This window comes from Aedes albopictus, chromosome 1, assembly GCF_035046485.1.
Source record: "Aedes albopictus strain Foshan chromosome 1, AalbF5, whole genome shotgun sequence".
Classification (NCBI taxonomy): Eukaryota; Metazoa; Arthropoda; class Insecta; order Diptera; family Culicidae; genus Aedes; species Aedes albopictus.
In genome coordinates, this window is record NC_085136.1 from 80,493,617 (window position 1) to 80,637,795 (window position 144,179).

The 144,179-nt window shown below is 39.9% G+C and overlaps 1 long non-coding RNA gene across 1 annotated transcript; it reads right to left on the minus strand.

The window, feature by feature from the left end:
• Positions 1–2,501: 2,501 nt before the first annotated feature.
• LOC134285027 (uncharacterized) lies at positions 2,502–80,134 on the minus strand. The gene is made up of 2 exons (XR_009996089.1): positions 78,880–80,134; positions 2,502–30,961 (listed from the first exon to the last, which is right to left on the minus strand). It is a non-coding gene; the product is annotated as an uncharacterized LOC134285027 (long non-coding RNA).
• Between the last annotated feature and the right edge of the window lie 64,045 nt (positions 80,135–144,179).

Sequence of the window (144,179 nt, forward strand, 5' to 3'; positions counted from 1 at the left end):
TGGCAATCCATAGCCTTAAGCACTAGGCTAACTGGAGACCCCGCGATGTATTGTGTTTTTTTTATCAATTCCCATATTTTCATAATTATCTCTGCAAATTATTTTACTACACCTATGAAATTTCTTTCGGAAATTTCTTTGAGGATTTGTCCCAACTTTTCACGAAAGAATTTTCAAAGAACCTGACAAATGAGTTTTGAAAAGAATAACAAAAACTACAATAAAAGAATGTAAAAAAAAAATCTGGAAAAAAATCCCGTAGCAATTGAGTAATAAATTAAGACTATTCACAAATGACTTAAAAAAAAGTCCAGAAAGTAATTCAAGCCTAACTTTACCAAACACCGTATGTTGCATATGTCAACAAAACAAGGATTTTCATATGAGGCGCTGAATATCGTTAAGGACTACTTGTATCACCTTTGAGGATGATTTGTGAGAAAATACCCGGATTTTTTACGTTTCTGAAATGCTCAATGTATGAGTTGCTATGGAAACAGCAAACTTCCCCTTCTATTTTCCTCGTTCGTGGACTTAGTTACATACGGTGTTTGGTAAAGCTAGGCTTGAATTGCTTAAATCAATTATCAAAGTGATTGCCAGAGCAGTTTCCAGAAGAGCTAACTACCTAAGTCTTAGGAATTTTTGGTAGAACTTTTCCTCTTGAATCACTGGATAAAATTTTAAAAACTTTTGCAAAAAAAAACTAAAAAATTAAAACATTTGTAAAAGAAAAAAAAAATAAAAAAAAATAGAAGTATAGTCGGCAGTCTGCACTGGAGAAGTCTGTAAATCACAGACGAAACAGCCCTATTCTTCCGAGGATAAATAAAGTAGTGAATTTGAAAGGAATTTGCTCGTTCTTTTCTACTTTTTATTTTTATTTTTTAGTTTTTCTTTTGCAAAAGTGAAGTAATTGTGAAGGAGTTTTTGTTGTTGTTTTTCGTGGTAATGTCATTCGCGTGTGCCGGAGGGAAGATGAATTCAGTTCCTTTTGCGTGGTTCGTTCGTGTGGAAGCCGGAGGCCGGTGCTGCTGAATGCGATTCAGTTTTTGTTGTTGTTTTTCGTGGCAATGTCATTCGCGTGTGCCGGCGGGAAGATGAATTCAGTTCCTTTTGCGTGGTTCGTTCGTGTGGAAGCCGGAGGCCGGTGCTGTTGAATGCGATTCAGTTTTTGTTGTTGTTTTTCGTGGCAATGTCATTCGCGTGTGCCGGCGGGAAGATGAATTCAGTTCCTTTTGCGTGGTTCGTTCGTGTGGAAGCCGGAGGCCGGTGCTGCTGAATGCGATTCAGTTTTTGTTGTTGTTTTTCGTGGTAATGTCATTCGCGTGTGCCGGAGGGAAGATGAATTCAGTTCCTTTTGCGTGGTTCGTTCGTGTGGAAGCCGGAGGCCGGTGCTGCTGAATGCGATTCAGTTTTTGTTGTTGTTTTTCGTGGTAATGTCATTCGCGTGTGCCGGCGGGAAGATGAATTCAGTTCCTTTTGCGTGGTTCGTTGTTGTGGAATCCGGAGGCCGGTGCTGCTGAATGCGATTCAGTTTTTGTTATTGTTTTTCGTCGTAATGTCATTCGCGTGTGCCGGAGGGAAGATGAATTCAGTTCCTTTTGCGTGGTTCGTTCGTATGGAAGCCGGAGGCCGGTGCTGCTGATTGCGATTCAGTTTTTGTTATTGTTTTTCGTCGTAATGTCATTCGCGTGTGCCGTAGGGAAGATGAATTCAGTTCCTTTTGCGTGGTTCGTTCGTGTGGAAGCCGGAGGCCGGTGCTGCTGAATGCGATTCAGTTTTTGTTTTTGTTTTTGTCTTAATGCCATTCGCGTATGCCGGAGAGGTTTTGTGACGTCTTTTGTAGTAAACATTGAGCGACCACCCGTACGGGTGGTCGATTGTTTGCTTCCCGCGCGAAGCGAACAATAGCGAATCAGTTTGTATGTTTTGCCGCGTGGTTTATAGTATATATTGAACAATCACCCAACGTGGGTGATTGATGGTTTGCTTATGGCGTGAAGCAAACAATAGCGCGTCAGATTGCATATTTTATCCCGTCATTTGTAGTATAAATTTATTATGAGACCACCTGACGTGGGTAGTCGATTGTTTGCTTTCCGCGTAAAGCGAATAATAGCGCGACAGCGTGCATGGCATGATTCAAATACAAAAGGTCATATTACTTATCAAAGTGAATCCAGACCCAACGATACCTTCCTTACTAACAACCAACCCTTCCTTCAACCTTTGGTGGAGACGTGCGGTAAACGCCAACTTTCACATAACAAAGGTTGATACTAATATCCCTGCCCTCTTCCAACCTGACTGCAAGGACGTGGCCGGCGCCGTTATTGTACCGTTAAATAGAGTCTCTGAAGCGTGCACAGTGAGAATTTTGACCACTCCCAGTCAATTATTCAGTTGATTCATTGTGCAACTTTCATTGGTTCGGGTCAATCACGGAGTAGCAACCATAGATATGTGCAGTCAGTCTAAGCTAAGCTAAGCTAAGCTAAGCAAAAGTGAAGTAATTGTGAAGTGTTTTTTTTTATTTTGACTTGTGATCCCAGCCAAAAGAGTTGCCAAACTTGTTCCCAAAGATGTCTCCACAGGAATTGTCACAGAAAGTCATAAAAAATTCCACAAGGAATTCCCACATAGCATGCTGAATAATTTCTTAAAGAAATTACCAAAGAAATTCTAAAATAAATTTCAGAAAAAAATTCCAAGGCCATTGCTTTGGCACAACAGGAATCGACTTTAAGTGGTAGATTCCTCAAAACTTCCAGAAACATAATTGCCGAAGCAATCTGATGGAACACTCGATGTTTTCAGAGGAATTGAGAAATCAAATTTCAAAACATTTGTCGAGACAGTTTCTAGAGGAATTGCCTAAGAAGTTTCCGAAAAATAATGCTGAAAAGCTCTAGTTCCTAAAAATTTATCAAGCATAGCATATCATAAATACTTGCACAAATCTTGGCTGGAGTTGCAAAGTTGAATAAGCCGTCGTTGGGGGTGAGAATCGGTCAAAAAAGGATACTCAAGGATTGTTTGTTAAATAACAAATGCAATTGAAGTCGGGATAACTTTTTATTTGGTATGTATACTCTCCTATGTGGTAATGATAGTTTAGCAAGAAAGTATTACATTATATGAATTGCTTACTAAACTGTAAATGATTGAAAATTGACCCAATCTCACCCCTTAGAGGGGGTGAGAATGGGTCAAAGTATTCGAAATCGCCTATCCAAGAATATAAGTGAATTTTATTGATCATATCTAGTAAACCTACCTAAAATACAATGTAACCATGATGAAAAAAAACTTATGTAAATTAAAAAGATGATTAATCCACCTAAAATGGCTAATACAACCGAAAAAATGGTTGAAATTTAATAAAATAACGTAATTTTGTATGAGTCCTAGTTTAACGGTAGACTTATTCTTCTTTCTTTAGTATTTTCATGTATTTTATGAATGATCTTTATTTGTCACTCTTTATTCATAATGTTCAAGTTAAATATGCAATAAGCAATCTCGTATGCCGCAATTCGACGTTCGTTCGCTTTCCGACATTGTGCTATGTTACTCGGTATTTCCTGGATCCCACTACCGTCTGGTAGTTTCACGATATTTCCCTAAAATTTCAAAAATTAGTGAAAAAGGAGAACGCTATTATGTCTGTTCTGTGAGCTTACGATATTGCAGTACACTAAAGATTAGGTGATGATTAGAGGAACTGTTCAAACGCATGGGTTTATTGTGATAAATGATTTTAGGCACTAAACGTATTAACACACTCGTTTGACACTTCTCGACATATTTTCGAAATAAAAGCGTGCTTTTATGAAGATATGGTAAACATGGCACCACTCTAACGTCAAATGGGGACTGGATAACAAGTTTAATTTTTAGTTAAGGTTATGTGCACTCGATGACTTGCTTGACCCAATCTCACCCCCATTCTTAACATTTAGACATAAGGTCGAAAATATTGATTTTTTGAATAAGAAAAAGAATGACAACCCGCTTTTTTCATTTCATCTTCCAGGTAATACCTACAGCTAACCACTTATAAGAAAATTTATGGTTAGGTACTTGTGTGAAACATTACGAAGGAGATTTTTTTTCAGAGTGATTTACTAGTAGTTTCATCGTATAAGTTTAGCCACAAATTTAACAGAAAACGATTATAGCCAAACATGTTATTCTGCATCATGACGTGTAAAAACATCTCTTCTTTGAAATAATATAAAGTTTTCAATATAAATTAGCGATAGATGATGAGCTATTTCAATTTTAATGTTTCTCCGTTTTGACCCAATCTCACCCCCCATACCCATTGTCACCCCCATCGACGGTATCCATTGACATTGCTAATGTCGCTACTATCTACACTACAATATCAAAGACCCACTCAGCTCCACACACCTGGCCAAGTCCTTTTTTTATCTAGTTCATTTATTTGGGGCTCAATCGTGTATACCGCTTTGCGGAGTCAAAGATCTTTTTTTGTACTTAATAATATACATTATACAGAGTAATAACTTTTTGATGATATCTGTTAGTAATGGGTGGAAGCCAGGGTACTCGTGGTAGCTCGAGGTTAGAAGGTCACAATTTGAGGGATGGACAGGATAAGTATTGGGCCAACGGTTTCACTGCAGCTCATCCGGGGGTGAATCGCATCTTGCTAGCGTATTCGGTGCATTGTGGTGTTGGTACCAACTTGTTGTGGGAGACCTGGCCAAGTCCTTGCAAGCATTTATAAATCCCTTCATCAACTTAGAAAGAGCGCAAAACTGAAGCAGCTTCCAATAGATGAAAGGATGTTGAAAATAGCGAATTTTCATCTTATATGTAGTTATATAACAATATAGAGTACATAGAGAGTAAATCAGAAAGACCTCACCTAGTTTCGTGTAGTCCACTGTCTCTGAGCATTGCACCTGTATTGATCTGCTTTGCATGAACCATTCTTTCTTGATATGTTGCAAATGGCTGGGCTGAAAGTTTCTGCCGAATGCAATCGCGCCGGGAAGAACTGCCCCGACAATGTTCATCATCACGATGATCCATCTGACGTTCACTCGCTTGATCCAATCCATCCCTACTATCTGGAGCTCTTCGTTGCCCATCAACTTTTGACAAATTTACTCCTTGAGCCGCATCTTCTTCAGGACGAACCTCCAGACGAACGTGGCAGCACTAGGATTATCCTTCTCCTCTTTTTTTCCTAATCGTCGACCATTACTGGACACGGAAATGGTGATGCTTTCTCCTTCAACTGGCAGCTTCGCAGACATAACAACTCCTGGTTGCTCCAGCAGCAGAAACTTCTGGCGGTTCTAGTTCCTAGAAATTCATTTGGGTAGAAATTCCTGAAGGAGCTGCCGATGGCCTTTTTAAAATGATTGCCGAAGGGACTCTCAAAGAGATTTCCGAAAATATTCTCGAATGAGTTGTTGTAAGAGTTTCTGAAGTAACTACCGCAAAAAGAAAACCGCGAGATAAAATCAAAAAATCTCTGGAAAATATACGATGTATAGAAAAAACTGATAGTTGCAAAAACACAAGTTCAACTACGAAATTTCTAGTGAAATTGATTTCTTAGAGAGTTACAAATCTTTTGATAATGTTTGGCGAAAATAGTATCATTGGAAATGATCCAGAACGCAAGATATGTAACGCAAATCTCAAACTAGTAGCACAGACAAACAGACGTATCACTCGGTACAAATTGTGATTAAAATCATCGTCACGGAAACATAATCGCCCAATGCTCTAAATACACTGAGTTTCGCAAACCGTCAAGTAGGTGGCGGTAGTGAGCAAACGTCAAATAGGAGCAAAAACGATGCGAGCGCTGTGAGTGCGTGATTTGCATTCTACAGATTAATTGGATTAACCTTTAAAAAATGATACGATGGGAAGTGAGTAGAGTGAGACGTCTGTTTGTCTGTGCTAGTACCATTCAAGAACACTAATGGCACGCAGTGAGCGAATTTCGAACTAAATCTAGTTTAGTGAAAGCTTCGTAATTTATACAAGGCTTGGATATAACTGATAGCTGATTACAACACTAGAGCCACAGGGTCTTTTTCATTTGAAAAAAAATCTATGAAATAGCACGTATATTCGGGACGAAAGCAAGAGGTGGACAGTACATTTCCTGGTATATCATTAAATTGTTCTATCATGACACAGCCTTCGTATGCTCATATTGAACTACAATTAATCCTCTTGATATCGCCATTTTGGTTATTAATAATTGGCACCCTGGTTCAAAAGATAACATTTCACAAAACATTATGTTTTGTGTTGTATTTATATGTATTTTATATTGTATTTTTAGAGACATTCTTAGGGAATGTATTGGATTTTCTTTCCAGAGTTTTTTACAGGCTTATCTAGATTAATTTGTAGAAAAAATTGAGGAAGAGTTTATAGATGAATTCCCGGATCAGTTGCTAAAGGAATTTCCAGTTGATTTTTATGAAAATTTCCCAGAGAAAATTTTGGGAAAATTCTGAAGGAGTTTCTGAAATATTTCAGAGAATTCCAAGAGCAATTCCCGAACAAATTTCGGTAAAATTCCTCCAGTCCCTGAACAAAATACTCAAATAATTATTATTGAAAATGTCTAAAGAGAATGAAAAGCGGTCCTCCAAGACATTTCAAGAGGAATCACCTCAAAAAATAGAGAAATTTACTAAGTAATTCCCGAAGTAATATGTGAAACAAATTGACAAGGTGATGTTTTCCAAGTAATTCCTAAAGTATTCACCAAAATTATTTCTGAAAAAATCAGAAAAATCAGCAAAATGAATTCCCAAAGAGCCTGCCGAAGAATTTAAAAAAATGCCGGAGAAATTCTTAAAAAAAATCTTCCAAATGTATTGCCTAGTCGAAATACCCAAAGTATAACTAGGGAAAGCCGCTAAGGAGTTCGTGGAGCAATTTCCAGAGGAATCACTCGAGATGTGTTCTTAGAATTTATAATTCCCAAAGTTATCCGTGGAATAAATTGATAATGTCAAATTTCCCAAGTAACCTCTCCAAGTAATTCTCCCAAAGTATTTCTAAAAAAGTCTTAAAATTTGATTTTTTTGAAATTATTAAAAAAATGAAATCTGAAAGACGTTCTAAATAACTGACCAAAATACCTGAATAAGTTTCTGAAAATACTTTTATGGTTTCAGTTTTATTCACTTTTCCTTTATTGAAATATTTCAAGAAAAAAAAAACAAACCTTCATCATTCAAACATCTCAACCACGAAACCCTCCGGAGCGCATTCACAGCTCGATTAATCTCAATAAACCTGTCATACGGGCGCAATATATTTTGCATATACCAGCTGTTGCGTTTCACTGCGCTCTTCCATGTTGGAACGCGCAGTGAGAAAGCGCGATCGCACGGGGGAGTGTCCCTTTGGTCACGCTCAATCTGGAGCGCGATTGTTGTTTGTGTCATTGTGTGGGCCACCACACCATACCACTTCAGGACCCAGGAACCTGGGACAGAAAGAAAGAAGGGCGAGGTGCAACGCACCGCCGTCACAAGATCCTGCTCTCACTTTCTCTTTTCTTCTGTTTTCCTTCACGGCTAATTGATCACCCTCTCTTTGGACGAAGCTGGGCTTCGTTCTACCTATTTACACACTTGGGATGGATGACACTCCCGGCCGGAGACAAGGAGTCCTCCAGACAAAGAGACACTCTGTCTGGAGTATCAGTTGAATAGGGTAGGTGAAACTATTATGGACAGGGTAGTTCCTCGACCACAATTTTCTTTGAGAGGAGAATCAATATGTATTGTATTCTAACAAAGAAACAACTTGCTTAAGAATAGTGATGGATGATGATGGTGAAGATCATGGTGATAATACTGATGATAATGAACATTATAATCAGTGCTGTTAAATGTCACGGCGAATACAGTCATCTACAGGTGGTGGCCAAAATGTTTGGGACAGGCAACTTTTTTTTCTTTCACAAAACAAATCAACATGGTGTAATTGTTTATAGAGTGTATCGAAATTCTCAAATTTTGACTGTTTGTCAACCTATTCGGTTCACTGGTTTCCGAGATATAACAGTTCAATAATTAGTTGTCTTTAAAAATAGTGTTTTTCCAGAACGGTTCTAACTTTGCGAAAGATTAACCAATCGCGCTCAAATTTGTACCATTAATGCACATATAATAGGTTAACAAACAGTCAAAATTTGAGAATTTTTGATGCCTTCTATAAAAATTTACAACAAGTTGCTTTTTTTTTAGAGTAGAAAATGTTGCCTATAGGCAATAACAAATTATGATATAAAAAAGGCTGTATGATTCTGTTGTTATAAATTTGCTATTCTCCTCTGCTCGGGTATTCCAAACATTTTGGCCACCCCCTGGATCTTATCGGTATTGATTATTTTGATAAAGGTAAAAATATTGGTAATATGATTTTAATAAATAATGATTACTGAAAGTTTCTGAAAAAAAATATCATTTAAGAATTTTAAATTCAACCAGAAGAAGCGACATTTAAAAAATACCTTTTCAGAATCCAGAATATCTTCAAAAAAAATGTGTACTCATTTTTGAATAAATTCTTAAAAAAAATCGGAAATTATTTCTAAAAAGTCCCTAAAGGAAATTTGAAGAAATCTTCGAAGGTATGTCTATACTTCCAGACAACTACGTGTGACGTTCACCAGTACAGTTACCCTATATGACACGCAGCACCTATCGTTTTCCTCCGAAGATAATCATAAATAAACAAATTCCAGTTGCATGGCAAGGTAACCGACGTGGCGGGGTATAAGGAAAAAATGAGCAATTTGTTTTCAGGGAAATCCAAAAACTTTTTCCCCTGTTTCCCTCAGACGAATCATGAAGCCACGATGATGATGATGCAGCAATGTAGCATTTTACGTGACGTTTTTTTTTTTGTTAATCCCTCGTTTCCCTCTGCCAGACCCTTTCCGAATGTTACGCAGGAATATCGTGCGAGGCAGGAAACTGTTGTTCCTCATCTCTGCGCTTCGAGAAGGGTGACTTTCGGGTGTAATTCGATGCCTCCGATGTTCTGCTTCAGCTGAAACTATGGAAAGTATGCAGAGAGAGGGTGCACTTTGTGTTTCTTCTCGACGGCGTGGCTTCGTCGAAAACCGAACGAAATCGTGATCTAATTGAGCGCTATTATGTCGGTGTAATTTGTTTAATTGTGATAACACAATGCGATTACATCATCATCGTCGTCGGTCGATATCGGTGGATGAGATAGATGGTGGTGGAGGTGAGGATGGAAATCGGTTAATTATTATTGGATTATGGAAACAAGTGCGCAGTTTTCCGGCACTGATGCTGGGCGAGGGAATCACATGGAAAGATATTGTGGAATGATATTAGCATTTTAGGAAAGACAGTAGGATATGTGGACAGGGGACTTATAAAGAAAAATATTGATTAAATCAGACGAAATGAAATACACATGTTCTTTACAACAAAACTTTCGAAAAAAAAAACAAAACAATGAGTGTTTTAATATTTTTTTTTAATTTGCTCTGGGAATTCCTCAAGATATTTTTTTGAAGAAATCTTCAGCAATACCTTTGGGAATTCCTTCAGGAATTTCTCTGGAAATTTTTCCAAGAATTCCTCTAAGAATTCCTACAGGAGTTTCTCTGCTAATTACTCCAGAAATTCCTCTAGGAATTCCTCCAGGAATGTCTCTGTGAATTCCTTCAGGAATTCCCCGAAGAATTCTTCTAGGAATTCCTCTGAGAAACTCTCTGGGTATTCCTTGGTTTATTCCTCTGGGAATTTCTTTGGTAATTCGTCTGGATATTCCTCCAGGATAAACTCTAAGAATTCCTCTGGGAATTCCTCTAGGAATTGCTCCAGAAATTGCTCTACGAAATCCTCCAGGAATTCCTCTGGGAATTCCTCCAGAAATTCCTCCAGGAATTCCTCCAAAAATTCCTCCAGGGATTTCTTCAGGGTTTCCTCCAGTAATTCTTCTAGCAATTCTTCCAGTAATTCCTCCAGAATTTCCTCAAGTAATATCACCAGGAAATACTCTGGGTATTCCTTTGGTAATTCCTCTGGAAATTCTTCGGAATTCCTCTGGAATTCCTCTGGGAACTCCTCTGAGAATTCCTCGGGGAATTCCTCCAAAAATTCCTCTAAGCATTCTTCTAGGAGTTCTTAACGGAATTCATCCAGGAATTCTTCTAGGAATTCCTTCGGGAATTCCACCGAAAACTCTTCCAGGAGTTCCTTCAAAAATTTCTCCAGGGATTCTTCCAGGAGTTCCTCCAGGAGTTCCTACAAGGATTTCCTCCAGGAATTCCTCCAGTAATTCTCAAGAAATTCCTCTAGTAATTCCTCCAAAAATTTCTCAAGTAATTCCCAAAGGAAATCCTCTGGGAATTCCTTTGGTTATTCCTCTGGAAATTCCTCGGAATTTCTCAGGAAATTCCTCCAGGAAAAACTCTGGAAATTCCCGTGGGGATTCCTCTGGAAATTCCTCTGTGAATTCTTCCAGGAATTGCTCTAGGAATTCCTCCAGAATTTCCAGCAGGAATTCCTGCAGCAATTTCTCCAGAACTTACTCAAGTATTCCCCCAGGAAATCTTCTGGGTATTCGTTCGGTTATTCCTCTGGGAATCCTTTTGGTAATTCCTCTGGAAATTTCTCTGGGAGCTCCTTTGGGAGTTCTTCTTTGAATTCCTCCAGGAATTGCTCTGGGAATTAATCCAAGAATTACTACATGGATTCTTCAGGATTTTCTCCAGTAATTCCTCCAGAAATTTCTCCAGTAATTCCTCCAGAAATTCCTCAAGTAAATCCTCCAGGAAATCCTTTAGGTATTCCTTCGGTTGGGTTCCTCTGGGAATTACTTTGATAATTCCTCTAGAAATGCCTCGGAATTCCTCTGGGAATTCCTCTGGAAATTTTTCTGGGAATTCCTTTGGGAGTTCCTCTGTGAATTCTTCCAGGAATTGCTCTGGTAATTCCTCCAAGAATTCCTTTAAGAATTCTTCCAGAAAACCCTCTGGGAGTTTCTCCAGGTATTCCTCCAGGAAATCCTTCAGGAGTTCATCTGGGAGTTCCTCCAGGAACAACTCTGGGATTTCCTTTGGGAATTTTTCTGAGAATTCCTCTGGAAATTCCTCAGGGGATTCCTCCGTGAATTCCTCCAGGAGTTGTTCTGGGAATTCCTTCAAGAATTCCTCCAGGAATTCCTCTGGGAGTATCTCCTGGATTTCCTCCAGGTTTTTCTCCAGGCATTCCTCCAGAAATTCCTCAAGTAATTCCTCCAGGAAATCCTCTGGGTATTCCTTTGGTTATTGCTCTGGGAATTCCTTTGGTAATTTATCTGAAATTTCCTCGGAATCCCTCTGGAAATTTCTCCAAAAGTTACTCTGGAATTTCCTCCAGGAAAAGCTTTGGGAGTTCCTCTGGAAATTCTTCCAATAATTCCGCCAGAAATTCCTCTAGGAAATGCTCCAGAAATTCTGCTGAAATTTTCATCTGGAATTTTCTTCTGGAAATTCCTCCGAAACTTCTTTGAAATTCCTCTGGGAATTGCTGGAGGAATAACAATTCCTCTGGAAATTCTTCCAGAAATTCCCCCGGGAATCCCTCCATGAATTTCTCCGGAAATTCCTCCAAGAACTACTCTGGGAATTCATCCAGGAATTCCTCTAGGAATTCCTCCAGAAATTCCTCTGACATTTCCCTCTGGAATTTTCCTCTGAAAATTCCTCAGAAATTCGCTGCGAATTCCTTCAACAATTCCTCTGGGAATTCTTCTAGGAACTCCTCTGGAAATTCCAGAGGAATTCCTCTGAGTATTCCTTTGGTTATTGCTCTGGGAATTCCTTTGGTAATTTATCTGAAATTTCCTCGGAATCCCTCTGGAAATTTCTCCAAAAGTTACTCTGGAATTTCCTCCAGGAAAAGCTTTGGGAGTTCCTCTGGAAATTCTTCCAATAATTCCGCCAAAAATTCCTCTAGGAATTCCTCCAGAAATTCCTCTGAAATATTCCTCTGAAAATTCCTCAGAAATTTATTTGGGAATTCCTCCAGAAATTCCTCTGGGAATTCCTTCAACAATTCCTCTGGGAATTCTTCTAGGAACTCCTCTGGAAATTCCTTCAGGAATTCCTCCAGGAATTTCTCTGGGAATTCCTACAACAATTCCTCTGGGAATTCCTCCATGAATTTCTCTGGGAATTCCTCCAAGAATTTTAATGGGAATTCTGCTAGGGATTCCACCAGGAATTCCTCTGGATATTCCTTTGGTTTTTGCTGTGGGAATTCCTTTAGTAATTTCTGTGGAATCCTCTGGAAATTTCTCCAAGAGTAACTCTGGAAATGCCTCCAGGAAAAGCTTTGGGAATTCCTCTGGGAATTCTTCCAGAAATTCCTCCAGAAATTCCTCTGGAAAATGCTCTATGTATTCCTTTGGTTATTTCTTTGGGAATTACTTTGGTAAATCCTCTGGCAATTCCTCGGAATTCCTCCAGTAATTCCTCCAGGAATTTCTCTGGAAATTGCTTCTGGAATTGCTCTGGAAATTTTACTGTGAAAAATTTTAGGAACTCCTCCAGAAATTCCTCTGAAATTTTCATCTGGAATTTTCCTCTGGAAATTCTTCAGAAATTTCTCTGGGAATTCCTCCATGAGTTTCTCTGGGAGTTCATCCAAGAATTACTCTGGGAATTCATCCAGGAATTCCTCTAGCAATTCCTCCTGAAATTCGTCTGAAATTTTCCTCTGGAATTTTGCTCTGGAAATTTCTCTGGGAATTCCTCTGGGAATCACTTCAACAATTACTCTGGGAATTCTTCTGGAAATTCCTTCAGAAATTCCTCTGGGAATTCCTACAACAATTCCCCTGGGAATTCCTCCATGAATTTCTCCGGAAATTCATTCAAGAATTTCTCTGGGAATTCTTTTAGGAATTCCACCAGGAATTCCTCTGGGAATTCATCTATGGATTCATCTAGGAATTCCTCTAGGAATTCCTCCAGGAATTCCTTGGAAGTTCCTCCAGGAGTTCTTCTGGGAATTCTTTCAGGAATTCTTCTAGGAATCCAGAAGTTATTCTAGAAACTCTTACTGAAAATTGTTCTGAGGGTTGCTCTAGGTATTCCTTTGAGCATTTCTCCGGGGGTTTTCCCAATTGAACTGTTTTGGAAATGCTTCTTGAATGCTGATGGAACTTTCTTCAGGAGTTTTTCAGTAAATTACTCGATAAGTTTCTTCATATTTGAATACTATTGAGTGTATACCAATTGAATTAAATTAAAACCCCCGCTTCATTGTATCTTAACTGATCCACAACGGGCACGGAATGTGCCATAAAGCATCATCTCACGTGCCATAAATCCCCGGCAGCACAGCTCTTAATCAAGTCACATCACAAGAGAAAAAAAAAGATCCGACGGGCAACAACGTTCATCCTCATTGAGCCACAGAGCTCAAACCCGGGTACATACTATTTAACAAATGAGAGTGATCCCAAGCAAAACATTGAATGACCCACCATCACCCACGCCCGGCCATTCGCGTATCGTCGCGACGCGATGACGACGGCAGTGGTGGAATTCGGGTGTACGAGATAAAATTGTTGAAAACGATATCAAACAGAAAAAAAGAGCACGATCAAATATTTGCGCGCACACAATTGACTGGCGTCGGTTCATCCGGAGTCGGAAACATAGGAAAGAAGAAAAAAAGATACTCTGTGTCGTCCACAGTGGTTCAGTTTAAGAAATCAAAATCACTTGCTGTACAAAATAAGATAAGATGGGGGAAGAAAAAAAATCAGCTATGTAAGGGTATCCATGGTGTATAAAAGTTGCATACAAGTTCTATTGCAGTGATCGATCAGTTTTCAGGAAAAAAAAATTGTTTTAGACAAAAGCTTTAACAAGGAAAAAAATAAACAATGATTTCCAACTTTAATAAAACATTTTTTCAACACTATTGTTGTAGCGGTTTTCTTGTGAAACTGGCAACACTGTAGGAGCTTATACGACAGTAGAATAGGCAGCTAGTAGAGTGAGCTGTTCATCAGTTGGAAGTGTGAGCCTTTGTTAGTGACTGATAGGAACACTTAAATGTGAGTTTAAATAATTGTAAATAATGATTAATCTTTTATAATAATACATAAATATTCCAGCATTGAAGCTGCACAAATGAAATGCTGCTATCAATAGGTGTTTGTCAGTATAGAGGCGATGCTCCCAACAACTATGGTATAACTTTCAGCAATAACTAACTAATATGAGGAAATAACATTCCCGCTGCTTAATCACCACTCTGGTATTGATTGTTTTAAATATGTTACATCTTAAACTTGTTTGAAACAAAGAAAATCCTGTAAAGTATGGACAGGATGCCAATTTTGGAAATCTCTGCATAGTCGATGACTGATACTGATTCCACACCTGTTTAGATGTCGAATCAGTCACCTTTGTTTTATAAGAGTTGCAATTCAGTTATGTAACTGACGATTTCGTTTCCTTCGCAACCACTGCGTCGCGGGAGCACCACGAAAGCGCCAACACAAGTTGCCATCCGTGTCATTTTTCCGGTTTCGATCCACGGCTTGGGGATCAAGCTTCCCGTGTGTTGTTTGCCCGGCGAGAAAACGTTAAACCTTCGCCATACATGGAACAGGCCTATAGCCTCTCTGGCTGGCTGGCTGGGGTGTGCGTTTGGATTGGATAGGGGATTTAAAGCTCGCGGAGATTAATCCTAAATACTATTTCTTGCCACAACAGAAAAGACCGGGAGCTAGTAGCCGCAGAGTCAATCTAGCCACGCGGGCGCGAGGCGAGATAAGCTTTGCGCAAATTGCACTCTAAGCACCGTGAGAACCGGGAGGTCGGGACGATCCAGTGGGGAGCTATATCACACTTGAAAGTGAATCGCCTAGGAAAAATTTTAAACGATCGTTAGCTAAACTCGGGTGGACCGCAACTAAATAGACCCCAAGGAGCAGTTAGTCAAAGACACAGGGACACGTGGAACACCCTCGCTCGGAACTTGGCCTAATGTGTTGTAGAATGTGATTAACATAACACATATCTACTGAAGGAAGCCACATGTACTCAGTGTAAGTAGCAACCCTTCGGAGTTTTCGTCGTTGTCGGTAACGAAAGTCGGCCACAGCCGGGTAAAAATTCATTTGACCAGAAAATTGGTCCCATATGGCTTGCATTGTGTCGCCTCCGAACAGAGATAGGTACACTTGACTGTGGGGTTGAGATTCAAGGGATTGTGTCTTTTTTCGTAGACCTAGCCTAGAGGTTCTGTTGCTGCTGTAGTTGTTGTTGGTGATGATGATGATTAGGATCGGTAGTGATTCGGTCGGTGGTGCTTATTTGGGATTCACCCTCTCTCTCTTGGTGTGTCTTTTTGGTATTAGGATAATGCGGCATAGATTGCAGACAGATTGGCGAGGAAACTCGTACTCGAGTCATTGTTTTCAGGGGCAGTGTGTAATCATGGGTTGGATTGCCTTGTGGTGAGTCCAAGATATTTTGAGAGGGAAAAGATAGGTAGCTGGGACGGTAATCGATATTATCTTCACACTTGTCTTGTTTGATATTTTGAGATAGAAGTATGACTTCCATAAAAATGTTTGTGATTTTCAAATAACTAATATGATTTTAAATAACTAACAAATAAAAATTTGCACTTTGAGTGAGTCGTAACATTTTTATGTCAATTAGACTCCCAGTGGTTATCAGCACCATTTAACATGGAGCGGACCTGGTGTAAAGGTTAAAGCACGTGATTATCACGCCGAGCACCTGGGATCGAATCCCACTCCCGACAAACTCACAACATGTGGGTTCTTTCTTCGGAAGGGAAGTAAAACCGTGGGTCACGAGATGAACTAGCCAAGGGCTGAAAATCTCGTTAATAAAGATAAAAAATAAAAAAAAAATAACATCACAAACCTTTTCAGCAGTAAGAAACGTTCAATACGATGGTTGAGCTTGTAGATCAAGAACTGTTTTAATCATTTGTGTTACTGGGAGAGTGGATGGGGCTTTGAACTGACAATCCGAAGTATGGGTTTGATTCCCGATCTAGTTGAAAAAGTTTGAAGATTTTCTGGGCGTAGATTATCATTATGATTGACACAGAATAAACAAAATGGTGCAATGACATGCAAAGAAAGAGACAGACAAGTATTGCAGTAGTGCAAATTTTAAATTGGAATAATATCTACCCATGTTCCTTTAGCAATTTATTGAAAACTCAGGGTTTGAATACGATTACAATTTCTGGATTATTTCGACAAATTCTTTGTGAATTCTATCGGCTATTCCTACGGAAACTCATTTTGTAATGTCTTGGAAAATTTCTTCTGCAACTCTTTTAGCAGAATCTTCATTATTTTTTTGGAAACTCGGTTGGCAATTGCTTTGCTTACCGTCGAGCTGTTGCGTCTTAGACCACCTTCAGCGATACCGCGCTCACGCTGTGTACCACGAGCGTGTATTTTCCATGGCGCGTGCGATTCTCAAAATAAAAAGTCGAAGTAATTTATACAAAAAATTTCGCAGGAATCACCAAAAGAATGTGAGGAATTTCCCAAAAATCTAAAAAGGAATTTCCGAAGCATTTTTAAAAGAAATTTCCATTGAAAATTCAAAAGAATTCCCATAAGAGTTGCAAAATCTTCACTCAATGAACTTATCGAAACAGTTTTTCCAGTAACTGTCAAGAATTTCCTGAGGAGTCGCACAGGTTTCTAAAAAAAATTCCTGAGAAGATTCTAAACAAAATTTAGAAAGAATTTCTGAGGAACTTTATGGAAAAAATCACAAAGGGGCCATTATTTTATTTATTCATTATGTGTATATGTATCTTTTGAACATTTTGATCAAATTTGTATAGTTCGTCACCATGAGTGTCGACTTGTTTCTTGTTGTCAATGTCGAAAGTTGCATCTTGAAAATTATCTCTTTCACTTTGTCTATCATGTATCTATTTGTGTATATTTCTCATATGACTCCATCTTGGTTCGTCGTTGCATCGCGTCGTCGTCCTGTGTGCGTGCTTATCTTCGTACGGGGCGGTTTAGTTTGTTTTTGGAGGCAAAGTGAAAGTGCCGCTTTTTTCATTCGGATCGGCCGCGCCGTCGTCGACAATTTGAATGTGCACATCGTCGTACCCGTGTGTTGTTGTAGCGGTTCAGTGTGATTTCGAGGCCAGTTAGTGGCAGAGATGCATTTTGAACGCTCATGATCTGTGAGCGTGCATAAATTTTTCCCTCAAAGCTCTCAAGAGCATGTTCAAAATTTTGAACACAATCTAGATTACTAGATTGAACACCGAGCGATGTTCAAAATTGACAGGTCATATGCGTTTTGTTTGGATTGGGAAGGAGTTTTCTATCGATGAGAATGCAACATTGCTTCTTGCAATGCTTCTGAGCCCTTAGCTATCGTTAGGTATCGTATGTCCGAGCTTGGCCGGGTGTAGCGAGAAGAGCCCTAATATTCGATACTTTTCGTGGAGCAGTCAAGTCTCTGTCGGTTGTCCCCGCAGTGTGGGGCCCACGTATTATGCCATAATTGCTCGGATGTCTTCCAAATAGATTACTAAAATAAAAGATTGTGACATTCAATACTTTGAACCACCACTTAATTGACATATCATTTAATTTACGGTGTATACCGCGATATAATTTTCACTTCGAAATTCACTTTTGCAGTTTGGTCTTGAGTTTGGTACTAGGTGCGCGACACATACGGTAGCAATTTGTTGCTATCAGTTGCTACTAGCTACGAAGAGCACTGTGATCAGGCGCCTGAAATGTTTGAACATGAACACGGCTCACGTGAGCACAGCTCTTGAACAGAACATGAATAGAACGCGTTCAAATGCATCTCTGGTTAGTGGAAGATGCTGCAGCACATATGCACTGGACACTTCGAAGGATGTTTATTGGTGAGCTCGTTCCATTTTATCATTTTATCATAATAATTAATGCTAAAGGATGTATAAAATTCTGCTCTGGTTTTTGTGTATTTATCTAACAAATATTGAAAAGTTCGTCACGTCATGTGTCGGCGCTAGTTCCAAATGCACATTTAGTAGATAATAAATATTTTTCTTTCATTTTTTGCATGTACACAAAAATTTGAATGTTTCGTCATCTTCAGTGTCGACATTTGTAATATTTTAGTCTAAATGAATAAATGTTTTGACTCAAATTACATGAATTTGACTCATGACTTCATGACTCAAGTTGCATGAATTTCTGGAAAAAAGAGAGGGTCGGTAAAAGATAGACGGTGAACCATGCGGTAAGATGTTTCTGATTTATTTATAACGTGTTATTTTGTTAATACTTGTGAATTGATCGCGTTTAGCATTGTCTCGCGCGGAAACGCAAACTACAGATGCGTCGGTATTTAGCATTGTATTCTCCTTAGTTGCGAATGAATAACTTATATAGGGTGAGTTTTGAGGCACAATAGATCGCGTTCGTCGTCCACGGTTTAGAAGGGTATTTCTTCTTGAGCGCATTATTAATCGCGAATCAAAACATGACATTCGTTTACCACGATGAAATCCTCAACATATCTCCATTTCCCCTGTCCAAACTCCTAGTGATTTCTCGTAGTAACGCAGAGAATTCCTCGGTTATTGGCCTAAGCGAGAATCACGTCATCACTTCCTTCCCTATCCTCAATTGACCTGCATTCGGACGCGGCCGGCGCTGGTATTGCTTATTGAAAAGTATTGGGATTCCAGCATTTACACAATGAAGAGAAAGCTAATCCCAAGCACCATCTGTTGGTTCATTATGTAAATGCAGTTGTCCTTGCAATAACAGAGGAGCAACCGCGGGCGGTCAATCATGCTCATGCTCATGCTCAAAATCACAAAGGAACCTGGGAATAACCAAAGGAATTGGCAAAAGTCTTCTCAAATTAGGAAATTGAAAAATTAGAAGAAATTTCCAGGAGAATTGTTATAGGAATTTCCCCAGAAGTTTTAAACAAATTCGAACGGAATTTCGCAAAAATAACAAATAAAATACAAAGATTTCCAAGCACAAAAATCAGAAAAAAATGTTGAAGCGAATTGCTGAAGATATTTTCGAAAGATATATCTTTAGAAAGCTCTAAACAATATCCCGAAAGAGTTTCCGAATAAATATCAAAAGAGTATGGCAAAAGCACTAGACTTCGCCTTTGCTATACATAGTCCTCGCCCCGCCATGCAAATTCAATTTTTTTTATGTATGAAGTGGTGAAGAATAGAGCAGAAAAAAGGAGGGGGCAAAGCCTAGTGCTTTTACCATATTCAAAGAAATTTACGAAGAAATTAGCGGAGTTATTCCAAATTAAAAACTCAGAAAAAACAATAAAAATCGTCCAACGAATCATCTAAAGAGTCACCTTTTTCTCAGCCTCTATGATTTTTTTTTTAATTGTAGCCCTTATTTTTGATACTGAAATTAATATCAAAGGAAACATTTTAATCCTCGTAGTAATTTCCGTTAGAAAACTCGCAAGCAATTGCTAAAGAAATTCTAAAACAAATTTCAGAAGAAAAGAAATTTCCAAAAAAATCAATAAATAAATCGAGAAATATTTTTTTATAAATTTTTCATAAACAGTTCTTGATGGAGTTTTAGATTAAGTTACTTTATAATTAACCAAAGCAACTAGAAAATTTGCTAAAAAAAATCCGGAGGAAAGCGATTTCCACAAAAATTGACTAAATAATATCCAAATTATTTGCCTAAGAGCTTCCCCGAGAAAATTACCGACGAAATTCAAGAAGATATTACAGAATGAATTCTCAGAGGAATATCTCCACCGTTTCTCAGATAATACACCGGTGAACTTTAAATAAGCTTTCAGCGAACACAATTTATAAAGAAATTGCAAAGGAGCCTTTCCGAATTCAATTGAAAGAATTTTCAAATAAATAGCCAAAGAAATTGCGAAAAAAAACTGCCAATGGAATTCCTTAAAGCATTTCCGAAGAATTGTGAAATTAATTTGCAAAGTAATAACCGAAATTGTCGAAGGAAATGAAAAAAAATCAAGGAACGCTTACAGGGTATTCTCAAAGAATTTACTAATAATCAAATCGATCATTAATTTTGCTGAATTTTACGACATTTTCGGATAGTTTTTGTGATGTGAATTAGCGGTTAAATGGTCATCAATCAATAGTGATTGTCATACAACATGACATCACTGTAGTGTACGATTTTCAAATGCACGTTCATTACCATGAAAACTATCAGTACAAATGTGATTTCTCAACGTAACTAAACTGGAAGATTGTCGTGATTTTCGCAAGTTTGAGTCTTGCATCTAAATTTTCTGTTTCACAACTAATTTTGAGAAAATTTTGCAATTCTTAGAATTGCTGCTTCTAAAAGTTGCTCTTAAAATCAATCGATTGTCATTGTAATAAATCTCAGTCAATGTTCATTTTCATTAAAACATATTCTCGATTTTTTGTTAACCTTGTTCCATAAATAACTAGTTGAAAATTCACGATAATAAACATTAAAAGAAACGATAAACAGTACATTCATACGGTATTCTGCGCTACTATTCTTTAATCAAAATCTTCAAAGTCTCCGGACCAATATGATTTCAGAATACAATTTCCTTCCTAAGCAACAACACGAAGTCCAATTAGTCTCGAGAAATACCGTCACACTACCGTCGTGAAGCTGAAATTATTATACTTGGTTTTATGATGGTTTTTGCAACTTCCTGGAATCTATTTGATGAGCAAAGTTTTCTTCTCTCTATTTACCAAAATTGTAAGTATTTTTTTTTTGGAATACATATGTGCATAAGTTGAAAAGGGAATAAAAAGAGGGAATGCTGAGCATAAATCAAGTCAGGACATTAAGGACAAGATATTTGCAGTACATAGCTCAAATTTTCTAGACCACCGTTTTGAAGAACCGTGTAACGGATTCGGCTGAAAATGCATCCCGATGTTGACAATGACTGAACAACCATCATGATGCCTTTTCAGCCATAACCGTTGAATGGTTCTTTAGAACGGTGCTCTAGAAAATGTGAGCTATGAACTTCAAATACTTTTTCCTTAACGAGGAAAATTAGTTTGCGAGAACTGGACTGGGAGTTTAAGCTGAAGCCATAGGCATTTCCAGGAAGTTTCCAGAGAGCTCACTTCCCTGGGGAACCAGGTTCCTGAAACGTCCCGCCAGGTGGCAAAAAGTTAACAAAAATGTTTAAATGTTTCCCAATGAGCTATTTTGAGGAAATCATCAAGATTGATGTGTTGCATGTTGGGTTTTTGAATCACTCAAAACAGTGCCCACTTCTCTGACGGTCCTGGTCACTTGTCACCTAAGGAAGCAAGATTCCGGAATATCCCGGAAAGTGAACACGGTCTCCAAAAATCATCAAAATGTACTCTAACGAACTTTCAGCTGTCCTCCCTTGAACTTATTTTTCAATATCTAAGAAAATACTGCAATCTGTTTGTTATTAAGTCGAAATAATCAAGCTTAGTTAAAAATATGATGTATGCCACACCTGTACCCACTCCGCACGAAAAGAGGGAGGGCCAAGAAGGGATCGCCAAAGTACCACCTTTTAGTACAACTCTCTTTCCCTGGATGTAGCTTCAAACAGATTGCAATTTCATGCCTCAGTTACTGCGAACGAGCCATTTGAATCAGTCAAGGTTCGTGTCGGGCTTTAAAGGGTTAAGGGTTAAGGGGGTTTCAGGAGCCATAAAGAGCGTTCCAACAGGGCCGTCCTGAAGCGCCTCTGAGACCCCCTAGTGCTCCTCTAAAACCCATTGAAACACCCCTGAGACCTCTTGGTACCCAGTGAATCCCCCTGAAACGCCCTTTAGACCTCCATGTACCACTCTGAACTCCCCTATGATCCACTGAAACGTCCCTAGAACCCCTGCAATTTCCCTGAGATCCCCTGAGACCCCCTGAAACCCTCCTGAAACTCCTTTAAACACACTTGATATCCCCTGAAGTGCCATAGAGTTCCCCTGGAATACCCCTGATGATGGAGTCCCAGCTAGCAAGCATACATTGTGGTGTCACAGGTTTTAAATCTTTGTTCGTCATTTATGACATGTAATCCGACATGAACCTACAGTTGGCCTGTTTTTATTTTGGCCAACATCTGAACCATCTCAAGGGATTTCAGTAGATTTCAGCGGATTTTAGGGTCATGGTAATGAGGTTTCAGGAGTGTTTCAGGGGATTTCAGAGACGTTGCAGGACTTTCAAGGGCCTCAGTGCCGTTTCGAGGGGGTTTCAGAGGCCTCTCAGAAGTTTAACGTTGAACCATTCGTCATTGAAATCATCGTCATCATCAAACATTTGAAAGCAGTTTTTTCGTTCAAATCAATCATTTTTGCAACGAAAATGGATTCACTGTATTCCATATGAGGAATAGAATACAGTGAATATATTTTCGTGGTCATTGTTTTGATTTACAGCGAAAAAACTGCTTTTCTATTTCCAAAAAATGATGACGGATGCTTGAGCCTTAAGGGAAGATGTAGGGCCTTTGAAGCCCCGAGACGTAGAATGGGGCTTCATCAAGACTCAGGGGCGTTTCAGAAGCGATGCAAGGGGCTTCACGGGAGCTTTTGTGATGATGCAGGAGATTTTCGAGAGTTCTACATGCGTTTCAGGCGTTCGTTTATTTGAAGCGGTTACTGCAGGAATCCCTGACATAATTTTTAAACTAATTTTTGGGAAAAATTTCGGAAGAATTCCCAAAGGAATCTCTGTAGGATTTTTGAGGAAACGTATTCCTTCAAATATTATGCTGAAATTCCTTAAACATTTCTAAACTTCTGAAGAAGTCTCTGACGACATTTTTGAAAGAATTTCGGGAAGATCCGAACAAGAACTTCTCGAAGAATCTCTGAAGGATCTTTTGAAGAAATCTTAGTAAAGAACTCAGGAATATCTGAATGAATCTCAGATAAATTTTTGAATGAAACCCAGGAAGAATTTGTGGAGAATTTCCTGAAGAAATGACTGGAGAAACTCCACGGGAAACCTTGCATTTTTTCGCCTTTTTCGTACACTAAGTGTACCGGAAAGGCTATATGTTCACTCCAAAAATGACTTTTTGATAGAAGGCCCGGAGAGCCGAGTCACATATACCAATCAACTCAGCTCGATGAATTGAAGTGATGTATGTATGTATGTGTGTATGTGTGTATGTGTACAAATAAACTCACGTCACTTTTTGGCAGTAATTCTCAACCGATTTTAATGACCGACGGTTCATTCGACGGGGAATCTGGCCCCATTGTTTCCTATTGAAAATGGTTCGGATCGGTCCAACCATTCCGGAGTTATGGCCATTTAGGTGTTCCAGACAGGTACCCCAGAAAGGGGTCAGATATGAAAATGCAACAAACTCATGCATGCGACACACCAAACCAGGGCATTTTCGATAACCTGCTGAACTGTAAGCAGAAAAATATTCACAGACCATATCTGAACCGGTAATATTCCAGAACCGGTTCCGGGTGTCCCGCCGAAACTGGCCAAATATAAAAGTAAACCAAACCTATGCATGCGACCCATCAAATCACGGCTTTTCCGATAACCTGATGAACGGTAAGAAGGAAAACAGTCTCAGACCATATTATCATTGGCAGTGTTCCGGAACCGAGTGTTCCGCCGGAATTGGTCAAATGTAAAAATGAACCAAACCCATGCATGTGACATATCAAATAGCAGCTTTTTGGAAAAGCCAATGAACGGTCAGTAAGAAAATAGTTTCAGGTCACATTTTGGTCAACTGGTAGTGTTTGGAAATCAGCTCCGGGTGTCCCACCGGAATTGGCCAGTTCTAAAAATTTAAAACAACCGCCAGTGTTCCAGAATTGGTTCCGGGTGTCCTGCAGAAAGTGGCCAAATTGAAAAATAGACCAAACCCGTGCGTGGCGGCATATCAAATAGCTGCTTTTTTGATAGTAAAACGAAAAGAAAATAGTCTCAGACCGTATTTGAGAAAACCGGCAGTGTTCCGGATCCAGTTCCGGGTGTTCCACCGGAAGTGACCAAATGTAAAAGTAAACCAAACCCGTGCGACACATCAAACCAAGGCTTTTTTGATAACCTGATGAACGGTTTGCAAGAAAATAGGCTCAGACCACAATAGTGACTACCACTAGTGTTGTAGGTTCAGCGTTGGGAGGTTCGCCGGAAATACGAAAGTGAACAAAACCGGTGCAATATAAGAGAACAAAATCTTGACAAAACTAATCATCAAATCGCACCTTTTCAGATTTCTGAGGTTAAACTGTACAGTAGGATGGTTCAACGAATTAAAATTCAATCGCAACAACTCCAAACAAAGTTTTTTCAACCCTCTTTTGCGTCATAAATCACTGCATAAAATTTTGATGCGACTGTAATGTAGTTGAAATTTGAATGAGATTGAGTATGGGGAATTTCACTTGCTGTGCATAAAAAACTTTGTCCAAGACCGCATTGAACTCGGAATTTGTAAAATATATGTGCCTTCAATAAGTTTACCAAATCGATGACGGTTTTGAGAAAACAAATCTTGCTCTCACGAACACTTTGACTTCAGTCGATGAAATGATCACACAAGTTTACAAAATAAAACGAAAGTCGTGAACTTCTGTCAACGACCAAAATTTTTGAAGCACAATTTAGTGCTGATTTCGAAACCGATATTCAAAAAATTATAAGTAGAACAGTTTTTGAGTTATAGCTCAATATCGAGTTTTGCAACTTTTCAAAATATGTAATTTACTAAAATTCAAATATCTTGCGTTTTATTCAACCAATTTTAATTTTTTTCCATAAGTTAAAAGCTGAATGCAATACCATTCGATCATCTGAATACATGTTTTACGTCAGATTAACGAAATTCAAGATATTGGCGAGTTTTAGGGATGATCTTCTTAAATTTTAGCAAAATTCACAAAATTTTTTGAAGAATTGTATTTTTTTTTCAATAAGAAAAAAACAACTTAAAAATTCTTTCTCGACGTTTATTTGACATATCGTATGTAGGCGAGTACCAGTAAAAATTTCAGCTCAATCGGAGCATTGATTACGGAGAATGAGATGTTTGAAGTGAGCGACTTTGCTTAAAAATAGAACTAAAATCGATTTCAAATCATCAACCTTGTATGGAAAGTCGAAAAAAATGCCGCTCTACTGTAATTTTTTTCTTTCGCGTTTTCGAACTCAGGGCATGATTCTACACCAAAATGATCATCAGCTTACCGAGTTCAAAAATGCTGTAAACTAGTGTCATGAGTACATATTCGACGAGAAAGGCACTACCACCACTAGGTAGATTAATCTGGGATTTTTCTCATAATATTAGGACGCAAAAATATCGGAAAAAACACATTGGCATTTTTTTCTATCCAGTAGGGTGAAAACAGTTCCTAATTTCACCGAAAAGCTATTTTCTTACATGTATGAAAGCGCAAAACATAAAAAGACGGTCTTGGTAGTCTAGTGGCTACCGCTTCTGATTCATGCAGAAGGTCCTAGGTTCAATCCCTTGCCCGTCCCTTTCCTGCTACTTTGTATCCTTCTAACAACTTTCTCTATACTCTCATCTCTATATATACAACTCATGTGTATTCATATATTTGTAGCCATCGCTAGAACCAGAAACAGTTGAAAAGCCGTTTCCCTTTCTTCCAACGTTCACAGCACAGTGTCAATCTATCAGATAACGCCTACAAGTTATGCAATCAAACGAACTGTGCCGCTTTAGCTTCATAGTAGTAATCGCACTAATCTATCACCTTACACCTGGCATTCACATACCAATGCGTGAACCCTCTGTCAACCATATCCTACCAACACTCCGACATCCGCATGAGTTTGCGCAGACGCAGAGGTATATTCGGTCAGATGTGGATACTAACGATTGACCTGCAACCTGACGTGGCCGGCGCCGTTGGCACCTAAAAATAGAAGACCACCAACGCTCACACACTGAAGATACCTGCTAGTCCCCAGCAAATAATCTCATTGGTTCCTTGTGTGAGTCTAGTTGTTCTGGCGATACTGGAGTAGCATCTACGGGCGGTCAATCAAGCTCAAGCTCAAGTTCATTAGAATACCGCCAAGATAATCCGCCAAGGTTTACTCGCTTAATGCTTAAAATAAGCGAGGATCTACTAAGTATTGTAGTAAGAAATCTTTAACGGGAGATATGTCCTTTGTTACACCTGAAACCTTGGAACGACTTAATTTTTATCTGAAATCCCCTGAAACTTCCTTGAAAGTCCCCTAAATCGCTCTGAATCCCTGAAACCCCTACAGAACCCTCCTGAAAGCCCTTTAAAAGCCTTGATACGCTTTCAAACTCCTCTAAAACATCCCAGAAACCCCCTTTTAAAGTCCCAAGGATTCCCCATGAACCCCTCCGAAACCCATGTGAAACTGTGTGTTTTTTTATTTATGTGTATTTTAACCTTTTGCTAATTCTACACTTACCATGTGAAACTCCCATGAAGCAACCTGCGATCATACTTTAGCCTCCTAAGCAGCTAGAAATTTAGGTTCGGAATTTAACCTGGTACTTGAAAGTGTAAGTTGTCATGGAAAGCGAAACTTTCGATTACTTAAGGAGGGCGTTCTTGGTGAACGTTAGACAGCTATTGAACTCATTACATGATATAACATATGTATTAGTGTGGGTCATCGGAACCGTTTTCTCAGATCAAAGCTTTTTTGGTTCCGTTTCGGGTCCTGAGTATCTGTGCAACATTTGAGCACGAACGGTTGCGTCTACACTTTGCGCATTGCAATTGCAATTTGTATGGGATTTTGTATGGAAAAACATAATTTTTTGCATTTTTGTCATCAGTTGAAAAAGTTTGTCAGAAACTTTTTTACCGATACTGTAAAATGATAGCCTAAGATGTTCTGAAAAACGTTGTTGAAGACCGCAAAGCGATCCGATGCTTGTGAAAATAGTTATAACCAACGAACCGCATGCATGTGTTTATGATTTAACATGTAAAGGAATAATAATAGCAACAAAATCATGCTGTTTCGCCAAGCAATGCCAACGCTATAACTTTTTTCATAAGCATCAGATCAATTCGCGGTCTTCGACAAAGTTTTTCAGGACACCCTAGGCTATGTTTTCATTTTATCGGTTACATGGTTTTAGAAAAATTCGAACTTTTTATGAGAGAAATACAAAAAAGTGCGTTTTCCCATGTAAAAGCCCATACAAACTTCAAACGCGATGCGCAAAACGTAGACATAACCGATCGTGCCCAAATTTTTCACACTTATTTAGTTCCTAAAATGCGATTAAAAATGCTTTGATCTGATGGGATACCATTGAATTTTTCATTTTTCCATATAAAAGATGACCCACTCTAATATGTATATGCATGGGTCTTTGCATGTTCACAACATATTCATAAAACAGCAAAAGATCACTAGTTACGCTTGTTGATTCAATAATCTAAACTCAAAGGTGTTCTTGCAACAGCTTAACCCTTTGAAGCCGGAATTTTTTCAAACGTTATTTTAGAGTATTTTCGAAGTATATCTGTAGTTGTATGCTGTTGAGCATCAATAACAAGGGTAGAATATGATGCAGAACTTGTTTTTTTGGAAATCTTAGGTCATCTAAACTGCTCTTTAGTTTAGATCCTACAGTCTACGGGTGTAACTGTAACTTCTTTCACTATACAATGCTACGATTTGTAATCAATCATGTTCAGTAAGTCTTCTGAAAGTTTAATAGATAGAATCAGAGATGACCCAGGGATATTTTAGGTCATTCAAGCTGTTCTTGAGCTTAGATCCTAAAGTCTTCAAGTGTAACTGTAACTACTTTCATTATGCAAAGCTACGATTTGTAGTCTATCATGTCCAGTTAGTCTTCTGACTAGACATGGGTAACTCACTCGCGGATCGACTCAAAGAATCGATTCGCGAAACCGAGTGAGTGAATCATGACTCTTTTCAAAAGAGTTACGATTCTCTGATGTAAACAGCAATTTCAACGAGTCACTAAAAAGTGTTAGCTGGCTGAGCATTAAATAATGGATCAACGAAAAGTATCACAGTCTTTGCTATTGATCATTTATTCATCCTTATAGTGTGTTGCATGATCGCAAAAATGATTCGATTCTTTGGTGTTAAATCTGTGTAAATATCCTACATTTTACTACGTCTTGCTCAGACATTTGTGCATACTGTCAAGGTCCGCACAATGTAAGCGGATTTTCTCGAAAACAGTATAGAAATGTACGAAAAGGATTCGGCTCACATCGAAAATTGACATTTATTTTCAAATTCCGAAAATGAGTTACAAAAGAGTCGAAGCGATTCACTCTCAAAATTAAACCAGTTTCCCATCTCTACTTCTGACAGTTCAATAGACAGTTTCAGATCCGTCGGGATATCCTAGGTCATCCAAACTGTTCTTGGGTATAGATTCTTAAGTTGGAATTCTAAGGTTTAGATTCTAAAGTCTACGAGAGCAACGGTCACTTCTTACATTATACAAAGCTACGATTTGTGGTCTATCATGTCCAGTTAGTCTTTTGAAAGATCAATAGAAAGTATCAGATCAGTCCATGAAAGATTGGATGACCTAAATTATCACAAAACTATCATGGATTGACCCTTGAGAGTTAAGAGGTTCATGGATCTATTTGATTGTTTAATGTTACTATTTATAATATCCCAAAAATATTTTGGGACGCTTGTTGCTTCTCGAACTACTTTGTTAAGTATAGTTGATTGTGTAACACTACTTAACGTAGTGGTAAAAGCTATCATCACAAGTGTAGACCTGAAACTATGGTCTCTGGAGTAGTTTGGTTGATCTGAAATATCTTAAAAGTATCTTGGAATCACTCATGAAATGCCAAGGGGTTTACATGTTACAGTTGGATGTGTAATGTTACAGTTCATTGCGCGAATAACTACTGTTACTGTTAAGAGCTAAACTTCAGGACAGTTAGGACGACCCTAAATGTCCCAAAGGTTTATAATAATATCTAGTGGACTTCAGGTTGGTTCAGTAACCGCGATTGATTATGCAACATTACTCAGTATAGCAGATATGGCTTCTGTTACGAGTGTAGACCCGAAGTTCTGAACTCCATGGTAGTTTGTATGTGTCATTAAAAATTACTCCTTGAATTTCTGTTATTTCCATATCTAAAACTATAAACGCCAATACGAACAACAAAGGGAAATTTGTACACTTGTTGCTGCCAATCGCATTGAATAGTTATGTCGATGTTCTTCTGACTGTGCTAGGCACCAATGCATAAAAAAAAGCTTTCGACTGTTACATTCCAGCTCACAAGAAACGATGAGAACGATGGCAGGTCTAACATCCAGTCTACACTACACGCCAGTCGGTAACGGAACGGTTATTGCGAAGCCAAGCTGCGTTGGAATGGCGTCAATCGTCATCGTCATCGTTGGTGTTGTTGTCGAAACCATGCTACACGGCAATCGGGCCTTCACGGAGCAGCAGCAACAACACAACACAACATGCTTTTGAATCCTTTCCGCGACTGCTGCGAAGCAAATTGCCGATGAGATGGGATATGCCTGTTGCTTCGGTTCTCAGCCATCGACACGGGGTGTGAAGTTCTGTCATACATAGGTATGACGAGTTCCACTTCTAACCCCAGTTTCTCTACTAGGTAGAGCAAAACAATAACAATCGACGAGTCGCAAGGTAATTTGTTTTGAGGATACGGAAGAGTGCAACACGTGTTGTAATAGGTTTTAACATGGAAACGAAATGATGTGGCTCACCGACCGTGACCGACCGTCTCAGGGAACGCGCCCGCCGAGGACCACCGAAAGAATAACAAAAACTGAAATAAATTACAACTGTGCGGTGGCATGATTTGTGGGAGAAATTTTGTCGTGTAGAACAAGATTTACCGTCTCAGCGGAGGATAAACATCCAAACAGTCTAGCGGTTGAATTGTTATCGTCGTCGTCGAGAAAGCCATTAACGGTGACAGAATTCAGTGCGATTTAAACCACTGATTCGAAACCCGTGGCGCATTTAAAAGGCTATCAACCTGAGAAACTGTGGTCAAAATAAATACAAAAGTACCCCATCGACCGATATTTTAAGGATTACATTTGTTTGGTTTTGAGTTTACTGACGATTTATTTTAGCTTTCCGGCTGTCTAGCGGTGTGCCATCGTCAGCAGTACTACACTGGCAGTATAAACAAAGCGCGAACCTTACAAATGCATTGAACAATATATAACTACAACAATTGGAGGGTTCCGAACTAGCAGTTTAATGACTACAACTACAAAAAAAATCAACTACTTACGCTTCAGCTTCTCCAGCGGCTCATGCAGCACCGACGACGGGTGCTGATGATGGTGGTGATGTGCACTGAGATCCGGAGTACCATGATGCAGATGGCCGAGCCCGCTGTTGATCCCGGGACTCATCAGGCTGGTCAGGGCCGAACTCACACTGACCCCACCGCCCGTCACCGAATCGTGCAGCGACCCGTGATGGTTGTGGCTGTTGTGGTTATGGTGCAGGTGATGGTCCGAGGTCCCATTGGTATTGGTTCCTCCTCCACCACCACCTCCGCCTCCACCGGTACCACCGCCACCGTTCCCGACCAGATCCTGCAGGCAGAGCCCGCTGGTATCGGTCATCGAGTCGAGCCCGGTACCGTTCCCGGCGCCGCCAGCCCCAGTGCCCGCTCCAACTCCACGTTCCATCACGGACTGTGGGTATAACGAGCTCAACTGGTTATGGCCACCGCCCGGGAAGATGTCCTTGTACGGCCGGAGATAAATCGTTTTGACTGTTTTCTTGTACCGGGGTTCTCAAAAAGGGATCGCTGTTTTGCGGACAGCGGACTGCGCTTCGGTAGCACTCGCGCGACGCCTCGAAGAGCCGTTGAACCTGAAAACGAAATAACATAAAAAATATGGTCATTAATAGAGCACGAAACACAAAGTTCAAAGTTGACTGGAACGGTAATCCCTCGCTCCTTGCTCAGAGACTATCAAAACACGTCTTAAATAATTTCGAATCACGCACGCGTTCGTTCGCCGTTTCGAATGCCCATCCAGTAGTGTAGTGAAGATCCGAACCGACGCGAACCCGTCGAGCAGAAGAGCCCCGAAACACATCATCAAATCGTAGGGATTAACTTTAATTAAAAATAAAACTGAAAAAGCGAAAGCGGAGCAATGCGACGGCAAACGAAAGCATCTCCTTAAGCTGAAAAGATTTAAATAAATTAAAATGGAAATGCCTCCGAGAGACGAAGCCCGTGCTCCTCTTCCTTCTTCTTGGACACCTCCGACGACCAGTTGGAAATAGCAAACATACACACAGAGAGTAGGTAGTTGTGGAAAAGTGCGGTTGGTGGCACCCGCCCGACCGACCGGAGACCGAAGCGTAGACCGGGAAAATGTTAATCCCTGATGCGCGTTCCTTCGGAAAATTATTGCGGTTAGGTGAAGGCACCCCGGACGGATGGACGGTCTGTAGGATAGGCGTTTGAATTCGGGACACCAGCACACAGTAGGTACCTACGATACGCCCATCCCAAAATGGGGTGAATTATGGACATCCAACGGTGTCGACCGCCGTCAGATCGTGTGGCAGTGAATAATGACCCACCCCCGCCCCGGGGTTAGTGGATGGGGTGGTGTCACGAGGGTGGGACGCGGTGTGGTGGAAGTTTTTGCACCCCATGACCCAGATTGATGCTAATCAAAAGAAAGTGAGAAGGTGGTTCGGTTAGTGGAAAAGTTATGATGTCCTGCCGATTTATTTACTTTGAGTATGTTTAGGTCTTTATTTAATCTTTCAAACATTTGAACAAACAGTCTAAGTTTAAAAACATCGTTTGGTAATCTCTGATATGCAAAATACTAAATGATAAATTTCAAGTCACATAGAAATAACGCGAATGTGGATAATCTCGGAGGATTATCAAGCGGACAACCGTGAAGTACCACGGGGTACCATGGAGAACCAAGTACTATGAAGAGCCATGTAGTGCTATGTAGGTCCACGTAGGACCATGGTATACCATGCAAAAATATGGACAACTACCGAAGACTGTGGGCACCTGTGGGGTTCAGCAGAGAGCCTTAAAGGATAATGGAATGTAATAAAGTGCCACGAAGTACCGAATAGTACAACAGATGACTATGGAGAACAACAGCGGACCATGGATTTCCACAGAGGATCTCGAAGAAATAGTGTCACGGAGGTCCATAGATTACAACGGAAGACCATGTACCAAAGAAGGATCTTGGAACACCGAGGAAGACAATAGAAGACGATGGAAAATCGATGCGAATCACAGAACATACCAAAGTTCTGCAGAGAGGATGGAGTACCATGAAGCACAAGTTTCCTATTCCCTTGCTCTATTCCGATAATAGAGTCTTCGAATGGGTGGTGACATCAATTAAGAACATAGCGGACGGCGTGTCCACACACTACTTTTTGGTTATCAACTGTCTGTCGTTTATTTGCACAAAAGTCTTAAATACTAGCTTACAATTAGTCAGGTAACTGTTTTCATGTTTGCGAATAGCGGGTAGCTGTTCGTTCGTGCCATTTAAAAAACTGTTTGGGTGTTTGCGAATAGCGGGTAGCTATTCGCTCTTGACATTGGACAAAATGTGATGATGACTGTTTTGGGTCGTTTGAGTTTTTTACTTTATGGCGTTATAAACAAAAGGTTTTATAACGGTTTTTTTGGATCTGTTTACGAACTGGGAATTCCTGACCCTTGTAAGATTTGGTTATTCTTTTATTAATGAGCTTATCTATAGTTTTAATATATCTAGTATACTACACAAGTACCATCAAGTTCCAAATAGGGCCACGGAGTACTACGAAATGTTACGAAGTACCAAGGTGCAGGGATGGAGAATGATGAAGATTACAGCTGAGCAGACACAAACAAAAACAAACTTACTCGTGAACAACAGGGGCCCGAGTATACTCGCACTTCTTTATTCGTGAGTAAACGAAGCTGGCAAGCACTCGCATGTGATTCGCGAAGCTTCGTGAGTTTTTTGCATTTTGACGAAAAACGCATTTTAACGACTGGCAGTGTTTCTTTTCAGGAACAATGAAGCATAAATCATTAGTTTATGTTGGATATTCACTGGATTTGCTATTATTAGCACAACAAAATGCACTTCCCGCACCTCCACTAGTTCTTCACGAATAAAAATTCATGAGTGTTTTTGTTTTTGTTTTGCTTCTTACTCACGAAGCAGGCGGGTGCGAATAAACTCACACACTGTTTACTCTCGGAATAGTGAGTAAGCCTTGTGTTGGCTTTACACTCGCGAATTGCTTCATGAGGAGAGTAATTCCATCACTGCCTCCCATTCCTCCGGTAGCTGTTCAGTCTCCCATATCCGGACTATTAGCTGGTGCAGCTGGCCAACTTTTCCGCGCCCATCTTGATGAGTTCGACTCCGATGCCATCCTTACCAGCTGACTTATTGTTCTTGAGCTGCTGAATAGCTTCCTTAACTTCCCTCAAAGTGGGTGTTGGCTCGTTGTTGCTCCTTGCTGTACTGACGTAGACATTTCTGCCGCTGTCTTGATCCTCCTTATCTGCGTTCTCTGCACCATTCAGGTGTTCGTCGTAGTGCTGCTTCCACCTTTCGATCACCTTACGTTTGTCAGTCAAGATGCTCCTGCCCTTATCCCTGCACATTTCGGCTCGCGGCATCAAGCCTTTGGGGGATGCGTTGAGCTTTTGGTAGAAGTTCCGTGTTTCTTGTGAACGACACAGCAGTTCCATTTGTTCACATTTCGCTTCTTCCACACAGCAAAATAAATCTTGTGATATCACATCACTTTCGCTGCATATCAGTCGCGTCGTAAAAATGGTGTACAAATTACATCCTTTCCACACAGCAAATTAGCCGCCGTAGCTTGAAAGTGAGTCTAGCAATCGCTAGAACCGGAACGATAGATGGAATATATAAGGAAAATATTGGCATGGATTCGAACACTGATCCGCTGATTGTGAGGCATATCCCTTGCCTCTCGGCTATTTCACCGAGTTAAAAGGAAGGTGATAAATATGATGCTGTTTCTAAGTATCCGCTGCAATGGGTTTGTTGACGCTTTGAGGTGCCAACCAGGATGTACATGGTGAGGGTGATAATTGTTGGAAAACGATGTATCCGAGTGAGATTACGTTCGAAAATGGATACATCGCCAGAAATTACGCGCCTGGAAATTACAAAATTATTTGCTGTGCAGGCGGCGCTTTTTCTCCCGGAAGAGACGGGTCTGCTGTTTCTGGATTCTTTTATTTTCCTCCACGTTCTGTCGGGGCCCATACTGCAGCATGACCGTCCTCGCTGCGTTCTACTCTTCCAAAATGTCTCTACAATTATCGTCGAACCAATCGTTCCATCGGCTCCGTTCCACATACCCAACGCTGGTCTCAGCTGCGTTGTTGACGGCTGCTTTTATCGTACTTTAGCAGTCCACTAGAGGGGCTTCATTGAGCTCGTCCTCATCCGCCAACGCTGCCTCGAGATTCTGTGCGTATGTGGTAACGACATCTCGGTTGCTTTAGACGCTCCAGATTACACCGAGGCGGCCGTCGGTACCGTGCGTTGTTGATTACGGAGAGTTTTTTTTTGCGTATTTTTACCAGCGCCACGTACCAGTTACCAGTTCTGGCGTCGGAAAACTGTCGTCCGTCAATCAGGTCGCGGTCGATTTAAGATTCCGTCAGATGTGGTGATCTCTAGGTGTGACGATAAGGGAGGCTGCAAATCAATGAGTCGTAGGCCATTCTCGTTCGTCTGCTGGTGGGTGCTGAACTTTCTAATTGTCGGTCTGTATTCCGCACCCTGCCCAACCTGAGCGTTTAAGTCTCCTATGATGATCTTGAGCTTAGAATCTGTCTTGTCATCATCAGTGCTGCCGGAGTGTTGGCTGTACACGTTTATTATGTTAAAGTTGAAGAACCGACCCTTGACCCTCAGCTTGCACGTTCTTTCGTTGATCGGGCACCAACCCATCACGCGCTCCTGCATATCGCCCATCACTATTAAAGCTGTTCCCAGCTCGCGTATATTGCCGCAGCTCTGGTATATGGTATGGTTACCTCTAAATGTTCGCACCGTTGATCCTGTCCAACATACCTCTTGCAGCGCACAATGCCGAAACTGCGGTCCTTCAGTACATCGGCAAGTATGCGTGTGCTACCGATGAAATTGAGAGATCTGGGGGGGAGGGAGGTGTCTGGCCGAACTACGCTCCATACAAACTTTAAATTTTTTGTATGGACAAAAGTCTGATATGGTCAGATTTTTGTCTACTTGGTTTATGAATAGCCTCTTACATCCCAATTGCCTAACTTCGCGCTTCGAGTCGATAATGCATTCGTCAACCACAGTTCTTGCACGTTGCACTGTCTTCCGGCTGCTGATGACTACCAGCTCGGTCTTGTGGTGAGTTAGAGATAGCTTCTTCTCCCGCATCCAGTCTTCCACCGCAGCTATCGCCTCCGTGCCCAGTACTTCTGCTCCCGTTCGTGTTTTCCCGATCAATAACAGCGCCACGTTATCCGCAAAGCAAACCAACTCTACTCGTCTGTGAAGGTTCAGCTTTAGTACCTCGTCGTGCAAGGAATTCCAGAGAGTCGGGCCCAGAATAGATTCCCGTGGATCGCCCGCCCTCATAGCCACACTACTCTTTCCGGCATCTTTTACGTAGATCATTCTGCGATTCTCACAATAACATTTAAGAATCTGACACAGATACTCAGGCACCAAGTCAGGCACCCTCAACCTGTGTAACGATTCAGCGATTGCTGCCCAGTTGGTACTGTTGAAAGTATTTTTGACGTCTAGGGTGACCACCGTGCAGTAACGGTTTCCTCATTTCTGTTGCTTCTGCGCCTTCTGCATAGCATCCAAAACCGTTCTGATGGCATCTACAGTCCACCTGCCTTTCCGGAATCCGAACTGCATTTCTGAAAGACCGCTCTCACTCTCCTCCGGGTATTTCGTGAGCCTGTTTAGAACTACTCTTTCCAACAATTTGCCATCGATATCCAATAGGCATCGCCGGGAGGTTTCCCTGGCTTGGGCAGCAGCATCAACTTCTGCCGAGGGTGAAGGGTAGGCTAGAGGGTACAATAGAGGTTTTGGTTAGAGCAGCCTCTCTCAAACTTCTTTACCGACGACGGCTGGTGGGTCACGACCTATAGTTTGGAGTCAGGGTAGACGGCAAGGCAGAGATTAGGGTATTGGGTTATGGTAAAGAGTAGAGGGTAGAGTAGACGATAATTTTCTCGAGATGCCTGAATGAATTCTTTCCAGGAATTCCTCTCGAGACTCTTCCCAGGATTCCTCCAGATGTTCCTTCCGGAACTCCTGTGTGGATTACTCCTGAGATTCTTTCAGGGATTTCTACAAAGATTGCTTTACAGAGAATTATTCTAGAATCAATTTAAAGATTTCTATTATTTTTTTTTAATTCTTTTTATTTGCGAATTTTAACTTAAGCTAATTCTTCACACTTAAAGATTTCTTCCGTAATTTCGTAAAGGATCCTTTTAGATAATCCAGCTGAGATTCCTAAAGATTCCTCGGGTAAAGGAATACGCTAAATTCTTTTTTACACTACTTCTTTCAAGTGATTTTGCTTTGCACGATTTTTTACGCCATTTTATCGAAGGTACGCGAGTTTAACCATTTGCGGAGGACAAAACGATTAAAATATTTCTCTTTAATTTTTTACGCGGGTTCTCGAAGTTATGCGAATTTTTAACGCGATTTTTTTTTGCGCGCATGCATTCATCACGTAAACACAGAATTTAGTGTTTGAAAGAATATAGGATCTTGTACCATTTGGGCAGGTGTACCTATTTTGGGCACTTGCCGCTATAACTAAGCCAATTTCAAACCAATGGACTACCCGCTTTGCGCGCAGCCACAGTTGATCAGCAGGAGTAAATCAATTTAATTTTGTATGGCGAAATGCATCTAAACTTGAATTACTTGATATACATAGCTTTTCCCGAAAAAATATTTGGTAGGCTTAATAGTGGTCACCATTGTGCACAACCACTACCAAATATTTTTTCGAATAATATGTTCCACTTTGAAGAATTTGCCTTTAGATGGTATTCGCCATACAATATTTTTGCGATTTACTTTTAGCGATTTTTCGCGCATAGAAGCTAGCGCCACATTGGTCGATGCGGAGAGTAGGAAAACAGCCGATGTAGTTAATTCATTGATTTGATTTTTTTTATAGGGTTAGATAATGTACGTATCTCACCGTGTGCCAAAAATTACGTTATTAGGCATAAAATTGGCTTAGTTATAGCGGCAAGTGCCCAAAATAGCAACACCTGCCCAAATGGTACAAGACCCTAGTGAATTCAGTTCAAGAAGTTCGTTATTGTGCCAGAATGCAGTTTTATAACATCAAAGCCTACTACAGTTCGGCCATCTTGACAACACACATCGTCCTCGATGTGAACAACTACTTTATTGACTCCATCGGCCCCAACGACGTCTTGCTTAGCTCCAACTCGATGACTCAGTCTTCGATGTTGTAATGCAGTTGTTCCTGCTGTTAAGACCCTTTTCTTGGCGATTGCAGCGATAACCTTCTGTTTCTACGGATCCCGGCACTCCGCTTGACCACGAAGGTTCCACCAATAGCTCGAGAGTTATGTAATGTCTTCATTTTGCTTCCAACTATTCCTTTGGAACTCCAATTCAGTTTTGTGACACACGTCGAAATAGTTTCTTGATGACGAATTACATGAAATTTTTATTCCATATAACAGAATGAAGGTCTTATTCCACTTCTGCATTAAAGAATTGAAAATACAGAAAGCTTGAACAATAGATACGTCTCGTTTATTTGGCGGCTCGAGGAATAATACTTTGACATGCTTCGAGTGACCCTATTTTACTACCCATAGCCTACTAAAACTCCTACAATAGATTCAAATCCTACAATAGATAAGCAATCCTGGAAAAATTCTTTAAGGTATTCGTGCGGGTGCTCCTGATGATGATTCCTTCAAAAATTATTCTCGAGTTTTTCATGGATTTCATCAAACATTTCTTTCGAGGGATGTTTGCTTAGCTTCCAGTCGGGATGCCCATCAAGCTTGCTTTAGATATTCTATACGGGATTCCTTGTCGGGATTGCTATTGAAAATCCTGAAAGCAAAGGGTTTCTAGGGATTCCTGCTGGGACTACTTCACGGATTCCTCCTGGTATTATTTCAAAGATTCCCAAGTAACAATGGATGCTGAACAGTGAGAGCATTAGCTTAATATTGGCTGGTTAATGGTGTCAGTGGCTGAACATAACGACAGCTGAATATTGGTCTGAAGTACGGCTTGTTCAACTTCTTCAACCAGCAATACCTAGATGGTTGAAAATCACGTTGAATAGAATATTATTCACCTGTGTAATCAGCTTTGAAACATACACCGACATGCAGGATTATTTATCTGTTGTTCAGCCTTTAATCAAATAACTTTTGATAGCTAATCCAAGCAATGGTTTATAAAGAGTCCACATAGCTTCTTCAGCCTCAATACAAGCTTAGTTTAACTTATGTTTTTGATTATTCAGTCATAACAAGTAATGCTCTCGTTTTCGAAGATATGTATACAATTGTGTGTGATGTAGTTGCTAAGGTGAGTGACTTTTATCAGAAGCTCCGAGTTCAATTCTCATTTATCCAAACATTAATTTATATATTCTTAAACATCTTTTATGACAATAGAAAGCCGCAAATGATGAAAATAAGCTTTAAAGCGTATTTTTTTTTATTTTAACCCACAATAAATAAATTTGATTGGTTACTGATTAGGCATTAAATCAGCCTCTCATTGAACCTCAAATTGTACCTCAAACCTCAAAAGCTGAAGTTCTAACAAAATCACCAAAATTAGATGTTTAGAAACTGAATAAAGGATAATACATCTTGTGCCCTGCTTTTGTTCAAATGAAGACTGCTTTAAAATAGTTGGAAAAACGTTTATGCAGCATCAAATTGTTACCTGGGTTTTTTGAGACATCTTCAGCAAATCGTAGTAGAATTCTTTTAGGTATACATGCCGGGCTTTCTGCTGGTATTCCTTGAAAGTTTCTTCTCGTTTTTTTTTTTCAGGGATTCCTCCTGGGATTTCTCCAATAATTCCTCATGCTTTTTGAAGTTTAGGAGAATGAGGATCTAACGAACAGGGCGATTGAAAGCCATTGGCCCAGGACCGATACCAGTGGAGGCCAACGCTTTATTCAGCGTAGACTCACCGATACGAGTTGTAACCCATTAAGTGTCAAGCAAGCAAAATCAATATACAATAAACAATACAATATTGTAAAACATCAAACAAGCATTGGAAAACTTCTCACAGAGCAGCAATCCAAAGAAAAAGATAAACTTTTCACGCTCCACCACTTCCCTCGAACCAAAAACAGCCATTTGGAATACCATTTTCCCCCTTCATCGCCATTACTCCATTCCAAATGATGCCCACTGTTGTCCAACAGTGCGCAAGCACATGCACAAATACAGACACACATAAACCACGAGGTTCGGATGGGGTGAAAATCATTGCAAACAGATGAACTGGTTGGGAAACCAGTCATCGTCGTCGTGCAGTTTTCCACAGAAAATGAAAATGGATTTTCCCCGAACGGAGACACGCGCGTGCTTGTGGCACCCCATCCCCCTTTGGCGGCTGGGCTGCTGTCAAGGAGAATAATCGATTTCCTTCGAAAAAGCGAATAGGTATGTAGGAATGAAGGCGGAGACGTTTCTTGTTTTTGTTTGCGTTCGATGGAATAGACATTTTTTCTGGTGAGGAAAACTAGTAGAGGATAAGTTTTCTTCAAGGGAAAAGATTTCACGATACACCTTCAATGTCAATTGAGATGACCAAAATTTTGTCTGAGTGATTTATGAAGAGCCTCTTGTAATTTTGCATCAGTTTTGGTTTCTACTGTGAGGAAATTAATGTAAAAATGGCTTTTCAATCTTGATAAAATAACAAATTTGCTACTTAATGTTTTTTTTTAATATCTGTATTAACGAAATTTTTAGCCCTAAGCTAGTTTATCTGGGGTACTTAATGTTGAATTGTCCGACGTTTCTATTACATTTGGGCCCTTGATCAGGGAACTCAATTATTGCAAATCCTTCATCCAGTGTTGTTCTGTTTGAACTGTGAACAACTAATTAAACTAAATTCGTCTTATTAAAATTGGTGAATGAAGAAAGTAAATGACAGTTTTCAGGATTCAACAAACCATATTGATAAGTCAATACCGATTTGTCACCACCATGCAGCATACATTCACTTTCAATAAACTTTATCAAAGCGTTTATTGACATAAAAGAATCCTCGGAAAAGACCTTCATCATCGTAATCGAACAACAGAGGGTTCTCAACCTCCAACACCGTTCAGTAACGGCGACGGCTTCCTTTGAACATTTTTCACCAACCAACGACGGTGAGGAGCATTATTTATTTGCACTCTATAGCCAAAGCCACCCCGCGCCGACGGTACCGCCATCCATATAAAAATCGAATAACATAAAAATGAAGCACATGCGATAAAGAATGAAAGTTTTTTTTTCGCTCGTCGGTCCCCCGAGCCCGGGGACCAGCAGAGGAGTTTTTGAACACACACACGGTTCAACTTTTCTGAAGTGTGCGGAGATAAATATGCTATACCTCCGCGTCTGCCCCCTAGTACCACCATCACCGACGCGTCGTCGTCTTCGTACTATGGCGTAAAAATGAACAACAAAGAAACGGAGGAAAAACATGGAATGTATGCGAAAACATAATTTTATTGTCAACCAACTGCCATCTTGTCGGTCGCGGTCGGTCCCTCATGTGAAGGGTTCTCTGTTCGCTGACTGAATTGGATGGAATGGTATACGGCTGAGACGTTGGGGACGTGTGGGGTAAGGTTAAACACATACATACATGAACTGTTAAACATGGAGCAATGGCTTCCCTTCACGAAGCACAGTAAGCGGGACTTTGTAGACTGGATGACGGGCGGCTTCTGGGGTTCGGAAGTGGTGCCAGAACCTCTACTGAATTATCTGTAAAGTTGATGATCTTTTGTCGAATAATATAAAAACGCTTGAACCCTCAATAATCGAGAATCGAATCACATTCAGTATATTGAATCAACAATCATCATGTATTGATTCAATACGCAGTGCTGAATCCTCATAATGAACGTTCCAGACCGATTATGACTCATGATAGTCCAGCTCAGTGAGGTAGGTTGAGTCGCTCGGAGTTGCTGCATCCTGCTCTTACTCATTTACGTGCCCATAATAGGATATGAGTATGATGGAGCAACTTCGAGTGACTTCAACCCACTTCACTGAACAGTTTCTGGGGGGCGACACTAGTTTTCCCAAGCCAAAACTAGTGTCAACAAAGTTCACAAGAACCGAATGTCCGAGGAGAAGATGTGAAAGCTTTTTGTATTCGATATCTCAAAGAGCAATAATTGTAATGATGGTAAAGCTCAGAAGTTTCCAATCTGGGGTCACGGGCCATGCCAACCTCTCAAGAATCTAAAATGCCTTGAGAAAGTAAAAATGTTTAAGATTCTGAGTCTCAAACCCCAGAAAAACCTCCGAGTCACCTGGAGTACCCATGAAGCCCTTTGAGAACCCTTGAAATGCCTCTTAGATCGCCTGAAACACCACTGCGATCTCCTGGAACTCTCTGAGAACCCCTGAAATGTCACTGAGGCCCCTTAAAATTCCACAATAAGAACCACTGAGAATCCCGGCAACCACCTGGGATCTCCTGAAAGTCGCGAAAAATGAATTCATTTCGTTCTCACACTTCCGGTTCATGAGAAATTCGCGTGATCCGTAACTACAAATTAAAAATCACTGATATTTGCAACACATCTATATTGAAGATACTCCTTCTTGAGATAACCAATCCGACAAAACATGTTCACTTTTTCCTAGCACTTTTGGTTCCTCCGATATTCTTGGGGCCCGTGAACCCAGATTGGAAACCACTGAGTTTTGCATTGTAATCAGTGATCCGGGAGGCGTGAATAAAAAAAAACATTTCATCCTCAAATTTATAGTTGTTGGGAATTTCGCGTGGCCCATTACCATGAATTGGAAACCACGGATCTTTGAACTGCATATGTATTGAAGATACTGCTCCTTGAGATGAACAATCCGAAAACCTTTACGCTACTTTCTAGCACTTCCGATGCTTCAGAAATTGCCGTGGCCCGTGAAGTCATATTGGGAACCACTGGGCTATATTCAAGTAAGATTATTTAAAGGCGTAGAATCCGAAAAACATTTTCATTTCGTCATCACACTTGCGGTTCTTGAGATATTCACGTAGCCCGTGACCATAGATTGGATACCGCTGATTTTTCCATCTTATCTATATCACAGATACTGATCCTTCAGACGATCAATCCGAAAAAACATTTGCACTTCTTCTTAGCACTTTCGGATCTTGAGAAATTCATCTGGCCGGTGACCCCAGATTGGGAACGACTGATCTTTGCAATACAACTACATTGTGATAAGTACTCGCTGAAGATCATTGATTGATTGATTTATCTTTATTTGAGAGACTTTCAGCCCTTGGCTGGTTCGTCTTGCTGAAGATCAGAATCCGAAAAACCTTTTAACTTCATCCTCACAGCTTCGAATCTTGAGAAATTCGATTGGCCCATGACCGTGGGTTGGGAACCACTGAACTTAGCAAAACTGCTAAATTATTGATTGTAAATAAATAACTTATAACCTTTTCACAGGTTAGAAACTTTGTAATTTCAAGCTTCACAAACTAATTCTGAAACTGAAAAACAAAACACTCCCCCGATTAACGCACCAATTTCCAAATAGCGCTCTCACCAACTTATGCTCCCCCAATTTCCGCCCCCGTTTTGAGCGTAAATTGGGGTTTTAATGTATGTCACATGTTACATCATATAACCTGTAACAGAAGGACCCCGTCATATCGCACACATTTCTCCATCAGTTTTTTATAGCTACAGCTTGCTCTCAGTATGAAGCTTGCGTTCATCATTCCATACCAGAAATTCTAAACTGTAAAATTCAGTGGGATGGAATAGAAATAGTCGCGTCGGGTGTAGTTTTCAGAAATTTTTGCTGTGTAGTTTTTTGATCCTACATCTGCAGTCAAACAGCACCTCTTCTATTGTTATCACATATCAAATCGCATTATATCAACATAAACGATTCTAGCTTATATGAGTTCGTATGCCCAATTTAACAAGTTTATTTTTACCATTATGCGATTTAATTCCTACATCAATACGAGTTAAACTGGCATAATAGGATAAGTAACAAATGCAGTCGTATAATCTTCGCAGCACGTCATTATGCGAATTCATTTGACGCTTTGCGAGTTCGCACGCGCGCTTATTCGAATAAGTTAAGTTCATCGCAATGAAACGTTAGAATATCGTTTACTACTACATCGTACCTTATAAAAGTTGATTTTCAATCTTATACGACTTTACCAGATACATCCAAATAGTTTAAAAAATAACATCATATGCGATGAAAGTTGTAGCTCCACCATACATATATGCGATATTTATTCAAAATCATATTTTAAATGATTTACTGCTTTTAAGTGTAGAATTAGCATAAGGTTAAAATACACATTAATGAAAACAAAAAAAAAAAGATTTACTGCTTGCATCCTTATGCGACTACTGGTTGTCTGGGCAGGAGGAGGGCTTCAACTTCAAGAAGATATTTCCGGCAAATCGAGGTTGTCGATAAGATGTTGTAAGGTATGCGCACAGCAAAATCTGGCCAAAGAAAATCAAGCAGTAATAATTCATTCCAACTTGTTCCCAAACCAAAAGCAATTCATCGTAAAAAAGCATTAATTTACTTTAAATCAACATCAAGACATTGCTGATTTGACTTGTTATATCCGTCATCTCGAGTTTTGAGCTTGAGTCCTTCCGTAAAGTTTTGCACAGTACCTTCGACCGTATGTCAAGAAATTTTTACCACCTTTGTGACAAAATCAATCTTATTTTTCGATGAAAGCTGTCGTTCTTGACATTTTTTGAAGGTTCCAATTCACGGTTACTCAATATTTTTCAATTGGGTTGAGTTTTGAAGTGTATGAGATTTTACGTTTTTTTTGGAAAAATGCAGTACAATTTCTACATAGTTTTCTGCATACAAACGCAAGCATTCTCCGCCAAAAACAGGGGACAAAAATCAATTCAAATCAATACACAATATCTAAGCTTTTGAATAAGGGGTGCCAGCCATTTTTCCCGACATTTCCCGTAGTGAAAAAGATGATTTGCTGTACATGTATTTCAAAAAGTTCGGTTTTTCAAACCACAAATTCATATTGTTGACCAAACTATGTATTTCTTGCCAAACTTCGATTTTTTCTTGCTCTTAAGTTCATCTGCAACCTTTCCAGGTTGTAATGATGTATAGAACCGAATACTTGAAAGCTAACTTAGGTCTGCGGGGACGGTCGCTTTAATGTACATTGTCAGATTTTCAGCACGTTTGTGCAAAAACTTTTCGAGGACTTCTTGTTCCCTTGACTCTATTTTAAACACAATGTCAAAATATATCCCGAAGTAAATATTTTTCGATTCCTTACACAATAAGCTTTCATTTGCGCCAGAGATTGCCACGATTCGTTGAAAATAGAGAAATTTCTATCCAAAATGCGGTGGCTAGATTTTGCTGTGTGCATACCTTAAGTGTCAGTGCTCCTGAAATTCCTTCAAAATTTCTTTCAGAAACTTCTTTAGAGATACCTTTCAGAATGTTTCCCAGGATATCTCACAAAATTCGTTCCGTATTTTTCAGGGCGTTTTTCTCAGTATCCCTTGTTGAATTCTTCCTGAATGCCTAGCGGAATATTGCCACGATTCGAACAATTGTTTCCGGGATTCTTCCGTGAGAATTCTCTTGGAATTCCTCATATCAGAACAATTTCCCCAGCAGTTATTTCTGGAGCTCCTACTAAAGTTGCATGAAGGGTTTACTCAGAAGTTTTCACGAATTTTCCAGAGTCTCACGGTTTTCTTTCGTATGATTAGTTGGGTTTCTCCCAAGATTTTTTTTTTTTTTGAGAGTGTCTCCCGAAGCTCCTGTTTTGAAGTTCTGCAGGAGCTTTTGCTCATTTTTCTCATGAAGCTCTTCCCGTGACTATTTAGGTTTTTCTAAGCCTTCTTAGTATATGGTTTCAAGAGATCAATTCCAGAGCTCTTCTCAGAATCCCTACAGAAAAATGTCACGGGATTCTGGATGCTTCATTTAGGACTTCTTCAATTATTGCTTTCGGGGCTCTTGTAGAGATTTTTCTAAGAGTGTTCCTCGGAATACTACCAAAGGTAACCTACAAAAGTCCTAGCTGGAGAAGGAATCGAAAGGAATCCAGGTGAAATTTTACGGGAAACTGTTGGGAGACAATGAATGAATTGCCCTTTTTTCCGGCTAAAAAAAGGACCAATCGGCGTAAAAACTTGAAACATTTGACGGCAAAGTGCGATTATTAGACATATTGAGAGATAAATTTGTGAAAAAAAAATACCACTTGTTTTGGTGGTATCCCGATCAGAAAGGCATAACAAAATTATAACGGATTGAGTTATTTATTTCAAAGATTTTTCATAACAGAAGGAGTTATAAAATTCGCCGGTTAGGTGTTAAAATAACAAAAAATATAACTAAAATTGCTCTAGCCATAACATAATTATAACAGGTGTTGATACAATTTTAACAAATTTATAACAACGTGAGATATAATAAATATTGGAATGATCAATAAATTATAACAAATGTTGTTATAAATTAGATATAAATATATTGGGTAAGAATTGAGTTGGGTAAATTTTAACTCATTTTTTGGGTAATTTTTATTAAGAGTGTTATTTATTTTTAGCGAAAAGTTTTTTGTATAAAAAATTTCCCCCACGTACTATATAAAAAACCCTCACTCAGACGGGAAACGAACCAAGGACGCCAGCCTTCAATTACAATCCGGCGCCTTTATCAATGAGGCCATTGCAGCACTTGAAGTGAAGGGCGGTATATGATCAAGTGGTTCTTCGTTTTGGCGGCTGGTCTATAAATAGACTCACTTGTGCAACGTACAGGGGAGAGAAAATATGACGTCACATAAAAGTGCTCTTGGTACAATTGATCGCAATTACGTCATATTAGGATATAATAACAAAAGTGGATATAATTAAGTTATAATTGTAACTCAAAAATTTTCTCTGCATTTTAGCTTCATCTTATGATTCAGACCAGAAATAAATGCATGTCGTATCTTAATCAAAGTTGTAGAGATCGTTAATGGCTCTTAAACAGTGAAAAGAGGGGACTTCTGTTGGTGCTAGCGAGTAATTAAATTAGAACATTTTGACACGTGTCATTAAATAATTATCTAATGCTCTTCACCATCAAGGAAGTTTCTGTCTATGGCAAAGTTATGCAATAGTCTTGGGGTTGGAAACTTCACAGCTTCGTGGCGTTATTGTACATTTCTGGAGATTGTCAGATTTAGATGGCTTGTGAAATAAAAAAAAATAGTGTTTAAAGCACAATTTTAACACATGGTACGACAATTAACATACTAAAGCAATTCTGTGACGTTCGCTTTGCCTCGTGATCTCATATTAGGGGGAAACTGATTACTGATTAAACATCGCGATCACCAAGGCAATCTTTGATTATTTCATTCGCAAAATCATGAAACATTTCAATTAAGCAGAAAATCATGGCTTACGAAACAATTTAATCTGTTTAGTGAGTACCCCTATTATGTTTTTATTTTCAGCAAAAATAGTTTAAACAAGAAATTCCTCACTAGTCGAAAGCATATAGTCGGCATTTGCTTCGGAATTTGCTCAAAATGCATGACGATGTCCATCATCATTTCGGTAAAAAAGAAATAGCCTTCTGCTATTGATTGGTTTTTCAAAAGCTTCAGAGTTTCTTATTTTGAACTACTGTACTGTATTTGATTTCAGTTGAGATTCTATTTCATTGAGTAAGTCCTATTTGAATAACCGCTTTCAAATTGTGGAAGTTAATGGAAATCATTGAAGTCCGATCGTCCGATGCACCGTAGCATATTTTTCTCACGATATTCGCATAAAAGTACTATAAGTCATTTTGGTCATCTTTCATTTTAGCGATACAGTGTCTTCGGCAAAGTTGTTCAGCTATTTATGCTAAAAAAGTTTGCCGAAGACGTGAAATTTCCAAAACCTACTATTCTTGAGATATAAGCCGTTTTATAAAATACCTACCTTATATCGAGATTTTTCATTAAATTACGTTTGTAAACAAATTTAATGTCCGTTTTCGAGTTATAATAATGAAAAATACTAAAATAAAACACATATCAAATAAATTAGTTGGAAAAAAACAAAATATGCATTGATTTTTTATAGAAAGTTCCTGAAAATCACGCAAAATGTATTTAGGACGTTCTTTAAGTCGGGAAGTTTTTTCATCGGCGCTTACCTAAAAAATATATAAGCTTTCATGTAATTTTTTCACAGACATGATTTTCCATGATTTTTTAAAATAGCGTTCAAAGTTCACTGTTTTGTGTGAATTAGTACAACATTTGTGCAGATATATTACTATGTTGTATAATGCCATGTGAACCATGAGAAGTATAGATGCAATCTAGTCACAGGTTCAGTTATTTTTAAGCTTCAAACAAATTGTAATACACAAAAAAGTCCAAAACGAATAACGTAAGAAAAATATGCAACCGTTCAGAATATCGACCTTGTTCATGAAAATATTTTCTCTGAAGACACCAAGTGTGGATCTCGACATCTCGACGAGCTAGAGGTTTTTCCGTGTATTTTCAGTCCTGTCCCAGGGTGCGTGCGTGGCCTGGTGCGATCTAATGCTGCGCATTTCGAACGCAGCTGGCTAAGAATCCAAGACAAGCGCGACAATATCTATCTGAGCTCTCTTAAAGGTTTGGTTCATGATACAAACATGTCAAAAATACTGCATTAATTTATTAAAATTTTGAATTATGTTAGTGTTTTTGAGCCTATATAATCAAGATATCAAGATTGTGAAGGTTGTGAATTTCCAATAAGGGATAACCCTCAATCTACAAGTATGTCAGTAATAGTTATTTATGCAACGAGTTGCAAAATGAGGATGTTTACAACACGAACCGTACATTTATCCAACGAGGCTTGCCGAGTTGGATAAATATCCTGAACTTTCTTAAGGGTCTGGATCATGATTCAAACTTGTCAAAAATACTAAGGGGACTCACTAAACAGTTTAAAGTGCTGCGTAAGCCATGATTTTCTGATTATTTGAAATGTTTCATGAAATTACGAATGAAATAATCAAAGTTTGGCTTGATGATCACGACGCTTAATCAGAATAAACTTTAATAAGCAGTTTACGCTGTTAAGTGAATCCCCCTACTGTATTTTACAAGCATAGTAGCACCGCACAGCGGCGTAACTGCATACCAAACACCGCCTGTGAAAAAATCATTTTACATAAACTGCATTTTCAAAACTATAACTGAGTTTGTTATAATATTCATATAAAGATAATCAGAATGAATTTATTTGTATTATAACTGACCTTGTTATAATTTTGATATAATTAAATCAAGTTTTCAAATAATTTTTGTCAAAAATATCTAAATATAACAAACGGTGATATATCTATCAACCGTTGATATAATTTTGTTACATTTTTGTTATGCCTTTCTGATCGGGATTCGATCCCACGACTCCGCAACGCTAGTCCGGCGCTTTATTCAACCAAGCCACAGAACAAGCAACGATTATGCAGGACTACGTGCAGTTTTTTACGTATATTTCAGACATTTTGTCCAACTGGTATTCTTTATTACACCACCAAACCTAATCTTTAAATGATTGATAATTCTCAGGGCACAAGTGTAACACGAGCATGAAAAGGGCGACAACAAGATCGGTAAAGTAGTATATTTTTTTGTCTTTTTCGTGCTTGTGTGAATTGTCAGTCATTTTGAGGTTAGGTTAGGTGGTGTAATAAAGAATAGCCGGAAAACGACAATAAATTAGATAATAAATCAGATTAAACAGATATTCTCATGTGTCAAAACTGGCTGAGAAGCCATTTTTTTTCACATGAGAAACTCTGAAAACAAATCCACTGCCTCATCAAATTCCTTTGAAATTTCGCGTCCTCTGCTTTTCTCCACAAACTAAACGTCATATACAATCTAACCAGTTTACTAGTTTACTCTCGGAATCGTGAGTAAACCTTGTGTTGGCTTTACACTCGCGTATTGCTTCATGATGAGAGTAATTCCATCACTGCCGATCAGATGCACGGTAACGAAGCACATGTCAGTCGAACTTCAATATAAACTTTATAAAAACAATGACATCTAAATCCGAAACGAGAGATAAAGTTGCACGAAATTTGTGAAAAAACACGTTCTGGAAGGATTCGAACTCACGACTCCGTGTTCGCTAGACCAGCCCTTCAACCAACTAAGCCACAGAATCGCTAATGATTCATCGGAACAGAAAGCCAAACTGACTCTGAAGCCACACCGTGAACACCACACCAATCCACAACACACTCGCGTTTGTGCTAACTAACTACAAGTGATAGCCAATTGTATTTTTTTTTATGAAACCGAGACTTACTCTCGCACTCCGCATACCTAGCCACCAAGCACCCAAGTAACCACGCTGCTCAAGCCGTAATGCATGCATGAATACGATGTAAATAAAGCAATTATTACTGTGTATGTACAATCAAAGTTTGAATAAAGTGGGAAAGGGTCCCAATATAGTCGCATTGTAGCTAACTTCAATTTGTCTTTATTGGGGCCCTTGTCCACTTTAATCCAACTTTAATTGTGCATACACAGTAATGCTTGCTTTACTTACACCATATTTATGCATGCATTACGGCTTGAGCAATGTTGTTACTTGGAAAGTTTGGCTTTCTATTTCGCAGAATCATTACTTGTCCTGTGGCATAGGTGGTAAAAGCGCCAGTCTAGCGAATATGGAGTCGTAGGTTTGAATCCCATCATAACGCAATTTTTTTCACAAATTTTATCTCTCAATTTGTCAATCAGCAACATTTCATGCCTTCTAATTACAAGTATTTCCAGTATGTTTCAGACATACCAGCAAATCTGGTAGTACAAGGGCAATATGTATCATTGTAAACTGAGACATCTCGGAAAAAATATTGGGAGGTACTTCTGCAAAGTTCCCATAACAAACTCCTGCAGAAATCCCAGGAACGATTCTCAGAAATCGAGAAAGAAACACCAGCAAAATCGCGAAAGGACTTCTAGGAGCACATACAGTAAAAAAACGGAAGGTGGAAGAACGAAAACGGTCTACGACTCATCGATTTGGCCGCCTCCAATAATATGGCCACGTAGTACCTTTTTCCAACACAGCCAACGCGGAATCCAAAATCGATCACGATCTGTTTGATGAACGGCACTTCTCCGACATTATCGACGTCAGGACCTATCATCGACTATGACCACTGCTTGATAATGGTCAAACTGCGCCCAAAACGTTCCGTCTTCAACAATGTACGGTACCGGTGACTGCAATGATACAAACCGAAGTGACTGTAGCATTCGCGCAGAATCTCATGACAGCGTTGCCAGATGAAGGCGAGCCCGATGTGCCCCCTCTTCTATAAGACTGCTGGAGTACAGTAAACGCAGTCATCAACGACGGAGCCGAGAGCACTAATGAGCGTGTGGAAAGAATTCGACGGAACAAACGAGTCAACGAAGAGTGCCGAGCTATTTTGAAGGATATGAACCCAGCGCGGGCGGTAATGCTGCAACAAGGGACCCGACAGAACGTGGAACGTTACAAACAGAAGCGGAAACAGCAGACCCGCCTCCTTCGGGAGAAAAAAACGCCGCCTGGAAGAAGGCGAGTGCGAAGAAATGGAACTGCTGTGCTGTTCCCAAGAAACACAGATGTTCTACCAGAAGCTCAACGCATCCCGCAACGGCTTCGTGACGTGAGCCGAAATATGCAGGGACTGAGGCCTCTTGACGGACGGACGTGAGGTGATCGAAGGGTGGAAGCAGCACTTCGATCAGCACTCCAATGGCGTGAAAAACGCAGGCACGGGCGACCACGGCAACGGAGGAAACGACGACTCCAATGCAGCGGAGGATGGACCGTTGCTTCAAAGCCGGGCGACAACGGACCAGATCTCAGTACGGAAAATCCTCCACAAATGCCGTGAATACCAGTTCCCAACGTATCACCTGTACATCGACTTCAAAGCGGCATACGACAGTATCGACAGCACAGAGCTATGAAGAATTATGGACGAAAACGGCTGTCTTGGGAAGCTGACTAGTCTGATTGAAGCAACGATGGACGGTATGCAAAACTGCGTAAGGATTTCGGGTGAACTATCTAGTTCATTCAAATCTCGCCGGGGACTGCTACAAGGTGATGGACTCTCATGCCTACTCTTCAACATTGCTCTGGAAGGTGTGATGCGAAGAGCCGGGCTCAACTGCCGGGGAACGATTTTCAAAAATCCGGTCAATTTGTGTGTTTTGCGGACGTCATGGACATCATCGCCAGAACTTGAGCTGTACACCCGCCTGAAACGCGTGGTGGTCAAAAACAAAGTACATGCTGGTAGGCGGAACCGAACACGACCGGGTTCATCTAGCTCAGGTAGTAATGTTACGATAGACGGGGATACCTTTGAGGTGGTGTAGGAATTCGTCTACCTAGGATCCTTACTGACGGCTGTCAACAACGTGAGTCGTGAAATTCGAAGACGCATCATCAGTGGAAGTCATGCCTACTACGATCTTCAAAGAAGCTGCGGTCTAAAAGATTAACCCACGCACCAAATGCACCATGTACAAAACGCTAATAAGACCGGTGGTCCTCTACGGACATGTACCATTCTCGAAGTGGACCTGCAAGCACTTGGAGTTTTAAAGCGACGCGTGCTGAGGACGATATTCGACGGTGTGCAGGAGAACGGTGTGTAGCGGAAAAGGATGAACCACGAGCTCGCTGCACTTTACGGCGAACCCAGCATCCAGACGGTTTCCAAAGCCGGAAGGATACGGTGGGCAGGGTTTGATCCAAGAATGCCGGATAACAACCCTGCAAAGTTTCTGTTCGCTACTGGTCCGGTTGGTACAAGAAGGCGTGGAGCGCAGAGAGCACGATGGGCGGATCAGGCGGAGCGTGACTTGGTGAGCATTGGGTGTGTCCAAGGATGGAGCCACAAATCGAGTATTGTGGTGTGCTATTGTTGATTATGTCTTATCTCAAATGTTATGTTGAGAAAATAAATGTATGTGTGTAAGTTTGACTCAAAATTGCCATTTATTTTGGAAAAAGCCAGATTTAGATTGTGTAACCTTGGCAACCATTTCTCCGGTTCATTGTCTTCCAGCGCATCAACCGGCCTCTTTTTCGACCCACCTCAACTTCTTCGTACGGATACGAAACACACCGAAAAAAATCCCTACTGTGCCGATGAACACGAAAAAAGCTTATAAACTTTATTAGATATAGTTTATGGTTATGATCTGTTTTTATTCTCCCCTCGTGGTGAGGCTCCTGGGTTCGGCCCGGTCGTTCTTCCCCCGTTTCCTAACAACCAGTCAGAGTGAACCGGCAGAGTCGAAATATGTGGTTGAGAGTTATGGCTGCCTTCGTTTACTTCTGTCGTCGTCGTGGCTCCAAGAAGATGACACCGTCGTCTTCTGCCCAGCATGGCCACGTAAAGACGGTAAATGGTCCAAGCAAGTAGCTACCATAGTCAGTAAACCACGTAAGTGGGTACTTACCTCAAGGTGAGGAATTGAGCACGTGGGTCGTAAAATTGAAGAGATTCGGATCTCTCGGAGGAGGAACGCCGCGCCGCCACAACTCGCGACATGACATGGATTTTCCTCGGGGATTCGATTTGAAACAATTTCCCCGCCACTTCGGGTGGTGAAAATCCGGGCTTCGGACCGCGTTACATTCTAATCAATTTTGAGGCACGTTCTGAAGAGCGGAAGTTTTTCAAAACTGACTTTCGCGCTGTGCAGCAGTGCGCGATAATCCCGCAATCCACCGACTTTATCCGGTTCGATATCCTTCGACTTCAGGAAGGGGTGCGGCAAGCAACACAGTCATTCCAATGGCTTAGAGGTATTAACGCTAACGGGTACGTGATTTTTCGCTTCTTTTCATCCTAATTAAATAACCTTTTACTCGCCGTCGAGGAATCAGTCTGGTGGAAGTTGTTCCACACGACAACGCGGGTAAGATGACTTTTCACCGAATGAAAATGGTTTTACGACAGTGACCGCGATTCGTAGGTCATCGAAATAAAAACAGAAAAATACCACTTCCACGTGACGACGATGTGATGACAGTTTTTTTTAGCATGGACAGACGAGCGATGGGCGAGTTTTACAACTGTGAATTGATGCACTTTTCGTGGCATATCTTCAAGATCAAGACAGTCGGTGCCAACTTTGGGGAAATGAGACACACTGGCGGAAGCGAGCTCAGAAACAAGCCAAGTGTGGGGATAGTCAGAAACAACAATTTCGTTGTTCACAGACGAGCAGGTTTGAAGTTTGGGTTATATAATTTTAAATGTTTTTTTTTTGTAACAATTCGAGGTTACTTCAACTGGTTTCTATAACACTAGTTTGCAGCATTTTTGAACTCGGTAAGCTAATGATCGTTTTTGGTGTAGAATCATGCCCTGAGTTCGAAAACGTGAAGGAAAAAAATTACAGTAGAGCGGAAATTTTTTCGATTTTCCATACAAGGCCTATGATTTGAAATCGATTTTCGTTCCATTTTTAAGCAAAGTCGCTCACTTCATACATACAGTGTATCAAACAATTGTCCGTACAGCAATTTTTTGGTCGAAATAATTTTTCATTTAAATGTGTTTAACTTTTTTATACGTCAATCAAAAATGCTGAAATTTTGACCAATTATAACCCATATATTGAAGCTCCATTGGTAAAATTTTGAGCGAGATCGAATAAGTTTTCTGCAAGTTATAGAACTTTTAGTAAAACTTATAAGATTTTTGAACACATTTTAAAAACATTATATCTCAATATATACTCAATGAAACTTTTTCATTTTTTTTTGTGTTACAGCTTATACCTAAGGCTTTCATATGCAGCTTCGTTTAAGTTTTATATTCATTTCAAAAAATATGAAAAATCTATATACACTCCCGTTCAAAAGTTTGGGGTCACCCCTTCAAAAACATGTCATTTTTTTAGGCCCATATCTCCGCCAATTTGCGTCCGATTTCAAAACCCTAGGTTTCATTCAAAAGATAATAAGTCAAAGAAACTTTGAACATGATTTAAAAGAAACTTTTTCAAAAAATTTTGTATGTAACTTATCCCAAAGTTGCCAAATTTTCTAAAAAATGAATATAAACTTACGGCAGTGTCGCTGGAAGTTGGGTCGACCAAATTTTAAGATGAGAGCGGTAATATGACCCATTTTCTATTAGCTTTCAACTGCTTTTTACAGAACTTAGCTAAAAAATCTAGAAAAAAAGTTATTAAGTAAATTAATCCTTGATGTCATCGACCAAAAGTTTGGGGTCACCCCTCAAAATGCTGTATCGGCCAAAAGTTTGGGGTCACTATCGTAAAACATGGAAAAGTGATTTGGTGATATCTTTGTCATCTTTTATTCAATTTTAATTCTTCTTGGCTTATTTGAAACAAAATTAATGATACTTACTGCATAGACATTGAACCACACATATTTGTTGAAATTTACATACTAAAACTTAACGTAAAGTTGCCTCATTTTTTGAAGTGTGGTAAAATGTGCTAACTTTACATAACATTTTTATATACAAAAATCGTTAAATACGTTAAGTTGAAGACATCAAACGTAAATTTAGTTAATTATCTTTGAAATGAGCCAAAAATAATTAAAATTGAACTATAGATGACGAAGATATCACCAAATCACTTTTCCATGTTTTACGATAGTGACCCCAAACTTTTGGCCGATACAGCATTTTGAGGGGTGACCCCAAACTTTTGGTCGATGACATCAAGGATTAATTTACTTAATAACTTTTTTTCTAGATTTTTTAGCTAAGTTCTGTAAAAAGCAGTTGAAAGCTAATAGAAAATGGGTCATATTACCGCTCTCATCTTAAAATTTGGTCGACCCAACTTCCAGCGACACTGCCGTAAGTTTATATTCATTTTTTAGAAAATTTGGCAACTTTGGGTTAAGTTTACATACAAAATTTTTTGAAAAAGTTTCTTTTAAATCATGTTCAAAGTTTCTTTGACTTATTATCTTTTGAATGAAACCTAGGGTTTTGAAATCGGACGCAAATTGGCGGAGATATGGGCCTAAAAAAATGACATGTTTTTGAGGGAGTGACCCCAAACTTTTGAACGGGAGTGTATGTTCAGAGTGTCATTTGGAAATATATCATATTTTGGTCAATAAAAGTGCCAAGTGTTTACAACTTTTTAAACTCTCTTAACCCTAAAAGGGATACCTGGGGGCCATTGGACCCCAGGCGCCTTTCAGAGCTCGTCTTTGATGGAACACACTCAGCGAGGTGACGAAACTGAGGTCATGAAGGTATCCCTTTTAGGGTTAATGTAATATTTTTATACAGGATCAACTAAACTACATATGGAGAGTAAGTCCTATGGATTTTTTGTTCGGTTAATGCACTTTTATTGGTGGAAAACGTTTGGCAGATCATATGTGCAAAATATGGTAAATTTTTTATACATCGTCAACTACATATGCACATTTTTCATATTTTTTGTAGTGAATATAAAACCCCAAACATAGCTGCATATTAAAGCCTTAAATATAAGATGTAACACAAAAAAAAATTGAAAAAAATTCATCAAGTACATATTGAAATATAATGTTTTAAAAAAGTGTTCAAAAATCTTATAAGTTTTACTAAAAGCTCCATAATTTTCAGAAAACTTATTCGATCTCGCTCAAAATTTTACCAATGGAGCTTTAATATATAATTCATGATTGGTCAAAACTTCAGCGGTTTTGATTGACGCATAAAAAAGTTATGAACATTTGAATGAAAAAATATTTTGACAAAAAATTTCCTGTACAGACAATTGTTGTATACACTGTATCATTCTTCGTAATCAATACTCCGATTGAGCTGATTTTTTTATTGTTATCTGCCAACATATGATATGTCAAATAAACGTCGAGAAAGAATTTTTAAATAAGGCAATCCATGACGACTTTTCGCGATGGGGGTGACAGCCAAAAATGTAAACATAGTGTGAGTACAACTTACCAAAGTTTCGTCAAGTGTCGTCGGTGCTTCACAAATTCCTTTGTGTTCAACTGTCACCCCGATCATCGTATGTCAAAAATACATGGTAAACAAAAGAAATCAGCTGATCGCATCTGTCTCATGGATAGCCTTATTGTTTTTTTTTATTGAAAAAAAAATAGATTTCTTCACAATTTTTTGGAAATTTTGCTAAAATTTAAGGAGATCGTCCCTAAAACTCGCCAATATCTTGAAATTCATCAATCTGACACAAAACCTGCCTTCAGATGATCGAATGGTATTATTTTCAGCTTTTAATTTATGGAATAAGATTTAGAGTTGGTTAAACAAAACGCAAGATATTTGAATTTTAGTCAATTCCATACTTAAAAAAGTTGTGAAACTCGATATTGAGCTAAAACTCAAAAACTGTTCTACTTCAAAATTTTTGAAGCACGGTTTCGAAATCAGCGCTAAATTGTGCTACAAAAATTTTGATCGTTGACAGAAGTTCACGACTTTCGTTTTATTTTGTAAACAAGTGTAATGGATGACAGGTAGAATTTCAATGTTACTTGCCAGCAGCCATATGAGCGAGCATAGTTAGCACGATACGAACCACGAGCTCGCTGCACTCTACAGCAAGCCTATCATCCGGAAGGTGACAAAAGCCGAAAGAATACGATGGGCAGAACATGTTATGAGAATGCCAGACAATAACCCTGCAAAGTTTGTGTTCGCAAGAGATCCGGATGGTACAGCGTGCAAGATATGCGTTTAGGTTCAAAACGATCTCGCAAATGTGCGACGTGGCCGAGGATGGAGGACTGCAGCCACGAACCGAGTGTTGTGGCGAAGAAAAGTTGATTCAGTGTTATTGTAATAACGATGTAAATAAATGTAGTATATAAATGATTAAATTAATCCGTAAATAATTCATCTAGTGATAACACAAGTTTACAGCTGAGGATCATTTTGACAGTAGAATCATGCACTGAGTTCGAAAACGTGAAGGAAAAACATACAGAAGAGCGGAAATTGTGTCCACTTCTCATACAAGGCTAGCGGTTTGAAGTCGATTTTTGTTCTATTTTTTAAGCAAATCAGCTCACTCATATATCTCACTCTTCATAACCAATGCTCCGATTAAACTGAAATTTTGATCATAACTCGTCAACAAATTATTTTCAAGTGAACGTTGAGAAAGAATTTTTCAATTGACTTTTTCTTGCCGAAAAAATAGCTCACCTTTAATATTTTTTTTGAAAGTTTTGCGAAATTTGAATAAGATTGTATTATATACTCGCTGATACCACAATTCTCACAACACTAATGCAAAAAATGTGATCAGATGATCCCAAGATATTGTATTCTGCTTTAAATTCATGCTAAATCAATTCAAAATTGATTCACCACAACGCATAATATAGCATTTTTAGTGAATTCTGTTTAAATAAGGTTAAACAATGTTGGCCTTAGATAGAAGTTCATGAGATTCGTTTTATTTTGTAAACTAGTGTAACAATCGGGAATTTCACTAACAATTTTAGTTGATTCTGCCAAAATTTCACCAAAAAAATCACTTCCAGTGAGTGCAACCTCTTTTTATGCCATGGGCTGGGGGTGCACAAATTTAAAATGTACATAAATGAAAACATGCGAAAAAAGAGGGAATTTGAGCATGAATTAAGACAGTACTTTAAATTGAGGAGCCTCAGTTCTCGAGAACTGCTTTTGCTGCTGGGGGTTTCAGATGAGGTCGATGAGGCTTCCTGGTAGTCCATGGGAGCCTAAAAGAAGGTTGTTTCAGTGATGTGTTGGGGGCCTCAGGGAGATTCAAGAGAGCTTAAAGTGGTGTCAAGCAGTTTCAGGTGCACTATAAAGGCATTCCAATAGGGTTCCAGGGGGAATTGAAAATTAATTTTAGAGAATTTAAAACCCTTCCAGAGGCATTTCAATGGGTTTGAGGGGCTTTTCTGAGTAGTTTAGGGTGCTCTAAAGCCGTACATGACCACCCTAAAACACCCTTGAAACCCCTCTGAAGCACTTCTCAATTCCCCTGGGACCCCCTGACACACCCCTGAAACACTCCTGAGACCAGAGACCCAAAACGCCCATGAGACCCTCTAAAACCTCCGAAACGCCCCTGAGACCTCCAGTAACACTTCTGAATCCTTCTGTTACCCCCTGAAACTCCATGAATTTTCACAAATTTTTTAAGAGATTGTTTGAGAAATTCTTCTAAGGATTGCTTCAGAAACTCCTCGAAATATGTATTCGGAAATTTTTCTAGGCATTCGTTTGGAGAATGCATTGGTGATTCCTTCGGAAAAAAAATACCGAAATTTCTTCAGAAATTCTTCGAAAAAATCTTTCTCACGGATTTTTTCAAGAAATCTTTCATGGATTTATTTGGATTTTTTTTTTCATGGGTTTGTTTAGAAATACCTTCCAGAAAATGCATTGAAAGTGCCATCAAAAATTTGTATTACCCAAGTACAATGGGTAATTTCACCAAGAGTTTCTTCCAGAAATTCCCCAGCAAATTCCAATTTCTCCAGGAATTTCACTAGGGATTCCTCCAGAAGTTTCACAATTTCTGTCAGAAAATCTTTATGGGATTTCTTTAAAAATTCCTCCATGGACTCTTTTGGAATTAAATTATGGGATCCATTCGGGAATTTTCTGAAGGAATCCTATAGAATCCGCCTTAGGGGTTTTATCACATTTTTTTGAGGGATTCTTTCAGAAAATATCCGATGGTTTTATTAAATATAAATTCGACTGATAATTGCTTCAAAAATATCTCATGATTTTCCTCCAGAGATTTCTTTACAAATTTATCCAAGAATTACTTCAAAGAAAAAACTTCCACAGATTTTTTGATAATTCTTTCATGGACCCTTGCTGAAATCCATCCTAGGATTAATTAAAACATATATCACGAGTTCTTGAAAAAATCTTTCAGTGATTCTTGAAGAAATTCTTTGGAAACTCCCCGTAGAGTACCTTTAAAAATCATCCAGGATTTCCAAACGAAAATCATTCAAAGGTCATTCACAAAATAATCTAGGAATTCCTTTAGACTTTGGAATGATCTTCAGAAACTCGAAGAATTCCTTAAGAAAGTTTTGCGCGGATACTTTCCGAAAACGTTGGAAATACTTCAAGAATTCCTTTCAAAAATTCTAGCATAAATTATTCCAGATATTCATCTACGAATTTCTTCAGATTTTTTTCATGGATGAATTAGAAAATTTTCAAAGCACTCATCTAGAAAACCTTCCATGAACATTCTCAAAAATACTCCAGTGATTTTTTTAGAAAACGATCCACGAATACATTAAGAATCAAAAAAGCACGAGTAGACATTTTTATAATTATTATCATAAAAAAAATCTTAAGGAAAAGCTGAGAGTCATTCTTGCAGCGATTCCTGCAGAAATTCACACAGAGATTTTGTCAGAAATGCTTCCAGGATTTCCTCCAAGCGTACCTCTAGGAATGTTTCTAAGGATTCCTCCAGGAATTCATTAAAACAATTGTGTAGGATTTTTATTAGGGGATTTCTCCAGGATTCCTTTTTTTTTTAAATGTATCGCAAGAGGTTTTGTTAGGTATCCCACTTCGGACTTAAAGATATTTCTCCAGGAATTTCTTCAGAAAATCCATCTATGGACATGTGCCAGTTTTTCTATTTAAAAATTCTTTTAAGAATTCATTAAAAATTTTCTTCATATTTTTTTTTTAATTCCTTCTGAAATTTCTTCAGCGATACTTTCGAAAATATCTTCAGAGACTTCTTCAATACTCCTAGAATTGTTTCAGAAATTTCAGGGTGATTTAATAAAAAGTTGTTCCATGGATTTTTCAAAAGTTATTCCAGCAATTCCTTTAGAGATTCTTCCAGGAATTCATCCATGGGAATGTACCAGTAAATGGGCACTGAAATCGGAGTACATTGACTAACAAGCTCTGATTTTATCATGACAGCACTGGGCATAATGTATCACACCTCTTGGCAGTAATATGCTACAATTTGCTACAAATTTTGAAATTAAAGCAAGCAGAGTAAACGCCAAGATAGTATAAGGCATCTACCAAAAATACCAGGAATATATTGCAATTCTCGGTGAGGAAGTCATAAGAAATCTTAAAAGAAGTTTGTAAGAAAGTTTTGAGGAAAAGTCTGGCGAATGGGAAGTTTGCATACATCCGGCAGCAATGTTGTAAATTTTTTACCTAACCTACACAATACACAAAACATAAACTCGGTGGAAATATAACAAAACATACATCATTTTGACTACCCACCAAATCGGTGGGTATTTTTTTAGTGTTTAGGTATCTTATTTGACACCCTGTTTTTTAACAGGTACACACATTTTTTTACCCACACATACATTCCTAGTATAAATACCATAACGAATGCGAGGTTTTCTTCAAGTCGAGCACTCGACACTGAAGAAGTCTGTAAGTCGCAGACGATATAGGCCTATCTGTCCGAAGATAAGCAAAGTAGTGGAATTAAAAGGAATTTTCTCGTCCTTTTCTAGTTTTTCTATAAAAGTCATTTTTAGTTTTTTTTTCTTTTTCGCTAAAGTGAACAGTGAAGTGTTTTTAATTTTTAACTAGTAATTCAAGCATTTCTCAGGAATATGCAAAAAATATCGCCAGAGAATCACCCTCTATAGTCAGCTCATCGTGGTCATCGACAATGCGAGCAATATTTATAAAAAATGAAGTCAGGAGGGGAACTATGAGATTAAGATAAATATAATAGATTGACAGCAAAAAAACGACCCGTTCAAAAAAGAATAGGGTGTATTAATATGAAGTGCTCCACGTGTCAAAAGACTGAAAACCCATGCAAGTTTAAATCTGATTTGATGTAAAATTGATATTATAAAAATGTTCATAAAATCGAAGTATGTACATTAAGGTGGCCCACACTTATATGAAAAACAAAAATTTCAAAAAATGCCAAGTCTTACCTCCAAAATCAGTTGCTTTGGACTCCCAGAAGCTACGTTCAAAATTTGAGCAAAATCGATTGAGCCTAAGGGGACGCTCAAAACGCTTATAGTTTATATGGGAAAACTTGGCCAAATATATGCAGTAATTTTAAGTTTTCGAATGTTGCCGCTAGGTGGCGCTGTAAGCGTTCAATCATCAAACCCTTTGGTATTATTGTAGGTGACTATATACCAAACAACTTTGTCGAAGACCGCAAAGTGATTCAATCTCTGGGAAAAAAGTTATACCGTAGGTAAAGTGAGGATAAACTTTATTGTTATTTTTCCAATACATGTAAAGTAATAATATCAATAATGAAATCTCAATACTTTGCCTCACTTTTCCTAGGGTATAACTATTTTCACAGCCGTCGGATTACTTCGCGGTCTTCGACAAAGTTCTTTGGCATATAGTCACCTACAATAATGCGAAAGGGTTTATTTATTGAACGCTTACAGCGCCACCCAGCGGCAAAATTCGAAAACTTAAAATATCTGCATACATTTGGCCAAGTTTTCCCATATAAACTTCAAGCGTTTTGAGCGCCCCCTTAGGCTTAACCGTGTTTGCTCAAATTTTGAAGGTAGCTTTTGGGAGTCCAAAGCAACTGATTTAGGAGGTAAGACTTGGCATTTTTCGAAATTTTTGTTTTTCATATAAGTGTGGGCCACCCTAATGTACATACATAAAATCGAAAATTTACCAAATCGAGGTATGCTTGTACATTTATTAGACATGTGTGCTACTAGGGAAGTAAGTTTCAGAGGCATTTCAGGAAGTCTCAAAGCATTTTAGGCTGGTTTCAGATGCATTTTTGGGGGTTCCGGAGGGTCTCAGGTGCGTTACATAGAGTTAGATGGGGTTTAGGGTAATCTTTGACGCAGTTCAGGAAGTTTCATTTCATTTTCGGCGGGATTCAGAGGCGTTACGAAGGCGCTTTCGGGGGTTTGAAATGGTGTCGGGTACGTTACATAGGGCCCGAGGAGGTTTTAACAGAGCATTTTCAGCAGATTTCAGAGGCGTTACGAAGGCGTGTCTCAGGTGCGTTACATGGGCTTCATGTGGATTTTAGGGGGGTTTTGGAGGCATTTCAGGAACATTCAAAGGATTTTCAGAGACCCCATTACACTATCTTTTGAAATCCATACGCAATCAATGGACGCCCCCCAGCTGGGTTCCAATCTATCACTTGCTTGCAGATTTCGTTTCCGCCCCTGCGTAGATTGTGGCCGACCCACCTCCACTTTCGCTCCAGAATTTCTGTCACTATCGGCTTTTGAAGACATCGACGATATCCCCACGTTGGAGATCCAATTGTGAGGCCACCATGCACGAATTATATACCGCAGGCATCTATTGATGAAGACATGCAGCCGTTGAGTTTTCTCCACTGATACACACCAGGTTTTACTGGCATACAGCAACACAAATTTCACGTTGGAGATGAAAATTCGGATTTTCATGCGTCGTCTAATCTGGTTGTTTTGACATACATTTCTTAAACTCGCAAAAGCAGCCCTCGCTTTCTTGATCCGTGCGCCTATGTCGATCTTGGTGCCGCCCTCGGCCGCCATTTGGCAACCAAGATATTGGAAGCTTTGAACATTCTCCACTGATTGCCCAGCTACCGTAAAGCTGGAAGAGTTGGCCGTGTTTACATCCAACGATTTGGTCTTGTTGACGTTGATGGTAAGACCTGCCGCTGAGGAACGATTGGCAAGATCATCGAGTTTGTTCTGCATATCAGAACGCCGTTGAACTAGGAGAGCAACGTCATTAGCCAGTTCGAAGTCATTTAGGTGCTCCATGGTAATGAGTTGCCACAGCTATCCACGATTTGGCTCACGGTCAATCGCACCAACCAGGATCTCGTCGATTACGATGAGAAACAGTAGCGGTGATAGCATACATCCTTGCCTCACTCCAGCAACGACCCGGATGCGATCGGACAAAACACCGTTGTGCAGTACTCTGCACGAAAATGCTCTGTACTGTGCTTCAATGAGGCCGATGATTTTCTCAGGGACACCCTTGCGCCTGAGGGCTTCCTACATGTTTCCGTGATTGAGACGGTCGAATGCTTTTTCGTTATCAATGAACACCAGGTAGAGAGACTCTTGGAATTCATTGATTTGCTCCAGAATGATACGGAGCGTGACAATATGATCCATATGGTCCGGTAGGGAATCCTGCTTGCTGCCGTCGTCTTCTCCTGTATCCGGTTAAGGATCACTTTGCAGAGGAGTTTGAGAATGATACACAGTAACATGATGCCCCGCCAATTATTATTACAGAATAAATGATGCAGTAGTTGTGCGGATACTACGGGGTCAGCTTTGAGCATCTCAGTTGATATGCGATCGACCCCTGGGGCTCTGTTCGATTTCATGATACGGATGGCTGCTGCTATCTCCTGCACTGATGGAGCTTCGGTGTTGATACGGGTAATGCGTCGAACCCTTGGCGGATCACGGTGAGGTGTTGATGGCGTGACCGACACTTGAAAAAGGTTTCCAAAGTGCTCGAATCAACGTTTCAACTGGTCAGCCGGGTCGGTCAGTAACTAGGCAAGCAGTGGAGAATGTTAAAAGCTTCCAATATCATGGTGGCACCAAGCTCGGCATAGGTGCACGGATCAAGGAGGCAAGAGTTTAAGAAATGTATGGAAAATAACTAGATTATTCGACGCACTAAAATCCGAATTTTCAATTCGAACGTGAAATTTGTGCTGCTGTACGCCAATGAAACTTGGTGTGTATCAGTGGAGAACAGTCAACGGCTACAGGTCTTCATCAATAGATGCCTGCGGTATATAATTCGTGCATGGTGGCCTCACAATTGGATTTCCAACGTGGAGATATCGTCGATGTCTTCAAAAGCCGATAGTGACAGAAATTCGGGAGCAAAAGTGGAGGTGGGTCGGCCACACTCTACGCAGGGGCGGAAACGAATCTGCAAGCAAGCGTTAGATTGGAACCCAGCAGGACATCGCAGCAGAGGCGGACTCAGAGGCTCATGGCGGCACAGTCTCAACAAGGAAATAAAGGTACTTGACAGAAATTTGACCTAACCACAGGTCCAGGCGATGACTGGCAATCGCCCAGGATGGAGAATTTTCAATTCGGATCTCTGCACCACCAAGGGTGCTCAGGACTGAAAGCAAGCAAGTATTTATTGATAAGGGGCTGTCCATAAACCACGTGGTCATTTTTTTGGGACTTTTCAACCCCCCTCCCCCCCCCACGCGTGGTCATTAGTCCATACAAAAAATTTTATTCGTCCATACAAAATGGTCATTGGCCGACCCCCCCCCTCATGACCACGTGGTTTATGGACAGCCCCTAAGGTGATGTAGATCCCATTAATGCTGTTCAAGCAAATCATTACACCAAAATGCTACCGTATCTACATTTTCGTTAAGAAATCAGAAATCTATCTACACTTTTCTCAACAAAGTTGTGTACACATAAGCAACAATCTTTCGCCAAAAAAAAAGTTGCGAATGTCTTTGACAAACACTTCCTCATCTTACGCATATCTTATCTGCCGTCGCTCATTAGACCTAAATTACTTTTACAAGCTCACGTTTCTTCCGAGTTCGTACTTTTTGCCTCACTGACAGAACTGTTAGTCTTTTCCAGTATAGTTCAACAGTGTAGAGACTGCGCCGTGCCCACATTTTCAGATATTTCCTACAACACTACAGTTTTTTTTTGAGAGCTACTGCCTATCATCCGACGGCTACCGAATACCAAACAGCCCCAAAGTGTGGATGTCACCGCCGTCGCCAGTCCCAAAAAACATTGCTCGATTGTCTGTTCCCCCCAGAAAAAAAAGGGTTAGCGTAGGCAGACATCATCGTTCTCGTCTGCGCTACCGGTTGAAACAATATTTACACTCGGATAAGCTCCTATTTGGGTAATTTCAAATATTTGAAGCACCGTCCGTCGAAATACCTTCACGCCGTTCTTGGTGTTGGATGACGCCGCGCGTTGTCGTCGCTTTCGCTAGCCCAGGAAGAAAGTTCTTTTTTTTCGATCGAAGGCTAAGACCGGGCTGGAGACCCAAACGGCGCCCTTTCACTCAATCAAAAGGTAATTTTAGATCGAGGTGGAATTATCGCGCTGCTGACTGCCGCCAGACACGAATGACAGCGACGTCGGTCGGATGCCTGACGGCAGCTAACGCCGGACGACTCACACGACAAATCAAAAATAGGGCTAAGTGAAAAAAGGGTTTTATCTACGGAAAGGTTTGTGAAGGTTATTGATCGGCGCGGCAGCGGCGGCGATAAAACGGGTCCGAAAAGTTTCGTGATATTTGAAATCGTTTTTCCAGCGCCAGTCCGCCGCCGAAGCCAACCTCATTTGCAGCGATACTTCTGACGGTTATAATCCCCGAAAATGCTTCCGATAGACCGAAATATGTGCTCCATTTGGCGTGTGTAAATTCCACATGATTTACAAGCGCCCGTCGTGGTCTGTGTTTAGTTAAACGAACGAAAACATACTACAGCTAGATGTGGTGAACGTAACAGCGGTGCAGTTGCACTATACCCAACCAAACCGAATTATTACACTTCTAGATGCATATGCTAGGGAACCCCTTTCTCCGCCGTTTGTTGACGGACCGTCGGCGTGCGTGGCGTCGTCATCATTGCCGACGGTCTTCTAGAGTGGCGCCAGAATGCACACAACTGATTAGGCTGATAAGGTTTTATATGCGTGTACTTACACACGTTACAAACGGTAGTGGCTAAAGAGGACGCGTGAAAGTACTCTAAAACTGGATAAGTGCCTTGGGATTGCGTACCGGTGAGTGGATTTGTATTAGAGGAAATCAGCTGAGAGCTGCCGTGGTTCAGAATTTCAAAGTCATGACAATGTAGAGTGCAGGGGGTTTCCCATCAAAAGTTTTGTATTATATCAGATTTCATTTCAAAGTTTAAGATGTCGTTATCAAATATTTTGTTTTTTTTTTTCTTCCATTTTCCAGGTCTTTGAGTTGTTATTAGCACATCAACAAGAAAATTCGAATATTTAACACAAAATATGTGTAACTTGGTTCTACGGCATTATTTGGGAAACCAATATTGTTTACCTGATTTCCAACGAAGGTGAAATGTAGTGTTTAGATTTTTGGTTAAGAAATTAATAGACTTAAATCATTGCATTGAATTTTCAATGCTGTGCATTATCATCGATGCACTTAAAGCGACTTCTAATATTTTCATTTCATATTTCCCTTTCATTTCATACGTTCATGTACGGGTCATAATGCAATGCACGATTAAGGTCAAAATTGGACTGTTCTTTCAAATAGTACATACCTACCGCAAAACGGGGTAACATTGTTCGGCTATCGAACGACATGTAATTTACAAAAATTGAATTTCATAAACATTGAAGTAAATCAATTTTTCCTTAACTGTGTTTTGTAACGGAATGAGATACATTGTAAAACATTCATGCTTGGCATGAATACTAGATAAAATTTGAGCTTCCACTGCATAACTTCAATACGATATCTTAGAGCTGGATTTTATACACAAAACTTTTATGAAAATACTCTAATTTTAATGAAAAATAGTAGTCTACCAATTCCTAAAGCCATTGCCGTAGGCGTTCTTCGCGGTTTGGGGGATTTTAATCCTAAAATAACTCAAAAAGTACTTAGCTTGTAAGAATTTGGACAACATATTAGGATTCAGAGATTCCAACTTTAGTAAGTAAGGGTATTTTTCATCAAAAACGAACATTGATCAATGACATTATCAATGTTGAGCATGAGCATAGATGACCGTACAATTCGTAGTTGCTACTCCGTGATTGACCAGAACAATCAAAATTGCACAAGGAATCAACAAACGGAGCTTGGGAGTAACTACCGTCTCAATGTGCACAGTTCGAGAATTCCAAACTTTATTAGTCAATAACGGCGCCGGCCACGTCCTTACGGTCATCGAGGAAGGAAAGGAATGTTAGTGTGACGTACGTTGCCACTAGAGACCGAGATCACCTCATCTTCTCCACGACTGTCACGGGAAGGAGTTTTTGTTAGTGGGGAGGGGGAGTCACATGATTTGGATTCACTTTGGTAAGTGATGTGATTCATGCAACCTTTACTTGAGTCAAAACATTTATTCATTTTGACTAAAATATTACAAATGTCGACACCGAAGATGACGAACCATTCAATTTTTTGTGTAAATGCAAAAAATGAAAGAAACATATTTATTATCAACTAAGTGTGCATTGGGAACTAGCGCCGACACATGACGTGACGAACTTTTCAATATTTGTTAGATAAATACACAAAAACCAGAGCAGAATTGTATACATCCTTTAGCATTAATTATTATGATAAAATGGAGCGAGCTCACCAATAAACATCCTTCGAAGTGTCCAGTGCGTATGTGCTGCATCATCTTCCACTAACTGGCCTCTTCTCCGAAATCACACTGAACCGCTACAACTACACACGGGTACGACGATGTGCACATTCAAATTGATGATGACGACGACGCCGGCCGGTCCGATTGAAAAAAGCGACCTCTTCACTTTGCCTCCAAAATCACACTAAACCGTCCCGTACGAAGATGAGCACAGCCAAATCGGCGACGACGACGACGCGGCCCGAATGAAAAAAAAACGGCTTTTTCACTTTGCCTCCAAAATCACACACTGATCAATGACATTATCAATGTTACCCCAAATCAACAAAATCAAAAACTTGATTAAAAAGCTTATTTAAACATATTTTAAAGTTTCACAATACTTTTTCGAGTAGCCTAACACATACTCAGAAGACAAATACTTAAAAATATAAAACATGTAACGTTTGCTTTAACAAGAAAATTATTCAAGAAAGATCGAAAAATCTGATCAATGTTACCCCGGATTACGGTACAGCATAACAGGTTTGCACACGGGTCTATTAAGTTAAAGCAAGAAATGTTATTCAATTGGCTTGGCAAAAGTTGAGCATGGTCAATGTGCAACACTCTTGTTCGAAAAGCTGTAGCAAGTCAGATGAATGGTAGTGTATCAGTTCGCTTTTATTTGGACAATTTCAATTGTCTTCCTACAGCTTACTTGCATCATATAAACCTACCATTATGGAGATGTTTAGCGGCCAAACTGCTAACTCTTTCATTAGAGATTTTTCTTTTTTTTTCATCAAAAGCCGTTATTTTGAATTACATTTCATGGACGGATCAACTCCATAGGACATTTGTTGACCTGGAACATCCCCGGTTTTGGAGGCAAGCTATGAGAACAATTTGAATGCTACACTATACTTTCCAGCTTTCTAACTGTACTTTTACAATGATCAATTTCATTAAGTATTCTATTTTGTTTTTTTTTTAATAATCATAGTTATTTGATAAGTTGTCCTTTACCAGTTATTGCATATTGCTTCTATGATACACCATTCTCATAATATTGGGAAAACCTATCACACAAATCATCCTCCCTCAGACTGGCAATCGATATTGCTGTCTATGGCTTGGCAATATAAAAACAATAAAACATGCATGGTTTAACACAAATAATGTCCAGCCAGGGCCAGATTAAAGGTGGGAACGGTATCTGGTATCAGTAGGTCGGCTCCAGAGGTACGTTCTGCTCCATTTGGGAAATTTGTGCCATCGCCATGAACACAGGGCATTGTAATAACGCATAAAGCGTAAAGAAAGCCTACAGCTCTTTTCCACAGTAGATCAAGAACAACATAACGTCCCGAAGATTCAGGATTCTGAAGTCAGTTTCACTAAATAAGTATTTACCGGGTACTCGGAAACGCAGTTATGCAAAAACTGGACAGCTACATATCAGATAACACGAAGTTCCATATTCGGATTCACAGCTATCACATGTAAATGAATCAGCTTGCTGAATATTCGCCATGTGATAGCTGAGTCGGCAGTGACCAGTCAATGCTTTACCAGCATGCTGCAATTCTGTTTTGACAGATTTGTAAGATACTTCGGAATCATCCGTGTAACATACGATGAAATCTATGAATGAAATAAAATTATAAAGCAATTGTAAGATCTTTTGGACCAAGGACAACTTTGTCTCAAGAGTCAGATAAAGATTCTTCATCAGACACGTGCCAATTAGTCATCTCATGACTAATTCTGCTAGAGAAAAGTGTTGTATCTAACACTTCCTCTCTAGCAGATGTCATGAAGGTTGGATGGTTACCTATGTTAAGTAATCCAAGATCTGTACCACTTAAGTACTCCATCAAACTGGAGCCCCTCAAATTTATGTCAGAGCTGCCCCAGATGATATGAGCAATAGCATCACTACCAACAATTAGCGGAAGGTCTTTTGAAGTGCAGTATGCGATGACTTGCTTGAAAGCATCCGTAGGGGATGGTTCATCATGCGGTAAATAAACCGAACAATAGACATATTTTCTGTTAAACTTTCCATCGGATACATCAATTGTGACATCACATACATCTCGGGTGGTCAATTCAGAGCCGAGTGTAGTAACGATTGCGTTGTTGACAAGAACACAGGCTCGAGGCATGACACGCGAGTTTGCCATTTTATTTTTACTGTAAGTAGTAAACACTAGGTTCACAAGATTTCCTAGATAGAAATCTCGCTTACGAAAATAAGATTTTTGGACTAAAGCAACTTGGGCTGTATCATTTTGCATAAGTCTACAAAGATTGATCGTTGCTGTTCTTTTGTACTGAAGATTGATCTGAACTATCCTAACCATAGCCACTACCCAAAATAGACAAGGTTAAACTCTTTACAAAGCACAAAAAGAACAGCAGCGATACAATCAGATCGGTATCGATTGGAAGACGCCAAAATGTGATATACAAATAACAGGGAAAAACGAAAAGGAATGAAAAGAAATTCCAGAAGAATCCTGACAAAAATTCCGGACGAATCCTAACAGGTATTCCGAAGGAATCGCAGCAGCAATACCGAAGAAATCTTAACATATACTCAGAAGAAATCCAAGCAGAAATTTCTGAAGAATCCTAACAGGAGTTCCGGGGTAATCCTGACAAAGATCCCGGGGTTGCAATGCTGTTTTTCTGTTACGAATGCTTTTTTATCACTCAAAATAATACCGTCGTTGGGGGTGACGATGGATCAGAGGGGCTAGATTGGGTCAAAATATTATCTAGAATACTTCATCAACTATTTCGAGTCTTCGTCGTAGTTGCCAGCAGTTCCTGTCGAATTGTCTAATAAGGTTTCTGGAGGAATTAGTTATTTTTTGATGAATCATCGAAAAAATAAATTAAAATAAAATGCCACTTTTAAGGCTCGCCGAAACATCACACATTTAGGAGGATTGATACTATTTAGAATCTCAAACTCATATATTATTAATAAGGAAACTTTTAGTGGCTACGCAGTCTTTATTCTTAAAACGGGTTTATTGTTTACCCAACGTATCGGCACTTAGGGATGGTGCCTTCATCAGGGGGAAAATAATGTTCTCGTTTTGTCTCTAGTGTTTCGGCTAACTTTAACTGTCTTGATTTTAGTTTTTTGGTACATGACTGAGTAACACTTGGTGAACCTACGTGGGCTTTTTACTAATAGGGCACTGCATTGTTTTGATTTTGTATGGGATTTTGACGTTTCGTGGCCTTGTTGTTTACAAAATTTCTGTAAGAGTGAAAGAGAAGGAGAGATTTTCATGCAGTGCCCTATGGCGCCCCTTAAAAGCATTATTAATAAGTAGTATCAACCTTAACCTTCCGTAACTCGCGCGGTTGACTACCTGCGTCAGCACCACGCTAATGCTGAGTACAAAAAGCGAGATTTTTTCAACGTGTTGTACAAAATACAACAGCGCGATCGCTCGTGGGTTAACCAGAACTTTATTAGCTTGCTTTGTTGTCAATGCGGAACACATTCGGTTCCCTTGACCCATGACCCATTCACCTCTCGAAGGGAATCGAATCGAAAATAATCAAGTTTCCATTGAACAAATATGTCAATGCGTCTTCATTGAAAATTAACCACCCTCCCCTTCAAAGAGGTTAAAATTTTAAGTTACGATCATTAACCCTAGTGGATGTTGAGGTCAATATGACCCAGACAAGCACGCTGGACGTGTGCCACACCGTTGTGGTGCGAAAACCTAACATGAGGGTTAATGGTGGCTGAAATTCAAATGCAACATTTAAAAGTTGTTTAACAAACTTCAACAAATGTTCGGTTGTATTAGCTCTTTTAGGTGGAGTTATCTCTTCCTATGTACCTAAGTTTTTATTCGCCATGGTTACATTATATTTTAAATAGGTTCACTAGCAAAGATCATTATAATTAACAAATCTTCTTGGATAAGCGACTTTGAATACTGAGACACATTTTAGCCCATCTAAAGGTTAGTTTCCACTTCGTACGTACCTACTGCGCAATAAGATAGGACAAGTAATGGTCAAGTAATGATTCCGCTTGAAAATTACTTGAGCAGCTCGCAGATGGCAAGTAAGGAAAACAGTGTAGCACTCGTAACGCCTCCCGTGCAAATCAAATGCGGCTGTCACTTTTCTGCGCGGAAAAATAGTCCGTGCTATTATTCCGTAAGGAAAAGTAACGTTTCTTCCTACATTCGATCAGTTCTCGAAATTACTTGCGTAACAAGGAGGAATTTTACTTGAGCGCTCTACTTGAGAACAGGAAACTTAGCTTAAGGGTGAGATTGGGTCAATTATCAATCATTTGTAGTTTACATTAAAAAAACATATAAGGGGCTGTCCATAAACCACGTGGTCATGAGGGAGGGGGGGGGGGGGTTCGGCCAATGACCATTTTGTATGGACGAATAAAAAATTTTGTATGGACTAATGACCACGCAGGGGGGGGGGTTGAGAAGTCCCAAAAAAATGACCACGTGGTTTATGGACAGCCTCTAATGTTGTATTATATTGCTAAACCATCCTGACAACATATAAGAGTATAAAGTGATTCGTAAATTAGTTGAAAATGTCACCAACAGCCTTACCAATAATTTATTAGAAATATTTGAAAACAAATGTTGAATATTTAAACATTTTAATAAATAATTTAAATTTCTTTTAGAAATATTTAACATTTTATTCCTGGAAGTACTCCATCAATTTATGAAAAAAAGGAATGGCAGTTCTGATTTGCTAAAAACAGTCGTTGAACTTTTATTTAACTCTCAAAGATTAATCAAATTTAAAAGTTAGAACACCTCCTAAATATTTCAAAATGTGAAAACTGTGGAAAATTTTTCTGAAGTTTTTTTTGTTTTTGTGCAAATATAATCTTTCCCACAATGCTCATGAAATGGGTAAATTGATGTCACCATCACAGAAAATGACAAATTTTGGCTCAACGCTAAGTAGATTGCAGTTTTTTGAAGTACAGTTTTTGAAGTTTCAAGTACTCTTAGAATTTCCTTCCGTGACTTGCGCGGTTGGCCACCACTACCAGCACCACGCTACAAAAGCGAGATTTTTTCAACGTGTTGTACAAAATACAGCGCGATCGCTCGAGGGATAATATACCCAAGTAGTTATCTTCATGTTTGTACAAATATCGGGGAGGAAGTGCGTGGAATATGTCAAACACATACAGTTAACAAATTTGCAATTTTTAAATTATGCATGCTTTTAAATTTATTGACAAGATTCCTTTAAAAACAGAGCGTCAAATTCCGTCCAAACAGTTGGTGATTTTTGGGGTATATCTTTCCCACAATGCTCAAAATAAGAATTTTGAAAAACGGAGTTGAGTGATACGTTATGTGTACATAACTGCTAACAAGAATTATCATTTTCCGGATTTTTCATCGTACAAATTTTATTCGCAACAAGTTATATGGCTGCCACAAGAATTTCAAAACAATATTGTCAGATTTCTTGAAACGTAAACACCGCGTGGTCGTTGAAATGATTCAAAAAGGGGCTTTGCACAAAAGTTCACGCGGTCTATCGTTTTCGAAAGGACAATCTTTGTATTTGTAATCGGCTGATACTCAAGAACTGTTATTTATAAAAATAAGTGGCTTCTAAAATCATCTTTTCATTCATCTTTATGATCACGAAATTAGTTCTTAGGGAACAGTATGCCCCGAGCAGTCTTGTAAACATTTGTCACTTTTCACTACCTTCATTTCAGTTCAGCAGTCGGGTGTCAGCTTGTTTTGTTACATTCATGCGCCTATTACACACGTTACATTCATGCGCCTATTATACGACACACATATGGCCAATACAGCTGTCATTGTGGAAGAAGACAGGAATAGCAAAATCCGAATCGTTTCCCGAAGGCGCAATCGTGGTCAAGTGCATTCGTTTGACATTTTTGTTTCGTACGGTAGTTTGATTGCTTGTGGTACGAATGGCAAAGACTATGATCTTTAACAAGACTGGCCCCGAGTCCTATCTAAAATACACAACTGGGACCAAATTCCAGATGTAACTCATGTTAGAAAACAACCTAGCAATGTGTTCTTGCGTTGGCTTACCATATCAAGTTGTTAGAGACTTCAGATTTCTAATAAAATGCCAGATTCATAGACTTATCGCCAAAACATTGGACCAGGAAACTTATTTCCTATGAAAAAACATGTTCAAATTCAAACATGAACTCCTGGTATGACAACTACAACTACTCTTACATGAAGTACAACTCTTGCCACCGATCGTAGCGAAAACCAGTTATTTTTATATTTTATAATTCCTGAGCATCAATCAATTCAAAAAAAGTTGGTCCTGGGGCTTTGAGGGTTAAACAAAAAACTCGAAGTGCCTCTCGTAGAAAGGAACTTTGTTAAAGCCTCGACAGTTTAGCAGATCCTTTGAATTTATGATAACCTCGTGTAGAAACTGTTATAAATCTATAATCTATGTAATATAAACCTTCAAATCGTCTTGACAGAGGGTTTGAACATACTTTTGTAAGCAGATCCACTACATATAAGGAATTTTTACGTTCTCTTAATTAAAAAAAAACATATATGAATTGATAACAAGGACACTGTTTTCGTAATCCTCACGTGTCCTTTGTATGTTTTTGGAAGTTTTATTTTGATGTATTCTGAGATCTTTTACAGCTCTGTTGATACATTCGCACCAATTGTTTGTGTATCTTATGAAAGAAATGATATCCACCAATATAATATGACAACTTAAGTTACGCTGACAAAAAAGCACTCAGATAATAATGCTGGAAGTATTTATGAAGTACACTGTACATAAAAGCTCATATACAGGTTACACGGTGTCAAAATCTCGATTATTATCGAACATTCATGTACCTCGGATTTTTCTTCGAAAATGATTAGTATGTGGGCTATATATTCATAATCAGAGAACTAGAAAATATTTCATCGGCGAAAGTTTTCCAATCATTTTGTATGGACGTTTTTTGGGCTAAAATAGTAATTATTGATGTTTAGTATGGGATATAGCCAAAAACTCAGCTAACTCAAATTTTCCCCGATAGAATATTTTCAAATTTCGCATTTATACATTATCGTCGAAATTCTAACATTCTATGAAGAAAAATCCTAGGTACATGAAAGTTCGATAATAATCAAAATTTTGACACCGTAGGTTATGTTCCTGTTCCTGTGTTCATGCTGTAATACCACACATAGATTTTCTACCAATTGACATGATTTTTGGAATACGGTAAGATACGCACAGTATCTAGCCATGTACAAAAAATCGTATCAATTGGTTTGAAAGTGACTGAGTTACAGCAGCAAGTGCCCAAAATAGGTGCTCCTGCCCAAATGGTCACAGACACTAGTATTTATCAAGTATGAACTTCTGCCCCGCATTACTCTATTCATTACTTTTCATTTTAAGTGCTGTGAAAGCAAGGTCGATCTGTCTCTAGATCACGGGTTCCCAACCGGTGGTCCGCGGCCCCATGGGGGGCCGTAAAGCCAGTCCAGGAAAGCCGCGGCGTTACGAAAAAAAATGTTGATTTTTTATTCTATTTTGTGCAAATTATAGGGTGGGGCGGGGCAAGATGGGTCGCGGGGCAAGTTGGGTCAGTGCCATTTTCTGGCGCATTACTCATGTTTTGATTATGTTAATAATTTTGTTAGATGACCAGCATGAATATACAAAAGTTTGGGGCATTGATTGAAAAATTATTCACTCTCATTGGAAATAAAAAATAAAATGTTTTTTTGCCATTTTTCTTATGCGATACATTCCATATATTCTCCATATAAACGGCCGCGGGGCAAGATGGGTCACCTTCAATTTTGAACGTATTTTTGGAGCATTCAAAAGTTATTCATTTTTTATTACAAGACTATCTCATAAATGACTTCAATCAAGCGGAATGAACGCTCAAAATTATAACATAAAATTATGATATTTTTTTAGTAAAAACATCGATTTTCAAGTCGCTTCAGGACCACTCAAATCGTAAAGTTTTTTATATTCCAAATAAATTTATAAAATGTTTACCAGTAGCTCTTGTTTACTCAGTATGGATATGGAGCATATTTGAATGCGGAACAAATCTTATATTTTGACGTTTTTCGTTGAGAAAATGTTAATTACTTAAAAGGTGACCCATCTTGCCCCGCACTTTTTTCACGGCACAAAATCGATCACTTTTTAAAACTGCTTGTTTAACATCATATTTTGTATTTAATGAACTTTTCATCGACTTTTAGCATAGCTAACTAGTGTATTAAAGAGTAGCGGACGAATGCAAACCAATCCGATTTGTATTTACGAAGTTATGGTGATCCATCCTTATGCGACCCATCTTGCCCCGCCCCACCCTACCAATTTTCAATTTTGTATGCCACCGTCCCTAAAAGTCGCAATTTGAGAAACAAATTTTCAGTATTTATTCCATATTCTTTTCAAAACATTTTCGTTGGGCCTCAGATTTTTTGACAATTTTTAAAGGGGGTCGCTACCTCAAAAAGGTTGGGAACCCCTGGTCAAGATCATGGCTGTATAACGTACGGCCCGCGGAAAGCATCCTGCAGCATGAATGCAAAAAAAAATAATGGCATTTAATCCATTTTTTTCCTTTCCAAATAGAGCATAATTTAGCGGAAAATTTTAAATAAAAAATATGGTTTAGTTTTAAAGCTATTTATAAGTTTTATTTTCAATTTCTTACAGATTCCGCTTGAAAAGCATCAAATTTTTGAACTAAACACAAGTTTTTTTGTGAATTTTAGAGTTGTTTTTATATCGGCCAGCATATATTTAATTTTTACTAGCAGATCCCAATATCATTTATTGATAACAACTGTGAAAACCATTGAATTTTTTGACGAACTGAAAAAAAATCCTAAAAAAATAAGCTGCCATATGTCTTTTTCGCAATTGTGCTTCTAATTTGGCCACTCCCATAAGAAATACACGCGATTGACCAAAACAGATTCCATATTAAGGAATATGCCTAGAACTGACGCAGTGTTTCAATTTTAGCCAGTTTAAAATGAAAACACTTTATTTGAGCTTAGTTTTTTTTCCTTTTTCAAAAAAAAAAGGTTGATTGAAAATTTCAATTCAACATAATGATAGTTTCCACAAAATTGCTGTTTGTTTTTTGAAAAAAAAATTTCCTTTAGACTGGCTAAAACCAGTGCACGTACTTCTTCTTCTTCATCATCATCATCTTCATGGCTCCAGTTCCCACTGGTACTTGGCCGGCCTCTTTTCAACTTAGTGTTCTTTGAGCACTACCACAATTAATAACTGAGAAGGCTACTCTTTATATTCCGATTTCTAGCTTTGTTAATCTAGAAAAATCGGAAATAGAAAATATGCGCCAGATAAAACTTTTTCATGTTTTACGGTTTTTGACCACTTTTTGTTTACACTAATGTGACAAACCAGACATGCAACATAAAAAGTTTGTTTGCACACATACAGTTATAAGTAATGGCTCAATTATTAAAACAATTTACATCACATAAAATAATGATTAAACAGATGAAAAAAATATGCAAAACTGTTATTCTTCAACAGCACAAATGTGCTGGTTCGTCACGAAAGGGATATATTCTGACTATAAAATCGATCCTTCGATATTTTGCGGATGCAAGCATTGAGATATTTGTGTTGAAAATTTCAACCATTTCCTTCGACAATTTAAAAAATTACAGCGTCGGCAAGCTAGAATAAATGTTGTACAAATTGAATATTCTAATATTTTACTCTTTCAATGCCACAGCAAAAAATACTACGCCTATTCCTTTGAAGCGTTACAGGACAAATAAGATCATTTCATAAGCATTGAGTAATTTTAATCTTTTACAATGTTATTGACTTGTTTGCGAATTTAAATTATTGTAGACACAGGTATTATGAGACTCATAAAAAGACTGTGAAAAAAATAAGTAGGAAGGTGCGTTTCCGTCTGTTTTTTTTCCGAAATTATAATATTACAGTTTAATTATTCCATACAAAGTTATCCTACCTTAATATGTATGAAAATGGAGATCACCAATTCCGCTTAAATGATATAATGGACGATTCGCATAATACAATTTCATGTAGTACAAGTAGCATTTCGAATAAGGCATGTAATTTTCATTTCTCAGATTCAACCTTTTTTTCATTATTTTCCATCAACTTTTCTAATGGTAGTAAAGCTACTCCACCTTTACCCTGAAACCAGTTTCATTATGCAAAACCGGATTCAATCAATATCTACAACATCTAATCAATCAAGTAATCTTAACATGTATGAATAAACCTCAGTATTTTTTTTTAATGAATGCTAAGTGTACTGTATTGTTGTTACCATTTCAAAACAGTTTCAGAGCCAAGTGAAAATTACAATTAGTAAACTTGATGCTTCAGTAATGTTCCTAATTCATGATAACTTTGTCTAAGATTGTGTTTATTTACTTTAAATCTAAAGAATGGATTAACTGCTTGCTGAAATTTTTCAATTTTTTTGAAAAGGGCGCAGCAATGATCATAATTTTTGTTTCAACATCAAAACATGAAAGCGACACGTTGAATGAAGTAATTTGAGTTGGAAAGCATCATGATTATAAATTCTGCTTTGAACAAGATGTACCGAAAAAATAGAAGAAATTATGTAGGTATTAGGTAAAGGGGCCCATATAGCCGAGGCGGTAAACGCACGGGTATTCAGCATGACCATGCTGAGGGTGACGGGTTCGATTCCCGGTCGGTCCAGGATCTTTTCGTAAAGGAAATTTCCTTGACTTCCTTGGGCATAGAGTATCTTCGTGCCTGCCACACGATATACACATGCAAAATGGTCATTGGCAGAGGAAGCTCTCAGTTAATAACTGCGGAAGTGCTCATAGAACACTGAGCTGAGAAGCAGGCTTAGTCCCAGTGAGGACGTTACGCCAAGAAGAGGAGAGGAGGTAAAAGTTGCGGAAACCCTTAACTCTTTGACTGTTTTTCATTCATGTAGGTGAAATCCCCATAACTCACCTTTACTGTATGTCCAACGTTCCGACGGAAACTGTTCTCAACGATGCACAAAATCACTCTTTTCCACAGTCACTTGGCAATTTTCAGCCAACCCCGGAAGTATTCGTACACTAAGAACCTGACTTTGGTTGTTTGGTTTTTCAGCCACAACAAATCTCTTTTAATATTTCATCAACTGGGGATTCACTTTTTCTCCGCCGGATTCAAACCACGAAAACCATCAATCGGATCGGTTAGCTAATTGGCTTTCACCTCAGCTCTTAATCCACTAGCGCTCAAACACTCAGGGTACGACCGACCGTAGTCTGCAAGCGAGGGATGAGGACACCAACCGACGACGACAACGACGGAACACCATCCGTCAAAGCCGAAGCGTGCGCCGGAAAATCTCACTCGCCTTATGATGATGCTGGCATGTGAATGTTTTGAACAATTCTTAATCACTTAAGCCCGATTTCACACACCGCGATCCGCGAACCAAAAGCACTTCTTTCACTTTTCAACTTTTCCTGTTTTCGAAGATTCTCGGTTCGGAACACTTCTGGTACGAGAAGGTCGAACAACTTCCGCCGCTTCGCGCTCGCCCACTCACAACTCACTCGATGAAGACGACGACGACGCCGGGGCAGCCACAGCCCGAAAATCCGGGATTTAGTGCGTGAAAATCACCGCCGTTAGTTTTTTCCTCCTCTACTTTTTCCGTGTGTCTCTTCGATGGTAACAGGAAGGAAGGCTGACCACACCGTCCCGAGACGACAACGACGACGTTGCCCCCGATCGACCGACGTGTCGACGACGTCGATATACCACCTCAGCTCAGCTGGCGCTGTTCCGACTCCTCTTCATCAAACTTTATTGCTTAAATCCTTAATACCGAAAAGTTAATTCTCCTAAAAACTTATTATTATTTGCCCGGACTTAGTTGGCCGAGCCGCGACGATCCGAGAAGGGATTTAGTGTTCTTAGGAGGTCTAGTCCTCGCACACCGACACCGAAAGCCGTTCCGTAGCCAAGTGCCAGCTCGAGAGCTCCGACTTGTCAGTGGAAGGCCCCTCTTTCTTTTTTTTTTTTCTTTTCGGTCGGACGACTCACTCACAACATATATTTGGATTGCTCGCTTGCTTGCTTGCTGGCGTAGTGTAGTATTGCGCGCGTAGATATACGAGGGGACTGGGTTGGTTGAACCATTCGCAGTGAACGAACGACGCACACTAACGGGACCAGCAACCTCGCTCACTCGCTCTACCACAGTCGGGATTCGACGTGGCCGTCTCTGTCCCGCACCCCGTAAATGTTATTATTGTCGTCGTCGTTTGTTGCGCTGTTATCTATCCGTTGACAACACAGTAGTGCTTGCTCTCCCGTATCCGTCCGGTAGACCAGCTCCGACCGAACAGACGCATCGACGCACTCAATCTATCCAGTTCAGCTCGACAACCAACCGTGCGTCCGTCGAATACGAAAACCGCTCGCTCGCTCGCTCGATACATCCATCCACAAGTCACCCGAAATCCCGACGACCCGTCAAACTTTCCACCGGACCAAACCGAACCGAACCGGACATTGGCCAACAATCAAATGCGGCTTAAACCGCCGGAAATACGGTTCAGCTACGAACAGAGTACCTACAAGAGTTGCAGCATCATCTGTTTTGGGTTTAGCACGCCATAGACTGGGGCATCCTAGTCCCCCATCGGAAAATCTGCCCACACCACAAGCTCGCTTTTCCGACCACCACCGTTTCGATAGCAGGCATTCTCTCTTTTCCCGGATAGAGCACGGGAGCGGCTCACTAGTTCTATCCCGTTTGCACCACAACAGCAGTGTTGGGACACTCTGTAACATGTGCTTGCTCACATTCAAAATAATATTACGCGCACGTACACCATTGAAGTCGAAAATGGTTGTTTTCTCTCCCGCTCTCCGAAACAAACAGACCATCTCGAGTTTTGGAGGAAAACGTGGACGTGATTTGAGGATGGCACTTTTCTGGTGCTTCTGATGTTTGGTACATATTGGGAAACTCCATACTCGTGATAGTTGAGCGGGCACGTCCCAAGGGCCTCGGCATGATGGTCTCGCTTCATTCATAGAACGGAAAGCATTGAGGATAGTTATACAGGTATTGATTCATTCTCAAAGTAACTTGACATTTAGCTGAAACTCAAACTAAACATTAAATCAATAGTTTACGCCAACCACACTATCCTTATCCTCAAAAAAAAAAATTACTCTCGATCATGTCTTGATATTGAAGGGACTATCGAATGAAGAACCAATTTGCAATGTACACTAGATTGAAATAACGTCCGTAACTTGGAAAACCCGACAACAAACAGATGTCATTTCGCATTCCCAGAATATTTTGTACCAACAAAATGAATGTTTCAAAATTCGTTGATTTCTTTCGGCGAAAAAAGACTTTCCAAATCGTTTTGGCATAACGATTCGGCCTACTTCATTCAGCCATCATCAGATACAAAACGTTATGCCAAAACGATTTGGAAAGTCTTTTTTCACCGAAAAAAAATCAACACATTTCGAAACATAAAACTCAACGGTGACTAAAACCCCTCAACGAAATGAAGCCTAGTAACCTGTGAGAATAGGCATATCGACATAGGGAGATTAGGAGCATAATGGACACCCCAAGCAATTGAGTGAGTAGGTTTTTTTTTCTTGTTGGGGACATAGTACCACTGCGACCATTAATTTGATCTATTGTGGTGTCATCCTCTTTATTTTTGTCGTACTGAAAAGACTCATCACTATGGAGAAATGATCATCCTCACAGCTATTGGCGTGTTTCCCAATCAGGTACTGCATTTCGTGTGAAATCCAATACCTGCTTGGGATGAGAGGCCCAGATTTCCTAAGGCTCCATCAAGCCCTTATCAAGGTAACCGCGGCGCTTTTGATAAAGTTCAGCACACTCACACAATAAATGCTCAGAGCTCTCGCTCTCAAATTTACAGAAACGACATTTGTTATCTTGTAATTTTCCAATTATATTTAGGTAATATTTGCAAGGGCAGTGGCCTGCTACTAGTCCAGTGTAAATACTTAAATCATGTTTGTTCAGGTTCATTAACCTTTGTGATTTAGATGCATTTGGTTCAATGAATCGTTTAGATTGACGACAATCTGAATTATTCGACCAGATAAGTTTTATTTTAGATTTTTCAATGTTCCTAAATTCCATTTTTAGGGCACAAGGAGCTATTCCGAAAAATGGCTCAGGCCCAATGAATTGTATGGACGACCCTATTTTTGCTAACTGATCAGCTTTTTCATTTCTTTCTATTCCGCAATGTCAAGGAACCCAGTACAGATTAACCTTATTGCGATAGGACAATTGCTGCAGTAGCATGGTACATTCTTGGATTCACTATAAGCGAGTGATGCGGCAAGATTCAGATTGTGTAAGTGTATTTGAGTTGTTCATGTAGATGTGTTGATGTGAGTGCAAGTGATTTTTTTAACACCAACGTTGGGAGTGACGTAGCTAAGAAATTTGTCACTCCATGGGCCTTATTGCTTCCGAGATGGGGCACAGGCATTTGGGCCATGTGTCCTGGCTAACAAGCCTAGGCTTAAGCGCCATTGATCGCTCTCTGAAACGATAAGAAACACGTTATGTGGATGGGAAGGGATAAAAAGGAAGGGATGATACAGGTACTCTTCGATATAACGTACAAAAAAGTTTTCTCCTTGTACGTTATATCGAAGTGTACGTTATATCGAAGCAGAGAAAAATTTAATATTTTTTATGCTAGTATTGATGTATTCGACGTGAAATTAATCCCAAATAATGATTTCGGTGAAATTCACAAAACCAATAATGAAAAACTTGAGTTTTGACGAAAAAGTCATTTCATTTTTTTGTGCTTCGACATAACGTACATTTTGCTTCGATATAACGTACACTAAATTTTTCCCCCAATTGCGCTAATTCTGGGTAACAAGGCTAATGCTGCAATAAAACATTGATTTGAGTGATTTCGTAGTTTATCTAAGAGTTATTCGTGGGAAAAATAAAAAAAATCAATGTTGTACGTTATATCGAAGCAAAATGTACGTTATATCGAATTCGCTATATCGAGGGTACGCTATATCGAGGGTACGTTATATCGAAGAATACCTGTATCTATTTATCGAGATGCCAGCGACTCACCCACGCTCTCGTAAATAGAAAGGAAATAGGATTTTGGAACTGGAATAGTCTGTAATTTAGTATGATTAAGTAATGCTGGAATTTGGATGAGATGTAAAGGGCGAAAAACACGACAAATACGTCAATCAAATAATTTACCTTTATCGCTGAAACAGAAAGTATTAGGAATATTTTTTCAAAACCTAAATAATGACCTTTTTATGACGTAAATGTTCATTTGTGATAAAATGCCATTCAAATCCCTACTTCCGATTTTTTGCTCTACAGAATCAATGAGTTTCTTCGTACTCGAAACAAACGGAATTAGATGAATATAATGCCATAGTTTTAATGTTAAAAACAAGATTGTTAACTAATTTGGCAAACTATTGATAAGCAATCAACTTTAGTTATACTCAACCTGATTAAAAAAAAACAGGATCATAAAATTATAGTCACCGCATTAGAGGATGCCCCCATGAATGTGGGGATAAGGAAACGATTAGTTCAACGGCCTGACAGAACGCGAAACAATTCAAAAGAAAACAGAAAAAATATCAAAAACTCGGCGGTTACAAAGACAGGCACGAAAACGGGGAAGTGATAAGATCTGAGGACATGTTTCGTGACCTTTCATGAATTATATCTGGAGTATTCACCGACGTCATCTTTAAAGTCGTGCTTTAAACCGTTTTTGCCCACTGTCCCCCCCCCCCCCCTGAAGCACTAAAATTTAGCCGATAGGCAGAGATAAATATCTAATGCGTTCTCGCCACGAACCGTGAATCGATTCGTGCAATCCCAATCTCGTCAAAAAACGATGATAGTTGTTGAAAAGTTTTGCGCACCATGCGATGCGATCCACCTACCAACCTACCTTGGTTATAATGTTCCACCGGTCTTGGAAGTGGCTATCGACGTCCTTCTTTATAACGTCCGGCCAGCCTTGCGGATTGCGCGAATTGCTGATGATCGGATAGAAGATTCCATCTACTATCGCGGCAAGGTCATCGATCGGGTTCGCCGACAGATCCACGTCAACATTTTATTACATGGTTTTCATGGTGATTTTTCTAGTTTTGAGTAGTTTTTGAATGTTTTATTAACAAATTTTGAACAACACAGATTTAAGTATATGAAATTACCAAGGCATTGCATACTTTTAGGCGTTTATCAGTGTATGGAGATTTATGTCCCAATTTACAAAATTGCTTTCATTTCTTAAAAACTCACTTCGTTAAGAGATTCAAACCCAGATTTGGAATCTACTATGATGTATCTATCGAGAATAAGAGGCCATTCATTGAAAAAATAGTTGAAACAAAGTCGTATAGCTGATTGTTTGAAGGGGTTGACAAATGACAAAAATGTCAACAATTTTTATTTTTTGCCCAAAAAGTTGTATTTAAACTAGGTTTTAATGAAAATACGTCTAAGATGAACTTTCATATGTATAGAATTGATCTACGTTTGCCTTTTTCTTAACTGATTGAAGGAATCATAGTTATAAGATAAACTATACAATACCTGTCACACTATCAAAGTTACCCGCATTATCAAAGATACCCCGTTTTACGGTACTGATTTTTTAATATCAATTGTAAATCCACACGCAGAAGCAATATGGCAGACTTTTCGAAAGACCTACAGTACCGTTCAAAATGCTATAAACTATCATAATCACAATTTTGATTGAACTTTCAATCTGAATTACGATGATTATTACAGACAATGTCTCTAATGAAATTCCATTATCAAAACTTTACATTAGAACTGATAATAATAGTTTTTTTGCAAGCAAAGGAAATAATAAGGCTAATTTTGTTTAACATTTTCTTTTCAATTAAGAACATGTTAACTTGTTTCTGACCGGTACTGTTGCTGAAAAACATATTCATTTCTATAAATTTTGATTATCATTGTTAAGTTGAAACAACGTTGAAATTGCGTTATGATAGCAATCCAATAATGAATTGTGGGGGCATGTGTCATCAACTTCTGTAATACGTCTTGATAGCGTTAATTTAACACGCGCATATCAAAATATTAATTTTGTTTTGAGGATGTCATTACAACATTGGAATAACCTTATTACAACTTATTCTTAAGTGAGGTTAGAGCTTAGCCAAATGTCAACATATTATTGTCAAGCATCGTGATGTTTAATTTGTTTATGGTGATCACCCTCGTCAATTTTTGGTTTCCGCGAGCTTTCTTAGCATAATCGTGGACTATTAACCTGGTCAACGTATGGGTCAACGCGTACAGAATATTTCGCGAGTGAGGAAATTCATTTCCAATCGGCGAATTGGCTAGCAGCACGAGGATACTTGAAATGACGATTGAGTGCATCGGAACTCTGCGACAGAACCCCAGTACACTGCAAACCCGCTGGCGGATGATCCTGTACAACAATCGGCAACCAGCAGCTATTATCGGTGCTGATGAAATGCTGAGGGGAGAAACAGAGCATTACCATCAGAGAATTACAGCCAAAAAGTTCGTTGTAATGCGTAAAACTCTAGTTGACGCGGGTGGATCAGCGATTAGGTTCTACTGCCGTTCTGGCCTTGCAGTTGGAGCAGAGTGCAGAGTACACCTGAAGTTGTTCAAGTTAAATGTTGGAAGAATGATTTTTTTATCACGATTTGTTTGTGTTCTATTTTACAAGTAAAATCGCTTCATTTTATACATATTGAAGTCGATTAGGAAAACAAATTGTATTTATGTTGTTTGTAATTCACAAACATATATGGAGCTTAATATTAACACAAGTTGTTTTCTAATACAGATATACGACATATATGATACATCTTTTAATACGTTGATTTTAAAAGATGTTTTCTGTGTTACTTGGGTGATAGATGCGTCACAGAGAAAGAGATTGCCCGCTTGGTATCGGAATCGCTTGGTGCTCCTGAACCCGAATGTGTGAATGTTACAAAATTAGTACCAAATTGGAAAAATTTTGAAGATTTAGATTACATTTCCTTCAAAGTGATTTTGCATGATCGATGGAAAACTTTAGCAATGAGTTCGTCTACATGGCCAAAAAATGTAAAAATTCGAGAATTTATTCATAGAAACAAAGATACTTGGAAACCGACATCATTAAGAAATGTTACTGTGTAATTGCATTTAGATCGTATACGAATTAATCGTTGTTACTGAAGAAAATGTTATTGAACTCATGTAGATAATCAAGTTATTCATATCGTACCGTTTGCAATTAGTTTTCGATTATTTTATTAGTATTTAAGATGTGAAAATTAAGGTGTTATTAGTTGAAAAGAATAATTTGTTGGAATCGTTGAATGCATTGTTACACGCTTTGAAGTACTATATGTTTGTACTAGTTTTAGATATTAGGTAAGAAAACTGTCTGTACAGTACAACTGAAGACAAAGGAATATATAAATACATAAAATAAATAAATAAACAGTCCACATCCAGAAAGATTTTCCGGATGTTGATGAAAAAGCACCGCTTGCCTTTCCCGTTCGCCGGGAAGAAGTCCGTCGGGATCAACGCCCCGGCATGGTTCAGCGTAACGATCAGCCACCGGACGTTTGCCCGCTTGACCCACTCAAAACGAGCAGAGCTCTTCTGCCATTTTTCGTCCTTTAGCCGCATCGTCTTCAGGATGTAGCAACACGGATCTTCTTTTTCTTCATTCTTCTTGTCGTCGGACATCGTTGCACACCCCGAAATAGTCCGGATTGATCGGAATCACACAAAGTTCCTAATTCTTCTTAACACTTGAAAATAGGGAAAATTCAAACGTGAAAAATTTCGTGACAGGCACAAATTTGCGACCTGCCACCGTCACAGCACACTGCAATCACCATTCTCAGATAAACTCAATTGCTGCAGAAGCATGTGGTAGCATGGTAGCATGGTAGCATAATACATTCTAGGTACAAACTAGTCTTGAATTGTAAATTTTGGACTTCAAGGCATTCATTGCTGCTTTGATATCCGAACAAATACATATATTAGCATTTTTGTAGCGCCTTTTGAGACAGATGTCGGCACATTCCAAAATGGCATAAACTTCGGCCTGAAAAACTGTCGGCCACCTTCCTAATGGTAGTGAAACGTTAACTCCAGGGCCATGTATTCCAGCCCCTACCATGTCTTGTTTCGAACCATCAGTATAAAAGATTGTTGAGCCAGCTCGAAAATTTGGTTTTCCAGCTGCCCAATCCTGACGAGTCACGTCAGGAACTCGAAATAAATGATCAAAAAATTTACGTTTTACCATGAAATCTTCATTCATAAGATATATTGGACGGATATTAAAAGTTTTTAAAATGCTCATATGTCCTCTTAGATCACTACCGGTGGCTCTCGAGGACCTTCTTAGTCTCAGAGCACTTTTAACAGCATCCATTTGTATAAAATCGTGTAAAGGAAGAATATTTAACATCGCGTCTAGGGCTTTAGATGGTGTAGTACCCATTTCCCCAGTTAGTGAAGCAGTTGCAAGCCTTTGAAGCTTGTTCAACTTGGTTTGCGTAGCGTTTTGTTTGATTTTTTCCCACCAAACAATAGAAGCATAAGTAATAATAGGTTTCACGATGGCCGTATAAATCCATAGAATCATCTCTGGTTTTAGACCCCATTTCTTTCCAAAAGTTCTTTTGCAGCCCCAGAAAGGATTTCTTGCTTTTTCTATCTGTTGTTCAACATGTTTGTTCCAACACAGTTTGCTATCTAGTATGACTCCTAAAAATTTTACATTCAAAGATAAAGACAGCTGAGCATCACCAAGTTTCAAAATTGAAAAAGTGATTTTACGTTTTCTGGTAAACGGGATTATTGTAGCTTTTCCAGGGTTAATATACAACCCTTCATTTTTACACCAGGTTAAAGTGAAATTTAACGCTGTTTGCATCCGATCAGAGATAATCTTATCGTATTTTCCGTGGACAATAATGACAATGTCATCCGCAAAGCCAATTACTTCTAATCCATGATATTGTAATTTGTCAAGGAGATCATCACAATTAGGGACCAGAGGAGGGGAGAAATGACTCCCCCTTGGGGACAGCCCTGAACAGCTGTTACTTTTACAACTGAATTCCCAAGATATGCTGATATTCCCCTTTTAGACAACATCACTTCAATCCAATCAATTATGATTCTTGAAAAGCCTCTATTTCTCATGGCCCTTTTCATTGACGCAAAACTAACGTTGTCAAACGCACCTTCGACGTCAAGAACTGCTGCCAGAAGTATTTCCTTATGATCAAAAGTTTTCTCTATTTTTGTAATTAATGAATGTAGAGCCGATGTTGTCGAATTGCCCGTTTGGTGAGCGGATTGAGCTCTATTTAATGGTTTATCATTCAGTATATTAGATTTGATATACTCGTCTATAAGTTTTTCCATTAGTTTTAGAAAGATCGACGTAAGACTTATTGGCCTATATGATTTCGGCGACAATTTATCTTTTTTATTAGGCTTGGGTATGAAAACTACTCTAACTTGTCTCCATTTTGTTGAAATGTACCTCAGTAGAAAACTAGATTTGGAAAGTATTATCAAAATTGGAATAATTTTATCCTTGCACTTTTGTTAATGCACAGGTAAAATTCCATCTAAACCTGGAGTTTTTAATGGATCAAAAGAGTTTAGTGCCCATTCGATCTTTGAATATGTGAAAATGTAGTTTGCTAGGTTGGTGTTTTCTGACCCATTTGTTAATCTACAAAAACTGTCATCTCGACTGCTTTGAGCAGAAGTAAAAGGAATAGATCCTGGAAAATGAGTTTCCATCATTAAATTCAAGGTTTCTTGAGAATTTCCAGTGAAAGACCCATCAGTCTTTTTTAGCGTTCCAAGACCATTGGCATGATCTTTGGAGAGAACTTTTTGAAGTCTTGCAGTCTAAGGAGTACTTTCTATGCCTTCGCACATGTGTCTCCAATTAAACCGCTTTGATCTTCTAATTTCTCTATTATAGTTTGTTAACGCCTCTCTGTACGGAGACCGTTTACGGCGAGAATTCTGAGAAAAAGATCGAATCAATCGTCTGTACCCTTTTTCGATCCATTGCCAATTTTTATGCGATTGATTGCGTTCTCTCGCTCCCTATTGCGATTAATATTTGTATTGGATTTAGCAAGGGAAAACTTTCCTGTTTACATTTGTTTCAATAAGAGGCTCAAATTAATCATAAAAATCATAACGGTCGATGTAAAAACATAGCTTGGAATATAATATAGCATAGAGTAGTAGATGTATTTTGGCCCACATTGGGAATTTTATTATATTTATCATATACTCTCAAAATCAACGGCAAATTGTTATTTGGAAATCTTGGCACTGTTTTATTGAAAGTTCGAATTATATTTTGCCAAGATTTTGTAGAGATTATATTATAAATATAATAAAATTCCCCAAGTTTACCAAAATACCTGCCCCGGGCCGAAATACGTCAACTACCCTATGTTGAATATTTGCACACATTGTGGATAGAGTTGCAAAGATGAGTATATCCATTTTCATTGCACATTTCGGTACCCTCTACAATAGATAATAGACTCACTCTGTCCGCACACCTAGCCAAGTCCTCGCAAGCATTATATTTTACAAGTCCTATCATCACCTTAGAAAGGGCCGGCGGGCTTGGTGGTTTAGTGGCTACCGCTTCTGATTCCTATGCAAAAGGTCCTGGGTTCAAACCCTGACCCGTCCCTTTCCTCATACTTTGTATCTTTTTAAATACTTCCTCCCTCCTCTCTACATATACAACTTATGTATATTCACATGTTCATAGCCATCGCTAGAGCAGAAACGGGTTGAAAAAGCCGTTTCCCTTCCTTCCAACTTTCCTAACACAGTGTCAATCTATCATACAGGGGATAAACAAAAATGATCGGGACAGGCAAAAATTTTAATTTCCAAAAAATGTTCAACTGGTTGCAACTTTTCAAAAAGTGCATCAAGTATTCTCAAATGTTCACTGTAAGTAGTTCAACTAGTTGTGTATCAGTGGTCAAAATTTGAAAAAGATCGGGCTATTCTGCAAGAAGTTATAAAGAGTCTAGAAAAAAGTATAAATAGCCGATAGCCAACTTTGAGATGTTATATCTCTTGATTCAATGAACCGAATGCAATGAAATTTTGACCATTTTGTTTTCTGGAGCATATCATTGAAGGTCGGTAAGAATTCCAGGAAAATTAATTGCACCAACCAGAACTTTAGCTACAAATACTGCTTGAGCGATCGACCTCTTGTGTTCCAGCGTGTCTATACCCAGCAGCTGACAACGGTGCTCAAAAGGCGGGAGGTTGTTGGGATCGAAGGTAATCTTGAATATGAAACCTAGTTGCCTGCTCACTCGCGTAACAATGTCACAGTAATGGGGCCTAAAGAATAGAGCGGAGCCCAATAATATTTCGAGATCCCGAGTAACTTCAACGTGCTGAAGTGAAACATTGTTGATCGTATAATCACACAATATTTTTATTGCCTACAATGGAAACTGATGGAATTGTATTTGTGCACGCTGAGTGCGACGAAGTTTCTACTGTACCATTCACTGAAGTCATTAATAAATTCCCGCAGCTGCAAACAATCCAGAAGGCATCGTACTACTACGAAAATCTTAACGTCGTCTGCGAAGAATGTGCGGCACCCATTTGGAAGCACGAATCCCACATCATTCAGGAAAATGGAGAAGAGAAGTGATCCCAAGTTACTACCTTGAGGAATACCCGAGCTGTTATTAAATCAGTCGGAGCGAGCTGACCCTATTCTGATACAGAGTTTGCGATTTGTCAAGTATGATTCAAACCACTCGACGAAACCTCAAGTTTTCCAAGCTTTCCAAGTACATAATGTGGAGTGATTCACACGGTCAAATGCAGCCTTCAGGTCGGTGTAGATGGTGTCCACTTGAGCTCCCGATTCAATGTTACGTAGACAAAGAGAGATGAAAGGAGCAAGGTTCGTCGAGAACGATGTTTTCGGGTAGAAGCCGTGCTGGTCCGGTGATAAGTAGTTTTTGCAGTGACCAAAGAAAGCATCGGTGTCAGGCCATTCGGCCGAAGGTCATTAGGCCGAATGGTCATTAGGCCGAATGGTCATTAGGCCGAATGGCCATTAGGCCGAATGGTCATTAGGCCGAATGGTCATTAGGCCGAATGGTCATCAGGCCGAATGTTCATTGTGTCTTCTTCTTGCCGTTACGTCCCCACTGAGACATAGCCTGCTTCTCAGCTTCTGTTATTCTGCTCAGAAACTGAGACTGGTCTCTGTCCCACTCTAAATCCCAGGTGTTCTTGATGATCGCTTTGATCTAGGTTATGCCATCGTCACCAGGAACTTTAGGCGATAAAAGAGCTTCTTGGCGACCCATGGCAGCCAGTCTATCAACCCGCTTGTTGCCTAAAATACCACAATGTCCGGAGATCCACATCAGTTTCGATTGGTTTGTCGCATCCATAAGGATATTCTGGGCTGCTTGGATAAAAATATGTTATTCGTTTCGGAGCAGATAGCTTCAATCGCACTAGCTGAGTGACTGACAATCAACTTCCACGGAGAAGACGGTAAGGTAAACGGAAAGATATCTCTGAGTCAGGACCAAACACCCCGACTCCAACGCGATTTTCCAGCTTGGATTCATCTGTGTAGCAGATGTCAGCATTCGAATTACCTTCAGACAGTTGTTCGAGAAAGTAGCCGTCCAAGGCTGCGGGATTGGCGTTTCTGCGAAACTGGTTTTTGATCGTTCTGTCTACGGCTGGTCCTTTGGGCTGCCAACTTATCGGTCTAAGACCAAGCCCACTCATGGGCTCAATCAAGCGTTTTAACGTTAAGTAGAGCCCCGAACAAAGAAGCGAACCGCACCGGTCGCTGCTAAGTAGGGCTCGAAAGCGAAAAGTTTACGTACGGTTCGTAGCAGGGCTTAGAATATAGAGACACGCAAAGTACGGTCTCTATCCGTAGGCTCGTGCGCTCTCTCGCGTTGAGCTCTCTGGGTAGCGTAAAGAGGAGACGAAAGAACATGAGTATGGATTTGTTGCCAGGTATATAGTTTCTAGAGAATGATTTTCTTGTTTTGTATAGGTAGGAATTTATTTTAGTTTGCATCAAATATTTGAAATTTTCAACCAATCAATATCATAGATCGTTACACGAATAACACAACAAATTGTCTGACATAGAATTGTGATAGAGTGACAATACAAACGCAGAAAAATAATAGGTTTAAATTGACAAGCTTTGCTTAAGTATGTTATGAATAAAGTTTTCGCTTCTTCGCCAATTTTAGGATCATGCATATCGAAAATGTATTGATTTTCTCTTAAAAATAGTTACGATTGCTCATAATCGCACCTTTAGTTTTTGATTCGGCCGATCGTTTCGAAACTAATATTTGAAGAAATGTATAGTGATTCAGTGAGTTTTGCTGTTTTAACACGTACATGTTTGAGCCGGGTTTTCTACGCAGCAAGTAAAGCTTAGTTTCGCACATTTAGAAAAATGTCCAAATAAATAATTCGCGAAGTTCGTTCCGACAAGTTTCAAAATTATCGTCATCCGACGCAGATTCCGGTGAGAAGATGTGCGTATTTTCTAACCTGAAAAAAAACTATTTGACGGTAATAAGTGACCACAAGGTTTTCTTTCTTCACTTTCCGGGCTGAGATCCTCCGCTTTGAAAGAGCTGTGCCTCGCGTTTTGTTTTGTCGTGTATATTTCAAAAAGGCAAAAGAGTTTTGGTTTGATTGCTGTTTTTGAAAATTGTGGTCGTCAGTGGGTGGTTTATTAAATATATAATTTAAAAATATGAATTAAATAAACGAGACATTAGGAAGAAAGTGTGCGAAATGGTAACTTCATCGCCCACGCATCCTTCCTCCCCTGTAAATTCGAGAAGTACCTTGCCGAAATAAAATATTCTGTACCCCAAGTATTTCGAAGAATCATCTTTGCGCGTAAATACAACGCAGTAGACCAGGCCGCTTTGATGCATGTGTCATAAAGCCTGTATCCGCAATAATCGGGACACAGAAGTACGTCAGTAGCTCTGTAATGAATCGGTAAAATTGGCCAAACAGTTGACTGAGAACTCTTTGGTGTATGTTTATTATTTATGCAAAATTTCATAAAAATCGACGCATTACTTTTAACTGTGGATGAAAAACAAACAGACGTGGTTTTAAGTATTTTGTACAATCATGATCAATTTTCATTTGCATATTAGATGATTGTTTAACGCTACAGTTCAAAGTTCTGTGATGATAATTATGAAATTTTGTTAGCAGTTATGATACTTATAGAGACACTTTCTTGCAAAATTTCATCAAATCTGATCAATTGGTTTGAAAACTACTGGTGTTGATAGGGGTGAGTGTTAGTGAAAATTTTTCGTGTTTTTCATGTGCGATTTTTGGCTATTCATAACTTTTGAATTTCTCTGCCAATTTGCATGAAATTTTCACAGAAGCTAGTTGATTATATGTTTATTATTCCTGCAAAATTTGGTCATTATTGGTATAGTACTTCCAATAGTACAATCGAAACAATAATGGGTGCTAACTAAATGCTGTCTGAGGGGCTAAAATCACGTTCAGTCGCAATATATGTTTCGACTATAAAATTGTTGATAGAGCATCGATTTTTTTGAAATTTTGCCTATGCAACAAATATAGATTGAGAGGTTTGTGTTCAAAATTTCAGCCATTTCCTTTGACAAATTCAAAAATTACAGCGCTGACCAGCAAAACTAGGAACTGTACAAAATTCAATGGCGCACATTTTACTCTTTCGTTGCTACAGCAAAAAGTACTGCACAGATTTATATGAAATTCTGTAGGTGAAATGAATACATCTTAAGATGTTATAAGACAAAATTTAAGCAATTTTAAAGTATCTATTGCAGAGTTACAGCTGTATTTCTGTGTCCCGATTATTGCGGATACAGGCTTTATCTCTGATATGCTGTAAGCATCAGTATTGACAAGAAAAGTAACACGATTGCTTTCCAGGGTAATTCCGCGTATGTATGAGATTAGATAAGAGTAGTTACGATTTTTCAAAGATGCATTGACTGTACCTAACTCAACTCAGATATCATAGAAACACTACAGTTATTTCTTTTTGTAAAAACTAAATCATACCGATAAAAATCTTAAAAAATGTAGTCGAGCTGCCAAGTTTCACCAATTAAAATAGGCGGTGTGCAGGACTGCCATATTGTAGGTTCCTCGCAAGACACGGGCAAGACACTGTGCTAAAGAGTACATTTTCCTTCACAGAGTTGCTCAGAATTACTCCGGATTGCTCCCGTTTTTACCTAGGTGTTGTCTGATTCATCGCAAAATCAAAACAATATTGCCCGATATCTCGCTTTTCTTTCAGTTTTAGGGGTGTTTTTCAACAAATTTCGTCGATCATTGGTGAAAAGAGTTACTCAGAATTTCTCAGAGTTACTCTCGTTTGCACAGTGTCTTGCCCATAGGTTCTCGTTATGGAAAAAGCAAGGCGTTGGATGTTAAAATACAACAATTGTTGTATGAAGTGCCAAAAAGGAGAGTGGGCCATTATGTACTTTGACAAATACGCAGTCTACTTCAAGCGCATAGAATCTGCTTCCAACAAAATATTCATATACCAGCATCCAAAAGATCGCAATATATATTAAGATTTGCGAGTGATGCTTTGTAACTAAAAGGTTGTGACTGAGTATAGAATTAGCTGTTAAAATACACGTTAATGAAAAAAGGTTGCGCAAACTTATCGCAGACTGTTAGAAGACAGCTTCTACTATGACCAGGATTCAAGAATCTTGACCTACGCGAAGTTGTAAAGGAGACAACTACGTTATAAATGTGTTGGAAATGCAAGGGATGTAATTATTCAATAAACCTAATTATTAAAAAAGATGCTCATAATCTCAAATTCAGATAAATTTCTTGCGAGAAAGGCAACATGAATATTGAAGAGATGGATATTATTTTAGATAAAAATTCAACCTACAAGTCATACAGTAAACAACAAACATATAATTTAAAAAAAAGATTGCTTGAATTCCGGGATTAAATACAATCATAAATTATTGAGAAAATGATATCTTTAAACGCACCAAAACTGGTACAAATCTCCAAGGGAGTTATTTATTTGAATTCAATTTTTACTAACAGTTTTCAGTCTTATCCAAAACTCCATCTTTCATAATATGAGCACAAATTATTATACTGAATAAGATTTGCAATAACCCCATAGAAATACACAAAATATTGCGATGATTTACAGAAGTGCAAAAAAACCGATGATACGGAGAGAATAGAGACCACCGGTGCGCATAGGCGACCGATCATTATTTTACTCACATGGAAACGAACGACCGGTGCGAAAATTATCAACCCATTAAAAATTAACGAAATTAAAAATCGTTAACGACGTGCTGTTGCGTGTGTAGTATTAAGCCCACGGGTGGGCTTGGTCTAACATGGTGAACTTCAGCCACCAGGATTAGCCTGGCATTGTCCAGCTCGCTGAGAGCACGGGTTGCCTGTTCTGTGACGAAACAGTCTTGCTCTCTCACACTCATGGTTGATCATGGTTGCCTTGTACCGGAAGGGAAGGATATGAGCCTCAACGCATGCGGAGTCTGCAGAAGTGGAAGGATGAAGGCCGGAGAGTACACGAACGCAGTTATTATATATTGGCGATTGGAACTTGACAAATTTATCGTTTGTGGCTGCTCCTTTCGCTTCGGGTACGCTTACTCGAGATACTTCGAATCATACCGATCTGGTCTTACAAACGGATTTATCTGCTGAGAAATGGGTATGAAAGGTGAGGTCAGGCTTGATAATCCTCCTCGAAATCAAAAGAGTTTTGCAACATGCTCTAGTATAGAGCGGTGTTTTGCTTCTGCCTCGTCGCGAGGGAGCAAACGAACCCCAAACAGAGAGGCAATAAAAACTGAGCGAGGATGAGGGGAACGAAAAAAGAGCCGATGATTATTTCGGGTTTTTGAGTGCAATTTTCGCCTCGAGAGTCTTTCTATTTATGGAAATGGAACTCCCGAGTGCTTTATGAGTGTGAGTGGACGTGAGAAACACAACAAGCAATTAGGGTCTCTCCGACTCCGAAGTCTACGCTCCATACAAATATCGAAATTTTAGTATGAACAAAAGTCTAGGGGGGGGGGTTGGTCTGAGATGGCCTAGTTTATGTCTACGTAGTTTATGAACAGCGCCTTATGAGTGATGGATGAACTCCTCGCTGCCCGGCAAGCTCGCGCTGGGTGCTGTTCTGCTATTCTGCTATTATCAACGCATCCCCTGGCTTTCGCCCCTCTGCGTTGTCTTTTCACTAGGCAATACGTCTACTAATTCATGTTTATGGGCTTGCCGGACCAAGTCATGTAGCTAAGCCAAACACCCCACCTACAACTGTTGGGTAGGCACCATTGTCCCGCCCACTGGTCTTTTACAGCTAGTTGTAGGTGCATGTGTGCGTGTAAGTGTTGGTGTAAGTGTGTTAGTGTTGGTGTATTGTAGGCGCCAACTCGTTCTAATCCACTCTGATTGCTAACACCCTATTGAACCATTACCCTTAAATCTGGCAATCTATGAAATAGAATGAGTTAAGCGCCTGTACATAAGTCAGTTAATCAAACAAGGAATATTAGTATTAAAGCGAAGATACAATGAAGCAACGCCCCGAACCTCGAGAGCACAAACCCCAAGAACCAAATGACAGGCTGCGCGAACATTCGATCGACTGGCCACCACCAGTGAATAACCAATCGAGCAAACCCTCCAGCACAAACCGCCACCAGCTCTCCCGACCTGCGCCCAACAAATCCGAGGCACAGCCCAGCCATAGCTTCACCTTAAAACCAAAAATCTAGATTGCAGAGCACAATACTTCCCAAGTAACCACGCAGCTCGGGCCGCAAATCACGCACAACACGTTACAAATAAAACAAACACTACCCCGCCCGTACAACCGAAACCGATCTAGGGTAGAGAAGGGTCTCTTTCCACTCCAACCCGTACTCAACTGCACCCACAGGGTAGCGCACCCCACACACACTGCACTCATGCATCCATCACGACCCGAGCCGCACGGTCACCTGGGTTGCTTCTATCTGCATGACCTCACCCAACCCGTAACGCAGAGTTTAAATCCTTCTCTTGCATTACAAAGCAGTCCCTCTTCCCAAAGATTGTGCGTGGTATAAATGAGATTATAAAGCTGAAGAAATCGTCACCAACACAACCGTCAACAATGAGCACTCAATGGGGTCGGCAGAATCAATGACGACCCCCTCAGTCCCAAACCCAATTATCCTACACTACCCAAGTAACCAAAATGCTGAAGCCGTACGCACTGCACGTACGAAGTACATACAGACCTACCCGCACCTCCTAAACAAACCACCTAGGCCGAACACAAGCGAAAAGCGGCGCCACCACTGTTGAACCACGACTATACCAGTAGGTATAATCGCAATTAAGCAATCGTAGATCCATTCCCCGCTCCTACTCAGCCCTAACGATCCATATCAATGCTTGTCAATATATGCACCCCACACACGCAACCTTCACAACCCAACAGTATGGTCACTTGAGTATCCCTGGGATTTTGATTACATGATGGTCAGGGATCACAGCCATCAAAACGTTCCACACTTTACCAGGGCTTGCGACCTGTACCCATGATGATTTCCACTATGGGAAACCATGATGGCTAGCGGTGTTAGCAAGCTCGCGCTGGGTGCTGTTGAGAATTTACGTTGTAATTTCTGTGTTTAATTTTCACTCCTCAGAATATCACCGAAATCGCTTCCTCATTTTCTCGCGAAGGAGTTTTTGTCAGCCTGGGTGAGGTTCCTATTTATAGTGACACCAAAAATTTCAACGAAGTTTCGAGTTGGTATTGGTGGGCCACGGATATTGATATTACCCTGGGGGCGATGTCTGTAGTGACACATGTGTACGCGAACGCATTTGTCGCCGCCATCTCGAAGCCGACCTCAGTTGCCCATTTGACGACAGCAGAGACGGCCGCCTATAGCTTACGCCGAATACTTTTCGAATGTTATCCTCTCACTAGGAGAATGTCGTCTGCATAAACCAGAATGAAACTCCCTTCGGTAGTATCATAAATACTCCACTCATAGCCACAAGAAACAGGGTGACTGCCGAAACAAATCCCTGTGGCACCCCTGGCATGTATAGTTTTCGAACAATGATTTCCTATGATAACTTGAAAGGCTCGTCCTTCCAGGAAGTTTCGGACGAACGCCAGCATGTTACCATTGATTACCCAGCTTGCCAGCTGTTGGAGAACACCAACTGCCCAAGTCCGATTGTAGGTCTTTGCCAGATCTTGAGATGTTAGTTCGGCATGTTCACCTTCCTTTAAAATCTCGTCCAGGATCTGACCGAGGCTGTTGTCCAACAGCTGATTATTTTCCAGAAAATCTACTAGGCGACGGTTAACGATTCGTCCCATCAACTTCACGGCGCAACTCGTGGGGGCAATGGAACGATAGTTACTTGCATCAGAGGCCGGTCCAGTATTTTTAGGGATGGCTACCATGAAACTATGCTTTCAAGTTTCTGGGAGTGTTCCGGAGGTCCATTGCTGGTTGAGCCTATCGAGGCGAGCGACCTCGCCATTTAAGGGTAAGTTCTTCAGAATCGGATACCCAATGTCATCAGGACCAGCTGATTTCCCCTTTGCCCTTTTGAGGGTGTATTCGAATCCGGTGAGGGTAAAAGGAAGGTTGAAGTTTTGGCCATTTTCTAAAGGGATCACGAATCGTCGTATGGCTTCATCTGGAGATGGATGACTTACTCGGAAACCATCCAGGGAGCGCTGGTAGAAGGAAATTTTGTGAAAATAATCCGCAAGTGCATCTGCAATGATGACCGTATCGAAGGACAGGCCGTCATTTATTTTGAAGGCCATACCTCGTGAACTTCCTCTGATGCACCGCCAGAGTTCAGACGCAGGCTCGCCTTCGTTGATTCCATCAACAAATTCTGTCTATGAGTTTTTCTTAGCTTCAACGTATGATCTGCCTGCACGTGTTACGAGCAGTGTGATACTACTAGCTGCAGAGATTGAATAAAGATGGGATGGTAAGCTGGTAACTTATTTCGTAGTTTTTGGACAGTTCTTTGTGTTGTTCTACGTAGTTTGACGCTTCTTCGAACATCGTGACTCCACCAATGGAGTGCACGGCGACCAGGATTGGGGCTATTCCTCGGAATCATATCATAGGCGAAGGAGCTGACTTGGTTCATGAAGTCCAGAAAAGACTTTGGTGCAGATGAATCGGATTTTTGTTTCGAGGACAGCTTGATAGGTCGACCAGTCCACTTTGTCGAATAACCGTCTGGGCAGTGATCCAAAATGCACCTGTACTGTAGTAGGTACTGTAGTTTGCATGATAATCGTGGGTGTTTGATCTTGACTACCATACAACATTAACATTCACGCATGGCCTGATGAAACATTCATGCGTGACGACTATGCCATTTTTTTAATAAACGACAAAAAATGTAGTGGATTGGCAAATCGAGTGAGCTAATGAAATCCCAGTAGTTTCGAAAACTGCGAATGGGACATGCGTATAACTAAGGAACCGGAAGTGTGAAGAAGCGGAGACAACAATTTTCGGGTTGTGCGTTCCGAAGGTCCTAACCACCAATGAAGCAGGGGAACAAAAGTCAGTGGCTCCCAACTGAATAGTTACGGCCCACGTGTAACAAATTAAAAATACTCATGCCATGTGGATATTTTCAGACCTGGTTCATTAAGTTGATATAGGAACCCGATGTTCTAGGCTATTTTCGAATTAAAGATGACGCTTGGGGTTTCGAGGACAATAGAAATCCTCAAAAACGCTTCCGTAACATTTCTGAGATCGACCGAAAATGATCTGAAACTTCTTGAAATACCTCTGAAATCCCCCTAAAACCCCCTCGGACCCATGTAATGCACCTAAGACCCCACCCAAAACCCCCGAAAACACCTGTGTAACGCCTACGTAACGCTGAAAATGCTCTGAAGCTTTTTGGAATGCCTCGGAAATCCGCCTTAAACCCCCTGGAACCCCATGTAACGCACCTTAAACCCCTCGAAACCCCCGAAAATGCCATACAGTTGACTCTCTACATCCCGATATTGAAGGGACCGTCGAGATATGGAGAGATCGAATTCAAGAACCAATTTGTAATGCACACTAGATTACAAAATCGTCCGTAACTAGGAAAAACCATCAACAGACAGATGTCACTTCACCTTCCCAGAATATTTTGCACCTAAGAAACGAGATCTAGCAATTTACAGGTTGTACAAGCATATCGACATATGGAGAGAAAATCTAGAACAAAAACAAACGAGATCGCATCGAGATCAGGAAATATCGATATGTAGAAAGGTAAAATGTATGCAGATTGATGAGATCGACCAAACCATCGAGATAGGGAGAGATGTCGAGATATAGAGCATCGACATATGGAGAGTTGACTGTATAACGCGTTTTCTTCCTATTCTTTCGGAACCACTGGAACTCCAGGAGACCTACCCAAGTAACCAAAAGTTCAGATAAAAGGGTACTTTATAAGCTAAGCAGCTCGTTCGAGGTTGCTCATTAGCCTTCTAAGCAGCTTCATTTTTAAGTAATTTTGGAACTTGAAAGTTCACATAAGCACGCTGGATAGACTTCTAAGCAGCTTCTGACAGAGCTTTGATAAAATTCATGCAGAAACAAAAATGTGTTTTCCAGAGTCACAAACCCTGTTGGTGGGTTTGTGATTCATGTCCGGAAATTGCTTCTGATAATTATATTTTTCACACATGTCGCTGCTATGTAGATTTGAACTGGATCCTCCTGCGTGATAGCCTGCCGACTTACCGCTGCGCTGCTGAAGACACTTGACAAAGTCAAGCTAACTTCACTACTGTACAAATGTGCAAAACTAGCGGCCGACAGACAATCGATTCAAGTCAGACTTTAGCTGCTATTCTCTCAATTGCAACTGTAGTGCTGTGGTAGAGCGTAGGGTTCTCACGCAGCGACTATCGGTTCGAATCCGATGAGCGGCATTTTTTTTTTTTTTTTGCTCAAGCCTAGTATTCATTGATTTGATAAATTCATATTTGTCTTTTATTCGTGTATGCTTAAACAGTTGTTTTCTGTAAAAGAAATAAATTTAATCTTCATTGAAACGCAATGTTACTAAACTGAACTTCTATGAACTTGAAAGTTCCGACAAAGTTCCAAGTAGCATCTTAAGCAGCTTTAAAGTTCAGCGTAGTTCAGATAAAGTTCCGAATGGAACTTTCTGGCTGCTTAAGAGGCTTACAATGAGCCTTGCCGGAACTTGTGACCGAAGTTCCAGCAAGGCTCATCGTTAGCCTCTTAAGCAGCCAGAAAGTTCCATTTGGAACTTTATCTGAACTTCGCGGAACTTTAAAGTGTATTTTGTCATGGGAAGCGGAACTTTTGGTTACTTGGGTAAACGCTCAGGTAGGCCAGGAGGCGGAATTCAGACCGACGATTGGAAAGTTCAGCACTCACCAGCTGACGTACGAGAATGGTCTACGCCTCATCGATTTCGCCGCCTCCAAGAACATGGCCATTCGTAGCACCTTCTTCCATCACAGCCTCCCGTATCGTTACACCTAGAGATCACCACAACAAACGGTATCGCAAGTCGACCATGTTCTGATTGATGGACATGAAACGTATCGTGGGGCTAATATCGACTCTGATCACCACCTGGTGATGGTTAAACTTCGCCTAAAACTATCCGTTATTAACAGCCGGATGTCGCCACCGCATACGCGCAGAATCTTGAGGCACCGTTGCCGGACGAGGGTGTGCTCGATGAGGCCCCTATAGATGACTGCTGAAGTACAGTCAAAGCAGCCATCAACAACGCAGCCGAGAGCACTATCGGGTACGTAGAACGGAGTCGACGAAACAATTGGTTCGACGAGGAGTACAGAGCGGTTCGAGAGAACAAGGACGTAGCGTGAGCGGTAATACTGCAGCATGGAACCCAACAGAATATGGGGCGATACAGACATACAGTTCTACAAGATGGAACTGCTATGCCGTTCAAAAGAAACACGTAAGTTCTGCCACAAGCTCAAAGCATCCCGCAAAGGCTTCGTGCCGTAAGCCGAAATCTGCAGGGATAAAGACGGAAGCCTCACAACGGACAAACGTGAGGTGATCGAAAGGTGGAAGCAGCACTTTGACGAACACCTCAATGGCGAAGAGAATGTAGGCACGGGGGATCAAGGCAGCGGAGGAAATGACTATGTTGCAGAGGACGGGAATGAATCAACTCCTATTCTGAGGGAAGTTAAGGATGCCACCCACCAGCTCAAAAACAACAAAGCGGCTGCTAAAGACGGCATCGCAGCAGAACTCATCAAGTTGTGCCACCTGTCTGCACCGGTTAGTAGTCAAGATCTGGGAAACCGATCAGCTAGATCCACAAGAAAGGCGATAAGGTAATGTGTGAGAACTTTCGAGCGATCACCTTTTTGAATGCCGCCTTCAAAATGCTATCTCAGATCATCTTCCGTGGTCTTTCACCTAAAGAAAATGAGTTCGTAGGAAGTTCCAAAGCCGGTTTCATCGACGGCCGGTCGACAACGGACCAAATCTTCATCGTACGGCAAATATTCAGAAATGCTGTGAATACCAGGTCCCAACGCACCACCTGTTCATCGACTTCAACGCGGCATACGACTGTATCGAGCACACAGAGCTATGGAAAACCATGGACGAGGACAGCTTTCCCGGGAAACTTACCAGACTGACAAGAGCAACGATGGCCGGTGTGCAGAACAGCGTAAGGATTTCGGATGAACTATCCAGTTCATTCGAACCAAGACAGGAACTACGCCAAGATGATGGACTTTTCTGCCTACTATTCAGCATCGCTCTGGTGTGATGCGACGAGCCGGGCTCAACAGCCGGGGAACGATTTTCACAAAATCCGGTCAATTTGTCTGTTTTGCGGATGACATGGATATTATTGCTAGAAGATTTGGAACGGTGGCAGAACTATACACCCGCCTGAAACGTGAAGCAGCAAAGGTTGGACTGGTGATGAATGCCTCAAAACAAAGTACATGCTGGTAGGCGGAACCGAACACGACCACATCCGTCTGGGCAGTAATGTTACGATAGACGGGGATACCTTCGAGGTGGTAGAAGAATTCGTCTACCTCGGTTTCTTGCTAACGGCTGACAATAACGTGAGCCGTGAAATACGAAGGCGCATCATCAGTGGAAGTCGTGCCTACTACGGGCTCCAGAAGGAAGATTCACCCACGCACCAAATGCACCATTACAAAACGCTAATAAGACCGGTGGTCCTCTACGGGCACCAGACATGCACCATGCTCGTGGAGGACCTGCAAGCACTCGGAGATGTCGAGCGACACGTGTTAAGGACGATCTTTGGTCGTGTACAGGGGATGGTGTGTGGCGGCGAAAGATGAACCACGAGCTCGCTGCACTTTACGGCAAACCCAGCATCCAGATGGTGGCCAAAGCCGGAAGGATACGGTGAGTAGGGCATGTTGCAAGAATGCCGAACAGACTGATCTGGTACAAGAAGGCGTGGAGCACGGAGAGCACGATGGGCGGACCAGGTGGAGCGTGACATGGCGAGCATTGAGCGTGACCGAGTATGAAGACCGGCAGCAACGAATCGTGTATTATAAAGAAAACCGAATCAACAAATTTTTATCTTGAATTTGATGTAATACTAAATAAATGAAATGAAATCAGAAATATCATTCGCACTCGAATGTCAATTGTTCAAATGGAACACTTTTCAAATTCAAGTGATGCAATTTTCAAGCTGAAATGCCACAGTTTCCCAATTTATTCAGTCCATCTAGCGCAAGCAGAAAAACTCCAAACCCATTCAAGTTCATTAACCTCGTTTCAACAGATCACTTTGGCAATAAAAAGTTACCTCGTATCATCCCCTTCCCGGTATGTATCATCCGAAATCCCATCCAGCTTGACCCACTATCCCAAATCCTTTCCGGAGAGCTGGCATGGCGGCGTTGACGGAGCTACAAGGACAAGGTCCTCCTAGTAGGTACGGCGGACGGTGGTATGTATACTTTTTCCGCATCACCGTCCGTCCGTCCGTCCGTCCATCCATCAGCAACCGCTTCACGACGACGATTATCATTTTTCTTATACCATTCTCGGCGACAGGAAAAACCGATGGCATTCGCATCCTGCCTCGAGGTCGAGTAAAAAAAAAACTCCGGAATAATGTAGGTAGGTAGGTAGTTCGCCTGCTTACTCAAAAAGCGGAGGATGGCATATAGATTTAGGTGCACGGCGTTGTCGTTCACCAACCGTCCGACCACCACCACCATCGGTCCCCGTAATTATGAGCTTACACTTCTTCGGCGGCGGGGTTCAGTCAGTCAGAGTCGGTGAGATTATATCTCAGCTGGTTCTGACACTACTGACTGACTGATTGGGTCCGGCGCTGCTGGCACTACTGGTTGGCTGGCAGATGACAACGTCGCTGCAGCAGCAGCCGACGATGCGGTGAGCCGGTGTTGTACACTTTAGATCCCGGGGATTTCCAAGGGATTTCCTGTGAAGTCGCCGGACGGCGGCGGCAGCGGCGATTCGACTGCCAGTTAGGAGGTCGATGGTTGAACAGATTTTTCCCTGAGACCGGTTCAGGTTCACTCGTTCCCCTACCGCCCGTAAGGACGGTTGGTGACATTCTGTCTCGTTGTTGCCGGGAAATGGAAGAATCGAAGCGAAAAACGAAGGTAGTCGTCTGGGCTGCAGTCTGGTAGAAGCATCCAGGAAGAGTGGACACGCAGCGAAAAATGCATTGCAAGAAGTTTGAGTGCAAGATGCTGGATCTAATCCGGATAGAGCGAATCTCGAAGTGAGGTACAGGAGTGTGAGTGTGAAGGAAGTCTACAAAGGAGTCTCCAAGAACCGTGCAAGATTGACAGATGCGTGCTTGATCAACTGGCGCTAAGCTTTCAATTGTGTAAAAGTGTACTCTAAAACAATAAAACAAAGCAAAAACGTCGAGTGCTACCCACGAATCCGTATCGTTCCGTTCCCGCTTCCACGTAAAGCATCCAAAAGGGAAGAAATCATAACCACACCTATTTGTCAACGTTAAGAGCTTCCTCCACACGTCGCTCCCTGCTCTTTGTTACGACGACCCGAAGAGTCAGGAAGATAGCAAGCAAAACCAAGCAGGGCCACAAAAAACTCCGGCCACAGGCAGAAGCAGTTTATTATTTTTATATGCTTTATGAACTTCGTCTCGAATGCGGTGTAAATTTTAAATATTGCCTTCACGAGAAAAGGAAAGAGAGTAGAGACGATTACCAATACAGTGACGTCGGCCGAAAGGAAGAGTCTTGCGTGACAGTGTGAGACTCATCTCACCGTGTCTCTAACCGTGCAACGAAAGGCGGAGTCTTCCTGCTCATCCTGATCAGGTTTCAACGCTGATTGTGAAGTGGAAATTTCATCTGTCAAACGAAGCATTCACTTCTAGAGAAGCTACACTCTCCAAATCATTCCGTTCCGAACTTCTGAAACAGTGAAATTGACAGTGTACCGCATCCAAACGACGATGCTCCGCCCACTTGCCATTCAACCTCTTCGATACAAACACATGCAACGTACAAGTCGAACCGAGAGGCGTATCAACGCCACGATTCGGAGAATACGGAGAGCTCGCGCGTGGAATAACATGGCGTCATTAGCTCCCGGATTCCTCGTTTCTTCTAGTTCTCCCATTCTTTCGCTCGCACGCGCAAGCGCGCATGCTACGATTCTAATGTGTGCGTCTCCTCTCCGGGAAGAAAATTTCTCTCGCGCTCTCGCTCATCGATCCAATTGTACCAGTGTAAGTGAGCGGCGTGACTTTAGAACGCGGCGATGTCAATCAGCTGAAAGAGCTTAACAGCACCACACTCCGGCTTCCATCCTCGGTTTCCTTGCAGCACCAGCTGCAAGGAAGCATGAATGTTGTGACGAATCCTTCCCTCCGTTGTTGAAAGCGACATGCGACAAAACTACTCCAAGAAGGTAGTTACCCAATTCAGTTTTTTCACCGCCCAACCTTCAAGACTGTTACGTCGTCATTGACGTCGACGTCGTCTGTTACATTCTGTGCATTCTTGTTGCCGTTTTTTTTACGAGTGATCGTAACCCCAGGAAAGTAAGTACCAGGCAATTGCGAATGCCATCCTGTCTCTCAGAGGTTCGAAACGACGACGGATGCAGTCAGCTGCTGCACGTCGTGCTTTACTCTACTCCTCAAGGGCTCCATAATCGTAACTTTCAATTAGGCTGTAAACCAGACCGAGACACACGGGACGGGATGAATGCTCAAGAGAGTAGACGACGAACTTGTTGGCGCGGCTTGTGTTGTAAGGAATATGAGCCGAACGCGTAAGAGTTTTTGTGCGGACTTTGAGTGGTATCGTAAAAGATGGTTACATCCACGATTATGGTACTTCCGGGATGGTGAAGCTGGCGATATGGGTAAAAATATTGCAAGCCTTATGCAGGGGAACTAGACATCTTGAAAAAATGTATTGTAAGAGAAATGCAATCATTGAATGAACTTGAAATCAACCTTAATGGCCTCAAGAATACACTTCAGTTTTCTGATAAACCAAAGAATTATTGAAATCAACTCAAATTGCAGTCATAACGGACAGATTTCTAAGTACCAATTCAAAAAGGAAAGTCATTCATTGTTAAAATCTGGAACCCTCTAAATGCCACCTGTAATTATTTGAAGAATTTTTCCAAAATATGTATTACACATTCAGGAAGTTCTTGCAGAAGTCCATGGCGGAGTGTGTAGAGAATCTGTCGTGGGCTGCATAGTTATATCATGCTACTGAAAAGTTGTCCCTTGTTTAATTTAAACGCTATTCCACAATTAGGAGTAAGAAGGAGTAAGAGCCGTGAAGAGTGAGAAGTGAGCATTGTGAAGACTATAGAGTGATTAGTGAATAGTGAGAAGTTGGAATAAGTTAAGAGGAGTGATCGATGAAGAATGAAAAGTATGAGGCAGTAAGGAGAGAGAAGTGAAGAATGAATAGTGTGTAGTAAGTGAGAAGTAAGCAGTGAGGGGTGGGCATTGAAAAGTAAAGGGTGCGGAGTGAGAAGTTAGCAGCGTAAAGTCAGAAATGAGACGTGAGTAGTGAGGAGTGATAAATTGAAAACGTAGAATGAGAAGTATGAAATAGTGAACAGTGATAAGTGTGCAGTGAGATGTTAGTAGTGAGAAGTGAGGAATAAGCTGTGGAATGTAGGCAGTGAGCAGAAAGAAGTAGTGAGAAGTAAGCAGCAAGGAGTGAGTAGTAAAAAGTAAGAAAAAAAAGGAGTTGTGGGGAGTGAGAAGTTAACTTTAAGGAATGAACAGTGAAAAGTGAAGATTAAGAAGTGCGATGAAGGGAGGAGTGAGAAAAGAGGAATAAAGAGTGAGCAGTGGAGAATTAAGGGTGAGTGAGGAGTAAGCAGAAGTGTGAACCAGGTGAGGAGTGAGAAGTGAAGAGAGATAAGTGAACAGTGCATAGTCAGAAGTGAATAGTAAGCAGTGAGTAATGACAAATGAAAAATGAAGAGCGAGGAATGTGAAGCTCTGCATTAAACATCGATTTTCTGCAGCCACTCTTCGAGCTTGTTGTTTGCGTGGGTATTCATGGCTTTTCAAAAACCTGATGCTACCATCTTGGATTTCAAAATGGCGTCGAACAGCAGCATATTTCAATACATGATTTGGTACATTATCTAAGTACACTGGAACCTTTTTATGCACATGGCTGGGGGTGCATAAATTAAAAATGGGCATAAATTTAAAAAAAAGGCATAAACAGAGGAAAATTTGTGCATAACTTAAGTTCAGGCTTCAATGAGGGAATTTAGTTCGCGAGAACAGGTCTTGCTTCTGAGAGATGGGGCTAAGGGGGATTTCAGAAAGTTCACGGAGAGTTTAAAACAAGGGGCTTTAGGGGTGATTTAAGAAGCCTTTCAAGGGCGTTCTGTCTGGTTTTGTTGGCGTTTAATGGGATTACGGCGAACTCAGGGGCATTTCAATAGTATTAAGGGGATTCCAGGTACATTTCAAGGGGCTTTACGGGAAATTCAGAAGATCTCAGGAGCTTTAAAGGACGTTACAAGGGGATTGAGGGCAGGCATGGAATCCTCCTCAGAGCAAAACAAGAGAACAAAAAATCTGCTCCGCGCTCCCGCATTCAAAGCTAGAGCATTTTCTCTCGTTTTGTTTCAGCTTCCTGCTTGTAGCTTGTGACTCAGAAAAACGTGCGAATTGGTTGCTCAAAAAAGTGCGTTTCCTCAAAATTGAGGCACTTTGTGTACGGCGGGAGTAAACATGAATATGTTTGTGATAACAAATCATTTATTAACAACTGCATAAGTATTTATATGTGCAATTATGACATACCACCCGGTCGGCGAGCTCATACTGCGAACAACGCCATAAAAATAGTCCACCAACTTACCGGGTTCCTCAAAAATGAGGCACAAAAAAGTTACACTTTGTGTTGATTCAAGTGGCTCGAAGTTTCTCTTTGTCTCGCTCCCGTTCTCTCTTTGTGCATCGCTCCCGCACAAACGGCTTCGGTAGGAACGCACAAAGATAAAGAGAGCAAAAACGTTCATTTGAGGCACATTGTGGGAGCAAATAACAAGCCTGATTGAGGGGCGTTTCAAAGCATTTCAGAGAGTTTCGGGAACATTATAAGGGCGTTCCTAGAGATTTTAGAAGCGTTTTAAAGCATTTCAGGGGCGTTTAACGGGGTGTTCAGGTGCGTTTCGGGGGGTTTCTGCGGGTTTCTGAAGCCTATTAAAGGCATCTTAAAAGGTTGCAGAGGCATTTCAAATTTATTATGATGATTTCAAAGACGTTTGAATGGAATGACGGAGGTTTCAGGGGCGTTTGAAGGCATTTTAGATCAGGGCCGTATCAGAGGGTTAAATCAAAGGGTATTTCAGGGGCATTTCAAAATATATTGCGATGGGGTGAAATTTCCTGGAATGCCTCCGAAATCCCCCTTAAACCCACATGAACCCCATGTAACGCACTTCTGACATTCCGAAACCACCGAAAACTACTTTGTAACGCCTCTAAAACCTGCTGAAAATGATCTGAAACTTCCTAAGATACCTCCCCCTAAAACCCCCTTGGACCCCATGTATCGCACCCAAAATCTTCTGAAACCCCCGAAAACGTTTACGAATCGCCTTCGAAACCCGTCAAAAATCATTTGAAACTTCCTGAAATGGCTCAAAGATCCCCCTAAAACGCCCTCGGGCCACAAGTAACGCACCTAAGACGCTCCGAAACACCCGAAAACTCATGCGTAACGCTTCCGTCTTTCATTCCGCTGAAAATGCTCTGAAACTTCCTCCGCAATCGCCCTAAACCACCCTCGGACCCACACCGGAAACCCTCCGAAACCCCAGAAAATGCCTCCGTAACGCCTGTGAATTGTACCAAAAATGCTCTGAAACTTCCAGAAATGCCTCCAAAATCCCCCTCAAACCCCCTCAGGCCTCATGTAACGCATCTTCGACCATCCAAAACCCTCGGAAGCGCCTGCGTAACACCTAAATCCTAGAGGAACGCCAGAATCCTGCCTAAAATGCTCTGGGACTCTATGAAATGCCTCGAAAACCCCCTAAACGCCCCCCCCCCCCCGAACTCCATATAACGCACCTGACACTCTCCGATACCCCCGAAAACACCTGCTCTAAATCCTGCCTAAAATGCGCAGCGACTTCCTGAAATGCCTCCAAAACCCCCTTTAGGCCCACTCGGATCCAATGTAACAAACGCGAGACATCGCTGAAGGAAACCCGGGCAAGTCAATGAAGAAAACATGGAAAAAAGTCCCGAAGGGATGTTGGAAAATTTCCATGAAAAAATCTTAAAGGAATCTCCCATAAAATCTTTGAGTAATCCCTGAAATTTCTTTTAATATCCTGGAGAATCCCACGTGAGATCTCTGATAGAATTCTGGAGGAGTCCTTTGAAGAATCCCGTGAGGAATCAATAAAGGAGCCCCGAGAAAAATTCCAATTTCTAGCGCACGATTGTAGCAAAACAAGCTGGTAGCCGACCTCGTTAACGAAACGAAGGTAAAAGTTTCGAATGATTACAAGACTGGTGAGGAGTAAGCATTATGTAGACTGTGGAGTGAGCAGTGAATAATGAGAAGGTAGATAGTGAGAAGTGATAAGTGAAGAGTGAGGGGCAGTGATGAGTGAGAAGTGAGGAATGGAGAGTGAGCAGTTAGTTGTAAGTGAGAAGTAATCAGTAAGGAGTAAGCATTGATAAGTGGATGATGTAGAGTGAGAAGTGAGCAGATAATAGTCAGAAATGAAACAAAAGCAGAGAGGAATAAATTAATTGAAAATGAACAATGAGAGATGTTAAATAGTGAGGAGTTAGGGATGAGTGAGTAGTGACGAATGAGTGGTGGAAAGTGAGAAATGAGCGCAGTGAGAAGTAAGCAGCTAAAAATGAGTGGAAAGCATTGAGAAGCAAAATTGAGTTGGTCACATTGGACACTGAGGATTTTAGAGACCCCATCACAATGTCTTTTGAAACGCCCGTGATATATCCTTTGATTTAAAGGAGTTCTTGAAACTCCCAGATACGATCCTGACCTACAATTTCTTGAAACGCTCCTGAAATTAATTTGAAATGCCTCTCAAACTCCTTTGAACGTCTTTAATAAGCTCCATAAACCCCCTGAAACGCACCTGAAAATCCCTTGAAATGCCCCTGAAAAGCTATTAAACACCCCCGCAACCTCTGGGATCGTCCTTAAATTGTTCCTGAAACACCCTGAAACTCTCTTAAATATAATTATAATGCAAGGAGCCTTTTAAGGACGTTCAATAGTATTAAGAGGGTTTAAGGTTTCAAGGGGCTTTAAGGCCAATTCAAGGGATCTCAGGAGCCTTTGAATCCTGAGATCCCTTGAATTCTTGAAGCCCCTTGAAACGTCTCTGAATCCCTCTTAATACTATTGAACGCCCATAAAATGCTGTTCAAATTCCCTTAAATAACCCCCTAAAACTCCTTGGAGGGGGTACCTGGGCACTCTGGAAACTTTCTGGAAACCCCGTTGTTCCCAAAGGGGCCAAATGCCCAGGAGCAAGACCTATTCTTGCAAAATAGATTCCCTAATCAAAGCCCAAGCTTGATTTCAGCATAAATTTCTCTCTTTTTACGCCTTTTTTAATTTATGCCATTTAATTTATAAGCCATGTGCTTAAAAAGAGGCTCCAGTGTAGCAAGTGACAAGTAATCAGTAAGTAGTGAGAATGGATCAGTGAATGGTGTATAGTGAAAAGTGAGCAAATAATAGTCAGAAAAGTCGGGGCCCGTGGCGTAGTGGTCACACGATCACCTCATAATTTATGGAGCCATGCGATTAGGGTCAACAAGCTTCTTATCGCACCATGCTGTGGGATAAGGGTTCAATTCTCGCACTGGGCGAACATTTCACGAATTTTTCGTGAGAATAGTTTCTTCTCCGTATCCACTGATCCATGCTCCGTGTGTCCCTTGTCTAGTGTTAAGTTTCATTAAGGTTGTACAGCTTCTGGCTGGAGACGGTGTCCGCTTTTTTTTTTTTTTAAGTGGATGGTCATGGGCTCGATCCCAGCCCCGGCACTTGTATTTTTTCGTCAGTTGCTCTAACAGTATAATACAGATTAATCTGTATATATGGCATCCACTACACCATGGACAGGGTAAAAAAGCGACAGTAGCGCTGAGGCAACCAGTTCGATTTAGTAGAATTAGAAAATAATATATTCAGGCGCTATGTAACTGCAGCTGCCGATTGGAATCGCTCACGCAGTGCCATAGAGGACAAAAGAGCTGTAAATTAGGTTAACCCCTTCGGGGCGACTTTTTTCACCTACCTCGCCGCTGTAGAATGCGTCACCGAGATGAAAATGACCCCCCCTGAAAGGGTTAAATGATTGAAGAATAAAAAAAAGTCAGAAAAGAAAAGTAAGCAGAGAGGAATAATGAATTGAACATGAATAATAAGAAGTGTAAAATAGTGAGGAGTGAGAAGTGAGTAGTGGGGAGTTAGGGATGAGTAGTGAGGAATGAGCAGAGGAAAGTGATAAATAAACAGTGAGAACTAAGCAGTGCGGAAACAGCAGGGATAAGTAAGCAGCAAAATATGAGCGGAAAGCAGTGAGAAATGAAAAGAGAGTTGTGGGTGAGATGTGAACTATATGGATGAGCAGTGAAAGGTTCAGATTAAGGAGTGTGGTGAAGTGAGGAGTAGAATAGCACGTGAAGTACTGAGGAGTGAAATGGCATCATACATCGATCATCACTATCTTCTCACCGAGCCAGTTCCAAAAATACCCATGTTGTAAGGGATTCCAGAGATTTTCAAAAACCGGAACAGCATGGCGTCGGATATCGATTTTCAACATCTATTCGTCGAACCCGTAACGAATCGTAAAAGCTGGATATTTCGCGCAATTCAAATCCCATTGAGATCCATAAGCCTCTGCCCAGTATCTCATATCATTACATCCGCGTGGCACCGAACGGGATGAGCGCAACCTTAGGGAAGAACGGGTAACCAACCCCGGTGGGAATTTCGATCGAGGGCTGCCAGTAAAGGGGGGATTTGCTTCTGCAAATCTGAGCGTCTGTTCTCCAGAAGGAGCGGCTCACAACAGCATCCGATCCCTACATATGTTAGAGGCGGCTGGTAGACATTCGAGTGCCAGGCAAGGACTGTAAGCTCAACTATGCACTAAGGTCCTCCGGAAAGTAGAGCGTTGATGTTCAGCCCTGCAAACCAGCCGAGAAAAAATATTGCAACGGAAAATCAACAGAATTACATGAACCAACACCAACGGAAACGACATTGCAATGAATAATTCAACTGTTGCAATAACAAAAGCCAATTTTCCCACCAAAAAACTTCGAATTTTCCATAAATAAATTCGATTTTTCCATAATAAATTAGAAAATTCACAATAAAAAAAATATCGAAAAAGCAATAAATAATTCAAAAAGTGCAATAAATAAAAAAATAAATTATCAATAAATGTCAAAAAACGAGCAATAAACGTAAATGCATTTTGAGCTAAAAAAATATGTAGACCATGCGGCGAAGCCGCATAGGGGATTGAGGAACTGAGGCGGCAGAAGGCCGCCGAAGTTTCCGATATCCGATGTACCGCAACTGCATCGTTTCGGTTCTAGGCAAACCACAGATCCAAGAATTTGCCCGCTATAATGCAAACATGGATGTTTTCCCTTTTTTAGGTCCGACGAGCGATAGCTAGTTCGGACAGCAAGCAATTTCTCGGTAAATTGCAATCATAGTTACGCAAGCTTTTCAGTCGTTTCAGTCATATAAGTGCGATTCGGCATTTCACTGTCTCATGCTTTCCTGCATTTGTTTTTCATGGGTAATTTCGTCATTTTTTATTGCATTTTTTGAATTTTTATTGCTTTTTCGATATTTTTTATTGTGAATTTTCTAATTTATTATGGAAAAATCGGATTTATTTATGGAAAATTCGAAGTTTTTTGGTGGGAAAAATGGCTTTTTTCATTGCAACAGTTGATTTATTCGGCGCAGTATCATAACGTCCGAGGCCATAATGTCCCAGGGCTTTATGGCGCGTTTTTCTGGGGCATAACGTCCAAACGTATAGGTGCGCCACTAAGTCCTAGGTAAGAAAGCACATTGGATATTATGACGCATCTAAGTTTTCGGACGCTATTTCGCAAAAAAAACGCGCCATAATGACCCGGATATTATGGCCTCGGACGTTATGATCCGGCCCCGATTTATTCATTGCATTTTTGACGTTTTTAATTGCTCAAAAATCAATTATTTATGGAAACTTTTGATTTATTTATGCATTTTTTTGTTTGTTTATGGAACTTTTGTTATTTATTACTGCTTACACCCCTGTTTCTTCACTGGGACTTTTCGAGTTATTTATGGGAAATTTTGTATTTATTATGGAACGTTTAATTGTCTGCCCATACGACAGCATCGACCACGCAGAACTATAGAGATCCATGGAAGAAAATGTCTTTCCTGGGAAGCTGACAAGACTAATTAAAACAACGATGGACGGTGTGTAAAACTGCGTAAAGGTTTCGGGTGAACTATCCAGTTCATTAGAATCTCGCCGGGGACTGCGACAAGGTGACGGACTCTCATGCCTACTCTTCAACATCGCTCTGGAAGCTGTAATGTAACAAGCCGGCCTCAACAACCGAGGTACGATTTTTTTTTACAAAATCTGGTCTTTGCTTTGCGGACGACATGGACATTATCGCTAGAACGGTGGCAGAGCTGTACGTGTACACCTGCCTCAAACGCGTAGTAGGAAATGTGTGACTGTTGGTGAATACGCCAAAAACAAAGTACATACAGGTATGCGGAACTGAATACGACCGGATCCGTCTAGCTAGTAAGTTTACGATAGATGGGGATACCTTTGAGGTGGCGCAGGAAATCGTTTTCCTTGGATCCTTACTGACGGTTGTTACAATTTTGGTAATTTACCCTATGTGGCCCAGCAAAGCAAGGAGAGTGAGTAGCACATACCACTCACCATACTGCTGTTCACGATGAGTGGAATAGCCCTGTTTGTATATGTTGAAAGCATGGAAAGGAATATTGTTTTTTTGTTATTTTTCTCATTGTTATCCAGTGTTCGTACATAATAAATCTAATAAGAATATGTTTACTCATTCATAAATATATTGTATCTATCCAATTAATTAGTTTAGGAGTAAGGAAGATAATATGACTCCGTATAAGAACGGTCGTTTTGAATGGTAGGAAATGAAAATTGTCAATACACTTACATCCACACTTCACACCTCATAATCGGAAGCTAACGGATGAATTCTGCAATAATTGGATGAATTAATAGGTAGAAAAATGAGTCTTTATTGGGGTAGGTAGGGCTTCATGTGTCTCGAGCTCGTTCTTTTACGTCCAAGTACTCGAAGGAGTAACATCGCTAAGGAATTCCAAAGTTGGCAGGAGAAATCAAGTGATCTCTGTATTTTTTATAAGTTCACCAAAAGTTTGAGACCAACGTGAGTTTATTCAAGTAGAACGAAGTTTATTGACGAAGAACGAGACAGTGACTATCAGTGATTTGTGGAAAGTCAGGTATGTCGCCCTAGCCGTGAAACGCCATGTGATCCTCCCCTAAGACTTCATTACTACCAACTAGGACCCATTAGATCTTGGCCACGTTTTGGCGGGTCTAACCCCAAGCTACTCCTGGACGCCCTCCGATCCCCCTGTGCGAACCACAGTGGGTTGATCTGCGCCGTAAACCAGCGACTATCTACAGTTATCAGCGAGATCCGCAGCGCCCACCAGAGTCCGGGCACGTGACGAACACGTGGTTCATCCGTTCCAGCTAAGCCGGCCGGCCAACGTCCCCCCCCCCCTTATTCACACATACACCAACCACACAGTGAGTAAAAGTAAATAAAAAGTGAGTGAATAGTAGACCGAGTGCGTTGTTTTGTTCTCTGATCAGCCCCCCCCGTTCGCTCGTTGTCTAGCCGACCCTGGAAAAGAGGCGGATGTAGCCCACCCTGAACAGCTTCCGTGGCTTAGACCAGAAGTCAGGGATTTGGAGTGTCAGAGCCCCTCTGGTTCGGCACTCTAGTCAGGAATTGTTCTTTCGTAACACGGTTGTCAGCTATGTGAATCGTGAAATTTGAAGATGCATCATCCGTGTAAGTCGTGTCTACCACGGGCTTCTGAAGAAGCAGTGATTTGGAAAGATTCACTCCCCAAGTAACAAAATTAATTTTATAATACTTTTGAAGTATTCTTCAACACCTGTTCTTTAAAACCGTGCATAAACCAAATTGCTCTACAACACGACATCAACTCAACCATAAACCCGCCATAAGATCAAAGAGGCCCATCCTAAGATGTTCTTGGAGAGTTGTTTTTAAATTTCTCTTAAAACTTGTTGTACTTCCCAAGTTGTCCTCAAGGCGAATTACTCTCTTCTTGTAGAATTCTTCAAGTTCACGATAAAACGATAATAAATTTGTCAGTGTTGTTGCTGATGCAGCTTTTATGTTGACAGAAAAGTTTGGTGAATTAAATTGAAATTAAAAACACAATGAAAATGACACATTATTGTAATCGGGAATAATATATTACACAAATTGGAAATATTTCCGGGATGTAGCAAGGATGCCAAATGCCAAGCAAAATTCATCGTATATATGTTGCAAGATACTTTCAAAAATTGCAACGCGCTTCCATTATAACGCACTAATAAAATATTTAAAAATAATATTCCTGGTCATGCGAACATTGCTCATGAGTTTTCTCAACATGGCTTCCATTGAAATCTAGGCCGGTGGTCGGTCCATCATCGATGGTTTTAATCAACATCACCATAAGATCGTCTTAAATTTCTTTCAACTCATGCCAGAGCTAAAAGCATAACTCAAGAATACTAGGATTTATAACGTTCTCAATGCAGCCTGGTTGGCCTCCATCAAGAACGTCTTAAATTTATTTCATCTTATGCAAGGGTAAGAAGTATTACTCAAGAGTACTCAGGTTTATAACGTTCTTGATGTAGGTTTATGAAAATTCCGCCGAGAACGTCAGAAATCATGTACGCCAAATTGTAAACAAACAATAAATTATCGCACCGCGGCGGATTTTGTGAACTTCGTGCGATTAATTTAATCATCAGCCCGGTACCGTTGCCAACCAGGCAGACCTTTTTCGGGAACCGGCCTTGATGTGGTGCAGCGCCTTATTCCTCCGGTCAGCATTTCCAACAGGTAAGTGATTTTGCAGGTCGATTATTTGACTCCCGATTACAAGGGAATCGACGTCCTGGATGAACAAACCAACCTCATTTCGGATGCTGCAACCGGAGGAACTTAGCACTGCACCGCGTCGCGGTTGAGTTTCCGGGTAAGTGTTCTTGATTGGCAGCAATAATGGAACGATGAGAATCAAATTCTGATGCTTGAGTTTTTTCTTGTTTTGTTCATGTACCAAATTGTTCTCATGCGAGAACAGTTGCTCTTGATCAAGAACGGATGATTGAAGATAACTACAAGAATCTTATAAAACTGAAAATAAGTTCAACAGTTCTTGTTGTGCTTATGGTTTTATGAACTGAACCTCAAGTCTTCTTGGAGGTGTTTTTAAAACCACATATTGATGAAGAATAGTTATGCTCAGCTGAAACTCCGATAAGATCAACTAGAATATACAATGTTCCGATAAAACTATCATAAAAACAAATAAAACTAAATAGAATTAGGATTGTTACTTGGGTCCCGCTCCAATTGGGTTTTTAAATTAAGAAAAATGTATCGATTTTTTGATTTTATACGAAGGAGCACCTTTTTCTGAGCCACTATGATTTTATTCAGATTTTTAGAACTTTATTTTGGTACCTTAAATCAATTTCAGTGAGATTTTTTGAAATCACCTTTTGACAGCTGGGTAACTGTTTGACAGCTCCACCCAGTACAAAATGCGACGAGGGGTGATTCGACAAATCGCTCCCATACAAACTTCAAATTGATTTTTAAATAGGTTCCCGGGCACCAAAATTCATGAAAATTTTGATTTCGGCTCAGTTTTGCATGCAGATTCAGAATATGGAATTGTCTCAACACCGCTAAAGAAGCCAATTACACCATGTCCAAAACGCTAATAACACTGTTGGTCCTCTACGGAGCCGAGACAGGGACCATGCTCGAGGAGCACCGATTCCTGTCAACAGTTGCTGCCAGAGTGACATTCCTTAAGTAACCGTCATTCACGTAGATAAAACAACCCCATCACCTTGGCATCTTCGCGTGTGATCTATTCGCAAATTCCCAAGACCCAATGATGACCACTTGAAATTTTTACTACTCGAGTAGCCTCTTTTCTGTAAGCATCTCAGCGCAATAATTGAAATGTGCTGAAGACACTTTTGACTCCTGGCTGCCAAACGCGGTGGCAGTCAGTAATCCACCCCAAATTTAATGCTGCCCAGGTCGCCCCCAACCAGCAACGCATTGAGTAAACCACCGAAATGCGAATCCGGTGAGATGAATTTCGGTGTTTGTTTTTCTGCGTGCCTTTTGGCGGTTTGGATTTAATTAATGATGGATTTTAGAGCTCTGAATGGTTTTGATTCCCTCTTACCTCACCGTGCATGCCAGTTTTATAGCTCCGCCACCACCATCCGACGAAATTAATTTTCCTTCTACAACTACACAGTGTAGTGTATAACCTACACTACCTTTTGGATGCCTTCGGCGGCTGCGGTAAGGTGAGGGACGTGACACCGTGCTCGTAGCGCTCGAACTATAAAGCCCGGAGATTTTATTTTAAGCGGCCAGCTTCTGGGTTAATAACTGCGCCTAAGCCACAGTTTACGCTAACATTTCACGTATCGGGACAGCGGGCCAGCAGTTTGGCCGCGGTTCGGCTAAAATATTGGCTCTCGAAAGTCGACACCAGTTGACTACGGTCTGGTCTGGTGGAGGAAGGAAACGCTCGTGCGGCGGCCAAGCCAAGGATTAGGATTGACTGCTTGTTTGCGACTCGACGGTAGTGAATTTCCTCGTCGTCGTCGTCAGCTTGTTTGTAAGTTTTGCTCCATGTGTCTTGTTACGCTTAGAGTGGGACGACTCGGTAATTTATGGGTGCATAAAATCGCACTCTACAAATGATGTGTGTACGGGGTGCAGTTTGTGGTGCAGTCAAATGCTAGTGCAGAAATGGTGCACTGTGTGCGAACACTTACTGGGGCCGGTAGTTGATGATGACGTGTTCTTGGTAAAGCGATGAATTGCTATGATTACGAGAAAGCTTCAAGTGAATGTTGTATGTTCATAATAAGAAAATAAATCACTGTTCATGCGGTGTTGTGAAATCTTCAAAACTCTAAAATGGTTAATTAGAAAATCTTGTCCATTTCACATACATCAACAATTGTTATACAGCCATTCCATAGAAAAACGATATAGTGCAACTCCGTGTGTTTTAACTCAAAACACAATTTGCCCCCTTCGACGTATTTTTCCTTAAAACTACAATAGCTTTCAAACAAAAAAAAAGAAGTTTGAAATCGGTCAACTGATTCAAAAGTTAGTTTTTTTTTTTAATTTTCAGTTTTGAAAAATGTGTGAAGAATTAGCTTAAGTTAAAATTCACGAATAACAAGAAATTAAAAACAAAAGGTTTTGAAAAACCTTGATTTTTGGACCACCCTATCTGAAAATTGGTCACCCTAATGACGTAATTAAAAAAATACTTCTCTACTAGCTTCTCTAATTATTTTAGATGAACAACATAACAACAACATATTTGATAGGGGGAATACACTGCCCGTATTCGCATAGTCGATGTAACCACCAACGTCTGCTCTGATGGGAAAACACGATTTTATAGATTTTTCCGGATTTACATATGCACCGACTATTTGAATGAAATAATCTGTCAGTTTGGTGGATTACAGCTACAAAAAGTGAGCCGCAATGATTTTAAGATGTTTTATGTAATTTTTCCATATTTAAAACGTGTACGTCAGTTTATGCGACCATTCAGTCGTTTTGATGAATGATTACACGGATAAGTTGACGTAACAACCAGATTGCTATGACCGTTATGTTAGCTATTACGGTACCCGTTCTCTGAACACGTGTTAGGTTTTTTTTTCCGGAATGTCCGTCTTCTTCTTCTTCTATATGGCTCTCGTCCCCACTGAAACTTGGCCTGCCTCGCTTGAACTTAGTGTTCTTTGAGCACTTCCACAGTTATTAATTGAAGGGCTTCCTTTGCCTGCCATTGCATGCATTTGTATATTGTGAGGCAAGTGCAGCGCCTGACCGGAACGGGAATCGAACCCGGATCTCCGGCTGAATGTCCGTATTCGTGCGTTAAATACATTCTTTGTTGATAAGCAGCAGTCCCGACTCGAAAGAAGATGTACTAACCGTGGTTTCAGAAAAAAGCTAACACGTCACATTCTGAAAATGTGAACTATCTGATAGTGCGGTCAAGCGTACCATAAAGCGTGGGCATCGTAGTAAGATTCACAGTTGGTCGGCTTTAAATCAGACCGGACCAAATGTTTTTCAATGATTATGGGAAAATGTCCTGCAAGAAATTGGGATATCAAAGCATGTGCATTATTTCTTGAAATACTATGATTCCTTGGCTTATCTTTACCTGTCCAAAAAATCGCCTAGTCCAATATTACTTTTCGCCGACCAGTTTTCTTATTTCGTTTAATGTGTGCAAAATACCGGAATTAACATTAATCCCCAGGCTCTGCGATGGATCCTAACAGCTTCTTCCAATGCACCTTGCAATTAAGGCACTCTATGTTGAAAAGGTTATTTTATGCCTTATCCAGAATATGGTGTTGTACGTAACTATTTATTAAGAAATACCTTAGTAATATTTACAATTTTTTGAGATATACTTGATAAACTGAAGCATTAAGTGTCACCCGCGGGCCTCATTTATTTTTTCTCATATTTGACAAACTACGAAATGTTACGAAACTAATTTCATGTTAATAACCTTGTACTTTTCCTCTACACTAAGTTTTTACAATTAAATTAGTAAACATCAAAATCTCATACATCCAACGCCTAATCAGATAGATATGGATTGAATTTATCTAAGTTTTGGAGGATATTTACGACTGGGAAGAAATGTTGAACTGTTGTGGCTTTCTCAGTCTAAAAGGATTAAAACGGCTATGCCAAACTCCTGACCGTTTCACTTTTGTTAGACTGAAAAGCCACAACAGCTCAGTAGTATTGTTTCAATGATGGTTTTGAAACAAAACGTAAAACTTGTAATAGTTTTGCTGTGGAATGATTTTACTCGTGGCTAACCATGAGTTTACTATTTCATTAACCAATCAGGTGCCAGAAAAACACACGTTTCGGGTTTCAATGAGTTTACTTCAAGCACTTAGTAAGTAGCTGAAAGGGGGTTTGAGAAGTTTACGTCGTTATTCAAGGGAAGCGATAGATATCTACCACAACCATCCATACAAAAAATATAACTGTTCATACATGAGGTGTTTGGATTCTATACTTAGGAGATTTGACAACACAGTAATTTAAAGTAAGAACGTTAACTGCGAACAATACTCGTCGCTAACCAGGATCACGGCATTTGGCAGCGTTGCATGAACTACGAATTGTTCCAAGTATGTTAATAAATCGATACAGTATGAACCCAATTTAGTTAGCCCCACAAACTTTTTGCTCTCATTTACTTACGGTCAAAGTTTAACTAATTCAATCATGTTCATCACTAAACTACTGCTTGAAAATCTATTTAGATATTTAAGGAGAACAAAAAATTTGTCCCCAGAACCGGCTGACAAAATCGGTTAACTGATGTATAATAAGGCGGATAAAACACGGCAGGCTGCGGTGGGCTGAGTACGTAGCTCGAATGCCAGAGAAATGACAAACTTATACCATATTAGCAGAGAACCAGGAAGAAGCCGTTGGCTTCGTGGTAGGGCGCGCACGTGGGCCTTTTAGGTCTTCCTCAACTGCATTTTGCGGCCCTAAGGGGCTCCAAAATCTCAGGGTGACTGGAAGCGATTGATCCAGGACTATTACCAGTGGAAACGATTCCTTCAATCGGCGTAGACTCACCATTACGAATTGTAGGCTATCAAGTATCAATTTGATAAATTATTCGCATGTTGTTGTCAAAGCATCATAAATGTTTCAGTATCTACATTGCATCCATAATAAGTATTAAACATAATTGATAATATTCACTATGAAAGTTGTTGATATTGAAAATAATTTTCAGGCATCTGAAATCAAATAATTAGATATCTCAAATATAAATTATGTTTATGTCAATAAATTATCTCAATAAATTATGTTCAATCACGTTTTATGGGGAGATTTTAGTTTTCTTGTACACAGACGTCAGTATTGCGACCACATGGTGGTTACGTCAAAACGTTCTTTTCAATATACTCACATGTTTTAGAACAAACACATTTTTTTAATAATTGGAGCATATGCTATACATGGTGTAGGATATGTTAAGCTAAAAAAGTGGATTTTGACCTATGTGGCGTTTACGTCACCTATGCGAATATGGGCAGTACATGGGGGAACATGCCTGGAGCCAAAAAATAATGATCAATGGAGTTTGAGGCTCTAAACCAAGCAATATGGGTTTAATATTGGATTAATAAGGTGGTGGTTCAAAATCCAATATGGTGACTCAAATTTCAAGATGGCAGCTGTTTACACTCAAACCTCTATTAAAGTATACTTAAATGGATCCATTACGTAAAAGGATTAAGTTTTTGACTTAAATAGAGGTACCGTCGTGCGGGGTGTCATTGGGCCAAAGTGGGGTGACATTGGGCCACTATTCCGCACGCTTAGAATACGACGGGAATGCATTTTGTGTGCTAGACCACTAGAATACATAATTCTAAGATACTTTGCATCCACCGTCGGATTTTCTGACTTATATTGAATCCGTGGGATCGATGGACCAATGTTACTCTCTAGGCCCAATGTCACCCCGAACGACGGTAATGCTCTTCTATTGTTGTTTACTTACGTCAAAATATACACAGTGTTATCGAAATAGAAAACGTTATTAGGTCGAAATAACCATTAGGCTCAAAATATTGTCGAAGAAGTCCGCATGCCAAACCTTTGTCGGAAAAAGGTCGCGTGGCCGAAAAATATTGTTACATAAAAGTGTTTATTTGGCCGAATAGGTCATTAGGTGGAATTGGTGATTGGGCCGAATAAGTCATTAAGCCTATGGTGGGTTGCGTGCTTCGCTTCCTGACAGTTGAACTACACGCTAAAACCGCTCAGTACCTAAAGTGTGTAAGCCCTACTCATAAGTGCATAATTTCCAGACTACATCAAAAGTGTGTAACCCTTACACATTCACAAAAACAGCTCTTACACTCTTCTAGATGCGAAATGTCGATATGTTTTTGTATATGAAATCAAATGGCCAAATATTGTCCATGAGTGTCTTTATTTTATCGTGCCCTCACCGACCAACCCGAGGTTGTCTGTGAGGGACTTTGTATAGGATCCACCGGATGTGAACCTGCAGCTTCGAATTTCATTGGTAAATCTTGACGCGGTAGGAGGTCTTGTACGGATGGATTCCCTCTTGGGCTAGCTGGTGGAACTTGCATGCCGAAACAGGTGGATGTGGAGGTCAGTCTTTTCTTCATATTTTCGTATAAAGCGTCCTCGTCTTGTGGCGTGCTTCGCTTCCTGACAGTTGAACTAGAAGTGCCCTCCCAACTAACAATCACTCATTTAACAGGCACCATTATGACGAATTAATTCAGCATAATGTTGAATAACATTTGAATTATTTTCACTTACAACCTATGTTCGGGTTTTGTTCACACAAATTTGGAGAAGTTATAAAGCATCATGTTGTGCACCAACTTATTTTTTTGTTGTTAAAAGTGTTTAACAAATATACAGGAAAGCTGTTATTAAACATTGGTAAAAATGTCTGAAAATAAATAAAATGCAAAAATGTTGAACTCTCACGAGAGTAATTATTTACTCTCATGTTGAGAACACCTATTATGAAATAAGAATTACATATAAAATTACCGAAATCCGGATTAGAACTCGAGATCTGTCGATTGCCAGCCGCATGCCTTCCTATCTGCGCCATCCTAGAGATGGTGAGTTGCAGCACCCAAAGCAAAACATCATCTTCCCTTAACTCAATAATGATCACTCCTGAACTAGTGTTCAGCAGTGGTGAATTAGCACAGCACGTGGTAATCAACTGAACAACACCTCATACTTCAACTGGTGTTCAGCCCAAAACACGTGTTTTCCATTCTGTTCGCTGTCAGTATTTTTATCGCACGGTGAGAAAACTTGTATCGAATACGGCCAAAAAGCGTTGATTCTTATTGCAGATATTGTTTCCAGACGTACTAATTACGAAATGAATATGTTTTTTTTATTATTAAATATCGATTTTTAAAAATGTATGACAATATGTGGTGCGGTATGGTCTTCGACATGGTGCATTCACAGCATCTGTCCAGGTAATCTACTCATGCTCAGTCGAAGATCCGTTAAGCATTTTTTTATTTATGCTTTTGTCATGGAATCTTGATATTATGTTCAATAAATAGTGCATAAGGATGTTTAGGGATCAAGTTAGGGATACTTATAATGTGTCGACGTCTGAATGCTGTTTGGTTGTCTAGGTGACTGTGGGAACAACATTCAGTAAACACGACAGCACTGAAATGTCAAATGCTTCGATCCAAGCTTCTCGTACAATCGAACTGCTGCGGAAGGTAAAAAATATAATAACCAAGATACAAGATATCTTGATACAGACTAATAATAATAAAGAAATGCCTCATTTTTACGTTGATTACGTCTCTTGGCACTCAATGTTAGGCTTCATAATTCTATTCTGTTTTATGTTATGTGATTCGAATCACAACAACGATCGTTTAAAATATTGGTTCTTTAATAACTTGGTTGTCTAAACAGTTTTAGCCATGATTTATCCCATTATCCGAACAAAGTTTCGAGTCAAACTATGACGGGCTGAAGGCGTTTATTTGACAAGTGAAAAGCACATTGTTCAGGAGCATATGCTTATCGATACATCAGCTTAATAAGATGCAGAAAAATGTTTTGTTAAACTCTTTTGTTAGGGAATCGATGCTTGTCGAATAAATTTCTTGTTAAACTTTTGAAAAGTGTTTTAATTTATCATTGTTGATACCGATGAGGAAAGTCGAACATTGACTACTTTCTCAATTGAAAAATGATTTAAACAGTAATGTGTAGAGCATAATTTTAGTTCAGCTATTATTACCATTATTAAGCAACAATTCAGCAAGCTTGCTTGTTTGTGACTTGCAATTGTTAGTTGGGCTGAATCCTGTCCTTAGCCTACTTGATGACGCTCAACTATCACAAAGCCAAAAAGAACATCAGGCCGAAAAGGTCATCAAAAAGTATGTACAACACTACCAAAAAACCTCGCTCGTTGAATTCAGTGCGACTGTGGTGCAGTTTTGAGATCAACCAGGCGCGCGTTCTGTAAGGTGTCGACCTAAAGACCTTTCCGACCTAAAACCAATTGCGGCCTAATGACCTTTGTGGTCTAACGATTTAAGCGGCCTGAATGCGTATTCAGCCTAACGACCTTTTCTAAGAACAGATGTTTTCGAAACCGTAACATATGCACATTTGTTGTGCTGTGAATACAGTCAATTTTCATTTAAGTTGCGTTTAACCCATTGACGCCCAGTGATCTATTTATGGATCAGTAACTTTTGCGATAACTGCGGAGAAATTAAGCATTTTGGAAGACTGGTGTCTTCAGAAAAGTTGTTGAGGAGATCAAGGACTCTCCGATAGTACGTAATTTAGTACGTATTCGTTCCAGCAGGTGGCGCTAGTGATCATGAAACATTGTGCTTTGATAGATGTTTCGTCGACAGCCATTGCCAATATCGTAACGCTCGTATCTTGAGAATTCAACTACATAGAAAAATTCTGTTTTCAGCAAAGTTGATCAGGACATCAAGAGTTATCCGATAGTGAACTAGTTGGTTCTAGGCTTATCCACTAGGTGATACTAGATAAGAATTTCTATCTTCTGTTTCTTAATTACCAGACTACATAGAAGATTTTTGTCTTCGGCAAAGATGATCAGGACATCAAGTGATCAAGTGAACTAGTTGGTTCTAGGTTTATCCGTTAGGTGGCGCAAGTGGGCTCTAAAAGTTCTGAACTTCTGTATCTCGAGAATCAGACTACTTAGAAGAATTTCGTCTTCGACAAGGTCGATCAGGACATCAAGAGCTATCCGATAGTGCACTAGTTGGTTTAAGGTAAATCTGCTAGGTGGTGCTAGTTCTGAACTTCTGTATCTCGATAATCAGATTATATAGAAAAATTTCGTCTTTGGTAAGGTCAATCAGGACATCACAAGCTATCCAATAGTGAGCTAGTTGGTTAAAGATTTATCCGCTAGGTAGCGCTAGGTTGTTTTAGAAATTCTTAGCTGCTGAATATCAAAATTCAGGCTTCATAGAAAAATTTCGTCTTCAGCAAAGTTGATCAGTACATCAAGGGCTAACGGATAGTTAACTAGTACATTCCAGGTTTAGGTGGCGCAAGTGGGCTCTAAAAATGCTGATCCAATATTGGTAAAGTAGTTTTCACAACTATGCTGCACACGGCAGTGTACATGAATGGGAAAACCAACGAAAAATCATACCAGTGCATATTCACACCTCAGGAATTTTAAAAGGCTTGATTTTAGTTAGCAGAAGGTTTGTAAATCAAAGGAGTGCCGGTGTCCGATCACTTTTGCACATTTTTTCAGCATATATATATAAAGTTACAGCATCCCAAACTTGGCCATTTTGTATGAAAACCGGCGTTTGTCCGATCACTTATGTACTTATCAGTTCGCTCTGTGACGTGGAAGAGCTGACCCCCTCTGCATTAACTGTAGTGGGCAACACAGCTCGAGATCAAGGGACTGCCCGGTAAAAATTGACGAGGTCAACATCGTGAAAATCAAAGTCGATCAGGATGTTTCCTATGCCGAAGCTAGAAAGAGACACGAAGCCGCGAAGCAACAAGGATCAACACCTACCCCGACAGTTAGGGACTTGATGACGAAACTGGAAGCGAAGGACCAGGAAATAACAAAGTTGAGAACATTGCTACAAAATCTCATCAAAGAAGTTGCTGACCTGAAGAAAAACAACCAGCGAGTCGCAGAAAAACCAACTGAAACAGAAGACAAAATGGACACCAGCGAAGAACACAAAAGTGCCAAGCGTCAGCGAAGCAAGGACATTTCGCCTACCACCACGCTAGATCAAGGAAGAAGCTCGCCTCCCCTGAAAAAAACTTCCGGAGAGTCGGCTGCAGGAAAATCACAGCGAAGCAATGATAAATCACCATACACTCCACACGACCATCGAAAGACCTCTCATTCCCCGAAGAAACCATCCGGAAGCTCTTCCGAACAAAATGAACGACTGACATCGAAAAAGGAAACGACAGCTAAGAACCCGTCAAACATCAAAGCACATCGTACACAGGACATCAACGTATCCGAATTTTGCATCTCTCCTACTCATGATTCAACCGAATCGGAATGGATAGACCCCACTCTCTAAAGAGACTCTTTGTAAGTCTGCCTGTTGCTAACCCAATCAACTAACATTCAACTGTCAAACTAATCTTGCAAGTCCCATTCACCTCGCAGCAAATAACCATTCAAATACTTCTAACACAGGCAGCCAAAACACTAATAGTAACCCTAATCCACTGCTTCAAAAAGTCACCGCGTTACAGTGGAACCTACGAGGTTATCGCGCAAGGCGCGCCGAACTTCAATTACTAGCAAGAACCCGCCAACCCGATGTAATCTGTCTCCAGGAAACCCTTTGTCAACCAAAATGCCCATCCTTCTCAACTGATTATGATTTTTACTGTCTGCACCCAACACCAACTACCGGTTGGGGCGGAGTTGCAGTCGCAGTGTGCAAAAATATCCCACATTCTAAAATACCAATTAACACCAGTTTGCAAGCGCTAGCTGTGCAAGTTAAATTACCTACCGAGCGCACTTACGTTTCTCTATACATCCCTCCGTCCCACGACAACAACATTTTAAATGATGAGCTCAATGAACTTATTTTACAAATACCCAAACCATTTGTAATAATGGGCGATTTGAATGCACATTCAGACATTTGGGGTGGACGCTCCACTGATCTGCGTGGAAAAGTTCTGATTGATATAATAGGAAATTTGGGATTAACAATATGGAATGATGATTCTATGACCTTCTTTTGTCCGGTAAACGGAAATCAATCAGCCGTTGACCTGACGTTGTCGTCAGATCCTTTGACTAATCTACATTGGAGTGTGGACAATGATTTACACGGCAGTGATCATTATCCTATCTTTTTGGCGCCTTCCAACGCAAATTTTTCCAATACTGGAACCCCAAAATGGCTTTTTCAAAATGCTGATTGGAGCGAATATAAAAATAGAATTGAGCTTATCGTCGACCCAGACATGATCTATACTCCAGAAGCTTTGTCCAACTTGATATTGGACACAGCTGTATCCTGTATTCCCCGATCCTCTGGGAAAAATCGTCATAAACAGGTACCATGGTGGAACAGTGTTGTAGCACAATCGATCAAAAGCCGCCGCAAATCATTAAGATTGCTCCGGCGACTAGATAAGTCTGATCCAAATTATCAAGAAGCCCTTTTGAAATTCCGACAAGAACGCAATAACGCCCGCAAAATTATCAAAGACGCCAAAGAGAACAGCTGGCGAAACTTTGTAGAGAACATCAGTATACATTCATCCACCGCAGAAATGTGGAAAAGAGTAAATATTTTGCAAGGACGACTGCAAAGACCCAAGCCTTTCATCAAAACTGATGGGAACTTTTCTGATGAACCATCCGTTGTTTCCGAGCTTTTCGCCGAACATTACGAAATGGTTTCACGTCAAGATTCGTTGTTCACGGAATCAATTCAATCAAATATTCCTGTTCAAGCTACTGAACGACTTGAAAATGGTAGCTACAACCAAGACCTTCTCTACAAAGAATTGGATTGGGCTCTTAAGAAATGCACTAGCAAAGGCATAGGCTCAGATGGTATAGGATACCCTTTGTTGAAAAACCTGCCGGTAATTGGTAAGTTGGCACTATTGCGTACTTACAATAACGTCTGGCATTCAGGAATGATTCCAGATAACTGGAAAGAAGCAATCATAGTCCCCATACCTAAGAAAAGTAGAAAAGAAGGTGGTCCCGACGATTATCGTCCCATATCACTAATTAATTGCATGGCAAAGGTTTTAGAAAGAATCATCAACAGACGATTGATAGAGTATATTGAAGACAAGAACTTGATAGACCCACGACAATACGCGTTTAGAGCGGGCCTCGGAACCGATGTTTATTTCTCAGAACTGGAAGAGTTTTTGAACGATCCAATCAATCAAAACCAGCATTGCGAGTTGTTATCAATTGATATTTCGAAGGCCTATGATACGGTGAACCGGACGGCAGTTCTCAACACCCTTTCGAAAATGATTTTTTCAGGACGAATGTTTGAATATATAAAAAATTTCCTGAGTGATCGTACTTTCAAAGTTCGTATAGGATCCACATTTTCAACCGTAAGGCCCATGAATCGCGGAATACCTCAAGGCTCTACCTTGTCGGTAACATTGTTTTTAATAGCAATAGATCCACTATTTTCGTCCATACCTTCGAACGTACAAATTTTAATTTATGCAGACGATATAGTTATCGTAGCATATGGCAAGCAAAGAAAACGGCTAAGATCAAAATTACAGCAGGCAGCGGAAGAAGCGATGCATTGGCTCTCCTCAACCGGTTTCAAAATTGAAATTTCAAAATGTAAACTACTCCATACTTGTACAAATCGCAGACATCGAGGAGCAATACCAAATGTTTGTTTGGATGATACGACAATACCCTGCGTAAAAGAAATGCAAATATTGGGACTGACTATCGACAACAAGTTCAATTTCGTGAAACACGCAAAAGACAGAAAAAAATCGGCAGTAGGAGCTTTGAATCTTCTCAAAATTTTAGGAGGGAAGGTCAGAAGTTCTCGAGATACCTTGATAAGAATTGCCAAAGCACTTATTGTACCTCGATTATTTTACGGATATGCTATTGCCAGCAGAAGGAAGGACTTGGTCCTACCAATATTAAAACCTATTTATAATAAAGCTATCCGTATAGCTTCCGGAGCGTTTTGTACAAGTCCTACTGCGGCTATTTGCTGCGAATCAGGTCAATTGCCTTTTGAATACCTTACTTCACTGTTCGAATCCAACCTGGCAATAAAAATGATGGAATTGGGACGCACAGATCATGATCTAGTGCTAATACAAAGAGCTAGTGCCTCTTATGAGGCCATAACAGGACAAATATTTCCTAAAGTTATTCCGTTATTCAGATGGAGTAGTCAAAAATGGGACTTTGAAACTCCAAGAGTAGACTGGTCCTTGGCTAATAAAATTAGGGCTGGCTGCAGCGCGACTGAAGCTCAGGCTTGTTTCAACGAAATCTCCAACACGAAATACAGAACGTACCTTAAAATTTACACAGATGGATCGAAAGGTGATGGTAAAACAGGATATGGAGTATATTCCGCAACATTTACAGATAAGGGTCGAATTCATGATGAATGTTCAGTATTCTCTGCAGAAATAAGAGCGATATGGTCAGCCATAGGGAAAGCTCCTTCGGCTACTAAAAACGTTATATTTACGGATAGTGCAAGTTCTATATGAGCATTGGAAGGGGGTTGTTCAAAACATCCTTGGGTTCACCAGTGCGAAGAAAGTTTAAAATCCAAAGATGTTAGGTTGGTATGGGTGCCTGGTCACGCTGGGATACAGGGCAATGAATATGCTGATAAAATAGCAAAAGAGGGTAAAAACAGTGATCTAGCTAATGTGGATCTTCCTGCAAACGATGCGAAAAAAATGATCAGAAAAATGATTTGGAAAGCTTGGCAACTAGATTGGAACTCATCAAATCCAGGAACACAGTTGAATCATGTAAAGAGGGATGTTTTTAAATGGATAGATCGTAAGGATTGCTACGAGCAAAAAGTATTAAGCAGAATCAGGATCGGACATACACGTTTAACCCATGATTTTCTGTTAACTCCATATGCGGACTTCCCTGCATGTTCAAGCTGTAAATGCAAACTAACCATCGAACACTTACTAATTGATTGTACTAAATTCAAAAGAATCAGAAAAACAATTGGCATTTCCGGAACGCTAGAAAGCATCTTACAAAATAGTAAAGAAAAAGAAAACAAAGTTATAAAGTTTGTAAAAGAAATAGACTTATATAAAACATTGTGACACTATGTAAAACATGTAAATATTATAATTATGATTAAATAAAGCCAGACGCGAATGACCCCTGTGGTTAAAACGTCTATAATAGAAAAAAAAATGTACTTATTATGAAATTTGGAAGGAAGGAGGACGGCTTTTTCAACCTATTTATGTTCTAGCGATGGCTATGAACGTGTGAACATGAAAGGTACAAAAGAGGAGGGAAGATATTTGCCAGGGATTGAACCCAGGGCCTTCTGAATACGAATCCAGAAGCAGTAGCAACTAGATTACCAAGTCCGTCTATTAAATTTTTCATATTCAAAGAGTACCGTAGACCGTAGGAACTTTAAAGCGTCGTAATGATCTTAAACTTCTTACCAAATCTAGCTCATATACGTCTAGAGAGTGCAGACTTTTACATTTTTAGAAGGAGTTTTTCATGTATTTCTCATTTAGCTGAAATCATTGCTACTAACCAATCGATTGCAGCTGGGACTTCCCGTTAATTTTTCGTTCTAACAATTTTGTGGAGCCTTGGTTGGGATATTATGAAGCTATTCTGAACATAAATTAGTTGGAAAAAAAAACTTCTTTTTTTGATCAAATAATCATTTTAGATAGAAATCACTTATTTTAAATGAAAATGCCTACCTTTAGGCGTTTATGGGGGGGGGGGGGAATTTCAAAATTTCAATATTCTGCATTTCAAGTGTCTAATTCACTAGTTGTACGAGTTTTAACGCGTTATTCGAGTTTAGAAGCGCAAAATAAAGCGGAGAAGGTAATTTTTGTATCTGGCCGATGCTTAATTGTATGCTGACAATTTCGCCCCAAAGTGGCATTTTCAATTTTTTGATTGTTGGAGTTAATTAACTTAAAGTTTAAATTTGTTTAACATAATTCTGTCACATGGTTTCATGGAGATCCACTGGGTACTGATTTCACGGAAATTCTTCTGGTAATATTTCAATTACTAGTAAAGTTATCCGCAAAAGATGTTTTAAAGTGATCAATTTGACCCCGGATAACGATACAATCAACATTAATTTTCAAAATTCCAAACTAAGGGCTCAGAAAAAAAAAAATAAGCCTGGTGAATAAATTTTCTCACTTATTCATTAATTTTTCTGTCACTGACAATTTTCACTGAGAAACAAAATTAGACCATAACTCCCGATTATACTTCCAATCACCGCTAATTAACTATTTTCACTTTGGATCTTCGATTTTTTACACTCTGTCTGTAAGTAATCTTTCTCATCATTCGGATTTGTAATATCTGATGAAGTGGAAAAATGAAGAGGTTTTGCGCCCATTTGAGAGAAAGCCTAGTAAGAATAAAGGAACAATTATTTAGTAGTAAGAATTTCAGCAGCAACTCACTGCTTCTAAAAAATATGCCATCTTTGTAGCTTGTGGAAAGGAGAAAATATAGGAATGAGTTTTAATTTCAAGAAGATTTGTTAACAGGTATAGCTAATTGATGATAATTTACTGCCGTCGACTGATTAGTAAATTACCAAAAAACTAATCTGCCTTTTTGTAATTGGAATAGACAGACTTATTTCTTAGTTGGAAAAATTTAAAAATATAAAATTTGTATGTCATTTGATGAGATCCCCTGAAATTAACAAAACACCACGTCTTCCGTCAGATCCGTTATTTCCAACTTGTGTTACTGTAACGTGCTCATACATAAAATCTAAAAATATGTTTATTCTGACTGCCAAGAGGTGATTAATGCACTATTTGGTTAAACTTGGTTCATAAACTGTATTACCGTGGCACAAAAAGGGGAGGAACCTGACGCCTCTCCGGAAGACACCATATAAATTACCACCCATTGTCTGCGAGTGAGCCACACATCCTTTCCGTCTATTTAGCCAAAACCAAATAAACAAACATTCAGAGACCAACAAAAGCATTGCCCTCCGCGCTATATCCACACAAGCCTCTATAGAAACCGAGAGGACCAATAACCGGCGGCGGCGTTTCGCTATCGTCGTCCCAAGAGCAATGTTTACCAGTAGTGTTACAATGCGACCAACCAGCCTTGTGCCGCTCGTCGTCCTTCCGATTCACCGCAAGATCCTCCGATCCTGGTCGGCCGGGGAGTGTGACTTCTTTTGTGTGTGCTTTGCTTTCGGGAAAAGCGAGAAAACCCCGGGCGTGACAGTTTTATTTATGTTTGGACAATGGGTCTCTTTCGGGACTGTACAAACACACAGCAGCTAACTGGTGGTAGCTACCTTGGATCAGGGGTTCTCAAACAAACATTATCAAGCCTCTTGTGTAACATTCAAATCATTCTTTTATTTATTCTGTCAGCTCTTTTCACTTTTTTTTTATTATTTTACTAGTTTTTTTTTAATTTTTTAATCTCTTTCAAGTCATTCTCTGTCTCTTATTTGCTGTATTTTTTCTCCATCTTTGTATCTCCAAATTATTCCATCTTCCAATCGTCATACATTTCTATCGTTCGGTTCTCCCGTCATGGACCTTATATTACCAGTTCTTTGAAAAACACTGACATAGAACCTGAGACTTGCCACTTTATTTGGGTAGAACGCAGGCCTATTCATGCCCAACCGACCGAGGACGACAATGAACGAAAGTGTGGGCCCTCGGTTCGGTTTAGGACCATTTTCGATCTACACAGCACAAAAGGCTTTTGTGAGCGTTTTGTTCCTTTTTTATATATTTTTGGCAAGATTTGCACTATCACTCCCCGGTCCGTCCGGATGCGCCGTTACGCGCGGTGGACTTTGTTTGTTTACGCCGATCGTTATATTTAGGGACCGAGGATGATGGTTCCAGCCGAGGGTAGGGCATCAATAATTTATCATCACATCTCTCTCGCTGTGGGAAGGCAAAGTTATGGGCTCATCAGCGTTTTTTTTTTCTTCGCGCTGCCCTCAGGGAAATTAGTCAATGCTTGCCAATTGGCAGAAGGGTGCACGATCGTAAGTTATGTTTGCAATATTTATGCTTTGTTTGCATTTGTCACCGGTATTGCCTTTTTATAACTTGGCAAAATTGACATTCCAACTCATTATTTTGGCATTATTTACAAAACATCACTCATCGCAAACGGATGAAACCAAAGCGAAGCTACTGTTCTGAATGTGATCCGATGAAACATCGCCGTTTGGATGATGAATGAAATTTGCACATACTGTTACCTCTATGCCACCATAGCGTGACGCCATTAATCAAGAGTTTTTTTTTATCGTTCTCAACTAGACCAGGCTCAGGCATAACTCGATTTCTTTCGTAACATTTTTTAATTCATCATCTTCATCGCTGAGAATTGACGCCTTACGCACCTTCCAAACGTGGTAGTCATCATCGTTATGGGTTTCGAATGATTTGTGATTCAATTGTGCTTTATTTGAAACCATGCTGGAGTGTGTTGATTGATTACATTCGCGATAAACGATGATATGCGTTCTATAACAGAGGATTGTTTTGAGCAAAACATGATTTTCGGTATTTGCTTTTAAGCGTTTTTTCCACTTTGTTCAGAAACTGTTTACCTGTACGAAGTTAGAGCACCAAACTCAGTCAAATATCAAAATAAAATTTAACCTTCCTAGTGCATTAGTGTCATTATTGGCCAATCGATACACTAGTAATACTGTTATTTCGTAAAGATCTCTGAAAAAGCTTGACATTTCCTTACTTTCGACTAGGAAAAAAAATCATTCTGAAACCGATTTGCAGCAACCCCCAGAAGCGCGCGGTGTTACAAAAAAGTGACACCTTGTGCATTACCCGAGCAGAAAAGAATAGCAACAAAATAACATATCGAGGAATTAATCTTAAATAACATTATACCTCGATATGCCCTTCATTAGGTGGACATAAGAGGCAAAATAACAAAAATGAATACCATAATTTTGTATAAATGACACCTGAAAAATAACATGTAATTATGTAATTATGTAACATGTATTTCAATAATGAATGCATACCAAAAATTTCAAGTGCTCTATTTGTTATCCAGAAGGTATAAAATAACAAAGTCATAGCATTTCTTGCTATGAAATTGAACATTTTTCGATAGCTCCATTATGTAATAACAAATCTTGTTCTTCAGTTATTTTCCCAGTTAAATCAAAAATACCACATCAATACCTAACTTTGCTCAAATACCTCCAACTGCTATTCTGGTGTTCTCATAACATTGCGCAGAATAATATAGCAATACCAACTTGAGATATTAGAGTACAGGTTGCTCTTTGCACGGTATTTGTAACCTATGCCCTTCTGCTCGGGTAAATGGGTCAAACACGACTCCTGTCTTAAAAGTTCTCTCAAAAAACCTTTTCTGCATCGTTTTTTTTTTTGTTTTTTTTTGTCTGTATTAACGAGATTTTGAACCTTAGGCTAGTTCATTTCGGGTCCCACGCTTTACTTCCCTTCCGAAGGAAGAACCCACATTTTTTGAGTGTGTCAGGAGTGGGATTCGATCCCGGTCCTCGGCGTGATAGTCGTATGTTCTAACCACCACACCAGGTCCGCTCCATATCGATTTTTGTGATGATGTTTGTTCTTAGAATATCAGTCTGGACCACTCCAGGAGACTGTCTTGTCAATACATGTGCACAGGGACATCTGGAACCAATTCCGGAACAAATTCCTGGAGAAACTCCTGGAGCAATCCCTGGAGGAATCCATGGAAGAATCCCTGGAGGAATCCCTGGAGGAATCCTTGGAGGAAATCCTGGAGAAATCCCTGGAGGAATCACTGGAGAATTCCTAGAGGAATCCCTGAAGCAATCCCTGGAAGATCCCTGAAGGAATACCTGGAGGAATTCATGCACAAACCCCTGAAGCAATCCCTGGAAGATCCCTGGAAGATCCCTGAAGGAATCCCTGTAGGAATCCCTGGAGGAATCCCTGGAGCAATCCCTGTAGGAATTCCTGGAGGAAGTCCTGGAAGTATCCCTGGAGAAATCCCTGATGGAATCCCTGGATGAATCCCTGGAGAAATCCCTGGAGGAATCCCTGGAGCATTGGCGTAGCTAGGGGGGAGGTTCCAGGGGTGCCTGGCACCCCCTAGAACAAATTTGGCACCCCCTAGAATTTTTCCTTGATAGTTATCTAAAATTTAAAACTTCATACAATAATTCCAATATTTATTAATGGCACATTCGAATAAAATATAAGCACACCCGTAATAACTTATATACCTGTTGTACGTTTTGGCGTTTTGAATATCGGTAAGAACAATCAACAGACTTCTCTATGGATTCCTCCAGAAATACCTCTATCTAATCATACAGTGATTTCTCTTGACTTCGTTTATGGATTCTTCCTGATATTTCTTCAATAAACTTCCCTTAGGATTTTCCAGACAGTTCGTCCTGATGGGATTGTACATACTAGAAATTTCTTCAGAGATTGATCCAGCAATTTCTCCTAGGATTTCTTTGAAAATTCTTACTATGATACTACTCGGAATTATTCTAGGAATTCCTCTAAAATTTTCTCTTGGGAATCCTTGAGAAATTCCTGGTGGGATTATTCTAGACAATCTTCCTGGGATTCTTTCAGAAGTTCCTCAGGCGACTCCTTTTATTTTATTCAGATTTAATGCAGAGATTCTTCCAGAAATTTCTCATGAAGTTTCTCCAGCTTTTATTGGCCTTCTTCCGGGAATTGTGGCTAGGATTCCTCAAGCAACTCCTGCTGCGAATCTCTTAGAACCCTTCCAAAAACTCTCACTGTGGTACCTTCAGGAATTCTACTAGGGAAGATCTTCCGGCAATTCTTCCGGAAAATCTACCTGGATTTTTTCTAAAAATACCTTCGGTGATTATCCCAGAGATTTATTCAAGGATTAAACCAGGACTTCCTCCAAAGGTACTTTCAGAAATGCCACAGGGGATTTCTCCAAGAACTTCTATTGGCCTTACTTCATGAATTCCAGCTGGAAATCTTCAAGCAATACCCATTAGGACTCCTTCAGAATTATATTCAGAATAATTAGGACACCTGGCACACTTACTTGTTGCAACACTTTCGGGATATCTTACTGAGATTCGTCCAGAAACTCCCCCTGCGATTCCATCAGGGATTCTTCCAGTATACTTTTACCGATTGTTTGAAGGAGTACTGTATGTATTCCTCTAGGCATATATTAGAGGAACTTCTCTTAGGATACCCCCAACATTCCTGATTCTAGGATTCCTCCAGAAATTACTTCTATGAAACCTCCCGGAGTTCTAGGAATTCCTTCAGATATTTCTGGTGGGATTCCTCAAGCAATTCCTGCGGTTCTTTCAGCTATTCTTCCTCCAGAAATTCTTACTGTGGTACTTCAGAAATTATGCTACGGTTTATTTTAGAGCTAACTCCTGTCTATTTGCAGGGATCTTTCCAGGCAATCTTCCTGGGATTCCTGCAGAAATCTCTTTTGTTGTTCTACCAGGGATTTCTCTAAGGACTCATCCAGGAATTCCTCCAGAGATTTTATCTAAATATTCTTCCAGAAATTCCTCATGGAATTCCTGCGGAAAATCCATTTGGCCCGCCACCAAGAATACCTCAAACAACTTCTCCTGCGGATCGTCCAGCAATTCCTTCAGAAATGCTTACTATGATACGTCTAGAAATTCTTCTAGTGATTCCTACACGAATTTATCCTAGTATTATGGCTGCAATTCTTCCGGGAAATCGTCCTGGGATTTCTTCAGAAAATCCTCCTGCGATTCCTTCAGGGCCATCCCCATAAATTCTTCCAGAATATCTCTACCGGTCCTTGCAGGGATTTCTCTAGGTATTCCATGAATTTTTCCTTTGGATTCCCCCAGGCATTCCTGATGGGGTTTCCCCATAAATTCTTGTATAGCTTCCTCAAGCAATTCCTCTTAAGATTTCTACGATACACCGCAGAATCCTTTTAAGATTTTTTTCCTATGATTTCTCCAGAAGCTCTCCGGTGATTCCTCTAGGATTTTTTATCCGATATTATTACATGGGATTCCTCGAGGAACTCCTCTTGGCCTTCCTCCAGAAATTTCAGCTGGATTTCTCAAGCTATTCCTGCTGTGGTTCTTCCAGCAATTCCTCCTCGCACTCCTCCAGAAATTCTTTTTGTTATACCTCCCGGAATTCTTCTAGTGATTGCTCTAAGAATTTCTCCAGGGATTCTCCAAAAAACTTGCTAGGGTTATTCAAGGCAATCTTTCTAGGAGCCTCGCATAAGTACCTTCGATGTTTTCTCCTGAAAATACTATTTTTTTCCTGGGGTTTCTCCAAATACTTTTTATTGATTTTTTTCAATGATCCCGCTTGACTTTCATCCAGGAACTCCTCTTGGGATTACATAAGCAATTCTTGCTGCTTCTAATGTTTCAGGAATGCCTCTCAGGTATCCTCCAGAAATTCTTTCTGTGATACCTTCAGGAATCCCTCTAGGGATTTCTCCTGGTATTCTTGCTAGGATTCTTCTAGGCAGTTTTCCTAGGATACTTCCAGAAATGCCTTTGATTCTTCCAGGCATTTTTTTCAAAAACTCATCCAGGAATACCTCTAGAGTTTTTTTTCATGGATCACTCTAGAAATCCTGGAGTTCCTCTTGGCCTTCTTAAAGGAATTTCAGCTGAAGTAATCCTGATACAAATCTCTAGGCATCCCTAGAAAGTTGAAAAGTTGAAATTTCCAGAGAAATCTTATAAGGCATTACTAGGGAAATCTCTAGTGAAATCAAATAGGATTGTACGGAAAAAACTTGTAATTTATTAGAAGGCACAGAATCTTGCTGATTGACAAATTGAGAGATGAATTTTCGAAAAAAAAACGAGTTCTGGTGGGAACCCACGACTCCGTATCCGCTAGACTGTAGTGTGACCAATTCTTTGAGGATTGCTTCGGCGTAGTTGTTTTTTTAATTTCATAGATAGTTTCTATGGAATTTCATCAGCAAGTTGTTTGGATATTTTCTTATAATTTCTTACAATTTCTTTTTCAGTTATTTTGCAAATTTCTCAGGCAATTTTACCATGATTATTTTTGTATTTTTTTATGATTTAATTGTATTTATATTTATTGCTTCCGAGAATTGCTGAATTGGAAATTCACAAATTCTCATCTGGGCTTGCTCAAAGAAAATCCTATGTAACTCACGAAAAACTTCCTGACATATTCCCAAAGAAATTGTCGGAAAAAACATCACAATTACCTTAAAACTTTCAAAGTGTTGGATTGTAGCATAGATCACTCGCTATAGGTGAACACATTATTTTGACCACTAGTGTAGAGAGATATTTGAGTAATGTATTCGGGTAACTTCGTAGGACTTTTCCCACGAATTTCAGTCAGAATAGAGACAACGCAGAGAAAGGCTTCAGTAGGTCTGAAACCGTCATATGTGTAGTATCATGTTTTAAATGTTGTACAATAAACCTGTAAATATGTGGAATAAATGTTTTATGTTCAAAGTGTAATAGTGAGCGTTTGACTCGGACTAAATTATCAAGTTGGACAGTCCTAATCAGGAAAAACCAGACCGAATTCCGGAATAAGAAATCCTACGGCCCCAAGCGATGTTGGGAAACCCCACCTCTCAACCTACATACAGTCCACTCAAACTTGGATCGGTCACTTCCCAACACAAAGTATTTGCCAAAACTATTCATATAAGAATTACCAAAGGAATTCCTGAATAAAATATTAAGCCTTTTTAGAGAAATTGACCAAATCCAATCTCAAAATAAATTATCGACAAATATTCTATAAAAAATTCCACAAACATTCATAAAACAATTTTCGAAGAAATTCTCAAAGAATTTTCCGAAAACATCGAAGGAATTTCTGAAGAAAATTTAGAAAGAACTACAAAAGTAATTTTCGTAGAATCACCGTGCCAAAATTTTAATAAAAAACATTTTTTTTTTCAAATAAATTCCCGAAGGAAATTTCTAATAAATTTTCCAAATCAATTTCCAAAGGAATTACCGAAGAAGTTCTCAAAGTATCGAAGCTTCCAAAATTTCCAAAGGAATTGATTATGAAATTCCCAAATAAATGTCCAATGCAAGTAATATCGAAAATGCCGAAGGTAATCCGAAATCATCTGCTGTAGGAATTCTTTACATAATTAATGAAGAAATCTAGAAGAAATTGTCTAAAGAATTTTCAATAATACTATAGAAGCGATTTATGGAAAATTTTTCGATGAATCTGCTAAGGAATACAGAATAGCATAGATAATGAAAGTCTAAAAAAAACGACGAAAATCACAAAAAAAAAGTACCGTCAAGGCGCCATTCACCGTGTGCCTTCGAATATTTGTTTCATTATTTCCATATTATGACTGCATGATATGACAATTTCCCTTCAATTTCACCAATACAACATTGTATTGGTGTAATTGAAGGGAAATTGTCATATCATTCAATCATAATATGGAAATAATGAAAAAATATTCGAAGGCACACGGTGAATGGAGCCCCCACGGTGAATGGCGCCTTGACGGTAGAATGACTTATCGAAGAATTTCCAGAAAAAATTGTGAGGATGTTCCCAAAGTCATTGTCGAATGGATTATCAAAGGCTTCACTAAGCGAATTCTCAATGGAATTGCCTGAAAAGTAATTTAGAGAATTTTAAAAAGCAAATATCAATACAATTGTTGACATTAACAAAACAATGCTTGAAAGACTACTAAAAAATTGGCGAAGGAACTCCCGAGAAAACATTTCAAAGGATTTGCCAATGAAATAAAAAGCCAAATAAACTCCTAATGGAATTGCCGATGAAATTTTCAAAGGATGCGTGAAAGGTATTTAGTATCAAATACCCAAATAAATTCTTAAAGAAAGATCCAAAGATATTACTGAAGAAATTTGTCAAATCCAAAAGAATTACTGGGAGATTTCCAAAAAAAGTATTAATTGAAATAAATTGCAAAACAATTCCCAAATAAATTACCGGGAAAATTCCCTGAGAAATTACCGAAAGAATGTTTTTCCGAAATCATAAATTTCTTGTACAAACCAGAATCGATTATCCGAAATGTAATTTCCCTATAAAAGTATTCTCATGCACTTTTGGTAATGTTCAACTAAAAAAACAAAAACACTGTCGCCATTGATGGTGTGGTCAAACCAAAAATGCAAAAATGTATCCTGATTTTAAGTATTTATAACTTTTGCAATTTTTCTCGAAAACTATTTTAACCCTCGAGCGATCGCGCTGTTGTATTTTGTACAACACGTTGAAAAAATCTCGCTTTTTTACTCAGCACTAGCGTGGTGTTGATGCAGGTAGCCAACCGCGCGAGTTACGGAAGGTTAAAAGGGTTGTTATCATGCAATAAAACAAAGAGGATGTCACGATGAATACAAGTTACACGCAAATTTGTGTATATTTTATAGTTTCCGAGATTTACACTTCTAATAATTGCCCTTGAAAATGCATTGTGTTTAATCCACACAACAAGAGGCTTGTCGCGATGATTGTTAAGTTCAAAGTGAAAATACAAATTCCATGTATTATACGCAATCAATTTATCAAGTTTTCATACCTCCATGACAAGTAAAGTGTTGAATCAGTACAACGGATCAAATTTTCCAGAAAAGCTATTCTCTAAAATATAGTGCGTTTAAAAGTGTGGGCTAATTTTTCCCGCGACTGAGAAATTGGGGGTGGATCGGTATTTCCTTTAACAAAAAAAAAAACAAATTGGAAGCCACTGAAACTGGCATCCCCTAGGCATCCCCTCGGAAAAAATCATAGATACGCCAATGCCCTGGAGGAATCTCTAGAACAACCCTTGGAGGAGTCCCATAACGAATCCCTGGAGGAACCCGTGAAAGAACCGCTGGAGGAATCCGTGGAGGAATCCATGGAGGAATCCCTGGAAGAATCCCTTGAGGAATCCCTGGAGGAATCCTTGGAGGAAATCCTGGAGGAATCCCTGGAGAAATCCCTGGAGGAAACCCTGGATTAATCTCTGGAGAAATCCCTGGAGGAATCCCTAAAGCAATCCCTGGAAGATCCCTGGAAGATTTCCGAAGGAATCCCTGTAGAAATCCCTGGAGGAATCACTAGAGCAATCCCAGTAAGAGTTCCTGGAGGAATCCATGGAGCAATCCCTGGAGGAATCCTTGGAGGGAGTCCTGGAGGAATCCATGGAGAAATCCCTGAAGGAATCCCTGGATTAATCCTTGGAGAAGTCTTTGGAGAAATCCCTGGAGGAATGCGTGGAGGAGTCCCTGAAGCAATCCCTGGAAGATCCTTGGATGATTTCTGAAGGAATTCCTGTAGAAATCCCTGGAGCAATCCCTGTAGAAATTGCTGAAGGAATCCTTGGAGCAATCCCTGGAGGAATCCTTGGAAGAAGTCCTGGAAGAATCCCTGGAGATATCCCTGGAGGAATCCTTGGCTTAATCCCGGGAGGAATCCCTGGAGGAATTCGTGGAGGAATCCCTGGAAGAATCCCTGGACAAATCCCTGGTGCAATCCCTGGAGAAATTCTTGGAGGAAGTCCAGGAGGAGTTCCTAGAGAAAACCCTGGTGGAATCCCTAAAGAAATCCCTGGAGGAATCCGTGGAGGAATTCTTTGATGAATCCCTGGAAGAATCCCTGTAGAAATCGCTAGAGCAATCTCTGTAGGAATTCCTGGAGGAATCCCTGGAGCTATTCCTGGAGGAATCCTTGGAGGAAGTCGCGGAGCAACCCCTGGAGGAATCCTCGGACCCATAGCACTAGTGGTAGCAGAGGACGAAGAGTTATTCCTTTACGTGTATTAGAAAAACAACAATAAAGTTTATCCTCACTTTACCTAGGGTATAACTTTTTTCACAGACGTTGGATCACTTTGCGGTCTTCGACAAAGTTGTTTGGTTATAGTCACCTACAATAATACCGAACGCTTACAGCGCTACCTAGCGGCAAAATTCGAAAACTTAAAATTACTGCATACATTTGGCCAAGTTTTCCCATACAAATTTCAAGCTTTTTGAGCGCCCCCTTAGGCTCAACCGATTTTGCTCAAATTTTGAACGTAGCTTCTGGGAGTTTTTTTTATTTATTCTTCAATCACTTCACGAACCTAATTTACAGCTCTATTGTCCACTGGGACACTGCGTGAGCGGTTCCAATTGGAAGCTGTACATACACTTTGTACATCGCCTGAATGTTTTCTATTTCTAATTGTACTACAACGAACTGGTGGCTGTTGCGCTGCTTTCACTTTCTACCCTATCATGGTAGAATAATGAGCTGGAGGATGTTGATGTGTGGCTGTTGGTTGTTTCTGTTTTCCAGTCCGATTGGGGGTCCATTATGGGTTGCCGTTCGCCGATGTCCAAGTATCCGGGTTCATTTGAGCCATGGGCTCAGAAGAGGGTCAAGTGTCAGCTGCTCTCAGGGGGAAAGATTAACTGACGAAAGTGCCGGGGCTGGGATCGAACCCATGACCATCTGCTTATGAAGCCTCTGCGCCTTTCCTTACAGACGACCTTACAGTTGAGGTCGAAATACGTATCTGTCAAAGGATGCAAATTCTTAGTGGAATTCAAAGGAACAGTACTTAACGCGACTATTTATGACTTAATTAGCTTTGAAAAACTTTTTACACAACTTAAAATTCTTAACAGGGAAGAAAATTATTACGATTAGTTTATTTTTCTTATAAACACCAAATTTTCTAACACTTCAACATCGTTTCAAAATTCAAGATGCTTATTATAGTTCATTTGAATTCCTTCTAGTTGTCTGGAATATAAATATGTTTTGAAGGAAAGTAACAAAATAGCCTTCAATTAATAGAAAAAGTATTGGGATGCATATTAACAATAGACCAATTTACTAAAAATCATAAAATAAATAAAATCGCTATAACTTTTCCTCTTGTTAATAATTTAAAGTTGTGTCAAACGTTTTCCAAAGCTTAGATAAGTCATAAATGGTCAAAATTTCATTGCATTCGGGTTATTGAATCCGGAGATATAACAGCTCAAAGTTAGCTATCGGATAATTATACCTTTTTCTAGAATTTTTAAAGCTTCGTGTAGAATAGCCAAATCTTTTCCAAATTTTGTCCACTGATACACAACTAGTTGACCAACTT